At 42.5% G+C, this 144179-nt stretch overlaps 1 protein-coding gene across 3 annotated transcripts; it reads right to left on the reverse strand.

The window, feature by feature from the left end:
* Nucleotides 1–12485: 12485 nt before the first annotated feature.
* On the reverse strand, nucleotides 12486–84385 carry muc15 (mucin 15, cell surface associated). 3 transcript variants are annotated; one of them, XM_034184858.1, is made up of 5 exons: nucleotides 84227–84381; nucleotides 61520–62015; nucleotides 61055–61474; nucleotides 17811–17976; nucleotides 12486–12860 (listed from the first exon to the last, which is right to left on the reverse strand). In XM_034184858.1, exons 2-5 carry the CDS (start codon nucleotides 61992–61994, stop codon nucleotides 12734–12736), a joined length of 1188 nt encoding a protein of 395 aa, XP_034040749.1. In that variant the 5' UTR covers nucleotides 61995–62015; nucleotides 84227–84381; the 3' UTR covers nucleotides 12486–12733. The 3 variants fall into 3 exon arrangements, with proteins under 3 accessions (XP_034040749.1, XP_034040741.1, XP_034040732.1); XM_034184850.1 differs by having other exon boundaries at nucleotides 12486–12855; nucleotides 17806–17976; nucleotides 61055–62015; nucleotides 84227–84385; XM_034184841.1 differs by having other exon boundaries at nucleotides 61055–62015.
* Between the last annotated feature and the right edge of the window lie 59794 nt (nucleotides 84386–144179).

Here is a 144179-nt window from a genome sequence, read left to right on the forward strand (position 1 = left end):
GTTGTGTCTATTTGTGCATCCAAATGCACAACCTGGCATTTTCAGTGAATAAATAAATAAAATAGCTGGATTCACATGCAGATAGATTAACAGCGAATACTATTTTCGAACCAAGATCGCACCACGAGTCATGTGACTGTTTTTTTTTCTTGACTCATCATGTCATCACTTTCTCAATTATGACACTCCAGACTAATACCCCCCCCCCCCCCCCAAAATATCTATCTATCCGACCGACCGACCAACCGACCGACTGACCAATAGATAGAATTTTTTCCCAGGCCAGCTTTTGTTTTTCCAAAATAGAGTTTATTCATGTTTGAGATGTCACTCTCGCATTTTTGAGGTGCAAAGATGCAGTTATGACTCAAGAAAATATTTTTTTCAAATAGAGTTGTAACTTTGTGGAACAGCCTCCCTCATCATGTGGTAAATGTTCCAAGTGTTATTACGTTAAAGAAATACTATGGTTATTTTTACGGTGTTTGGTTTTTATTGTGATTGACGATTTTATTATGGTGTTTGATGACTTTTACTGTGCTATTTATGAGTTTTATACCGTTATATTTATGAGTTATATGATTATGTTTTTTAAATGACGAATGACGTGTGTGTACGTGTTTTTATACACTTTTTATGAACAATTAATGATTATTGACCATGATTTTCCACCACAGTTGCTGACAGATTGCATGCTCTTATATATAATATCAGCAAGTTTTGTCCTGAATATGACGATAGGAGACGTCTGTCCGAGTCGAACCGGAACCACCCGATCTTCCCCGCCACCGAACCCCGGGAATACTGGAGCCGCCAAGTCCCGAACTCCCAGGTGGCCACTGCCTCCGCTCGTCGGATCCGGTACTGCTGGCGAGGAACAGAAACAGTCAGATGTGGGTGCAGCTGCACCCAGCAACACGTAGGGTGGAAACACCACCTCCACCTCTAATCAACAACAACACTGTAGTGCAGGAATGCGAGTATTTATCCCAAAATACAGTCTCCTGCTGTTCTTCTCTCTTCCTGTGCAAAGGCAAAAGTATTCAATGGTCAGAAAACAATTTGTGGGCTGGATACGTTACCTCCTTGGTAGAGCGATATCTCGGCAATGAGGTGGAGATGCCGTCCAGCTGATATACCCCTCTGCTGATGGATGTCAGCTGTCTCGGTTGATAGGTGACAGCTGTCACCTTGGCTGCTCCTGTGAGGCGGCAGCGCCCTCTGGTGCCTGGAGCCCGCACTCCAGGCAGGGCGCCCTCTGGTGGTGGTGGGCCAGCAGTACCTCCTCTTCAGCGGCCCACACAACAGCGTGGCCTTCTTATCGTCTTTATATTATTATGTTGTTATTATATTATTATTTGTTTGATTTACTGTTTTCTGTTTCTTCAGCTTTGAAAAACTTTGTACAACCTTGTAATTATTAGCATGGCCTGAGCAGAGGGTCACCCCTTTGAGTCTGATCTGCCTGAGGTTTCTTCCTCAAATCATCAGAGCGAGTTTTTCCTTAGGTTAGACCTTACTTGTGTGAAGTGCCTTGAGGCAGCTTGACTTTTGATTTGGTACCTTATAAATGAAATAAATTGAATTGAACTGAAATGTATAAACCCCTTTGTTCACTTTCTTTTGACACGGGTGAGAGGTAATAACATTTAATTCGTTGTTTTTAAACAGGGGATCATAACAATACAAACCCAGTAAAGCTGTCTTACTTTCTTATTGGCTGATAAAATTGAATCACTGTTAATTGCAATGGCAGACAGTAAAATATATAATATATTATTATAATATAATAATTGGAGAAACTGTAAGTTAGCAGTCTTAATTGGACAATATATAATTTTATTAATTGAAGAAGTGTCATAATTCTGTCACCCACACTACATTAAAGAAAGACAGCATGTACATGTAATTAAAGTGTCTCAATTTAGTGCATTCATATGAGTTATGGCAGCTTCAAGGTTCTGACTATGATCTATTTTTAACTAGATCACAAGGGCCACAAAGATCTCAAAGGTCATATAGCACTCACATGCAAACACTTCTAAGATTTTGGTCCAGAGAGCATGTGGATGTAATATGAAAGTCATACCACAGAGCACTGAAGCGTTATCGCAGTGACAAAGATTCTGACTTGCTTAGGTTACAAGGGTCACAGAGTGCCCACCTGCAAACCCTTTCAACATTTTGGTCCACAGAGCATGTGTGTCTGATACGAAAGCAGTAATTAGAAGTGTTGAGGAGTTATCCCAGCAACACTCGCACAAATGCTGTTTTTATGTGTATCTCAACAACCGAAATGCCAAGATGGATCAAACTTGTTGGGAATATTACTTGGATAGATATCTAGAGGTGATTGACCTCTAACTAAACTACACAAAAATCTAAAGGTCAAAGAAACAAATTGTTGTGGTGAAACGCCATAACGGATTACCTAAGATGTCCCTGTTGCAATGTTCACAGTGAGTGAATGCTAATGGTGTTAACGCTTTTAGCAAAATTAATAGTCATCGATTAATAGTCTCTGGTCCCCTCTCCTCCCGGGGTAATGATGAGGCGTTTAGCAGCCTGATATCGTTAAACAGGTGGCTGGCGCAATTTTGTAGACCGCAAGGCTTTAGTTTTATTGATAACTGGCCACGTTCTGAGGCCGCCAATTTCTGTCCACTGTGCACACTGTACACAGTTTCTCCAATCACAGTCACATAAGCCCATAACTTCTTCTGGGTTGTCTTGGTGGCTTTCCTCACTCTTCTACTTCTTGCACAGTCACTCAGTTTTTGAGAGCTGTCTACCCCATGCACATTTACCATAGAGTTCCATATTGTTTGTATTTCTTTGTAATTAATGTAAATAAAGTCCAAGACATATTCAGTGGCAGCTTTACCACCAGAGAGCCTCGTCCACAACTACCACAAAAGACGCCAAGCTGTCAGTGATGTTAAAGGGTACAATACATGTTATTAAGAACAGGGGTATGTAAACTTTTGATCAGGGTCATTTTGGTCATTTGTGTTGTCATTATGATTTAAAAAGAGTAAACCTGGTTGTTTGACAATAAATGGCTTCACCCAACCACTAACCGTGAGTGAAAAAAAGTTTTTGTGTTATCATTCATATTCTCTGAAAAATGGCCAAAAAAACAAAAATTCCACCAGGGTATATAAACTTTTGAGCATAACTGTACATCTGTCCTCCCCTTACATGAGGCTTGCCCACCAGCATACACATTTAGTCACATCCCTTGTGATGTGAAGCAAGGCGGGGGTGTTGCTCTTATTTATAAATCTAGGTTTAGTTTATTAGCTGTTGGGGTCACAAATATATTCGTTTGAGCATCTGATTCTCCGCTCTGCTCAGGATATCACGCATTCCAAGGTCAGAGGAATCAAAATCAGCCATATTACTTTGTCACTGTATATAGACGTCCTGGCCCATATTCTGAATTCTTAGATGAATTTGGTGCGTTCATCTCTAACTTGTCAACTTGTGCAGATAACATTATGATCATTGGTGACTTTAACATTCATATAAATAAGCCTTTTGATCCCCTCTGCAAATGGAAATGGAAATTGCGGATGCATTAGGATTTTGGCAATGCATTCAGGACTCGACGCACATTAGTGGAAATACCCTAGATTTAGTTCTCGCATGTGGTATTGCTGTCACAAATATTGACATCATGCCTCTTACATCAGTGGTCTCTGATCACTCACTTATTAAGTTTACAGTTTTGCTGCTGTGTTTAGTGGAACAACAACCTTATATATCATGACGGCAATGCATCTACTCCTCAACTAAGACTGAACTCGAAGTGAGACTATCTGATGTCTTAGCTTCACATTTGGCAAATGCATAATCAGTCAACAGTCTTGTGGATAGTTTAAACTCAGTGCTCAAAACTACACTTGACATGATTCTGCCACCTTTGTTAAAACCGCGCCCCACCCAAAATACAGTCACCTTGGTTCAATGATTACCTGCATGACCTCAAGCATAAGGCTAGAGGTCTAGAACAGAAATGGCGTAGTTCAAAATTAGAAGTATTCCATCTTGCGTGGCATGATGCTATAAGCATGCACTACTGGCTACAAAACGGACCTATTACTCTGATTTGATCAACAAAAACAAGCATAACTCAAAGTTCTTGTTCAACACGGTGGCAACACTTATTCATGGACATCCACCTGTAAGTCACTCTCCTTTTACAACACAAGTTTTCCTGGATTACTTTGAGAAGAAAATAGAAGACATTAGGTTAAACATATCCCAGCATGCCTTAACCCAGCCACTACACTCTACTATTGAGGTGGGTGCCATTACTAAGGCATTACCTAGATTTACAGAATTTGATAGTATCTCACTAGGCATGCTGACGAAACTCGTAATGTCAACAAAAAGCACAACCTGTTTAACTGATCCTATACCAACAAAACTGTTTAAGGACCTGTGGCCCACTCTTGGGCTGACTGTGCTGGAAATTATTAATCTTTCTTTAACTTCTGGATCTGTTCCTAAATGTTTCAAATTTGCAGTGATTAAACCATTACTTAAGAAACCTAATCTTGACCCTAGTGTATTGAAAAACTATCGGCCGATTTCAAATCTATCATTTTGCTCTAAAATTCTGGAAAAAGTGGTTTTATGGCAGCTCGTGGACTATCTTATTGAGAATAATCTCTTTGAGCCACTGCAGTCTTCTTTTACAAAATATCATTCCACAGAGACGGCTCTCACTAAAGTAATGAATGATCTGCTTGTAATGGATTCGGAAACCACTATGGTTCTTGTGCTGTTAGATCTCAGTGCTGCATTTGATACCATGGATCATCATATTCTACTTGATAGGTTGGAAAATCTTTTTGGGATTACTGGGAGTGCCCTTGCATGGTTGACATTATACTTGACCAGTCGTTCTCACTGTGTTTTGTACAGTAACACTACCTCTAACCTAAGTGACATGAAACCTGGGGTTCCACAGGGGTCCATCTTAGGCCCCCTGCTTTTCTCCCTTTATATAGCACCCCTTGGGCACATATTGTGGCGCTTTGGGATTACCTTTCATTGCTACGCTGATGATACTCAGTTATACATGCCGATAACTGCTGGTAATCTCATCCACATAAAATCCTTAGAAGATTGCCTTGCATCAGTGAGAAGCTGGATGTCTAGAAACCTCCTACTTTTAAACTCGGATAAGACTGAAATGATGGTTCTTGGTCCAGTGAGACATTGGCATCAATTTCAGCACTTAACGCTTAGCCAAGGCTCGTGTGTTATACATCACACTGACAAAGTGAGGAACCTTGGGATAATTTTTGGTCCTACATTATCCATTACCTTCCACATTAGAAATATTACGAGGACTGCTTTCTTCCACATGCAAAATATAGCGACAATTCACCCCATCCTGTTTGTGGCTGATGTTGATACCCTGATCCATGGGTTTATCTCTTCTAGATTGGACCTTTGCAATGTTTTATTTTGTGGTTTAATGCAGTCCAGCATTAGGGCTCTCCAATTGGTTCAAAATGCTGCAGCCAGACGTTTGACACAAAGCAGAAAGTTTGATCACATTACAGCCATTTTAGCATCCCTTCACTGGCTTCCTGTCCAAGTGAGATCAGATTTTAAGGTTCTGCTACTAGTCTATAAAATTGTTCATGGACTGGCACCTCCTTACCTAGCTGACCTAATTAAACCTTACATACTGGCATGGGCTTTGCGTTCTCAGGGTGCAGGACTACTTTGTGTCCCTAAGGTGAATAAGAAGTCTGCGGGTCATAGAGCTTTCTCTTCTCGTGCCCCTGTTCTGTGGAATGATCTCCGTGTGTCAATAAAACAGTCAGATTGTGTGGAGACTTTCAAGTCCAGAGTTAAGACACACTTATTGTAGGTGATCACCTTCGTGTTTCCTGTTTTTCTTGTTGTTTAATGCTGACAATTTATACTGTATTTCTTGTCTTTCTGATGTCTGACTCTGTTTTTTCTCTCTGTTTAAGGTGCAGCTCCATTCAGAGATGGGTGTGGCATTTGTGCTGGAAACCTTCCTGTCCTGTGCACCAACAGCATTTCCTTTATATTCGTTTTGTGAATTGTTTTGTATTTTGTGTCTGTAGCACGCCCCAAGCAGAGGGTCACCCCTTTGAGTCTGGTCTGCTTGAGATTTCTTCCTTAGAGGGAGTTTTTCCTTACCACTGCTGCTCTGGGGTTTAGTAAGGCTAGACCTTACTTGTGTGAAGCACCTTGAGGCAACTCTGTTGTGATTTGGCGCTATATAAATGAAAATAAATTGGAATTGAATTGAAATAGCAGCTGTTGGTATGTCCACTTAATGGTTACTGAGGAAATACGTGGGTGAATAACATTTTCTGTCCACACCAAAGTAAACCATTAAAGTAGACCTGCATTGAAATAAATGTGGTCAGATCTCAGAAAGAAATAGCTGATATGTATTTATAAGACCCTTATGAATGCAGTAAAGTGAATCTGCAAGCCCAAATTTGTAATTCAGCGGAGAAATCTTCGTTTAAAAATGACAAATTTGCAGCTAAAATTTGTCCCTCCACGAAAACTGTTTGTACATCCGGGACATTGCCATGACATGAGGGAGAAAACAGAGCGCTAGCGCCTTCGGTCCAATCCCGCGCGTTGAGTGAATGCAATACTAGCTATTTCTCAATTTAAATTGATTTTATCTGTTAGTAATGTTACTGTTATACACATTCTGGTTTCAACATCCAAAAGTAAGCTGAAATGAATGCGAGATACAGCTCTGCATGCTCAAATCAGCGGCGACATCGACAGTGGGGGTTGTTCTTCCCCGACCCTTACACCTTGCTCTCACTGCCTCTGATGCACTTACCGAGTCTGTGGGCTCAGTAAACGCCGCAGCGGGCCACTCACACTGCCCCCGTGTCTGGTGTGCAGAGCTACAGCCAAATCTGGCACCACCTCACTGTCTACTGAATGGAGGTGAGGCCAACTTGGCAACAAGTCCAGAGACTACGCTCGCTGTTTTGATGCGGAGCGCTCCGGCAGCCCGCAAGGATAAACTTCTTGCGCAAGGATAAACTTCTCGCGCAAGGATAAACTTCTCGGTAACCACAGCTGCAGAGATCCGTGGCCACTGAGAGAGGTTTGTATCTTTTTAATGACTTGGTTTCTTTGCGGGTCCCGTATTCGTACCCCGCAACGGTAACAACAGAGGCTAAAGACAGTAGATTTTCAATGCGACACCACTCAATCAAATGGGCATATGAAAAGTCCCCAGAAATAATTTTCAAGCAAAAATAAAAGAAATGTATACTCACCAAACGTACCACAAGACAATATGAACTTTTAAAAAAAGTCGATCCTTCCGTATAAGACAATAAAAAGGTGCTTTTGTAAGAGATGCAAACTGATGAAAATCCACAAATTACAGTTGGCGCGCTCAATGCATGTTGGGATAGGGTCTTCTCTCTTGCGTCTCGGCAACGTCCCAGATGTGCTGACAGTTTTGCGGAGGGCCAAATTTTAGTTGTAAATTTGTCATTTTTAAACGAAGATTTCTCCACTGAATGACAGATCGGGGCTTGCAGATTTACTTTACTACATTCAGAAGGATCTTATGTGTAAATATAAGTCATTTTTTGGTCCAAAGATCTGACTGCATTTATTTCAGTGCAGGTCTACTTTAAGAGAACCACTGTGCAATCCCCGAAATATGATTTGGGTAACACTTGAACCGAGGTTAGCCTGTTGGTTGGTGGCTTGGACTCAGAGAAGGGGGCATGTTCAGGCATTTTCCATCACACTCAACCTCCACCCCTTTTTGAATTAATGAGTTCATTGTGAATCAGTGTGGATGGGTCTCTTGCCCAGAAAAGGGTGTCATTTCAGCTGTTCCGGGTCTTTGTAGAAAACCAGTGAGTGACATCTCGCAGGCTGTGTGTTATGTGTCGGACGCAGCTCGGAGAACCGACCAGCGTTTGAAGGACCCAGTATGAAATAAGCAGAGCACGGTACAAAGGCTAACTGAATTTAATACATAACAGTGATAATATAATAACAAAAGGTGCGGCCTGGCGTGGTGCGCTCCCAGCAGCGCTAACGGTCCGGAGCCAGAAGCTGTTTCGGACCCAAGGACCCCGCCGACACCCCCCAGGTGGCCGCAACAACCGAGTCTGTGAAAGAAGGAACCATTATGTGAGTCCACACTCTACACACAGAACACTTAAAGGTGTACAAACAGCAAACACTTCCTGGCTTGATTACTGATCAGCTTCCCAACCTGCAGGCATGGAACAATCAGTTCACAAAACTCCACTGCAGTGGAAGCTGATACATGACTAACAAACAGCTCAATACAATAAGGTGTGAGGGACACCACATTTACTGACTGTATAACTGTTAGTCACAAAATCTAACGTACCTCAGGAAGTGTGCTGACGAGCGTGAAACCTCACCCCCTCCTCTTTCACAGACTGTGCATCAAACCTGGACGTTCTCAGCATCCGCTGCTGATGAGATGGCTCCCAAGACGACGATCTCACCCGTCTGGTCACAAGGTCGAGTCTCTGGCAAATACACACTGTGCACTCCAGTCTTAAATGCCAACATGTTCCAACCCATCCAGATGCACCACAGCTGTGAGTCCTGACGAGTCGCAGGTGATCAGGGTGAGGTCCTGACAGCCTCAGCAACACAGCCACTCAGTCCCAAACGCACGCCACCTGGGAGGAAAACCAAAAGACAGAAACAAACCGGCAGCCAGGCCCCCCCAGCCATATAACAGTACCCCACCCTCACGGGAAGCCTCCCGGCGACCACACACACCTGGCCCAGGAGAAACACCCCCCTCCAGGGACCATGGCTGGAAACCGCGTCTGCGTTCATCCTCCAACAGACTGGTTGAACTGGCTGCATCTTTGCCCTTGTTTCTGACAGTCTCTTAGCACAGGTGTGGCCAGGAGTTCTTACACCTGTGCGGTCAGCCTTTATCCAAACATGTGTAATTAGTCATAAAACAAAACACAAACAACCAAAACACCCCCCCCCCCTCCCCAGGGGACCGTCCCATCAAACCCCAGGGAAGGGGAGAAAGGAAAAACAACCCAAACCCAAGCCTACAAACAAAAATACTAAACACCCCCCCCCAGAGGACCGTTCCATCAAACCCCAGGGAAGGGGAGAAAAGAAAAACCCAAACTTGAGCTCACAAACAAAAATGCTACAACACCCCCCTCCTCCCCCCCAAACGACATGTAGGGACCAACACCCCCCAGAGGGCCTCCCGCCAGCTCCAGGAGTAATAACCACGACCGAGGTCCCTCTGGGATCCAACGTCACCCACGGGGACTACCAGCGCCTCCCAGAGGACCACTCGTCAACCCCAGGAGACGCCTCCCCTCATGACCAATGGACCCAGCCCCGGCCGTCCATGGCTAGATGGGCCTACAGCCCTTTCCCCCCCAGAGGACACCACAGTCAAACCCTGAGGGCGGAAACTGGGGGGGGGGAAACAAAAAGATACCCCAAACCCCCCCCTCCCCTCCCGGGTGCAGAGGCTACCTGGGAAACGCCCAGCACAACCCAACTGCACCCCTCCAGCAATGCCGACACCACTGCACACCCGGCTGGAGTCAGAGGAGAAGAGAGGGCATAACAAAAAACAAAAAGAGAAAAAACAACCCAAGTACCACCCCATCACCCCCCAGGGGACCGTTCCATCTAACCCTGGGGAAGTGAAACAAAAAAAAAATAAAAGGAAAAACAAACAGACCAACACACAGTTGTTTGGGTCCCCTTTTTTTTCTTCTTTTTTTTTGTGTCTTTTTTTGTTCGTTTTCAGACAGGCTGCAGGGTCACAACCCCAGACAAATAGTGGAAAACAAAAAATAAAAATCCCACACAAAAACCAACTCAAACAACACCCACACAAAATGAACTAACACAAAACAAATCAGTGAGTTATACCGTCAAGCTCAACCAAATGGAACACACCTGTTCCTACTCAAGAGCTTGACGGTAACGTGATTCAGTCACCACAAGGGGGAGCCAGAGTGCTAAAAACAAAAAAACCCCTTTGGCGACAGAAAAAACAAACGAGCTGCTTTTATGTGCGCAGCTGAGTGCAACACACAACCAAAATGTGCTCAACTAAATAACGCCGGAGCTGATACAACAGACGCAGTAGTTACCTTTATCCGGGGAAACGGGGCTACGACTGTAACACAGGAAACCCAGCGACCCGTGCTAACAGAGCTCCGCCGTGCGCGTGAACCCATTACAAACGCACTCTTGCAGCTCCCGTTTACACCTCTTATCCGGTCGGAGCGTGACGCGAAGCCGTCGCCAGTCACACTCCACCACGACCCACGGATAAGGCACAACACAGGAACACGGCTGCAAGAGAGCACAAATCAGTAGCCAGTAATGGGTTCTCAAACACGCACCTTCCGGGCGGAGAGCCCCGCAACTGATCCGGATAACTACTGAACGTCTGCTGCCGCCTTCCCGGCGCGTTACCGTCTCTGCTACCGCTGGGTCCGTGATGTTTGGCCAGAGACTACTGTTATGTGTCGGACGCAGCTCGGAGAACCGACCAGCGTTTGAAGGACCCAGTATGAAATAAGCAGAGCACGTACAAAGGCTAACTGAATTTAATACATAACAGTGATAATATAATAACAAAGGTGCGGCCTGGCGTGGTGCGCTCCAGCAGCGCTAACGGTCCGGAGCCAGAAGCTGTTTCGGACCCAAGGACCCCGCCGACACCCCCCAGGTGGCCGCAACAACCGAGTCTGTGAAAGAAGGAACCATTATGTGAGTCCACACTCTACACACAGAACACTTAAAGGTGTACAAACAGCAAACACTTCCTGGCTTGATTACTGATCAGCTTCCCAACCTGCAGGCATGGAACAATCAGTTCACAAAACTCCACTGCAGTGGAAGCTGATACATGACTAACAAACAGCTCAATACAATAAGGTGTGAGGGACACCACATTTACTGACTGTATAACTGTTAGTCACAAAATCTAACGTACCTCAGGAAGTGTGCTGACGAGCGTGAAACCTCACCCCCTCCTCTTTCACAGACTGTGCATCAAACCTGGACGTTCTCAGCATCCGCTGCTGATGAGATGGCTCCCAAGACGACGATCTCACCCGTCTGGTCACAAGGTCGAGTCTCTGGCAAATACACACTGTGCACTCCAGTCTTAAAAGCCAACATGTTCCAATCCATCCAGATGCACCACAGCTGTGAGTCCTGACGAGTCGCAGGTGATCAGGGTGAGGTCCTGACAGCCTCAGCAACACAGCCACTCAGTCCCAAACGCACGCCACCTGGGAGGAAAACCAAAAGACAGAAACAAACCGGCAGCCAGGCCCCCCCAGCCATATAACACTGTGTCCAGTACATATACAGTCTATGATATCTATCTATTGCATATACTGATCAGCAAAATACGTCTGATTGATTTGTATGAAAGACTTCATAATAAAGTGATGCAGAAGTCATACTTAGTCAAAACACCATTCCAGATGCAGGTATATTTACTTGTACACTAATTTTGTGGTATGGAGAGTGTGCAAGTTATGCATCAGCTCTCTGCTGTGTTTCATTTTCTTTGCTTTCTTTTCACATGGAACATTTTGAGATTTTTTTTTCCTTAAAAACTAAGAATAAGCTTAATGAATCCTGTTTGTCATTTATATCTCATGGCAGTTGTTCAGTAGACAGGGATGATGCGCTGTTGTTGGGGCATGAAGGTGATGTGAGCTCTCTGAGTGCTCCTCTAATTCACCACGAGGTAATGTTAACTTTACCATATAAATGCATGCATAGAACAGGGGCTAGAGTTAATCTCCTCCATCCCCTCTGTGTCTCCACCATCATATTAGATCAGGTAAACAGGAAAGATTTTTTTTTTCTGCTGAAGGTTGTCTCTCAAAGTCAAAGTAAACTTGGGAAGAGAATAATAATAGAAGGGCAAAGCTGCTGTAATGTAGCAGGCGGTATGCAGCAGGTAAACTCTATGAACAGCTCTGTCGGGTTCTGCAGCTACAAAAACTTCCAAGTGTCTGTTTGGATTGCTGGAGGTCAGAGGATTTAAACAGCTCATCATGACAATGCAGCAGTCCAAAGACAAATACAGGAGTCCCTTCACAAATCGAAAAACATCATTAGTTTATTATTATTCAATAATAAACCAGCATCAAACTCTCTTCCACCACCTGCAGAAAAACTAATTCAAGTCTTTGATGCCTTTGCTGAATCCTTCAGTCGCATTACCAATGGGACATGTTAAATACCTGGAACCAAAACCAGCACACTGTTGTTTTCGGTATAATATATGGATGGAATATCTCATGCTATTGTTATTGACTACTTCTAAATTTTATTGAACAGGCCTCAACATATACAAAATTATCAAGTCAGAATGAATTTTTTTAATCTGAAATTGTATAACTCTTTCTACTTAACAACATATTTTGTAAGTTATAAGCAACATTTTAATGGTTGATTCCTTTTGGCAATATACATAAAAAGGTATTAACTTTGGCTGTCGCTGTATATATCAGAAATCTTGACCTTCTCTTATCACTCTGTTCATTTCTGGTTGCTGACAAAAGATCTATACAAAAAAACATAACTGTCAGTTTTGTCTGAGTTATTTACACATTGACTGCACATTGCCAGTTTTTGATCAAATGTCAGTAAGGTGACGGATGTGTTTGTTCATTCAGTTTCTGTGGTCTTCGGGGAAGTCAGTCATCTGGATGTTGTCTCCTTGGAGTCCGGGGTTGTAATAGGCAGAACCAGCATAATTCAAGTTCAAAGGCTCGCTGTTGTCCAATCTGAGAACTGGAAATTAGACACATTGACAAAAATTTCGCAATGAAACTGTAAAACACATTTCTTAACAACACAACGCAGGTGTTCCCAAAATGTCAGTGGTGACAAACACTGAATAAGGCTGATGTACTGTATTCAAAAAGTAGAAACACTGAGGACCTGATTTGCTAAAGCTTTACCTGTTTAAAAACATGCGCAAACAACATAGCCCTCATAAAATCAATGCACCATTTATAAACAATGCACATTTAAGATTGCATCTTTCCATTGTGTGATATAGTGCATGTAGTCCTGACAGTACCTGACTACACAATTGCACAAAATTATGTGGGTTCAATATGCAAATAGGCGAGGGTTGCACATGTAATTATCTTTCAATATCTCAGCCCATTTTGTGGGATCCTGACAGGCTCAAGAAACAAGAAACTGAATGCAGTGTATCATCTGCCAGTCTCTCCACAATAAGTTGGCTGAGCTGTGGTATCTTGCTCATGCTGTTCAAGGAGATTTCACCATCACATTTGATTTGGTAGTACATTACATTTTTCAGAAGAAAACACTACTTAGACTGAAAAAGGGTCCCATCGCTATTGGATGTGAAGACCACACTGCATCCTGAACATTTTGAGAAATGCAGCGAGGACGTGGCCCAGTTCATACGTTCTCCTGATTATGTCTCTGCCACATCCTCAATAGCTTCTAATATTTTCCCACAAATTTCTTACAGCATGCATATCATGTCCAAATTGTTCTTCGAACATTGTTAAGAGTAATACACATGCTACACGTGTGCCACATTCTCACTGCATCTGTCCTGTCCGTATCAATGCTGTGTCCTGCGCTGCACTTTTTCATTCATTCTGCTTTTTCATTCATATGTATATATATGTGTGTGTGTGTGTGTGTGTGTGTGTGTGTGTGTGTGTGTGTGTGTGTGTGTGTGTGTGTGTGTGTGTGTGTGTGTGTGTGTGTGTGTGTGTGTGTGTGTGTGTATTTTTTTCAGGAGTATAAGTTGCACCTGTCAAAAAATCTTGAAGAGGAAACATCATATATAAGCCACACCCTTTTACTCTATATCACTGAATTACACTCCAGAAAATAGTATACTAATTCACTATAATTTACAACCCAAATTCCAATGAAGTTGGGACATTGTGTAAAATGTAAATAAAACAGAATACAATGATTTTTAAATCCTCTTCAACCTATATTCAATTGTATACACCATAAAGACAAGATATTTAATGTTCGAACTGATAAGCTTTGCTTTTGTGCAAATATTTGCTCATTCAAGACTGGGAAAGTTGATGAATGCTCAAAGAACACCTGGAAACACGTGAGTGTGATGATTCGGTATAAAATGAGCATCCCCAAAAGTCTCAGCCATTCACAAGCAAAGATGGGGCAAGGATCACCACTTTGTGAACAACTGCATGTAAAAACAGTTCAACAGTTTAAGAACAATGTTTCTCAACATTTAATTGCATCCCGGTCTCATGGCAAGTCGTGCTCCAGCAGCATGAAATATACATTAATATATTGGTTTGTGATATTGTGATGAAAAGTGCTTCATTTTCATCATGGCAGCACGAATTCATTCTAATTCATTCCGTGATGGCTGCACAAAATTAAAAGTGAAGCAGGGGGGTCAGGGGGTGGTTATGGTTAGGGTGGGGGGAAAGAGTAAGATTAGGTTATGGTTAGGGTCGGGGATAGGAGTAGGGTTAGTAATAGTGAGTTAAAAAAAAAAACCATCACGAAAATTTGACTCATTTCATCAGGGCAGCACGAAAAAAAACATGAAACTGGGCTGTCAATTGCAAGGAATTTAAAGATTCCATCATCTACAGTCCATAATATAATCAGAAGAACTTTCTACTCGTAAGCGGCAAGGCCGAAAACCAACAATGAATGCCCATGACCTTCGATCCCTCAGGTGGCACTGCATTAAAAACCAACATCAGGAACACTTCAGAAAACCATTGTCAGTTAACACAGATTGTCGCTACATCTACAAGTGCAAGTTAAAACTCTACCATGCAAAGCGAAAGCCATACATCAACAACATCCAGAAATGCCGCTGCCTACTCTGAGCCTGAGCTCATTTGAAATGGATCGACGCAAAGTGGAAAAGTGTGCTGTGGTCTGCTGAGTCCACATTTTAATTTGTTTTTGGAAATCATGGACGTCGTGCCCTCCTGACAAAAGAGGAAAAAAAACATCCAGATTGTGACCAGCGCAAAGTTCAAAAGCCAACATCTGTGATGGTATGGGGGAGTATTAGTGCCCATGGCATGGGCAACTTACACATCTGTGATGGCACCATCAGTTCTGAAAGGTACATCCAGGTTTTGGAGCAACACATGCTGCCATCCAAGCAACGTCTTTTCAGGGACGTCCCTGCTTATTTCAGTAAGACAGTGCCAAGCCACATTCTACACATTATGACAGTGTGGCTTCATTGTAAAAGAGTGCGAGTACTAGACTGCAGTCCAGACCTGTCGCCCATTGAAAATGTGTGGTGCATTATGAAGTGCAAAATATGACAACGGAGACCCCGGACTGTTGAACAACTGAAGTCAAGCAAGAATGGGAAAGAATTCCACCTACAAAGCTTCAATAATTAGTGTCCTCAGTTCCCAAACACTTATTGAGTGTTGTTAGAAGGAAAGGTGATGTAACACAGTAGTAAACATACCACTGTCCCAGCTTTTTTGAAACGTGTTGTAGGCATTTCAAAATGAGCAAATATTTGCACAAAAACAATAAAGTTTATCAGTTTGAACATGAAATATCTTGTCTTTGTGATGTATTCAATTGAATATAGGTTGAACAGGATTTGCAAGTCGTATACCGTTTTTATTTACATTCTTCACTACGTCCCAACTTCACTGGAAATGGGGTTGTGCTATAAGTCCATCCCTGCCCCCAGATAAAGCTTTATTGAAGAGAAACAAAAAAAGACAAGCAGTCAGTGTGACTACACATGATGATTTTGACAAGTAAAAAAGCACTTTTACACATGCACAAATGTAAAAAGAACAAAAGAAACCACATTAGCAGTATACATGCACCTGAGAAAATGGGATTTTGGCCAAAAACCAAAGTGTGTTCATCAGATTTGTCATAATGCAGTAATGACCTTAATCTGATAATGTACAGTTGTACACAAAGGTTTGGGCACCGCCAGATAATTTTCATGAAATCATTAGTTGTCTGGATCAGAAATTTCAGTTAAATATATCATATAGCAGATGAACACACTGATATTTGAGAAGTGAAATTAAGTTTCTACTATTTACAGAAAGTGTGCAATAATTATTCAAACAAAACTGGGCAGTTGCATAAATTTGGGCACCCTGGTCATTTTATTGATTTGAATACATGTAGCACTAATTATTGGAACACAAAATTGGTTTGTAAGCTCATTGACCCTTGACCTCCTTACACAGGTGAATCCAGTCAGGAGAAAGGGTATTTAAGGTGGCCATTTGCAAATGTTTCCCCTCTTTGAATCTCTTCTAATGAGTGGCAACAAGGGGAGCCTCTAAACAACTCTCAAATGATGTGAAAACATAGATTGTTCAACATCATGGTTTAGGGGAAGGATACATAAAGCTATCTCAGAGATTTCAGCTGTCAGTTTCCACTGTGAGGAACGTAGTGAGGAAATGGAAGACCGCATGCACAGTACTACTTAAGGGCCAAAGTGACAGGCAAAGAAAGATCTCAGATAAGCTGAAGCAAAGGATGGTGAGAACAGTCATAGTCAACCCACAGACCTGCTCCAAAGACCTACAACATGATCTTGCTGCAGATATTGTCTCTGTGCATCGTTCAACTATGCAGCGCACTTTGCACAAGGAGATGCTCTAATGCAGAGGAAGCCTTTTCTGCATACACGCCACAAACAGAGTCGCTTGGGGTATGCTAAAGCACATTTGGACAAGCCAGCTTCATTTTGGAATAAGGTGCTGTGGACTGATGAAACTATAATTGAGTTATTTGGACAGAACAAGGGGTGGTATGCATGGCTAAAAAAGAACACATCATTCCAAGAAAAACACTTGCTACCTACAGTAAAATTTGGAGGTGGTTCCATCATGCTGTGGGGCTGTGTGGCCAGTGCAGGTACTGGGAATTTTGTTAATGTTGAGGGTCACATGAATTCCAGTCAATATTAGCAGATTCTTGAGAACAATGTTCATGAATCAGTGACAAAGGGGCTGGATCTTTCAACAAGACAATGACCCTAAACACTGCTCAAAATCTACTAAGGCATTCATGCAGAGGAACAAGTACAACGTTCTGGAATTGCCATCTCAGTCCCCAGACCTGAATATCATTGAAAATCTGTGGTGTGATTTTAAGCGGCCTGACCATGCTCGGAAACCAACAAACTTGAGATGTTTTGTAAAGAAGAATGGTCCAAAATACTTTCAACCAGAATCCAGACTCTCATTGGAAGCTATAGGAAGCATTTAGAGGCTGTTATTTCTGCAAAAGGAGGATCTACTAAATTTTTTTATTTTGGGGTGCCCAAATTTATGCACCTGCCTAATTTTGTTTAAATAATTATTGTACACTTTCTGTAAATCCTATAAACTTAATTTCACTTCTCAAATATCACTGTGTTTGTCTGCTACATGATATATTTAACTGAAATTTATGATCTAGACAACCAATGATTTATAAAGGAAAATCATGAAAATTATCAGGGGTGCCCAAACTTTTGCATACAACTGTATGTAGCATAATGCCATTAGCATTTATATGACCACTTTAATAGGCAATAACTCCAAAAATCTGATAACGATAATTTTTTATTGTGCATGTAAATGTGCTCACTGTGTTTTAGAAAGATTACCCATAATTCTCTTCTTGTGCAGCAATGCAGGTGGAAACAATGTCAAGAGTGAGTGAATAGGTGAGGGAGTGAAAGTGTTGCATGTAACATACCCGGGTCTGTAGGGAACTCCTCAATCAGTTTCCTGTGAGAGAAACCTTTGCGGGTTTTCTTTTTCTTGATGAGGTAGACCACCAGACCCACGCAGGTCACAGCTACTGCTGTTCCCAGAACAGCACCCCAGGCTCTGTGCCTTTGATTCATCTGCAAATCTGATGCAAAACCTTTTTGTGGGACAAAAGGGGGAGGTGAGGGAAGAGAGAGAATTCAACAATTTGCCAACCACAAAATTATAGCAACTGCTGCATCGTGGAGGGTTAATTGTCACATAATTATGGGAGAACTTTGTTTTTGAAATCGTGCTACCAGTGGCAGCACTCTGCATAGATACACAACTTAATTAGTCAGCTGTAGAGATTTGACTAATTACACTGATAATTAATGTAATTAACACTGCAAAATCATGATAACTGTTTGAATAAATTGCAATATTTGAAGTCAGGAAACATGACAACATTATTTTACTATGCTGGAACATGACACAATTCATGTTTACTCTCCATAAATGTTTTCGCGTTCTCCATAACTCAGCACTCATAGCACATGCACTGCACCAGGCTGATATGATGATGATTTTTTTTTTTAAATAATCTCACAAGCTTTATGTGCACAAGAGCAGCGGTTCACAAATATTTAACTGTCAGATCAGCTTCCTGTGCAAACACACAGAAAACTAACAGGATCTCATTCATTCATAAATTTGAGGTATCAGAGTTTTCGTGCAATATAATATTTGAAATTATGCCTCTTGTATCTTTTTTTGAAGTTATTTGAAATTTTATGACAAACAAATCGGTGCATGTTTCTAAAAATAAACCTCAGTCATGTCATTTTTAAAATGCAGATTTTGAAATGAATTTAAAATTTTATGACTCTATTATTTTTGAATCCACGGGATAAACTGGTCACAACACTGGCAGACACAGCCACCCCGTGAAACGTTAATATGCAAATATGTGCTTGTATGTTAAACTTTGGATATTCACTGTTGGGCAATCTATGAATAGCTTCGGAATAAATTTTACTTAAAATTCAAAGTGTTTATACAGTACCAAATGAGAACCACATGAGAAAGCACATTAATTATAGGAAGAAACCTCAGGCAGACCAGCCTCTGGGGTGCAAACATTTCATTTAGTTTCATAGTAACACATGAAACAAAAGCACAAAATTGTCCAAACATGCAGTGACACAATGTCACTTCTAATTTAAAGTATGGGTGAAACAATAAACCATGAAATTGAAAATCTACTGTATTTTACATGTATTGAGCCATGGACTGTGTGCTGTTTAAAAACCTATAAGGCACTCAGAGAGGATGTACTTCTGCAAAGGCCACATACAGTGCATCCAGAAAGTATTCACATCACTTCACTTTTCCACATTTTGTTATGCTACAGCCTTACTCCAAAATGGAGTAAATTCATTTTTCCCCTCAAACTTCTATCTACTAACAACGGTCAAGGATGAACTCTGCCAAAACAGAAGGTTGATAGGACTAATATTTTTTGGAGAAACTATGGATATTACCTAAAAGCATTGAAAAATGGATGTTGATATTTACATTCTGGACTCACATGCCATTCCAGCACAGGGCGGTAAATCATCTATGTATTAAAAGTATGCGTGTGTGCATGCATGATTTTATTTTGTACGTTCAATGTATGTACATAATATAATTTTAAATACTTTAAAAATACATGGATGCACAAGAAAGTGAAAACACTTAATTCCATTGTGATCCATTTAAAAATCAAATGACAAAATAGAAGTAAAATAAAATAAAATAATAATACTGGCAATAATAATAATAATAATGATAATGTTAATAATAATAGTGTGTGTATATGATAACAAGAACCTAAACAATTTATAAATACAGTAAGACAGTAAATTTACATTGAAAAAATTATATAATTAACAGGAAAAAAGGGTTCTTCCTTTAAAAAGTGTTGAGGTCTAAGGTTCTAAAAACATTCTGGACTCACGCGCCATTCCAACTCATTACAGAAACTTTGCATCATTTATTACCACCCTGGAAAAATGTCAACTACCTATTTTAGAAACACAACCCAATCTAGAGCCTGTGGATACCCACGGGCAACACATTAGTTATTATTATTACTGGCTTAATATTTCTAAATGTAAGAATAAAGTAATTTTGTTTTAAACCCAGGAGCTTCATACACGAAATACAGTAAGTGTGTAGTGTATTATTTTTAAAATGACTTTAAAAATTAAAGATACATCTAGAGAAGAAATCCTGCTCAAAGAGATTTCATGTGATGTCACTATTCATAGTGGAGCTGTGCAATGCCATGACAGACCCCTGTGCCATTGTTATAAGTTAAATCACAGAAATTACTCCAGTCTCACATGCGAGGGGTTTAATAGAAAGACATTGGGATCGGACAGGACATTTTATCCGACACGAGCAAAAATCCATTATACAAAATCAGTTATATGCTGTGTTTATTACATGGAAAACAATACAAAAACTTTGGGACTTTTTTGTCTGGTGACTGTGAATATCTGGTTTATACAATGACAGTTTAGTTGAGTTTTACTGTATATGGGAATGAACAATAAATTTACCTCTCAAAGCTTTGACAATGAAGTCCCTTCCATCCCACACGGCTGACTTTATTTTCCCAAATTTTTCTTCTGTTCAGATCTGAAGGGAATCTGTGCATCCTGAAGCCCTTGCTGTGTCTATTTGTGCCTCCAAATGCACAACAACCCGGCATTTTCAGTGAATAAATAAATAAAATAGTTGGATTTACATGCAGACAGATTAACAGCAAACGCTATTTTGAACCCAAGATGGCACCATGAGTCACATGACCAATTTTTTTTCGACTCCCGCCACTCTCTCTAATCAAGGCACTCTAGTTGCCAAACCATAGTCTCACCTAGGCCACCAAAATGTACATAAGTATTCACAGCCATTGTTCAATACTTTGGCAGCAGTTATAGCCTCAAGTCTTCTTGAATATGATGGCACCTATCTTCAGTCAGTTTTGCCCATTCCTCTTTGTATCACCTCTCTGGGGAGGGTCGGTGCACAGCCATATTCAGATCTCTCCAGAGATGTTCAATGGGATTCAGGTCTGCGTTCTGGTTGGCTCACTCAAGAACATTCACAGAGTTGTCCTAAAGCCACTCCTTTTAGCCACTCTACTTAGGGTCATTGTCTTGCTGAAAGATGAAGCATCACCCCAGTCTGAGGTCAAGACTGCTCTGGAGTAGGTTTTCATGCAGGATGTCTCTGTTCATTGTTGCATTCATCTTTCCCTCAATCCCGACTAGTCTCTCAGCTCCTGCTGCTGAAAAAGCATGATGCTGCCACCACCATGCTTCACTGTAGGGATGGTGCCTGGTTTCTTTCAAACATGAAAACTGGCATTCAGACCAAAGAGTTCAATTCTTGTCGCATCAGACTAGAGAATTTAGTTTCTTGTGGACTGAGAGTCCTTCAGGTGCCTTTTGGTAAACTCTAGGTGGGCTGCCATGTGCCGTTTACTAAGCAGTGGCTTCTGCCAGGCCACTCTACCATACAGGCCTGATTGGTGGATTGCTGCAGAGATGGTTGTACTTCTGGAAGGACCCACTCTCTCCTGGAGCTCTGACAGAGTGACCATCGGGTTCTTGGTCACCTATCTGACCTCCCCTTATGGCTCAGTTTAGATGGGCGGCCAGCTCTAGGCAGAGTCTTGGTGGGTCTGAACGTCTTCCATAATGGAACCCACATGGCATCCTTGGTTTGTGCTCTGACATGCCCTGTCAACTGTCAACCTTATATGTAGACAGGTGTGTGCCTTTCCAAATAATTTCCAATCAACTGAATTTACCTCAGGTGGACTCCAATTAAGCTGTAGAAACATCTCAAGGATGACCAGGGGGAACAGGATGCACCTGAGCTCAATTTTGAGGTTCATGGCAAATGCTGTGAATACTTATGTACGCATGATTTCTTTCTTTGGTTGTTTTTTTGTTTTGTTTTGTTTTTTTTTTTTAGTTTTTTGTTTTTTAAATAAATGAGTTTTATATATATATATATATATATATATATCGTCTCTGCTGTTTGCGGACGATGTGGTTCTGTTGGCTTTGTCAAATCAGGACCTTCAGCGTGCACTGGGGCGGTTTGCAGCTGAGTGTGAAGTGTCCGGGATGAAAATCAGCACCTCCAAATCCGAGGCCATGGTTCTCGACGGGAAAAAGGTGCTTTGCCCTCTTCAGGTCGGTGGAGTGTCCTTGCCTCAAGTGGAGAAGTTTAAGTATCTCGGGGTCTTGTTCACGAGTGAGGGACGGATGGAGTGTGAGATCGATAGACGGATCGGTGCAGCATCTGCAGTGATGCGGTCGCTGTATCGGACCGTCGTGGTGAAGAGAGAGCTGAGTAGGGGGGCAAAGCTCTCGATTTACCGATCGATCTACGTTCCGATCCTCACCTATGGTCATGAGATTTGGCTCATGACCGAAAGAACGAGATCGCGAGTACAAGCAGCCGAGATGAGTTTCCTCCGCAGGGTGGCTGGGCGCTCCCTTAGAGATAGGGTGAGGAGCTCGGTCACTCGGGAGGAGCTCGGAGTCGAGCCGCTGCTCCTCCACGTCGAAAGGAGTCAGTTGAGGTGGCTCGGGCATCTTTTCCGGATGCCCCCTGGACGCCTCGCTGGAGAGGTGTTCCGGGCACGTCCCATTGTGAGGAGGCCCTGGGGAAGACCCAGGACACGCTGGAGGGACTACATCTCTCGGCTGGCTTGGGAACACCTTGGGATTCCCCCGGAGGAGCTGGGGGAGGCGTGTGTGGATCGGGAGGTCTGGGCAGCTTTGCTTGAGCTGCTGCCCCCGCGACCCGACTCCGGATAAAGTGGAAGAAAATGCATGGATGGATATATATATATATATATATATATATATATATATATATATATATATATATATATATATATATATATATATATATATATAGTGAGGAAAATAAGTATTTGAACACCCTGCGGTTTTGCAAGTTCTCCCACTTAGCAATCGTGGAGGGGTCTGAAATTTTCATCTTAGGTACATGTCCACTGTGAGAGACATAATCTAAAAAAAAAAAAAATCCGGAAATCACAATGTATGATTTTTTAATAATTTATTTGTATGTTACTGCTGCAAATAAGTATTTGAACACCTACCAACCAGCAAGAATTCTGGCTCACACAGTCCTATTAATTTTTCTTTAAGAAGCCCTCTTATTCTGCACTCTTTACCTGTATTAATTGCACCTGTTTGAACTTGTTACCTGTATAAAATACACCTGTTCACACACTCAGTCAATCACACTCCAACCTGTCCACCATAGCCAAGACCAAAGAGCTGTCTAAGGACACCAGGGACAAAACTGTAGACCTGTACAAGGCTGGGATGAACTACAGGACAACAGGCAAGCAGCTTGGTAGAAGACAACAACTGTTATGATTATTTATTAGAAAGTGGAAGAAACACAAGATGACTGTCAATCTCCCTCGGTCTGGGATTCCATGCAAGATCTCACTTTGTGGGGTAAGGATGATTCTGAGAAAGCTCAGAACTACACAGGAGGACCTGACCAATGACCTGAAGAGAGCTGGGACCACAGTCACAAAGATTACATTAGTAACACATGATACTGTCATAGTTTAAAATCCTGCAGGGCAGCAAGGTCCCCCTGCTCAAGCCAGCACATGTCCAGGCCCATTTGAAGTTCACCAATGACCATCTGGATGATCCAGAGGAGACATGGGAGAAGGTCACGTGGTCAGATGAGACCAGAATAGAGCTTTTTGGAATCAGCTCCACTTACCATGTTTAGAGGATGAGAACAACCCCAAGAAAACCATCCCAACCATGAAGCATGGGAGTGGAAACATCATACTCTGGGGGTGCTCTTCTGCAAAAGGGACAGGACGACTGCACCGTATTGAAGGGAGGATGGATGGGGTCATGTATTGCAAGATTTTCGCAAAAAACCTCCATCCCTCAGTAAGAGCATTGAAGATGGGTCATGGCTGGGTCTTCCAACATGACAATGACCCCAAACACACAGCCAGGGCAACTAAGGAGGGGCTCCGTAAGAAGGATTTCAAGGTCCTGGAGTGGCCTGGCTAGTCTCCAGACCTGAACTCAATAGAAAATCTTTGGAGGGAGCTGAAACTCCAAACCTGAAAGATTTGGAGAAGATCTGTATGGAGGAGTGGACCAAAATCCCTGCTGCAGTGTGGGCAAACCTGGTGAAAAACTACAGGAAACGTATGACCTCTGTAATTGCAAACAAAGGTTACTGTACAAAATATTAACATTGATTTTCACAGGTGTTCAAATACTTATTTGCAGCAGTAACATACAAATAAATTATAAAAAAAAAATCATACATTTTGATTTCTGGATTTTTTTTTTTTAGATTATGTCTCACAGTGGACATGCACCTAAGATGAAAATTTCAGACCCCTCCATGATTTCTAAGTGAGAGAACTTGCAAAATCACAGGGTGTTCAAATACTTATTTTCCTCACTGTGTATGTATATATATATATATATATATATATATATATATATATATATATATATATGATTAGTTTTTGTAATGTTATAGTTTAGTTTGACTTTGTTCGACCGGCTGAATGTTTTCACACAGTGCAGAAGCCGGTTTATGAGTGCTGAGGCTGCTGCTGTGTTCATGTACCATCGGAAATTACAGGGCAAACTCAGCCTGTTTGCTTGGATTTTTTATCTGTGTGGGGGGTCAGCTTCAGTGGGCTCCTTATATAGGCCAGAATTAATTTTTTGTGTGGATACAGTTAATTATTTGCCACAATCAACTGCTGAATTTAAAACAACAAAAAAGTTGTGTAATTTCCAATGGTATTTGAACGCAGCATCAGCGACAGCAGCAGCTGCTGCGTGCGCTTATTATTTTTATTAAATATAACAATATGAGTGTAGGAATGACAATCCAGCCATTCTGTTCATGTGGCAACAGGTAGATAATTCAAATGATTATATAAAGAGCTGTTCTGGAAGGCAGAATTCACGTTGTGGATCAGCTGCAGCTGGTTGAAATAACCGCATGTGAGTCAATGCGCGTTCACACGCACTGATTGATTTACAGCTCTGATATATTCAATCATCTTTACACTTATATTTATTCCCGCTTTTGACAGTTTTCTGTTATAAATCAATATATATGCTCAGAACATAATACAGTTATACAGCAGTGACTTCGGCACACCAGAGGCTTTTTTTTTAATTGGAGCAAGACGGAGCGCGCAGCGTGTCTCGTCAGATAGTGAGGATTCTGATGATGAACGAGATGGTCCCTCTTTTGTTCTGGATGAGGAACCAGAGCAGGTGGGTCCACTGACGTGCACACAGATCTCCACAGCTTCTTTTTGCAGTTTCTCCAGGAATCAGGCGTTATGAGCTCCATCCCAGCGCCGAGTGCTGGAACTCAGAGATGAAGACACACACTGCTCCAGCTGTGGCTCCAGGCACATTTCATTTAAAGCATCAAGATCATTAGCTTCAGTTTTATTAAGTTCCTCTTTCATCCCTTTTGCGCTCTTGCTTCGCAGGCTATTCTGTGATAAAGCTCTTTCGTCCACCTTTTCTCAATGGTGACTTTTTTTTACTTTTTTCCCTTTGTTCAGAAATCGTCGTGTGCCGTGTGACTGGGCCATAAGCAATGGCAAAGCAAGGATGTGAATGGCGCCGATTCAGTGAGATCACAAGCGATTATGATGACGACACATTCTTTCAAGTTGAGAGGGTTATCTAGAAGAGGTGTAGCACCTCTGATAAACTTCTGCCGTGGCCCGATGTTGTTTTGTTGTCCACGCTTCACGAGGTGTGCTTACTTTGTGCCCTGAACCGGAACTCTGCTGAAATTGACCTCTTGCATCAGTCATGGGCCGTGAAACGGCACAAGATTCACAACTGCGAAACACTGAATACGAGTACTTTCCAGATGCACTGTACATGTCTTGCTTGTGTACCATTTTTCATGCAGTGAGCACGTCTCCAGTTGTCTCCACTAGTTTCCATCATGTTAACAAAATCACACACTTGTTAGTAATAATAATAATAATAATTACAATTATTATTTGGGAAGACTTTCACAAGAATCAAAGCACTGAACAAACTAAACAAATAATATAAGAGCAACTGTCAATAATAAAAAGTGCACTATAACAAAGCACAAAAGTCCCAAATTAAAGAGCTGATAATGGAGTAAAAAAGTGTGATTTATACTCTGGAAAATACAGTAATTGCAGTTCATGATTAAAAAAAAACATTTTTCTATTGTTCTATGTTCATGAGTCAAACTGTCAAATTAAAGTAACAGAACTGCATTAACTATCATGTTATGTTAACACCTGTCACATTTTTTGTGATGAGACTGATGATTTGCAATTTGTGAGAGCTTTAGAAAAAGGTCAGAGTTCAGTCCATGAGGGACAAATTTTTGGTAATTTAATTTATTTATTGTAGTTATTCTTTTGTGGTTAAGTGTTGGGCTCAGTTTGATCATAAAATCACTAAGGGCCCTTGGGCAACTGGGTCCTTAATCCCTGAGCTGCTCCCAGTGTGTAGTGAGAACCTTGCATGGCAGCACCCTGACGTTGTGTGAGTGTGTCTGTGTGAATGTGAGGCATAATTGTAAAGAGCTTTGAGAGTCTGATGCAGATGGAAAAGTGCTATATAAATGCAGTCCATTTATCATTTTGTGAGCACAAAGCACTTGGGTACATCTCACGTGACTTTTGCTGTTAGCTGGTTGAGCCATTTCAAATGTGCAGTTCAGTATATATGAATTGTTATATGTTATTTTAGCCGTGCGTCACAGCGTAATAGAGCTGAAAACAAACTATAAACATGAGCTGATGCTGCAGACTCTCAGCTTTGATAGATGTTTGAATTACAGCACTTTTCTCTCTGCTTCATCAATCTGCATTCAAGCGTGTTTCTGCTGTCGTATTAGGGCGAACAGTTGAATACTTTCATTTGTAGTTTATTGCCCACTGTGTTTTCCTGCATATCTTCCACACTTGTAGCACATCTCACAGCAACTGACAAGCAACCCCCCCGTGGTTTCACACTTGTTTTTCCACTTTTTATTGCGATCATCCGTAAGAATTATGTCCTGCTGTCACATCTGTCCATGGATTTTAAGTTTTATTTTAATCCTCCCAACCTCACTCCAACTCTCTAGGCCTGTTTTACCTTCTGCCAGGGTAAACCGCTTGCCAAGCTGTTTTACTGCAGGAACAACGGATGCATTTCTGCACTGATGAACTTGATGTTTTTCAGCCTGTTACTTTCAGCTTTATTCTGAAGGTATTTACATCCAAATCAGATGGACGGTGTAAAAGTTAGAGGCTTTGTGATTGAACAACTTGCTGCTCAGCTCTTTTAAACACAGATGTTTGTTATGCATTCATTGTTTTTAACTGACAGCTCATGAGAAGAACTGTTTGGATTTGATTGGAACTGTTTTGTTTACATTTAGGAATTGCTGGAATCTGCTAAGTGCCAATGACATTTACTGTGGCAAAATACGCCAGTCCAACACTGGTCACTTCCCCAGACAAGGCTGGTACCCATTTACAGTTGGGTGGACTAAAACAATGAGGTGTCTTGTGCAAGAACACAGAAAGGTGGTATGATTGGGAATTGACCCTAGACCTACTTATTATAGCCCATCTCTGTATCCACTGAGCTACCCACTCCACACATTCTTACTGATGAGTTCAGGTAGACCAACATTCACTTACGACCAACAACAATAGGAGTTCTGAATGACTGAAGACACAGTACACAATTGTTGGGCAAATCAAGAATGCCTGCCAAGAGCTGGGCATATCTATGACAAAGTCAACAGTTAAGGAAAGGCCTGAAGATTTTGCAACATGATAAGCTACAGAAAGAAGAGCCTAAAGGACCTTTGACACCGCACACTTCATTAGCATCGAATGATACCTCCCCTTGCGTTGGATACGTCAGACATGTTGGAAAAAAAACAGCAGTAGAATGAGTCTCCCATCACCCTGCTGGGAGAAACTTTTTTCAGTGACTTTTCGGGGTGACGTCGAGCTGAAGGAGGACTAATCAGAGGGTGGGATCGATCGAGCTGTGACAGCAGGCAGAGCTACATGGAGCAGGTGGGGTTCAGACCACATTTCTGGGCAGAACGAGACACTGCAGCCAGGGTGATGGAGCAGACCCACTCAATGAGAAATTCCTCACTTTTGGATATATACAAACACCCAGTTTAACCAACGGAGGTTAGTTCTGCAAATTTGTCTGAGGTGAGAATAATTTAAAGTAAAACGTGATGCTACTGCACTGCTAAAGGTTTACTGCTTGGCTAACATTAGCTTAGCCTTTTAGCTGCAGAATCATAGTCAAGCTGGGTGAACGTTTTAATTTGTAAATGGTTCACTCTGTTTTTATTACCAAATAAAGCTACAGTTTTTTTTAATTGTTACTTCTGAGACTACAAAAAAACTCAACTTTAAATCACTTAAGGTTTTTTTTTTTTTTTTACTCTTTTTTGTTACTTTATATTTCAAGAAATGTTTTGTTGTTGTTGTTGTTGTTGTTGTTGTCCCACATCAGGAACATTTTCTGGGCAGACAACCTCAATCCAGGTGCTTCAAAAGTTTCCAGTGATGACCTTAACACCAAAACCTGAAGTCCAGAAGGTAGAAGAAAACATCTCTGCTCTTCAAAATGTGAGAAATGTGTCTTCAAAAACTCCACCAGAGGTTGAAGCTGCAGAGGAGACCATCTGATTAAATGTCCTGAGAGTCCAGCAAACCAACACCTTAGGGGAGGCAATGGTCTAGTGATTAAAGCGTTGGGCTTGAGACCAGAGGATCCTCAGTTCAAATCTCAGCCTGACCGGAAAATCACTTAGAGCACTTGGGCAAGGTCCTTAATTCCCTAGTTGCTCCCGGTGTGTAGTGAGTACCTTGTATGGCAGCATCCTCACATTAGGGTGAATGTGAGGAATTATCTGTAAAGTGCTTTGAGCATCTGATGCAGATGGAAAAGTGCTATATAAATGCAGTCCATTTCCCATCTTTAAACAGCAACTATTTAATTGTTTTAAAAAGCTTAATGTCCATGAATTCAAAGTTCAGTCAGAAAGACATTTGCACAAGTAGAAGCTCTGCCCCTATTGTGCATAATTTTAAAACATTCACAATCACTAGTCAAATTCATATTTTAAAAATTACTCTGTCCTGATCACAACATTAAAAACAATCACATACTCAATGAAGACGTAATTAAAACTTGAAATGACTTAATTAAAAAAATGATTTCATCATGAGGTTTATGTCACATTGAGAAATCCTAATTAACAGACACACTTCAGTTATTGTTAAGGGCCCCTTCAAACAATATGAATGTGGTTGACTTGTGCATGAAGTGCGCATGAAGCAAGAATCGTAAGCAAAATATAAAATCGTACCTGTACCTATAAAATCGTACCTGCCTCTAACGCCTCATACAGCTGTTGCTACAAGTATTTGTGCACACCAGTGGCTGAAAGAAAGCGTGTGCACTGTGAGAGCCCATCGAAACCTCTCACAGCAGATGTCAGCTGGAATTTCCAGCTGACACACACGAACATTGAACACCACTTGTTTGGCACTTAGAAAATGTGTGGTCATTCACGCTGTTAGCATGAAAACAGTCAGCAGACAATCACTGTTGAGCTGGATGTGAAATTTGTCTTAGTGCCCCCACAACTGTGGAGTTGCAAAAAGCCACACACATGTGGTGCATGTGTCTTGCACAAGTGTGCATGTCTCGCCCCCCAACCCCCGTTCTCCCAACACATCTGCCCGGGGGGGCTCACTTGCATAAAATGCTTATATGTATGTATAGATCTGATCACATGGGGGCTGGACAGCCAGGTCTGATCAGACGCAGCACGGGGAGGGGCCTGTCAGCTGATCTCAGAGCACACTGACAGCTGGATGATGGCTCAGTGCACACATTACAAACACAGAAACCACCACCAGGACAGTTATATAAATAATTACGACAATACCTACATACATAATTACATAACAAATAACAAAAATGAATGACCACATAACACAGAGTGACATGTTGGTCTGGGCGCTGAATGGACAAGGGGGGGGGCCTGTCTTCTCACAGCTGTGGCTGTAAAGATCTCTGCTCCTGGACGTTGCAGCTTGAAAACACTTTCTGTGTTTGGAAGGACATGAACTTACAACATTCCTCTGTGAGCCATATCCCTGCCTGCTGTCCTCACGTGGAAATACATAAATTATCTTTCGCCTCCTGCGGTCCAGCGGCCAGACACAGCACACATCCTTCATGTCCTTATTGATTTCAAGCATTTTTCTGCACTGATTACACGTCAGCGATGGTAGTGTAGTGGTAAAGTTTCCATCTGGTAATCAGAGCTTATAGGTTCGAATCCCGTGAGTGACATTTTTTTAACCAGGATTATTTAACCACAGGGTTCTGTATTGCATCCCCTTTTATGTATTATTTATATCAACCCAGTAATATTCACTAATTATACAGCTGTTTTTTACTTTATTGTTCTCCACATCAGCAGTGCAATGTGGTGCAGCTGGTCACACTGTGTTCCCATGTGCATGAACCGTCGCAGCGGCATCGTGCATGCCTGCCCGTTGGCGCAGTGTTTTTTCGTGGTTCACTCATATGAGCTGTTCCGCCGTGAGTTTCCCTGAGTTGTACTTATTTGTGCTATGTGTGAAGGGGCCCTAAATCATCTCCTGTTGCATTTAAATAAATATTTATATTTATTTACGGTGTCTTTTTGTCCTGGTTGAAATGCAAATATGACTGAACCTACAAGATTTAAAAATGTACACATTAGTTTTTATGCTATTTTATTTGTCTAAAAATAAATGTCCAAGGTTTCTTATAATGTTAATCAAGAAATCATCTCATCTGAAACAACAGGTAAGTTATGCTTTTAATTTACAGATTAACAAAGATTTCAAAATAATTTATTTTTTTTTACTTAAAACGATTTAGTTACAATTGTTGTAATGTGAGAAACGTTTTTTACATGACATTATAAGTGCTTCATGTCAGAATCTGAGCTTCTCCAGGCCAGGAGAACCCAAATTTTATGACTTCAAGCCCTGGACAGAACCTCTCCTCACTGCTAGAGGACCCTTCCCCCATGATAACACATGGTCATAAACTTTATCTTGACAAGCAGTTATATTTAGGTTTAAGTGAAGAACAAGACATTCTTTTAAAATAAAGAATTGCATCAGTATTTCTTTTTATTCATATCTAAAAAACTTCCAATGTTTGTATTGATTAATCAAACAAAATGCTTTGCATGTAGTCATTCCATTTATTGATATGTGTTCTTGCCACTGGTGTTGTTTAAGTGTGATTCTTCCTCCATCATCAATATGTTGATGAAGTATTCTGCCTTAACCAAATGAAGTGTTTATGTGACGATTAATAATGTGTATCCATTTGAGTGTCTTAGAACAAATAGTATTTCAAAATAGTTAATGTGTTTAAATAGTTGCATCATTTCTATCTGCCCCGTGAACATGTGAAGTGGTCTGTGAAACTACACACCCTAAATGGGCGGAGTTTGGTGACGTCAGTCCCCTGTAAAAATTTAGAACCGAGTCTCTCTCGCTCGCTCTCTTGGAGCGCTCTGCAACTCTCCTTTCTTCTCTCTCTTTCTTTAATGCTTAATTTTTATTTTTGGACCAAGGCTCCATTGCTACGCTAAGCTAAGTTACCACGTGGCATTCATTCATTCATCCTTTATTTTTGACAAACCTAAAGTTTAACCTGACGCTTTAAGGTGCATCAAGTCTTTTGGATTTTTAAGAGGACTTCCAAGCTGAGCTTTTCAAATTAATAATGAATTTACAGAAAAGCAACCCTCCTTTTCTATCGGCTATATTGTTTTTTTCAACACTATTAAAGTTTTAACCTTTTTCTAAATTCACAAAGATTTTTAATCTGGATCCAACAAGCTTTTGAAAAGCTACCAGAAACCATTTTCAACAAACACCTTCCACCTCTAAGGTCCAGCCAGCTGACGACAAACTGCAAGCAGCCACCCGGTCGCTATAACCAGCCCGTGGTCGCCGGGAGACCGCTGAGTTAACCCCTTGATCCAAGTGAGCTCACGCTGCCCAGAGCATGAACATCAATGACGGATGGACGGATCATCTGAACCATCTCTTCAAACGGACCAGCTAAGTGACCCAGTTAAAGGTTCCAGAAAAAGGGTTTGTTGTCTATGGATAAAAAGTGGATATTTTTACTTCTGCTTCTTTTTAAACATATTCATATGTTTGTTTAATAATTTCTTAAAATTAACTGGCTTCAAAGTTCATCACTAAATTCCAATCAGATTTATCTACTTAAAGTCTTTAAGCTTTATCTCTCTTTCTTCCAACATCTCATGAGTAAGAAAATTGTTTCCATGAATGAACTTATTTAATTACTGTCCACAAAAATGCCAGTAAACTGTTTAGTTCTTGTATACTTGTAAATAAATTGTAAATATTTCTGCTGTGGTTCATTTTGTGTTCAGAAGGAAACCCTTGGTCAATCATATTGTGAATTCAGAGACTTTCAGATCAGAGACTGATTTAATTAAATTGAGACTGATTAATTAATGAATGTTTAAATGAAAGTACCTATGCTATAAATAGGTGATGCCCTGAGTAATAATTATATAATAAGTATTTAAACTTAAATTATATAATAAGTAGTTAAACCAGTTCGGAAGCAGGTCAGAGTGTGGCCAGAGGGAGCTGTAGAGGCACTCCAGGATTGCTTCAACACCACAGACTGGGCGGTGTTCAAGCAAGCTGCCTTACACAACTCCACCACCATCGACCTCCAGGAGTACACCGACTCGGTTACAGCGTACATCTCCAAATGTGTGGACGATGTAACAGTCTTAAAGACCATCACCATCCGACCCAACCAGAAGCCGTGGCTGACAGGTGAAGTCTACAGGCTTTTGAAGGCCCGGAATGCGGCCTTCAAAGCGAGAGATCAAGTTGGCCTGAGGACAGCTAGAGCCAGCCTGTCACGCGGCATCAGGATGGCGAAGAAGGAGTACTTCAGGAGAATAGCCCACCGCTTCAGCGACAGCAGGGACGCACTTAGCATGTGGCAAGGACTGCAGTCTTTGACCGACTACAAGCCACCGCCACAGACCTGCGGCAACTCCACCTCCCTGCTGAATGACCTTAATAACTTCTTCGCCCGCTTTGAGGCCCTTAACACCACACTGGCGCACAAGTCCCCCCCCCCATCTGGGTGACCAGGTGATCACACTGACTGCAGACAGTGTGAGGAGAACATTCAGCAGGATCAATGCCCGGAAAGCATCTGGTTCTGACAACATTGCTGGCCGCGTACTGAGGGATTGCGCGGGGGAACTCGCAGATGTCTTTTCGGACATCTTTAACACCTCGTTGCGCCAGTCGGTCGTTCCCACGTGCCTCAAAGCCACCACCATCATCCCGGTGCCGAAGAAGTCCACACCATCCAGCTTCAATGACTACCGTCCTGTCGCACTCACCCCCATCATCATGAAGTGCTTCGAACGGTTAGTCATGAAACACATCAAGTCTGCACTCCCCCCCTCCCTAGACCCCTTCCAGTTTGCATACCGGTCCAACCGCTCAACAGAGGATGCCATCAGTGCTGTCCTCCATCCAGTCCTCACACACTTGGACAATAAAGACTCATATGTTAGGATGCTGTTCATTGATTTCAGTTCAGCATTCAACACCATCATCCCTCAGCAGCTGGTCATCAAACTCGACCAACTGGGTCTGAACACCTCACTGTGCAACTGGCTGCTGGACTTCCTGACCGGGAGACCTCAGGCAGTGCGGGTCGGCAGCAACACATCCCACACCATCACTCTGAACACGGGGGCCCCCCAGGGATGTGTGCTGAGCCCCCTCCTCTTCACACTGCTGACCCATGACTGCACACCACTTCACAGCTCAAACCTCATCGTCAAGTTTGCGGATGACACAACCGTGGTGGGTCTCATCAGGAACAACGACGAGACCCATTACAGGAGCGAGATCAGCTGGCTGACCATGTGGTGCGAGAACAACAATCTCCTTTTGAATGTGGAGAAGACGAAGGAGATTGTTGTGGACTTCAGGAGAGTGCACACCCAACACTCCCCTCTGACCATCGATGGTGCTGCTGTGGAGAGGGTGAGCAGCACCAAGTTCCTGGGTGTGCATGTGTCGGAGGATCTCTTCTGGACCACTAACACCGCATCACTGGCCAAGAGGGCTCATCAACACCTCTACTTTCTCCGCAAACATTGAAGAGTCGGAGCAACACCACACATCATGTGCATGTTCTACAGGGGTACGATCGAGAGTGTCCTGTCATGCTGCATCACGGTGTGGTACGGCGCCTACACAGCGACTTGCCGTAGGTCCCTTCAACGCATCGTGAGAGCAGCGGAGAAGATCACGGGCACCTCTCTCCCACCCCTCCAAGAACTGTACAACACCCGCCTCACCCGGAAAGCCTCTAGGATCGTAAGTGACCCCACTCATCCATTACGTAGTCTCTTCAGCCTGCTGCCGTCGGGGAGGAGACTGCGCAGTCTCCAGGCCAAGACCAGCCGGCTGAGAGACAGCTTTTTCCACCAGGCTGTCAGGACACTCAACTCCCTCCCTGCTTTGCCCCCTTTCCCCCTTGCTGCCCTCCACTCACACATAAACACAAACTGGACTGTTTCACTTTCCACTCCCGCCAATTCCCTAACCTCCCTAATCTAAGCTGCTCTGAAGATATTGTACTTTATACATACGATACTCTCTGCACAATGATCAACAACTGTATATATTCTTGCTCTGGTCATGGAATTTGCACATATCCATTACTGCTGAATGTTGTCCTGCCACTTTGCACTATGTTGTCCTGCCACTTTGCACTACAAGTATTTGTTTGTTTACAATTTACCTTTTGTATAATTTTGTTACAATTATACTATTACAACTTTTTTTTTTTTTTTTTTACAGCTGTTAGATCTCTACACTTGATATTTATACTTTGTTATTATATTTCTTAAATACCTTCTTTTGTGAGGTCAGGGAGTCCAGAGATCAGGTATTTCAGTTCTCAATATGTCTGTGATGTATTGTAGAAATGACAATGAAGCTGACTTGACTTGACTTGACTTAAACCCTAAATTGTTAATTATTTTGGTGACTCATCAGATGGGGACTAATCCAATCTAATTCAATTTGGGAGTTTAACTGCTTATTCACTACCCTCTTTTGGTGCTCTGGTGTGAGCTGATCTAGATTTAACTAAATGGTTACATTGTTTTGGTTCCCTGTGTGGAGGCTTTATTAAATATCCGGTACATATATTTATTGGTTCGCTGTGTGAGGCCTGAATATTTGTAATTATGCTACATTTATTTTAGTGCCCGCGTGTGACGTTTTATTCAATAATTTGCGACATTTATTGCTCTAATAAATGAATACACTACATTTGTAAGGATTTTCTTCAGAAAACTGCTGTGTATAAATTTGCAGTTCTGTGACACATTTCTGCACTGTAGTCTTCCATGTTTTGGCCTGATGCCTCGTTTCTATTAGACAGCGCAAAGCTATCTCACAGTGCGAAGCAGTGAAAGTTGGATTGGACTGAACTTTGACCACAGCGGCTTGACGACAAGGAGCAATGCACGCTCCCAGCAGAGCGTCGTGTCAACTCGGCTTTTGACACAACATGATGCATCAAAAATGCGAAGCATCTCATTGAAAATAAAGGTTCTTAGACCAATCTGTGACACATTTAATGCCCTGAAGTGGTGGTGGAGATGGTGGAGAGTGTGCCCAAGCATGAAAGAGTGGTCATAGGAGCCGACTTCAATGGGCATGTTGGTGAAGGGAACAGAGGTGATGAGGAAGTAATGGGTAGTTATGGTATCAAGGACAGGAATGGGGAAGGACAGATAGTAGTTGATTTTGCTAAAAGAATGGAAATGGCTGTGGTGAATACCTACTTTAAGAAAAGGGAGGAGCACAGGGTAACATGTAAGAGTGGAGGAAGGTGCACACAGGTGGACTACATTCTTTATAGGAGATGCAAGCTAAAAGAAATCAGAGACTGCAAGGTGGTGGTAGGAGAGAGTGTCGTTAGACAGCATAGGATGGTTGTTTGTAGGATGACTTTAGAGGTAAAGAAGAAGAAGAGAGTGAGAGCTCAACAAAGGATCAGATGGTGGAAGCTGAAGGAGGAAGACTGTTGTGTGAAATTTAGTGAGCAGGTGAGAGAAGCACTGGTTGGAGGGGAACCAATTTTGGATAACTGGAAAAGTGGAAGGAAGACAAGGAGACTTGGTGGTGGAGTGAAGAGGTCCAGGAAAGCATAAGGAGAAAGAGGTTGGCGGAAAAGTTTTGGGATAGTCGGAGAGATGAAGAAAGTAGACAAGAGTACAAAGAGATGCAGCATAAGGCTAAAAGAGAAGTGGCAAAAGCGAAGGAAAAGGCATAACGCGAGCTGTACAAGAAGTTGAATAGTAAGGAAGGAGAAAAGGACTTGTACCGATTGGCCAGACAAAGGGACAGAGCTGGAAAGGATGTGCAACTCGTTACGGTGGTAAAAGATGCACATGGTAATGTGCTGACAAGTGAGGAGTGTGTGCTGAGAAGGTGAAGGGAATATTTTGAAGAGTTGATGAATGAAGAAAATGAGCAAGAGAAAAGGCTGGATGATGTGGTGAGAGTAAATCAGGAAGTACAAGAGATTAGTAAGGAAGAAGTGAGGGCTGCTATGAAGAGGATGAAGAGTGGCAAAGCAGTTGGTCCAGATGACATTCCAGTGGAGGCATGGAAATGTCTAGGAGAGATGGCAGTAGAGTTTCTAATCAGATTGTTTAATAAAATCTTGGAAAGTGAGAGGATGCCTGAGGAGTGGATATGAAGTGCGCTGGTTCCTATTTCCAAGAACGAGGGTGATGTGCAGAGCTGCAGTAACTACAGAGGCATAAAGTTGATCAGCCACAGCATGAAGTTATGGGAAAGAGTAGTAGAAGCTAGGCTTAGAAAACAGGTGAAGATCTGTGAGCAGCAATATGGTTTCATGCCAAGAAAGAGCACTACAGATGCAATGTTTGCTCTGAGAATACTGTTGGAGAAGTACAGAGAAGGCCAGAAAGAGTTACATTGTGTGTTTGTGGACTTAAAAAAAGCTTATGATAGGATGCCAAGAGAAGAGCTGTGGTATTGTATGAGGAAGTCTGGAGTGGCAGAGAAGTATGTTAGGGTAGTGCAGGACATGTACAAGAATAGTGTGACAGCGGTGAGATGCGCAGTCTGAATGACAGACTCATTCAAGGTGGAGGTGGGGTTACACCAAGGATCAGCTCTGAGTTCTTTCTTGTTTGCAGTGGTGATGGACAGGTTAACGGATAATATATTGTTATATATTTATATATATCTCAATATATAAATATAAACATATTTCTCAATATATATATAACAAAAATTGTCCAATTATACAGTATAACAAAAATAATAACTATAAAGCTAACCCATGGATAACAAAAGGTCTTCAAAAGGCGTGTAAAAAAAAAAGGCTATACAGAGAATTCAATAAAAGTAAATCAAGACAGGCAGAGGTTAAATATAAGGACTGTAAAAATAAACTAACAACTATTATGAGGAACTGTAAAAAATCATACTTTGGAAAAATACTAAACGATAATAAAAACAATATAAAGGAAACATGGAAAATATTGAATAGTATTATAGCAAATAAACTCAAATCAAATAACTATCCAACATACTTTACTTATGACAACAAAGATAAATATAACATGAGCCAAGTAGTGAATAGTTTCAATAAATTTTTTTGCTAATGTTGGGCCAGATCTGGCAGCTGAAATCCCACTCAGTACATGAGAAAATCAGCAATTAATCGCCAGAAATTCGCACACAATGTTTCTCAGCCCAGTAGATGAAAGGGAAATTATTAACATAGTTAGTACACAGTAAACGTAAAAAGTCAACGGATCATAATGAGGTACATATGTCCTTAGTAAAGCGAATAATCACTGAAATCGCAAAACCATTATCATATATTTTTAACTAATCATTTCAAACTGGGATTGTTCCTAACATTATGAAAGTGGCAAAAGTGATACCTTTATTCAAATCTGGCAGCAAGCATCTTTTTACTAACTACAGGCCTGTGTCTCTACTGTCACAATTTTCAAAGATACTGGAAAAACTTTACAACAGCAGACTGGATAAATTTATAGATCGACACAACTTGCTTGATGAAAGTCAATATGGTTTTAGAGCAAAAAGGTCCACGACATGGGCATTGCTCGATTCCATTGAAGAGATCAATAAACATGTGGACCAAAGGGTAATAATTGCAGGTTTATTTATTGACTTAAGAGAGGCTTTTGACACAACTGATCACAATATATTATTTCAAAAGTTGGAACTGTATGGGATCAGAGGAGTTGCTCTGAGTTGGATTAAAAGCTACTTACAAAATCGAAAGCACTTTGTTAAACTTGGGGAATACTGTTCTTCATATCTGAACATTGTTTGTGGGCTACCACAGGGTTCTGGGTTGGGCCCAAAATTAATTATTTTATACATTAATGATTTATGTAAAGTCTCAGATATGGTTAAAACTGTGCTCTTTGCAGATGACGCAAACCTGTTTTGCTCAGGGAAAAATCTGGAACAATTATTATGTGATTTAGGAACAGAAATGATAAAGTTAAAGAGATGGTTTGATATTAACAAATTATCATTAAATTTGTCTAAAACTAAATTGATGTTATTTGGAAATGATAAAAAAAAGACATACAAATTCAGTTAAATATACATGGGGTAAACAGAATGTGTCAAAGAGAATAAGTTTTTAGGTGTCATTATTGATGAAAATAATTAATTGGAAAGCTCATATTCAGCATATTCAAATGAAGATATCAAAAAGTATTGCAGTATTAAATAAAGTAAAGCATGTTCTTGATTGCCAAGCACTGCATACTCTATTGTTCTTTGGTTGCACCCTACTTGACTTATTGCGCTGAAGTTTGGGGCAACAATTACAAAACTACATTGCAACCATTCATTCTTCAAAAAAGAGCATTAAGGACAATTCATAATGCAGGTTATCGAGACCACACCGACCCACTGTTAATTAAATCTCAAATATTAAAACTTAATGATATGATTTCATTCAAGACTGTTCAATTAATGCACAAAGTGAAAAATAAAGAAGTGCCATTCAGAATTCAAGAATATTTTACTGAGAGAGAGGGAAAATATAATTGATGGGGTTTGTATCATTTTAAAATTGCTGGCACTCGGACGACCAGGAAAGGTTTCTGTGTCTCCATGTGTGGCCCTAGATTATGGAATAACCTGACGGATGAACTCAAACTCAACTCAACTCAAATGATGTCCAAATATCAATCAGTTTAAAAATCAATATAAAAAAAAATGATGTTTTCAAGATATGTATCTAATGAAGTATGATGAGTTTTGTGTTGTCAGTTGTAATTGTGAACTTGTACAGTAACATTCATTTGTATATGTGCATGTATGTATATGTGTATGTGTATCTATGTATATGTATATATATTATACATGTATATGTGTATATGTGTGTGTGTGTGTGTGTGTGTGTGTGTGTAATTATGTATGTATGTTAGGGGATTCAAAGGATTCAAAAGACGTTTATTGTCATATGCACATAGGAACATGTTCCCTGCACAATTAAATGTGTTTACTGCATTTTACCCATCCTAATTGCCAGTTAGGAGCAGAGGTCGCCTTTTTGGCGCCCGGGGACCAGCTTCAGATGTATATCCCTGCCCTAGGTCATGAGCAGGGCTGAGCAAACCTTGACCGGCCTCATGACACACTTAACAAACAACAACACACATAAGCCGGTCCGGTACATGAACACATATAAAATCACACACAAGAAAAGACTTGGGAAAAGAAAAACCTCCATTGCTGCTGCGTTGAACTCCCGCAGCACCACTGGAGAGAAAAAAAACCCATAGCACAGAAAACAGTCATAACAAAAACAAAAAAAACACAACGGACGACAGACAACAGCCGAGACTTGGATGTGTCCAGTGTCCAGACAGACAGCCCGGAAAGGCCGCCCTTGAGGCACCATCAGGCCTTATCTGTCCATCCTGGGTGGGGGGATCCCAGTCCTGAATCAGTCCACCAGAGTCTCAAGGTCCCACAGTCAACATCTCAGAACTGGGAAGGGAGGGGCAGGGGAAGACAAGGAGGTGGGGGAGACGAGGAGCGAGGCTATCAGGAGTGTTCTTCGGGGGGAGGATTTTATCCCAGCGACCTTGAAGGACAGCTGGTGTTTGGAAACCAAATAGATATCCAGATTAACAGACGCCTGGCAGATTCCACTGTCTGAAACTTCAGAGTGGCTCCTAAATACATCTGAATACAGGAGAGATGTGGTCTTACAGACGATCAAAGTGGTTTTCCAGTGCAGCTATTCTCCCCGAGATGGATTCCAACGTGCGGTTGACCGCCGCCGACTGAGCTGACACTGCCTTTCCAATCGAATCAATCATGTGGGGCAGCCTGGACGAGCCAATTAATGCCGCCTCCACTGTCTTAATTTTCCAGTAAACCAGTGCTGTGGCCACTCCACACAGCAAAAACCCGGTCACCACAGCTCCAAATAAGTAAACATCTTCAACGTCCTCCACAGACAACGTGTACAGGCACATGACTTGCCACCTCCGCCAGCTGTCCATCATGTAACCCGGCACATGTGTCCCGGCAGGACAGGTTGGGTCCTCTGCTCCCAAGTGCCTTGTGGAAAAAATAGTATCAATTGCGTTCAGAGACCACTTGATCAGATCCATTTTGCCGTTTTCCAGAGTTGCAGGGCTGGCAGCCTCACAGACAAAACACGCTACAGTAGCAGGAAAGTTGGGGAGGGAGGAGGAGAGAAAATTGCAACCGCCCCGACCGAGAGAAAGAAGGCTAGGTGTATGTTGGTGTGTGTATACATGTATACTGTATATGTATGTAAATATGTATGTAGACGAAGACACGGTGTTCACTTGATATGTTTATGATAATGGGATTTGAGTTTGTGTTGTTAAATGTGTTTGTTACATGGCCCAAGCAGAGGGTCACCCCTTAGAGTCTGGTCTGCTTGAGGTTTCTTCCTCAATACATCAGAGGGAGTTTTTCCTTGCCACTGTCGCCTGTGTGCTTGCTCTGGGGGTAGGTAATGTGTATATATGTATGTATGTATATATGGGGTGGGTGTTTACAAGCTTTGCTTCTGCTCACCCCCTTTTTGGTCACACATGTCACTGTGGAATTGTCTTGTATATCAGTTTTTGTAATTGACGAGTTGTGTGCCAAATAAATAAGTTCAAAGTTCATATAGGGAAAAGGATGCTGAGGATGGAGCCACAAGGCAGGAGGAGAAGAGGGAGGACAAAGAGGAGGTTAATGGATGTGCTGAGGGAGGACATGCAGGTTGTTGGTGTGACAGAGGAAGATACAGAAGACAGGGTGAGATGGAAACGATTGATCTGCTGTGGCGACCCCTAACAAGAACAGCCGCAAGACAAAGAAGAAGAAGAAGAGCTTATCCAGTGACAACAATAACATGTCCAACGTATGATGGGAAGATAAAATTATGTAGAAGAGAAGAAAACAATCTGAAGGTCACAGCTACATCTGTTAAGGCACTGTGCTGTGAAAGCCTGCACATGGCATCCGCAAGCAGTTCAGCGCGAGATTCACTGCTGTTCACTGTCCCTTTTCCTCAGTCGCATGGGGGGAGAGGGGGGGAAGCGCCCCAGTGTCACTTGATTTTTGAGCAGACAAAAAAATTTCCACGCTAAACTCCCTCGTCAAATCCTCAGGCGGGCACCTCCTACCCTTCACCACGTAGTCTCTGTGACTCAATGTGCGCACTGAATATATGACTCTTGACAAAGTTAGCTTATTTTGACGGGCAAATAAATGTATAAATTGTTCATCGGAAGGTAGTAATGTGTAAAATGTACTCACTATAAAAAGATAAGTATTCTTAACTTGGAGGCTATTTTTTTAATATCACAGTACTTGTTCATCACAAAAATCCTAATTTATTTGCACTTCAATGCACTTTGGACTTTACTGGACATAAAATTAATTACTAGCGTGTTGCCCGTGGTGATCCATGGGCTCTAGATTAGATAGTGTTTATGTAAAAGTTAGCTGACTTTTTTCAAGGGTTGTAATAAATTAAACAATGAGCTGGAATTAGTCTACAATGTGTTTAAAACCTTAGACTTCAATAATTTTTAGAAGAGGAGCTCATCCCTTTTATTTCCTGTTTATTATGTCATTTTGAATGTTAATTTACTGTCTAGTGTATTTATAAATTGTTTAGGTTGTTGATGTTATCGTATACGCACTATTATTATTATCATTATTACATCCTCCAAGGATGTAATAACATCATCGGTGTTTACTTATTTATTTACATATTTGTCTGTCTGTGTGTCTGTTAGCAGGATTATGTCAAAACTACTGCACGGACTTTGAAGAGATTTTCAACACAGATACATATTAGGTCATGGAAGACTCTTTGTACCACACATAGATATTAGGGCATGGAAGACTCCACTGAATTTGGGAGGTGATCTGGATCTGGATTCTGGATCAATATTTTCCTTGAAATACTCTTTGAAGCATTACTTTAAACTCACAGATTCTCACCAAATTTGCACCACACATAGATATTAGGGCATGGAAAACTCCACTGAATATTGGAGGTGATCCAGATCCAGATTCTGGATCAAGATTTCCCTTTATATAGTCATTGAAGGATTACTTCAAAACTACTTTTCTCATGGAACCTGCATGCACAAGAGTCACCCCGGACCCGGCAGCATTAGACTTATTACGTCCGAAAAGGACATAACAAAATCATTGGCATTTATTTATTTATTTGTCTGTCTGTTTACATCAAAACTACTGCATAGATTTAGACAAGATTTTCACCATAGATAGATATTAGACGATGGAAGACTCCCCTAAATTTTGGAGGTGATCCGGATTTTGGTTCAAGTTTCACTTTATATAGGCTTTGAAGGATTACTATTAGCAGGATTACGTCAAAACTACTGCACGGATTTTGACAAAATTTTCAACACAGATACATATTAGACCATGGATGAAGGATTTTTGAAGGTGATCTGGATCCAGATCCAGATTTTGCTTTATATAGGCTTTGAAGTCAAAAGTACTTCACAAATTCTCACCAAATTTTCACCACTGAGAGACATTAGGGCATGGAAGACTTCTGTTTTGGTGGTGTTTATCCTTGACTCAAAATACATAAGCACACCAAATCAACTGTGCTGTCTTTGTCCGTGATCAAAGTTGTTTGCACGCACGCACAAACACCTGTTTGTTTTTACACATGCAGGTGCTTCTAGTTTTCAACACAAACAGGGTGGAGATCAAACACAATACACATTTCACTAATAGTAACGGCAACATAACTAAAGTGACTAAACCAGTTGACTTACAAAATCACAATAAATCAGTAACACTAATAACACTGTTAAAGTAACATGAACTACAATATTAACATTTTTAACACCCAAACACCCATGGTGCATTGCAGCACAACATCCATTGTTTACGGATTAGCTAAAACTGCTAATTTCTCCAAAAATATTAGTCCTATCAACTTTCCGTTTTCACAGCGTTCAACCTTGACCCAAATCACATAAGCATACTAAATTGCAAAAGTCAGCTCTCCTCGGTTTCTGCGTGATCAAAGCCATACACGTACACACACAGAGGTACTTGGCTATTATAATATAGATATTTTCTATAAGTTCAGTTGATATTGGTCCACAGGAAAAACTATACAGTAAAAAATATATGTTTTAGCCTACAAGAAAATGTACTGTGCTGATTTCAGCATTTTAAGGCCTTTCTGAACTTGTACACAATGTTTATTAATTATTGTGATATTAATGTTAATTTCAATTATTATGGCCAAAGTAATCATGACAGACTGGTAAATTACAGTGTGCCCTTTTCAAAACTGTATTTTGTTAAAACAATTTATACATGTTGTAGCTTAACTCGACCGGTGAGGTGTGAAGGCACATGCCATGCAGTTGTATATAAGACTAGAGAACGCAGTAGCGCTGAGCCGTGTGCAGACAAAGAGGCATGATCGCCATTTTAATTCCGGGCAAGTTAGTGATTTGCGTGCATAGAAGTTCAAGAAACAGGTGGAATATGCCGGAAAGCTGCGCATGTTGGCAAAGCCACAAATGGAGGAACAAGGGAAACAATATTTCCTTCCATAAGTAAGTGGTTTTGGTTATTTTTGTCACTTTGTCCATGATATTTGGATGATAAACAGATGTATGTCTCCTGCTGCCGTACCTGCGTCGCCCAATGACACGGACCATTAACTCTTATGTCTAGTTGATATTTTCCACTGCTAGACCAATGTCTAGTTAAGGGGCTGACACCGTTGTATACGACGGCTAAGACCAAGCTTTACTAAATTATAAATAACTTTTTAATGATATGAGATAGAAACTTACTTTTTTTTTTTTTTGCTGAAAAGTTAACTCCACGGACTTTCGAGCCAGCCATCGGCCATCTTTGTACTCCTCATAGAAGCTGTGTGATGATGTGTGCAATGTGAGTGTCCAATCGGAATTGGTTCGCCGTCACATGGTTTTACAAAATCCAATCATAGGGCAAATTTACCTCACGTGAAAAGCCAAAGATTTTTTTCAGGAGTGATTTGTTACTAGTTGGCCCATTTGAATAGCCCCTGGGTGCTCCAATGAGTACATACTATTAGTACATACTCAGTGCGCCCTGCGCCACAGCAATCAGTGAAAGCAGACGGAGAGCCTCTAATGACAATCTCACGTGAAAGCTGCTTTAGGAGCAGCACAGAACAGTCCAAAACAGAGTAGAAGTAGAATTTTGTGTTGTAACCTTTGTGTAATAGCAGACAGAAATTGCGTTGAGATGAAGACAAAAAAACGCATAGACCATTTTGTATATATTGTTCAAAATGTGCATTTGTATTTATTGTTTGAACCTTTTTGTTGTACAGTCACACAAGACCTCAAATTACCTTGATAAAGTGTCAAAACAGTTGTTTATTATAGTTTGCTGTTTGTTTTGAATAAATGTGTGTGGAAAATTATTTTCCGCTTCTCTATTTTCTTTATTTTTGTTTGTAAACCTTTATTACACTTAGAAAACACAACAAAAGCATATATATTCTGAAAGCACAGGTTGTCCTGGAAAAAAAAAGAGACATAAAAGAGTTGCTCACAGCAATAATAAAACATTTATGCCAGGCAAGTGAACTGTCCAAAAAATGCCCTTGGACACCAGAGGGTTAAAATACTTGTCGTTAGTGATTAAAATTGTTCGACAAGACTGGGGATTTTTTTTTTTAAATTTCCACCTTAAAATAATGAAATTATAATGACCTGCGCTGTGCCACTCACAGTCACACCCACACATAGAGATGTGTACCCACACCACTGACGTCATGAATGAAACTCGGTCAATAAAGGATCATTGTGTAAAATATATATATATATGTGTGTGTGTGTGTGTGTGTGTGTGTGTGTGTGTGTGTGTGTGTGTGTGTGTGTGTGTGTGTGTGTGTGTGTGTGTGTGTGTGTGTGTGTGTGTGTGTGTGTGTGTGTGTATTGTAATGGTTTTAGGAGCTGCGCTGCGTTGAACACAGCAGCTGCTGCAGCAGGACGCCTCAGCTCAGCAGCTTGAACAGTAACTTTCAACACTAATATTTGGGAGTGTGTGTGTGTGTGTGTGTGTGTGTGTGTGTGTGTGTGTGTGTGTGTGTGTGTGTGTGTGTGTGTGTGTGTGTGTGTGTGTGTGTGTGTGTGTGTGTGTGTGTGTGTGTGTCAGAGTAAGTTTAATACTTTCCTGACATAATTTAGTGTAATTTAATTTTACTGGCTCGATATCCAGGTCAAAATGACATTTTAACACGTATTTTGCGAGCATTTTTCTCTGAATCTCCATTGAAAATGCATTAACATCCGGGTGTTTCATCAATATTTTGCCCAGTTAGGAGACGTCATGTCGCTGTCCATGAAGGGACGTTTTCATTTAGTGTGCAGCACTGGAAGTGCGCTCTCTAGTTCTTATATACAGCTCCATGGCACATGCGCAGTTGCATGGTAGAGTTCATCTTGACTTCATCTCGACGGGACACCTCCACCTACCCCTACCCCATCAATGGACCTTGAGAGATGCACATCAGTGAACATCATTCTGTAAGTCCATGAGCAGTTCACACTTTTCTTCTTGTTTTTTTTTTATATTTATTTATTTATTATTTACAGTGCTTTTCTGCCTAAAGTCAAAGGAGTTTTCACAGCCTCTTTCACATAATGACAGTGTTATAATCCACATCTATCCTGAGCACTGTGTGCGCAAACGTGTGGTCATTTCAGCCACGTTAGTGGCGCTCAACATCCGTGAGAGTGCCACATCGTGTTCACACAGAAATCCTTGCGCCTGCAAACACTGCGCAAGTGCTGTTCGACATTCGCATGTGCGCTGTGCGCCATGTCAGTGGCTCTCGCGCAATACGTGTGTGGACTGCTCGAGATTTGTGGCCATATTATTACCACCAATCCGGGCAGCATTCAGCAGACAGTCAGCCGCAATGTGTGCATGTGTCGGGAGAACCAATTAGATGAGCTTCCACTCTCCACCAATCGTGTGTCAGTGGGATTCCAACTTAAGCAGGTTGGGGGGAGTGTTGGGACATGTGTGGCTGCCAGTGGCAGTGGTTCCCCAAAATTACCTTCAAGACCTTACAAGGAGGAGGGCAGAGGTTCTGTTTCACACTAATTGCTTATGTTTGCACATGATGCCTATAAATGCAATGGACATATTTCAGTGAAAGTTTGCCAGAAGTTCTGCCATTTAAAAAATTATGACATTTATTTAATTATTTATTTAATTACTTATTTATTTATCTATGTATTTTTGTGATCCATATCTGCCTTAATTAGAACCCTTCAAAAGAGGTAAAAATCAGTTGCTTTTTGTTTGCTTCTGTTATTTTGTTTTGGGGTTTGTTTGTTTGTTTGTTTTTGCAAGTGTATCATTTTTTTTTTTACCTTCATCCAACAGCACATCTACTTCAGCTAGAGACGTCCCAGCAAATACTGCAAATGCCTCCAGATGGCTTACAGCGTACTGGATTAGTTTTGTGTGTGTGTGTGTGTTAGAAGACTGAGCACCGTCAATAAGCTCGTTCAAATTGTCTGTCACCAAAACAAACTCTGTCATATTTGTTTTTAAACTAAGCACCGTTGCCATGTCAAAGGCTGCGAGAGTGCTAGTGTAAGCGTGCGGTCCGTCAATGCTTGATTGCTACATGCACACAAATGCAATACGTCATGTGTTTATGTTAAGGTCATTGCGTCATGCAGTGTTGCAAAAACGTATGGAACCACAATTGCATGGTAAACGGAACAAAATTGCAACTGGGACAAATGATCAATATGTGACATACAAACCACCAATCAAATGACAAGGATCTATTTAGGTGTGATATAACATCAGACAGCTAAAATTCCAAATACAAGCTAACTGAGAAAGGGTTGTTTTAAAAAACATCTTTCTGTGTGACCGTGTGGTAGTTTAGCCTTTTGCCTTTATTCTAATTATTATTTAAAAAGCTAATATCAAAATGTAGGGTTGATTCAGAAGTTTTGAGCCTGACCCACACAAAGTAGGATGAGGATATTCATCTTTTGAATTCTGAGAAGTCAACATTTATCTTGAGAATGTGTGAAATTTTGACTCACTGGGTGCAATGTTTCAGACACAATATTTCAGTGAAGTGAGTAGGGGTCTGTCCGATTGGAAAAAAAACATGCAAAGCTGGGGGGTGTCCTGTGATTCAGTATCTCATGAAAAAATTAAACTCTGTGAAGGACATCCATGAGGACATGGTAATGACTAGGGATGAGAGTACATCACTATCTGCATCTGTATCTGTTCAGCCATCAAACAAACGGAGATACTTTGTGGACTGTTGCCTCTACTGGTGGTTGGCTCTCACTGTGGTATTGTATCACTTCCTGTTCCGGAGCACAGCGGTGTTTTGCTGTATGTGTTAGCTGTTTAATCTGCGCAGTTAGATTGATCTAGATAACGATTTGTTTCACAGTGTAATCTTCACGTGCCTTAACTAAAGCACTCCCTCTGCTGAATCACCTCTAAATTATTTACACATTATTCACTTTGTGTGTTTTTAGGAATCCGCTAGCTTAGCGCAGCTACTAGCTCTTAGCCGGTTTACCATGGCGGCTTCTCCTGTCTCTCCCACACTTTTCTGCTCTGGGTGTGAAATGTTTAGTTATTCCTCAGCCTCCTTTAGCATTAATGGTACTTGTAATAAGTGTAGCTTATTCGTAGCTTTGGAGGCCAGGTTGGGCGAATTGGAGACTCGGCTCCGCACCATGGAAAATTCTACAGCTAGCCAGGCCCCTGTAGTCGGTGCGGACCAAGGTAGCTTAGCTGCCGTTAGTTCCCTTCCAGCAGATCCCGAGCAGCCGGGAAAGCAGGCCGACTGGGTGACTGTGAGGAGGAAGCGTAGCCCTAAACAGAAGCCCCGTGTACACCGCCAACCCGTTCACATTTCTAACCGTTTTTCCCCACTCGGCGACACACCCACCGAGTATCAAACTCTGGTTATAGGCGACTCTGTTTTGAGAAATGTGAAGTTAGCGACACCAGCAACCATAGTCAATTGTCTTCCGGGGGCCAGAGCAGGCGACATCGAAGGAAATTTGAAACTGCTGGCTAAGGCTAAACGTAAATTTGGTAAGATTGTAATTCACGTCGGCAGTAATGACACCTGGTTACGCCAATCGGAGGTCACTAAAATTAACATTGAATCGGTGTGTAACTTTGCAAAAACAATGTCGGACTCTGTAGTTTTCTCTGGGCCCCTCCCCAATCGGACTGGGAGTGACATGTTTAGCCGCATGTTCTCCCTGAATTGCTGGCTGTCTGAGTGGTGTCCAAAAAATGAGGTGGGCTTCATAGATAATTGGCAAAGCTTCTGGGGAAAACCTTGTCTTGTTAGGAGAGACGGCATCCATCCCACTTTGGATGGAGTGGCTCTCATTTCTAGAAATCTGGCCAATTTTCTTAAATCCTCCAAACCGTGACTATCCAGGGTTGGGACCAGGAAGCAGAGTTGTAGTCTTACACACCTCTCTGCAGCTTCTCTCCCCCTGCCATCCCCTCATTACCCCATCCCCGTAGAGGCGGTGCCTGCTCCCAGACCACCAATAACCAGTAAAAATCTACTTAAGCATAAAAATTCAAAAAGAAAAAATAATATAGCACCTTCAACTGCACCACAGACTAAAACAGTTAAATGTGGTCTATTAAACATTAGGTCTCTCTCTTCTAAGTCCCTGTTAGTAAATGATATAATAATTGATCAACATATTGATTTATTCTGCCTTACAGAAACCTGGTTACAGCAGGATGAATATGTTAGTTTAAATGAGTCAACACCCCCGAGTCACACTAACTGCCAGAACGCTCGTAGCACGGGCCGAGGCGGAGGATTAGCAGCAATCTTCCATTCCAGCTTATTAATTAATCCAAAACTCAGACAGAGCTTTAATTCATTTGAAAGCTTGACTCTTAGTCTTGTCCATCCAAATTGGAAGTCCCAAAAAACAGTTTTATTTGTTGTTATCTATCGTCCACCTGGTCGTTACTGTGAGTTTCTCTGTGAATTTTCAGACCTTTTGTCTGACTTAGTGCTTAGCTCAGATAAGATAATTATAGTGGGCGATTTTAACATCCACACAGATGCTGAGAATGACAGCCTCAACACTGCATTTAATCTATTATTAGACTCAACTGGCTTTGCTCAAAATGTAAATGAGTCCACCCACCACTTTAATCATATCTTAGATCTTGTTCTGACTTATGGTATGGAAATTGAAGACTTAACAGTATTCCCTGAAAACCCCCTTCTGTCTGATCATTTCTTAATAACATTTACATTTACTCTGATGGACTACCCAGCAGTGGGGAATAAGTTTCATTACACTAGACGTCTTTCAGAAAGCGCTGTAACTGGGTTTAAGGATATGATTCCTTCTTTATGTTCTCTAATGCCATATACCAACACAGTGCAGAGTAGCTACCTAAACTCTGTGAGTGAGATAGAGTATCTCGTCAATAGTTTTACATCCTCATTGAAGACAACTTTGGATGCTGTAGCTCCTCTGAAAAAGAGAGCCTTAAATCAGAAGTGCCTGACTCCGACTCACAAACTCGCAGCTTAAAGCAGATAACCCGTAAGTTGGAGAGGAAATGGCGTCTCACTAATTTAGAAGATCTTCACTTAGCCTGGAAAAAGAGTCTGTTGCTCTATAAAAAAAAAAAAAGCCCTCCGTAAAGCTAGAACATCTTACTACTCATCACTAATTGAAGAAAATAAGAACAACCCCAGGTTTCTTTTCAGCACTGTAGCCAGGCTGACAAAGAGTCAGAGCTCTATTGAGCCGAGTATTCCTTTAACTTTAACTAGTAATGACTTCATGACTTTCTTTGCTAATAAAATTCTAACTATTAGAGAAAAAATTACTCATAACCATCCCAAAGACATATCGTTATCTTTGGCTGCTTTCAGTGATGTCGGTATTTGGTTAGACTTTTTCTCTCCGATTGTTCTGTCTGAGTTATTTTCATTAGTTACTTCCTCCAAACTATCAACATGTCTATTAGACCCCATTCCTACCAGGCTACTCAAGGAAGCCCTACCAATAATTAATGCTTCGATCTTAAATATGATCAATCTATCTTTATTAGTTGGCTATGTACCACAGGCTTTTAAGGTGGCAGTAATTAAACCATTACTTAAAAAGCCATCACTTGACGCAGCTATCTTAGCTAATTATAGGCCAATCTCCAACCTTCCTTTTCTCTCAAAAATTCTTGAAAGGGTAGTTGTAAAACAGCTAACTGATCATCTGCAGAGGAATGGTCTATTTGAAGAGTTTCAGTCAGGTTTTAGAATTCATCATAGTACAGAAACAGCATTAGTGAAGGTTACAAATGATCTTCTTATGGCCTCAGACAGTGGACTCATCTCTGTGCTTGTTCTGTTAGACCTCAGTGCTGCTTTTGATACTGTTGACCATAAAATTTTATTACAGAGATTAGAGCATGCCATAGGTATTAAAGGCACTGCGCTGCAGTGGTTTGAATCATATTTATCTAATAGATTACAATTTGTTCATGTAAATGGGGAATCTTCTTCACAGACTAAGGTTAATTATGGAGTTCCACAAGGTTCTGTGCTAGGACCAATTTTATTCACTTTATACATGTTTCCCTTAGGCAGTATTATTAGACAGCATTGCTTAAATTTTCATTGTTACGCAGATGATACCCAGCTTTATCTATCCATGAAGCCAGAGGACACACACCGATTAGCAAGACTGCAGGATTGTCTTACAGACATAAAGACATGGATGACCTCTAATTTCCTGCTTTTAAACTCAGATAAAACTGAAGTTATTGTACTTGGCCCCACAAATCTTAGAAACCTGGTGTCTAACCAGATCCTTACTCTGGATGGCATTATCCTGACCTCTAGTAATACTGTGAAAAATCTTGGAGTCTTTTTTGATCAGGATATGTCATTCAATGCGCATATTAAACAAATATGTAGGACTGCTTTTTTGCATTTGCGCAATATCTCTAAAATTAGAAAGGTCTTGTCTCAGAGTGATGCTGAAAAACTAATTCATGCATTTATTTCCTCTAGGCTGGACTATTGTAATTCATTATTATCAGGTTGTCCTAAAAGTTCCCTGAAAAGCCTTCAGTTAATTCAAAATGCTGCAGCTAGAGTACTGACAGGGACTAGAAGGAGAGAGCATATCTCATCCATATTGGCCTCTCTTCATTGGCTTCCTGTTAATTCTAGAATAGAATTTAAAATTCTTCTTCTTACTTATAAGGTTTTGAATAATCAGGTCCCATCTTATCTTAGGGACCTCATAGTACCATATCACCCCAATAGAGCGCTTCGCTCTCAGACTGCAGGCTTACTTGTAGTTCCTAGGGTTTGTAAGAGTAGAATGGGAGGCAGAGCCTTCAGCTTTCAGGCTCCTCTCCTCTGGAACCAGCTCCCAATTCAGATCAGGGAGACAGACACCCTCTCTACTGTTAAGATTAGGCTTAAAACTTTCCTTTTTGCTAAAGCTTATAGTTAGGGCTGGATCAGGTGACCCTGAACCATCCCTTAGTTATGCTGCTATAGACTTAGACTGCTGGGGGGTTCCCATGATGCACTGAGTGTTTCTTTCTCTTTTTGCTCTGTATGCACCACTCTGCATTTAATCATTAGTGATTGATCTCTGCTCTCTTCCACAGCATGTCTTTTTCCTGGTTCTCTCCCTCAGCCCCAACCAGTCCCAGCAGAAGACTGCCCCTCCCTGAGCCTGGTTCTGCTGGAGGTTTCTTCCTGTTAAAAGGGAGTTTTTCCTTCCCACTGTCGCCAAGTGCTTGCTCACAGGGGGTCGTTTTGACATTGGGGTTTTTCTGTAATTACTGTATGGCCTTGCCTTACATTATAAAGCGCCTTGGGGCAGCTGTTTGTTGTGATTTGGCGCTATATAAATAAAATTGATTTGATTTGATTTGATCTAAACTATCTGTATCCGTATCTGTACTTGTAGTGGGTGGGGCCTAAACTGCAAGTGGGTGTGGTTTAAATCAAAATGGGTGGGGCTTAAATCAGTACATTATTTTAAGTCTGAAATTGATATGGATTGATCAGAAGTTGCTATATTTATTGTTTATTTGAAAACTATTTACACAACAACCTCAAAATTGAGATTCAAATCAATGTTTTTATCACAAAAGTAAGAGAACTATTTACAGAACAAGTTTTTATGAACTCAGAACATGAATATTCTTAAGTGTATGAATGAATATTTACAGAACAGCCTCAGAATTGAGATTCAATGTTTTTGATCACAATAGTAAAGGAACTATTTTACAGAACATTTTTTTTTTTTATAAACTCAGAACATGAATATTCTTAAGTGTAAGAATGATTAACAGAACAGCCTCAGAATTGAGATTCAATGTCAAAGGAAATTATGAACTACTAAGTATGCATGAACAAGAGTTGTCATACTCAACATAACTTTCTTTTTAATTTTATGATCAAACTGTGATTTTGTTTTTTCAATTTCTTTATTTTTACTAATGTTCTTGGCATTTTTCCCACACAAAGTTAAACAATATTGATTAAGGTGTGTGTGTGTGTGTGTGTGTGTGTGTGTGTGTGTGTGTGTGTGTGTGTGTGTGTGTGTGTGTGTGTGTGTGTGTGTGTGTGTGTGTGTGTGTGTGTGTGTGTGTGTGAGACTGAGTGACTGTGTGAGAGGGAGAGAGAGAGGTTGTTCAACTGACCAGTTTACTTTTATGAACTGCAGTGAGAAAGTGTTAGATACTGCATGCAGTCATATTCAATAAAAATATTAATACACGCTACTTTGTGCATTCAACTATATGTGTGTATGTGTGTGCATGACTGTCTGTGTGTGACTGTGTGAGAGGGAGAGAGAGATTGTTCTACTGACCAATTTATTTTTATGAACTGCAGTGAGTGTCAGATATGTCAGATACTGCATGCAGCCATGTTCAATAAAAATATTAATATAGGCTACTTTGTGTGTTCAGCTATATATGTATATGTGTGTAAGTGGTCTGTAAGACTGTTTATTTTTTTAATGATCTGTGTGAACTATGTGAAACCTGGCTTAAACCTACAGCTGTCCTCCCCTTAAATGAGGCCTGCCCACCAGCATATACATTTAGTGACATCCCTCGTGATGCAAAGCAAGGCGGGGGTGTTGCTCTTATTTATAAATCTAGGTTTAGCTTATTAGCTGTTGGGGGTTACAAATATAACTCGTTTGAGCATCTGATTCTGGGCTCTGCTCAGGATATTATGCATTGCCAAGGTCAGAAGAATAAAAATCAGTCGTATTACTTTGTCACTGTATATAGGCCTCCTGGCCCATATTCTGAAATCTTAGATGAATTTGGTGCGTTCATCTCTAACTTGTCAACTAGTGCAGATAACATTCTGATCATTGGTGACTTTAACATTCATATAAATAAGCCTTCTGATCCCTTCTGCAAATCATTTCTGAAAATTGTGGATGCATTAGGATTTTGGTAATGCATTCGGGATTCATCGCACATTAGTGGAAATACCCTGGATCTGGTTCTCGCACGTGGTATTGTTGTCACGAATATTGACATCATGCCTCTTACATCAGTGGTGTCTGATCACTCACTTATTAAGTTTACAGTTTCACTGCCGTGTTTAGTGTAACAACAACCTTATATATCATTACGGTGATACATCAACTCCTCAACTAAGACTGAACTCAAAACTAGACTGCTTGATGTCTTAGCTTCACATTTGACAAATACCCAGTCAGTAGACAGTTTTGTGGATAGTTTAAACTCAGTGCTCAAAACTACATTCAACATGATTGCACCACCTGTGTTAAACCCGCGCTCCCCCAAATCACAGTCACCTTGGTTCAATGATTATCTGCGTAACCTCAAGCATAAAGCAAGAGGTCTAGAACGGAAATGGCATCGTTCAGAATTAGAAGTATTACACCTTGCATGGCATGATGCTATCTTAGACTATAAGCATGTTTTATTGGCTACAAAGTGGACCTACTACTCTGATTTGATCAACAAAAACAAGCATAACTCAAAGTTCTTGTTTGACCCGGTGGCAACACTTATGCATGGACAAACACCTGTAGTTCGCTCTCCTTTTACAGCACAAGATTTCCTGGATTACTTTGAGAAGAAAATAGAAGACATTAGGTTAAACATATCCCGGCATGCCTTAACCCAACCAATACACCCTGGTATTGAGGTGGGCGCCATTACTGAGATATTACCTAGATTTACAGAATTTGATAGTATCTCACTAGGCATGCTAACAAAACTCGTAACGTCAAAAAAAGCACAACCTGTTTATTTGATCCTATACCAACAAAATTGTTTAAGGACCTGTGGCCCACTCTTGGGCCGACTGTGCTGGAAATTATTCATCTTTCTTTAACTTCTGGATCTGTTCCTAAATGTTTCAAATCTGCAGTGATTAAACCATTACTTAAGAAACCTAATCTTGACCCTACTGTATTGAAAAACTATTGGCCGATATTAAATCTATCATTTTTCTCTAAAATTCTGGAAAAAGTGGTCTCACGGCAGCTCGTAGACTATCTTACTGAGAATAATCTCTTTGAGCCACTGCAGTCTGCTTTTAGAAAATATCATTCCACAGAGACGGCTCTCACTAAAGTGGTGAATGATCTTCTGCTTACAATGGATTCGGACACCACTACGGTTCTGTTGCTGTTAGATCTCAGTGCTGCATTTGATACAGTGGATCATCATATTCTACTTGATAGGCTGGAAAATCATTTTGGGATTACTGGGAGTGCCCTTGCATGGCTGACGTCATAAATGACCAGTCGTTCTCACTGTGTTTTGTACAGTAACACTACCTCTAACCTTAGTGACATGAAATTTGGGGTTCCACAGGGGTCTGTCTTAGGCCCCTTGCTTTACTCCCTTTATATAGCACCCCTTGGGCACATATTGCGCAGTTTTGGGATTACCTTTCACTGCTATGCAGATGATACTCAGTTATACGAGGTCTGTTAGAAAAGTATCCAACCTTTTTATTTTTTTCGAAAACCATATGGATTTGAATCACGTGTTATTGCATCAGCCAAGCTTGAACCTTCGTGCGCATGCGTGAGTTTTTTCACGCCTGTCGGTTGCGTCATTCGCCTGTGAGCAGGCTTTGTGTGAGCAGTGGTCGACCCCTCTCATCGGATTTTTATTGCGAATAAATGTCTGAATGATTTGGAGCTTTGCTGCATCAATTTTTTCCAGAAACTGTGAGAGACCTCCAGGTGGACACCATTCGGAAAATTCAGATGGCTTTCAGGGACGATTTTATGGGGATTACACAGATTAAGGAGTGCTCCAGCTGGTTTAAAGTCCGCCCACAGCTTCTGAGAGCGTGCCGCACTCCGAGCGCTGATCGACAGGCTGAATCAACCAGATCATTTCCAACATGAAGGCTTTGTTGATCCAGGACGTCGTCTGACTTACACAAAAATGGCAGGAGAAGTGGACATCAGTACTTTTTCGGCACATTGAGACAGACGTGCGGAGGAATTCCGTGCGTCGCGGCGGTGCCACATGGCACAAAACAACGCCGTGATGAAGCCTCACAGGACATGTTCTGGCATGTCCAGGCTCATCCACAATTTCTCAGATAGTCATACGACTGAAAAACCACCGAAAGCAGTCTGAAAGCCATCTCAAAGCCGTCCTGTGAGACCAACACGGAGGTGGTTTTGTGCCGCACCATGAACGGCTCTGTGGCGTATCCCTCCGCTTCTCTTTCCATGAAAAAAACTCCCGTAACAGTGGAATGTGCCGAAAAAGTACTGATGTCCACGTCTCCTGCCATTTTTGTGTAAGTCAGACGACGTCCCGGATCAACAAAGCCTTCACGTTGGAAATGATCTGGTTGATTCAGCCTGTCGATCAGCGCTCAGAGCGCGGCGCGCTCTCAGCAACTGTGGGTGGTCTTTAAACCGGCTGGAACACTCCTTAATCTGTGTAATCCCTATAAAATCATCCCTGAAAGCCATCTGAATTTTCCGAATTGTGTCCACCTGGAGGTCTCTCACAGTTTTCTGGAAAGAAATTGATGCAGCAAAGCTCCAAATCATTCAGACATTTATTCGCAATAAAAATCCGACAAGAGGGGTGGACCATTGCTCACACAAAGCCTGCTCACAGGCGAATGACGCAACTGACAGGCGTGAAAAAACTCACGCATGCGCACAAAGGTTCAAGCTTGGCTGATGCAATCACACGTGATTCAAATCCATATGGTTTTTGAAAAAGATAAAAAGGTCGGATACTTTTCTAACAGACCTCGTACATGCCGATAACTGCTGGTAATCTTGTTCACATAAAATCCTTAGAAGATTGCCTTGCAGCAGTGAGAAGCTAGATGTCTAGAAACTTCCTACTTTTAAACTCTGATAAGACTGAAATGATGGTTCTTGGTCCATTGAGACATCGGCATCAATTTGACCAGTTAATGCTGAGCCTAGGCTGAGTGAGTGAGGAACCTTGGGGTCATTTTTGATCCTTCATTGTCCTTTGGCCTCCACATTAGAAATATTACTAGGACTGCTTTCTTCCACCTGCGAAATATAGCGAAGATTCGTCCCATCCTGTCTATGGCTGATGTTGAGACCCTGATCCATGCATTTATCTCTTCTGGATTGGACTACTGCAATGTTCTATTTTCTGGTTTGCCGCAGTCTAGCATTAGGGGTCTCCAATTGGTTCAAAATCCTGCAGCCAGACTTTTGACACAAACCAGAAAGTACAACCACATTACACCCATTTTGGCATCCCTTCACTGGCTTCCCGTCCCAGTGAGATCAGATTTTAAGGTTCTGCTACTAACCTATAAAATTATTCATGGCCTGGCACCTCCCTACCTAGCTGACCTAATTAAACCTTACGTACCGGCTCGGGCTTTACGTTCTCAGGGTGCAGGACTACTTTGTGTCCCTAAGGTGAATAAGAAGTCTGCGGGTCACAGAGCTTTCTCTTAGCGTGCCCCTGTTCTGTGGAATGATCTCCCTGTGTCAATAAAACAGTCAGATTCTGTGGAGACTTTCAAGTCCAGACTTAAGAAGCACTTATTTTCCCTTTCATATGGCTAGTATACTGGTACAGTTTTGTTTTACGCTTTTTGCTCTTTTAATTCATTTTATTAGTAATTGGAGCAGGCTGCAGCCTCAACTTTACCTAAATTCTGGGTCTTTTAGTGAAGTTTAGGGCTAGTGGCCGGCAGTCACCTTAGTATTTCTTCTGTTTTTCTTGTTGTTTAATGCTGGCAAATTATACAGTATTTTTTGTCTTTCTGATGCGCCAACAGCATTTCTTGTATATTCATCCGTGAATTGTTCTGTGAATTGTTCTGTAATTTATGTTTGTAGCATGGCCCAAGCAGAGGGTCACCCCTTTGAGTCTGGTCTGCTTGAGATTTCTTCCTCAGAGGGAGTTTTTCCTTACCACTGTTGCTCTGGAGGTTGGTAAGTTTAGACCTTACCTGTGTGAAGCACTTTGAGGCAGCTATGTTGTGATTTGGCGCTATGTAAATGAAAATAAATTGAAATTGAAATTGAACTTGATGATTCATGCAAATATCCAGTGATGGCAAACAGGGAAATAATGTCAGCCGTGTTCACTGTATTCTTCTCAAAAGCACCGCGTTCAGTAAGAGCCAAGTTTTCCAACTGACTTTATATCACCAACAAAACAAAGAGCAAGTAAACAGTTAAAAAAAAAAAAGCATAAATAAAGGGACTCTGAAATGAGTATCCGGCTCAACCCTAGAATGACATTGCTGGAGGATGCCCCGTCTAATGCTAGAGTTAAATACAGGCCAGCCAAATTCAAGAGGGGCAAAACAGGCACTGAAGATGGAGCAAGATCAGGACAATTCAGAACTGCCACCTTCATCAATCTGATCCAGAAGATCCATGAAATGGTCCTCGGTGATGTAGCAGTTTACTCTGTGTTGTGTGTTTGACTCCCCCCAGTTGCTCCCCTTGGTACACAAACTCACGATCTCTGGCATGAGAGGCAGGTGCAAACCAGTGAACTAAAACCCAAGCTCTGGCCTGTGTAGCTAGAGAATCCTTTAGCTGTCGGGGAGTGAGGCCTATTGGCAACCGCATGCACAGTGACTCCTGCTGGCCTCCTGCTGATGAAAGACCTGTGAATGATTATATTTCAGTATGATGGGTCTCAAGGCTTCTCATGGATGATCAGAAATGCATGAGGTTCCAGATGTTTAGGGAGAATCTTTGGCTTTTTGAGACAGATCTGTATAATTTTATGTGATGATTTATGACCATGAACAAAACCTGGGTCCGTCACTTTGACACCATTCCAAATAACAATTGAAGCAATGGAAACATGGGTTCTCCCCCACCGAAGAAAGCCAAAGCTGTCTCATCTGTTGGAAAGGTCTTGACTTCTATTTTCTATGATGCTGAGGGCATCATAATGGTGGATTATCTCCAGAAGGGACAGACCATCAATGGGGCCTATTATTCTTTCTTTTTGTGACAGCTGTGGGGGAAAATAAAGCAGAAGCACAGTGGAATACTGACAAGGTGTTCTGTTTGACCATGACAATGATCTGGTTCGCACATTAATCATCAAACTGGCTGCCATTCATGGATGTGGCGTCAAACATGTTCAGCATGCATGTTCGGCACTTATTCCCCTGATTGGGCTCCTTCGCACTTCCGTCATTCCAAACATGAAAAGGCACCCTACTGGATTTCATTCTAATATAGATAATGATGTCATGTCTACAGCGGTAGACTTCCTTGAGCTTCAGGATAAGGCCTTCTGTGAGAACGACATTAAGTCACTGCAGCATCACTGGAAAAAGTGTGTGGGCTTAATAGAGATTATGTGGAAAAATAAAGCATTACATTTGTTCAGCTGTGATTTCTTCTTGGTCAAGCTCAAAACTGTTCAATCATCCCTCATAAAATAATAAGACTCACTCAGAAATTCAGGAATTTTAGTTTCTGGTTCACTGAAAAATATAAAGAAAAGCACATAAGCCCAATATCTACAGTGTAGATTGTTGAATGAGATGTAGAATGCTGACTTTTTTTTTCGACTAGCCTATTTTCAAAGTGACAACTACTTTGTGTCATGTGTTTGGTAATTTATTGTAAGGATTTGTTCTGTTGTAGCAGAGATTGTTTTTGAATAAGTTTGTCTTGATGTGGCTGATGTTGTTGGTAAGAAAAAATTTGTCTGGCATTTCCAGTGACTGACTGTATTATGTTTGACAAGCACTGTAAAGGTGATTTGTCACTTTATTATTTTGTTTAGTTCACTAATAAGCCATAGTTTGTATACATTGCAATGTTTAAAATAATTCCAGTGGAGTTTGGAAGCAAAAGACATGTCCATGGGCATTGGTGGGGTGGTTTAAAAATATTCTTATCTGCAAAAGGGACCCTGCAGAAAAGATTGGGAACCACTGGTGTTGTGAGTCACTGAATTAAAGGTCAAATGTGGCAACTTTTGAAGCACACAGGTCTATCATTTGTCCGAAGTCCATGTCAGATTGCCGAAGACCTTTACTGTCTTCGTGCCCATGAGTACTTCATACTATATTACCTAGTTGAAGTGAATTTTGATATAATTTATCACGTTTAAGTTAGTGTTACCTAATTTAGGACAGTGGGTAAATGTGCTGCCATCTCACCAAACCTAAAAAAGAAAACCTCCACTACGTTCCAAACGGTTGTTTGCAGAAAACTGATGTGGAAGTCCCTGTCTAATTGCAGACAGACCAGATGGTAGAAAGGCTCAGGTAAGAACCTTTTCCAGGTCTATCTTTTTAATCTTGTGGCCGACACCAAAGACTCATCTCACGCCCCTGTGCTGAAGTATCAGAAGTGTCTTTGACCTCCATCCCTGACCACCTCTTTCAAGGCTTTTTTGCCTCTCTCGAACTGAAATAAGGGTTTCATTGTCCTGTTGAGAAGGTGGTAGTAATAGACCCCTTTCACTCATAGCGGCCACATCGATAGCACCTGAAATCTAATCCAACCCTGTCTGTTGAAAGAAGGTGCATTTGTGCTCTGCCAGAGGAATTGTGCAAATGCGGGTTGAGTAAAGTGTGGAAAAAGCAACGTATGAAATGCACAGCCATGAGAAACAAGTGCAGTGTCACTGAAAAATTAAGTTTGTTAGGAGATCTAACAATATGGACTTGTGTTACAGCAGTTATCATCTACAGAAGAATGTGGGGAACTTAGTATTTATTCCACACTATAACTGTCAGTAAGAAAAGCAGTTTCACACTGCCAGCTGTAAGACACAAAGCAGTTCTCTGGACACAAAAATGACACCTGAAACTGCAGCACTGTACCTCTTTCAGCGTTTCCCCCCGAGGCTCCATTTTTGTCTGTCAAGTTAGCTTCTTTTGCTGTGGTAGGAGCAGCGGTAGTTGTCTTCACAGGCATCTTTTCTGTTGTCTCACTGGAGAACATTGTTGGAGATGAAGATCCCTCTTTTCCATTTGCATCTTCTGTCGTTGCAGCAGTTTTAGATTGTGTTCTGTTGATTAAAACTGTTACGGTATTTGGTTCTGTTATGGATTCATGCACACTGTTGCGCTCTGTAGTGATGTTCGGAATCACAAACTCTGTGTGGTTGGAAAGCTCTGGAAAGCTGGTGGAGATTTGTGTGATCATTTCATTAGTGGTTGGGTTAGCCAGAGTCACTGTTGAATTTGCTGAAGTTGCTGTCGAGTTAGCTGAAGTTGTTGTCAGGTTAGCTGAAGGTGCTGTTGAGTTAGCTGAAGGTGCTGTCGAGTTATCTGAAGATGTTGTCAGATTAGCAGAAGTTGCTGAGTTTGCCAAAGTTGTTGATTTATAAAAGTGATCCCCTTCCACTGACGTATTTGTTTTACTCTCATTTGCAGGAGATACACTTGAATAAACGGCAGTGTTTGTCAGTTCAGCTTTTCCACCTGTGTTGGTTGTTGGAAGTGCTGTGAAACTGGCAGCCACGGTTTCATCAGATGTTTGTTGTGTCTCTTCCTCTTGATTTGACACATAGTCATCTTCCTCTAATTGTATTCCGGAGCCCAGTGGCCTCCCACTGCTCTCATCAATGCCTGACCCAATACCAGGCCCATTATCTTCTACACTGGTTTGATTTTGGCTTTTGTTTGGTCTATCAACTAGATCACGGAGCCATATTTTATCAATTGTACGTCCCGGGGAGTCAGTCGAATCTTCGGGCAATGCCAAGTGAGCGGTTTGGACAAGCAGGAGAAAACATGTGATTTTTAAATATATTCCCATTTCAGCCCTTTGGATTGTGATCTGAAACAGAAGAAAGAACACAAAGCAATATTTTATACTCTGAGATAATTATAGTATGTTTTACTACTAATAATATTATTATTAATAATAACAGCAATCAAAAGCAATATAAATGAAAATTTTATATTTGTAAGAAGTACAAAAATGCCACACAGACACACAGACATATATATATTACATATATATATACTAGCGTGTTGCCAGTAGGGATTCATGGACCACAATGGAAATAAGTGTTTTCATTTTCTTGTGTCATCCATCAGTTTTTAACATATTTACAATTATGTACTTATATTGAACTTAAAATCACTCACCACACTCACACTTTTAATATAAAGATGTCGTACTGCCCCCTGGTGAAATGGCGCGGGTCCAGAAAGTAGTTAGCATGCATGCTTAACTGTCATAAGCAGGTGGTTTTAATTTGACATAGACAGTGGCTGAAGACATTAAAACTACTAAACATTTCATTCGTGGTACCAACATGAAACTTAAGCCACTCATGGTTAAGAGCAGCATCATCGAAACTAATAAAACAAATTGAGCTACAAAACACAATAAATCAGTAACACTAACAACACTGTTAAACTAACACAAACCATATTAACAACATTTAAAACCTTAAAACCATGACCTCCCATGGTACATTACAGCACAGCATCCATTGTTTATTGGTTAGATAAAATTGCTAATTTCTCCAAAAAAATATGTGTCCTATCAACTTTCAGTTTTCACAGCATTCATCCTTTACCCTAAATACATAAGCATACCAAACAGCAAATGTCAGGTCTCCTCGGTTTCTGCGTGATTGAAGCCATAGTCACGTGTGCGCGCACACACACACACACACACATCTATATTATAATAGCTATATATCTATATTATAAACGGTACCCATTTACAGCTGAGTGACCTAAGACAGTACAGATCAAGTGTCTTGTCCAACAACAGATATGGGAACCATAACCGGAAATCAAACCCAAGTCTACATATACATTGGTAACCTGACTGCTCCCTCTGTTGTACCTGTTCTACCCAACTGGTCTCAGAGCCGATATAGGAGGACACTTCCAACCTGCATCATATTAAGCTTAACTTAAAGGCAATTAAAATGTGAAAGTGATTTTATTTAAATTATAAACAAAACCAAATTCTTTTTTTGAAACTTGTTTGCAGCCTCTGCCAGGTAAACCTTCTCCCTAATAATTTACTTGCAGCATGGTTTAAGAACATCTTGCTATGTGACACAAATCAATGTGGCACATCTTGTGCTGACACAAACCAAAATGAAAATCCTTATGGACAGAGCACTGATCCACCTCTTGTCTTCCAGATACTCTGGGAACTGCTCAGCTGATGGTGTGAACCACGAAACCAGCAAGATGACATCTCTGACTAATACATTCTGCATCTTTTGTTGGATTTCACTAAAACATTCAATGCAGCCATCGCTGCTTTGTTGCATGACACAGTACCACAGCCCAACACAGTCCCTACACAGTATCCAGCAGGATCAGTGTCTTTTTGACAGCATGAATGTACACAGGTGCCCTGTGAGTCGTGTTGTGCCAACGTCTCCGCTCCAGCACGCCGCTCCAGTTGTTCCCTACAGGCCTCGCTTCTGATAAGCGACTTTGTTGACTTGTTGTTTTGTTCACAGCTTTCTTGTAACGAAGAGTGTGGAACTCTGCATCTACATGTAAAGTACATTAGCCTGTAGCAACAAAGATTTAAATGTAAAAATCTGGAAACTTTCCATCTCTGTGATATATAGATTTATTGATAGAAATATCAGTGATTGAGTTGGAGTGTTGAGCCTGACAGCTGATAATTATCCAGTTAATGTTATTTGTAATCTTCCAAATTAAATAGTGATTTTCTAAAAGTGTACATTCAAATTTTCATCCTGTTTATTCTGAAAAATGTGTCTAACAAAAATTAAGGGAAAAAAAAGAAAGAGTCCTATATAGGCCCTGTGGTCCACCAATCCAACACAGGTTATGTCACCATCCAAAACCGGTACCCATTTAAAGCTGGGTAGATGAAGGAATATGTCCAAGGACACAAAGTGGTAGCTTGAAGGGAATCACCCAAGGTCTACATATTGGGAGCCCAGTTCCTTAACCCACTGGACCACCTGCTCTACAACCAAAGAAGCATTGATGCAAGATTGTGCCCACAGCCTGGTAATTCAGTAAGTGTGTTGATTAGCCACACCTGCCAGGCTTGCAGTCTCTGTGGTATCACAAATAAATCCTACACATGCAGGTCTTGTTTGAACAGACATCGATTCCTTTTATGTTAGTGTTTTGGTTTTGCTTTGTATGTTGAGCTATGCCAAAGATGATTTCCTGTTATGACAGACAGTAAAGTTCTCTGATTCTAATTAAATCTTGGCTCGAGTCTCCACTGTGCCTCCTGGCAAACTGCATCTCAAATTTCACATCTTTTTAAGAAGGCCCCCTGTCCACATTAGCTTTTTTTGTGTGCCAGAAGAGCACTGAGAGGATGCAAAGGAACTCTTCATCCTGGCCCCTCTCAGGGCTCTCAGCAATAAAAAGTGCTCCTCGTGGGATTTGATTGTACAGCAGTAACTACACCCATTTTATAACCATAATGCAATTAAATGCAATAAAATCACACGTGTCTGTCCAATTTTCTGTCACAGATGAGCCTTTCTGGCTCAATTATGATAGATTTTTCCGGGTTAAAAATAAAAGCCAGGTCATATGCCCATGCAGTAACGGCAAACAGGGATGAAGATTTTGCTGAGACTGAGAGGGGCTCCACTGAACACCAGGTGGTGGCTTTCCTCGCATCCAGGGACATCTACCTGGATGTGGACTCAATTGAGGCTTGCCATCCCCTTCCAACAAAAGACAAGAATACGCCAGCGGTGATAATGAGGTTTGTCAATAGGAAAAATAAGGTAGCATTGATGAAACAAGGAAAAAAGTTAAAAGGTACAAATGTCTATTTGAATGATCACTTGACAAAAAGAAATGCAGATTTGCGACGAAAGCTAGCTACTTACGGAGACAAAATAAAATTCAGAGTACATGGGTCAACAATTGTAAAGTGTTTATCAAATTGAAAGGTACATCGGAGGAAGCTAAGGTGTTGGTTATCAAAGATATTGATGAACTGAAAAAATATGAATAAGGACAAAAATGGTGAAATGTATTGGTCTTGAGGTTGATTATGATGACAGATGAAAGTCTATATATTACATAATGACTATGGAGAATAACCAGTTTATTTCTGCCCAGGAGCGCTGTCTAGAAACATTTGATTATAATAAAAGCGCATCCCGCCCCTTTGGACCTGAGTCCGCTCCGGATCTCTTTTTTATGGATAACACTGAGCGTCAATGCAAATACTTTACAGAAGAACAATTCAAAGGTTACCATATCAATGATGAAGCTTGTTCAATGATACATTTTAACAGCAGAAGTCTTCCTCAGAACATGTCTAGAATTAAGGATTGTCTGACAAGAGCCAAAAATAGTTTTTCAGTTATTGCTATTTCGGAAACATGGCTAAATGATGTTAATGGTGATCTTGTACACTTGGATGTTTATGATCTGTTCTCGGTAAACAGGCAGACGAGAAGGGGCGGAGGTGCTGCGTTGTATGTAAGGTCAAATTACAATTGCAAACTTGTTAAGAATATGTCATTTGCAGTTGACAACATTATGGAGTGTGTTACCATTGAAATTACATCTACAAATTCCAACAATATGGTTGTTAGCTGCATTTACAGAGCTACTGGAGCAAATATTGACACTTTTGAGGATATAGTGATGGGAACATATAATAAAATTAATAGCAACAAGCATTTATTTATCTGTGGAGACTTTAATATAGATTTTATAAATCCTCATAATCATCCACAAACCACGTCATTTATAAACTCTTTATATTGTTAGGGGTGTATGGGGTGTATGGTAGAGGCAGTACCTCTGTTGGGGGGACATGTCGTGCTCTTCGGAGTAGTTCGTCCATCTTGGTCCTCACCATGCACTCTGCTCTCCCCTGTGGCTCCTAGCAGCTGTTAGCATGCAACAGCGACCACACCCCGGGCAACGGCTTCGACTGGCCAGCTGAACCAGGCGGAGGGTAGCTGACGGGTCTAAAACCCTCAGTGAATTCGGGCTTGTCTACCCTTGCATGCGAAGACTGGATCCGGCGGACTGCGCGGAGGAAACCAACAGATTGGTTCAACGGGCAGAAAGGCGGACCCAGCAAAGCGCTGTGGAGCGCGAACAGGGCACAGTGAGACACTAAGGACACTGTTGGCCATCCACTGCATCCCGAGCCATCTCCAGCCGTCCTGACTATGTCTTGCCACTGGACACAGATGGGCCGGGATAAGAGAGTGAGGCTGACGACTGTGCGCAACTCTCCCTCACTTAAATCCAAGTCACGCGCAAGTCCACCCTCCACCCACCACCACACACCCACCACCCTGAAGACATCAAGGACAAGTTCTACGAAGAACTCGACACCCTTATTGCAGCAGTCCCACATTCTGAGAAACTTTTTGTCCTCGGGGTCTTCAATGCTAGAGTAGGGGTCGACCACCAGACCTGGGATGGAGCCACTGGAAGACATGGCATTGGCAAGTGCAACAGCAACGGACTGCTGCTTCTCAAAACCTGTGCTGCACATGACCTCATCATTACCAATACCCTGTTCCGCCTCCCCATCCGTAACAAGACATCTTGGATGCACCCGCGTTCCAGGCACTGGCATCTGATCAATTATGTCATCACCAGGAAGAGGGATAGGCAGGACGTGTGGGTGACCAAGTCGATGTGCGGCGCCAAGTGCTGGACTGACCACCGGCTCATCGTCTCTAAGTGCAAACTTCACATCCAACCAGCAAGAAGACTCCAGGGTCAGAAGGCTGTAAAGAGGCTCAATGTCTCAAAGCTGAAGAAGGTCGCTGACCAACTCTCCAGTGACTTGGATAACAGGCTGCCCGACACGCTGAACGACCAGGACAGCATTGAGGAACAGTGGGCTGCGTTCAGAGACACTGTCTACTCCACGGCTTTCGAACACCTCGGACCAACCATACGTAAAAACCAGGACTGGTTCGAAGAGAACGAGGAAGAGATTCAGTCCCTGCTGACAGAGAAACACCAGCTGTTCCGAGTCCACCAGAATGACCCCTCCTCACAAGCGAAGAAAGATGCTTTCACCAACGCCAGGCAGAGGGTCCAGAAGAAGATACGCGAGATGCAAGATGCCTGGTTCAGCAAGAAGGCCGATGAAATCCAGGGCTATGCGGACAGTCACAACACCAAGCGCTTCTACGACTCGCTGAAGGCTGTCTACGGACCTCGGTCCTCAGGCTCCTCCCCCCTCCTCAGTGCAGATGGGACCCAACTGCTGACAGAGAAGAAGCAGATACTGGAGAGATGGGCTGAACATTTCAACCAGGTCCTCAACCGCCCTGCTGTAATCAACGAAGAGGCCATTGCGCGCCTACCTCAAGTGGAGGTCAACGAAGACCTCGACACTCCGCCCACAGAAGATGAAGTCAGACAGGCCATCAAACAGCTCTCCTGCGGCAAAGATCCAGGATCAGATGCTATCTCTGCTGAAGTGTACAAGGCAGGCGGCCCAGCATTGCTGCAAAGACTGACCAAACTCTTCCAGTCATTGTGGAGCGCAGGCGAGATCCCCCAACAGTTGAAGGATGCCAGTATCGTCCACATCTACAAGAGGAAAGGCAACCGCCAGCAATGCAACAACCACAGAGGCATCTCCCTTCTGTCCATCGTAGGGAAAATCCTGGCTCGAGTCCTGCTCAACCACCTACTACAACACCTTGAGCAGGGCCTCCTCCCAAAAAGTCAATGCGGATTCCGGGCCGGACGTGGAACTGTGGACATGATATTTGCTGCACGCCAACTTCAGGAAAAGTGCCAGGAGCAACACAGTGACCTCTTCGTGACCTTTGTCGATCTGATGAAGGCTTTCGATACGGTCAGCAGAGAAGGCCTGTGGAAAATCATGGAGAAGTTTGGCTGCCCCAGCAGGTTCATCACAATGGTGCGACAGTTCCATGACGGCATGATGGTGAAAGTTCTGGATGATGGTGACGAGTCAGAGGCCTTCCCAATCACCAACGGCGTAAAGCAGGGCTGCGTTCTTGCCCCGACACTGTTCAGCATGGTCTTTTCCGCCATGCTGACCGATGCTTTCCAGGACGGCCAGGACGGCATTCGCCTCAGATACAGGACTGACAGCGGGCTGTTCAACCTCAGGCGCCTCCAGGCTGTCACCAAGGTGACAGAGACCGTCATCAGAGATCTATTGTTTGCTGATGATTGCGCGCTCAATGCAGCTACAGAACAGAAGATGCAGCATGAAATGGACTGCTTCTCGAGAGCATGCGACAACTTCGGTCTCACCATCAGCACCAAAAAGACCAAAGTTATGTACCAACCAGCACCTGGAAAACTATACCAAGAACTCCACACCACAGTGACAGGACAGAATCTGCAGGCGGTCGACAACTTTACATACCTGGGTAGCACCCTTTCTCACGCAGTCAACATCGATGCAGAAATCAACAACAGGGTTGCAAAAGCCAGCACCTCATTTGGAAGGATCCATGAGAATATCTGGGAACGGAGAGGACTTAGCATTACCAACAAGCTGAAGGTCTACCGTGCAGTGGTTCTAACCACCCTGCTCTATGCCAGTGAGACCTGGACTGTCTACAGCAGACATGCCAAGCAGCTCAACCACTTCCATATGAGCTGCCTCTATTGTCTCCTCCACATCAGGTGGCAGGACAAAGTCCTGGACACGGAGGTCCTTGAGCGAGCCGGCCTCCCCAGCATCTACACCCTCCTGCAGAAGACACAAGTCAGATGGACTGGCCACATAATCAGAATGCCAGACACTCGACTGCCAAAGCAGCTCCTGTATGGAGAATTGTGCCAGGGCAAGTGCTCTGTCGGAGGGCAGAAGAAACGCTACAAAGACTGTCTCAAAGCGTCCCTGAAAAACCTGGGCTTTGAGCTCAGCTCCTGGGAAACGCTTGCCCACAACCGCCCTCAGTGGCACAGCAAGACCACCAGTGGCACCCGCGCAGCAGAGGCCAGACGGATCGCGGATGCCCAAACAAAACGAGCCGCACGCAAGGCCCAAGCTACCTCTACCTCCACCGCAGTACCTAACCATGTGTGTCCCGCATGTGGGCGCACCTTTCAAGCCCGGATTGGCCTCATCAGCCACCTCCGGACGCACCGTCACTGATTACCCACCTATGGGAGCCATGGTCATCTTTGACCCCGAAGGACGAACAACATATTGTTTGGGGCTGTATCCATCTATTATTCATCCAAGTAGAATAACTGTAAATTCAACAACTCTCATTGATAACATTTTAACTAACATTACATTAGGTAATCTCAGTGGTGGATTACTGTTAAGTGATATTTTGCCGGTTTTCGCTGTTTTTGGATCGCTGCGTATGGCTAACACCCGAAGTGATACAGTACTAGAACCTTGACTAGAAAATTAACACCTGTAGCTATTGATAATTTAAGAGTGGAACTAACATTTCAGAACTGGAATGAAGTCTATATTGACGATATTGACAAATCATATGATACTTTTGTCTCCATTGTTTCAAGGTTATATGATAACATTGTCCTCTTGTTGAAAAAATTCATAGAAATCGGTACAGTAAGAAACCATGGATAACTAAGGGTCTTCAGAATGCATGTAAAATGAAAAATTTATTGTATAAACAATTTATAAAATTAAGAACTAAGGAAGCTGAAAGCAAATATAAAACATATAAGAATAAATTAATAAACATTATGAGACTTAGTAAGAATAGGTATTACAGTGAGTTACTTGAAAAAAATAGAACCAATATTAAAAATACTTGGAATATCATAAATGAGATAATAAAAAAGAATAAAATTGCGAGGGATTATCCTCCATTTTTTTTTATTCAGATAATAACACTGTGGTTGATGCAAATAAATCTATTGATGATAATTTTAATGAATACTTTGTTAATGTGGGGAAGAATCTTGCAAGTAGTATTGATTCTATGAGTAATAATTCTTGGATTAACAATAATACATTCAATAAACCAGTGTCAATGTTTATTGGTGGAACCGGCGAAAAAGAAATAATTGATTTGGTTCATAATTCTAAAAGTAAGAAATCGACTGACTATAATAAACTGGATATGGCTTTATTGAAAATAATTATTGATTGTATAGTAAAATCTTTCAACCACATTTGCAATATGTCAATCAAGTACTGGTAAATTTCCCTCTCAAATGAAAATAGCTAAAGTAATACCCTCATTTAAAACCGGTGACAAACATGTTTTTTCTAATTATAGACCTATTTCACTCCTATCACAATTTTCCAAAATTCTAGAAAAAATATTTGCTAAGACATTGCATGACTATTTATTAAACCATGAGATACGTTGTGATGAGCAATATGGATTCAGAAAATCTCGGACTACATCACTGGCATTGATGGATTTTGTTGAAAGTATATACTGACGGCAACTGATAGAAAACAATATACAGTTGGCATTTTCTTTGATCTACAGAAAGCGTTTGACACGGTGAATCATGCAATATTACAAACTAAATTACAAAAATATGGGATCAGAGGTCTTACATATGACTGGATAACAAGTTATTTACAGGGAAGATTTTGATATGTTAAGTTCAATAACACTGACTCTGTACTTCGGGAAATTACTTGTCGAGTGCGGCAGGGCTCTGTGCTTGGTCCCTTGTTGTTTATTTTATATATTAATGATATAGGTTGGGTGTCGCAATCGCTAAAGTGTATTTTATTTGCAGATGATACAACTGTCTTCAGTAGTGGTGATAATCTAGAACAGCTTCTGGACATGGTGGAGAATGAGTTGAAAAAGTTTAAGGCTTGGTTTGATGCCAATAAATTGTCACTCCACCTTGGGAAAGCTAAATGTCTTATATTTGGAAATAAGTACCTAAATATAAAAACCTTACTATAAACAATATGGAAATAGAAGTAGTAATGGAGAACAAATTCCTAGGTGTTATAATTGATAACAAACTCAGCTGGAAACCACATATAAATTATATCAAATTGAAAATGTCAAAATCCATCGCCATTTTGTATAAAACACATACTTTCACAAAAAGGGTTACTTACTTTATGTCACTCCTTGATAACTCCATACATGACATATTGTGTAAGATGTGGGGAAACACTTACAAATCAAATACTAATCAAATATTTCTTTACAAAAATGAGCTATAAGAATCATCTGCAATAAACATTACTGTGAACCTATGCATTCTCTATTTGTGTCTTTAAATGTATTAAAATTCTGAGATTTGGTGGATTACATCACAGGTCAAACTTTGTTTAAAGCAAAAAGCCAAGCCTTACCGAAACATTTCCAGAATCTGTTCAGATTGAGGGAATCCGGTTACAGTTTATGAGGTTGTGCAATTTTTAAGAAACCACCAGTAAGAACAAATGCAAAGGGTTTTTGTGTGTCTGTGATTGGGGTGAAGAAATGGAATCAATGTCCGACAGAGATTAGAATGTGTGGTACTTTAGTATTTTTCAAGAGATTATTTAAAAAGAATATTATAACAAAGTATTACAGCGAAGAAAATATGATTTGAACTATAGGTATTATAGGTGGACAAATATATGCATATATGTGTGTGTGTGGACATGTATGTATCATGCGTTTGTGTGAGTGTATGAATATGTGAGTCTGTGTCTGCATAGTAATATGTGTTTCAGAGTCTGTGAGTATGAGTGAATATAACTGTTAGATTTGTGGTATAAGGGGTGGGCGTGATAAGCTCTGCTTCAACCCACTCCCTTTCGGACACATGGGGTTTGTTCTTGCTTAATATTATTGTTATTTTGTTATAATATTATATTGATCTGTTTATTGTTTTTGTTAAATTGTTATATTATTAACACGTGCCAAATAAATGAACTCATTCATTCATTCATTCATTCATTTTGTGTGACAAATCAGGCGAATGTGGGCACGAGACTGCAAAAGTTTTGCTGCATGTGATTGGTTACCTGAAAAGGTGCTGTACTGACATCACAGCACTTCTCTGGGAAGGTGAAGGATTTTCGACTTTAAATGCTCTGAACAGCTGCACAAAAAGCAGCGCACTCTGAAAAGAGAGTCTGATGCTTTTTCTTAAGGTAGCTGGACTTGGCCGTATAGGCGCTCATTTAGAACAAATGAAACAAGACGCTGGCACTGAGAAAAATGAGCTGTTTATATATGGACATGTGCCTAAGTTCTTCTTTGAAGAAACTGGACAGCTTTTATTTCTTGTTTCACCAATAACAAATATGCCAGCAGCAACTTGGAACTCCTTCAGTGCTGTCATTGGGCTCTTTGAAGCTTCCCTCAGTAGTATCAGGTTTGGTGGACAGAGATGTCTGGACCTAAATGCTGGATTCGACAACAGAGCTCTGGTTTTTAAAATCATTTACTGAAATATTCAGTGGGGACAGCAAGGCAGTTTGGCAGCAAGGCAGAAATATTGCTGTTTTTGGACAGCAAGGCAGTCCAAAAAGCAAAAAAGCAAAAAGATAAACAGAAGAAATAGTAAGGTGATCACCGGCCACGAGCCCTAAGCTTCACTAAAAGACCCAGAATTTAGATAAAGTTGAGGCCGGGTTGAGCTTGTTCATAAGATGAAACAGTGTCCTTGTCAACTGAGACATAATGCAGTTACTGAGGACAGGTCAGGTCAGTGAGCACTGACACATCAAACACAGCACAGAACCACACAGTGCCCCGGAGGGCAACCACCCATCCAGCCCACCTCTCCAGAGTAACCATCTATCGTGCTGTTGCTAGGTAACATGTGGTAGTGTCCTGGGGCCTCTGGGGTCATGTTGATGTGCTGGATCATGCACAGAAAAACAAGCCACATGTCACAGCTGACGCTATCTCATAGTGAATGTGATACTCCTCATCTGAGTCTCAATAAGGAATCAATCATTTGATACAAACTCATTCCAGTGATACCCATGGAATGGCCAGAGTCCTGATCCCAAACACATCCAGTCATTACCTTAGGTCACTGGTTAGCCTCCAAGTCTCACAAGCATACAGTAAGACAGGAAGCACCAGGACCCTCAAGACATGGACCTTCAATATCCTGCAAACATATCAGCATTGCCAAAGCCTCTATCCAGCAACCTCATGACTCTGTAAGACAGGGGTGCCCAAGTTCAGTCCTCGAGATCTACCTTCCTGACACTCTTAGTTGTCTCCCTGCTCCAACACACCTGAATCCAATGAAAGACTCGTAAGCAGGCTCGAGGACCGAACTTGGGCACCCCTGCTGTAAGATCTTCCCAGGCCACAGTAGAATTCCCAAAGACATGAATGTCACTGCTGAAATAAGTAAACATCTGTACAAGTTCAAAATGTTCACCACATACAGATAGAGTACTATGCAAAATGTTTTTGGCATCCCAGAGTTATAATAAAAGTACTGCTTGATGCCTTGATGTATTGGCATATCAACACAAAATCATTTCCAACCTCTCTCTCTCTCTCTCTATATATATATATATATATATATGTGTGTGTGTGTGTGTAGAGTGGTGGGCACAGCTAACCAAAGTTAGCTTCGATAACCGCTAATCCGCTACTGAAAAGTTAACTTTTATAACACTAAACCGATAAACAGTAAATAAATTTAGCAGAAGTTACAGTTAACCACTAACTTTTAGTACTGACTGTACACTGTTGGCTACTGATAAGCTATGTTCGTGTTTAAGCACCGCCAAGGCTTATGAGTAAAATCAAAGGCAATTACAAACCCCAAACAAACAAAGAACCAGAGCTTTTGTCCTTATGCATGCTGCTGCCAAAAAAAAAAAAAAAAAAAGTTGTACAACACAGACAGTGGGCAAGAGACAAGAAATGCAAAGTACTTTTCAATCATGGTTTCAATTATAAACAACTAATTCCGGACAGTTTATTAACATTAACGCTAACTCTCATTTTTACAAAGTGAAAATATTGCACATATCTCTTAAAGTAATGTGCTAATTCTGAAGGATTGAGCTTTAACTGACACACACACCAAAAGGCATTATGGGAAAAATCAGTCTCCTTCACTGCTTGGTTGGTTTATTTATTTGTAAAAAACCAACACACAAGTTACTGTAACATGCAACAGACAGAGACTAGCATGGGACGCTGAATATTTTCAAAATTAACTGAAATACTAATCTGTTAACAAAAAAGTTAGCTTTGCTAATTAGTGGTTAGCAGATTAGCCGAACTGTGTGTGTGTGTGTGTATATATATATATATATATATATATATATATATATATATATATATATATATATATATATATATATATATATATATATATATACACCCAATATTTATATTGACCAATATTGAACCCAATATTTATATTGATTATCATTAAAGTTGAAATTCATTTCATATATTTATCAGGTTCCCATATTTTTAATGCTTTTATGAATGTTTTTATGATGCATTAATGTGCCTAAAACATTTGCACAGTACTCTACTTCCAGAAAGTTATTGAAAAGCTGGATCTTAGTCTTGACAGCAAATACTTTGTTTTCTCACTCAACTTCTCAAGCGCTGCAATCTTGGAATCCTTTGATACCACAAAGATCATACCATCATCTGTAAAGTCAAGGTCAGTAAAACCTTTCCTCATCAGAGCTGACGCAACTTTACATCATTTGATATTTACGTGATATAGTACACACGAAACGTTAATACTCTGCTGTGCAACAACATTCTCGGTATTTGTGCACATAGCTTTTATCAATGTGTACTGTGTGTAAGATTTATTTTGCTGTGATTATGATGGATTCACCAGATTTGATAAAGCAGCATAAATATTTACTCAAGTCATCCATGTGGATAATTTGCATTGAGTTCAGTATGGATGATCTTGAAAAGTTCTGGATCTGCAATGAGGTCATTCTGCAAATTTAAAAGATTTGCTTGTACCATTCAATATTTCACAAATTTTTATTATTTGTTCCTCTATGCAGGAGTGAATCTAGCTTCAGGTGGGGGGTACTAACCCCAGAAAATTATGAACATTTTCCTGCGTGCTAAAGCAGTCTAGAAAGGCAAATCATGATTCTCTAGTCATCATTTTAAATTCACCATTTTAATTTTAAACAGTGAAAGTCTTCTAATGACTGTGACCTGGTCTCAGTTGCTGTCATGTGGGTGGTCATTTCATGTTTGGGTTTTTCTTTATGTTCAAATTTTGTCTGCTTTGTGTTTTTCTGACTGAACACTCTTGTTTTGTGTTTGGGGTTGGGTCTGGGTATGTCTTGTCCGTTGTCCCACGTCCTCTTCCTTGTTGTTCTCCCACACCTGTGCCTCATTTTCCCCAATCACAGCTGTTATTTAAACCCTCTGTTTCCCCCCTGTCATTGCCAGTTTGTTGTTCCTTGTATCTTTGTTCCAGCCTTTTTTTTTTTTCCACAGTTCTTGATCTTGTTTTTGACTTGCCGTGTTGTTGATCCTTTTGCCTGTTTTGACCTTGCTTTAGTCTCATAATTTGGATACCTTTGCTGATTATGGCTTGCCTACCTGTGTACCGACCTTTGCCTGGTTTAATCAATAAATCTATTTTTTCAGTCTACGCTTCTGTGTGTGTTCTGTGTGTCAATGCAGCAGCATTAATCACTCTTAGCCTTTGTTTAGATGAAACCTTTTCCTTATTTTAATGAACAGCTTTGGTCAGTCCATTGAACAGGGTTAAAAATAATATAAACATTCAAACTAAATTACAAAGTCATAAATGTAAGATTTTCTTTACCCGTCATAATGTATCAGTTCTATTTATGGGGATGAAATTATGTGTCACTCATACAACAGGATTAACCTTTTGTCAAAAACAAGTATAAATTCCTTCAGAGCAGACGTTAGAGAGCTGAAGAGTGAATCCAAAGATAGAATGAAGGCGTAATTACATAGCAGGCAGATGGCAATGGAGGAGAAGCTGACATGGATGAGATGAGTTAACGTGGAACCAGAATAACCAGCAGAGAGTCACAGCCATGCTTTAGTTTTGATGTGCATGCTTGAACGTGTATGGCATTTAGCAGAGACCAAATTTAATCCAAAGAGCATGAAAGCATGACAGAACAAAATCTAATGCTGTCATTGCTGAAGGCAAATAATGTCATATTATATCACAGTAAGTAATTTCAAACCTGCATTTCCTGTAAATTCATTGTGTATTTTCCCAGTCTGGAAAAAAATACTCTGAAACCACTTCATGTCCTCACATTGTCATTATTATTATGTAGCACAACTGAGTCACAACCTCTTCCAAGAAATTACAGCAGTGAACTCTCAAATTGTCTTTCAGTGTGTCCTGCCGGGAGACTATTTTACAGTAAGTGTCCTGTCAACAAAGATCTGAGCAGCGCCGGGTTGAAGGACCAGGCTGAAATCTTCACCTGTGACCCTTCACGCTCCAAGAGCCACTTAGAGAAAAGAGTTCCCGCTTTGCTGGCCTGTCAGCGGCTGTACTCGGTCTAACCTCGACAGTGTTGTCAGACACTGCTCTCCTGAGGCCTCGCCCACATGCCAACACAAAACAGAAAAAACAATTCTCAGCCCATAAACAGCAGGAACTGCTTCCAACCACGCACTCATGCTGATGAACTGACAGGTTACTCTCTATTCATTTATAGACCAACCTGACTAAAAATGTACTATATGTTTACTGCACTCTACAACATCCCTGTGTATGTCAGAGTATCACCAATAGTGCCACGCTACTCTTATTACTCATTAAAATTAATAGTTGCTGCAATGTTGCAAAGAGCCTAAAAGCTGTCGGTCACATTTTTTTCTCAGTTTCGTGACAGTTATTTCACATATCCTTGTTTCAATAAAAATATCTTGACACTCTAAGTTATTTTAGTGACGAGTCATTTTCTGTTATTTAGGACATTTAATTTGAAGCTACAAGCACAGCCTGCTAGTGTTAGCCACACTGGTAGCTTGCAGTGTTTTTTGGTATCTGCTAAATATTTCTATGCTAGTTATGTGATGTTTTCAGAGCAGTTGGAGTTAAGTTAGAGTTCCTTGATACTGCAGTCTTAGGCCCCTTGTCCATATAGCATTTTTTGTTTTATTTTTTCTGGGTGCCAGGGTCTTTTTCAACTGCTCTAAAAGAGAATGAAGCATATACAGCCACATATAGCCACCTCAAGGAAAACAACACCTATCTTTTTTAAAGAATGGATTTTTTTTTTTTTTTACAGCCACTCTAAGGGCTTTTAATTTGAAAATCCTTGAATTTTCAGAATGATGCTGTGACATCACTGGAGCACCTTTTCAGGCCACCAGGACATGAGGTTTTTTGTTATAAGACAAAAACTCAACTGTGATACCAGATTGTACAGACTCTTGGTTGTTGTTGTTCTTTCATAAGTTATTTGCTATTATTAGCTATTTGTTAGATGTTTATTGTTGCCATAGAAACAAGTCTTATGTACAGGCTGTTTTTTTCCACTGAAGTTGCTGAAACATCTGGGGAAACCCACTGAGAGAGCGGCCACAATGATGTATGGACATGCGGCCTTAAACATACAGACACCCCAGAATGCATTAGCGCACCATTGGTGCACCATTAGCATAGCTTAGGCTTATTGGTTGTTACAGACTTTGTTTGGGTATAACACATACAAATCCAGCCAAAAACCTAGTTGTGTTAAGGCCGAATTTGCAGTCCCCGTCCCTGATTTTGGCTCCTGCTAACCCTGCTGGTAGTCCAATTGGTTTACAGGCTTCCTTCACCCCTGGTGACAGGGCGATAAACTTAACACTAGTCATAGACAGACAGTTGATTAGAGGAACCAGTCAACGTTAAATGTTGATCAGCCAATATAACGTCTCATCTTAGTGTGCTGGCATTGCACACAGACACACAGTGGACAAAAGAACATGACACTCGTGGCAACATGGTCATCCATGTTGGGGCCAATGATGTACAACCCCAATTCCAGTGAAGTTGGGACGTTGTGTGAAATGTAAATAATAACAGAATACAATGATTTGCACATCCCCTTCAACCTGTATTCAATTGAATACACCACAAAGACAAGATATTTAATGTTCAAACTGATAGACTTTATTGTTTTTGTGCAAATATTTGCTCATTTTGAAATGGATGCCTACAACACATTTCAAAAAAGCTGGGACAGTGGTATGTTTACCACTGTGTTACATCATCTTTCCTTGTAACAACACTCAATAAACATTTGGGAACTGAGGACACTAATTGTGAGTGTCATGATTGGGTATAAAAGCATCCCCAAAAGGCTCAGCCGTTCACAAGTTAAGATGGGGCAAGGATCACCACTTTGTGAACAACTGTGTGAAAAAATAGCCCAACACTTTAAGAACAATGTTTCTCAATGTCATCTACAGTCCATAATATAATCAGAAGATTCAGAGAATCTGGAAACATTCTACACATAAGTGGCAAGGCCGAAAACCAACACTGAATGCCTGTGACCTCAGGCGGCACTGCATTAAAAACCGACATCATTGTGTAAAGGATCTTACCGCGTGGGCTCAGGAACACTTCAGAAAACCATAGTCAGTTAACATAGTTCGTCACTACATCTACAAGTGCAAGTTAAAACTCTACGATGCAAAGCGGAAGCCATACATCAACAATATCCAGAAACACTGCCGCCTTCTCTGGGCCTGAGCTCATTTGAAATGGACAGACGCAAAGTGGAAAAGTGCTGTGGTCTGATGAGTCCACACTTCAAATTGTTTCTGGAAATCATGGACGTCGTGTCCTCCGGACAAAAGAGGAAGAAGACCAACCAGATTGTTACCAGCACAAAGTTCAAAAGCCAGCATCTGTGATGGTACGTGTGTTAGTGTGTTAGTGCCCATGGTATGGGCAACTTACACATCTGTGATGGCACCATCAATTCTGAAAGGTACATCCAGGTTTTGGAGCAAGACATGCTGCCACCCAAGCAATGTCTTTTTCAGGGACATCACTGCTTATTTCAGCAAGACAATTCCAAGCCACATTCTGCACATATTACAACATCGTGGCTTCGTAGCTTGACTCTTAGTCTTGTCCATCCAAATTGGAAGTCTCAAAAACCAGTTTTATTTGTTATTATCTATCGTCTACCTGGTCGTTACTGTGAGTTTCTTTGTGATTTTTCAGACCTTTTGTCTGTCTTAGTGCTTAGCTCAGATAATTATAGTGGGTGATTTTAACATCCACATAGATGCTGAGAGTGACAGCCTCAACACTGCATTTAATCTATTATTAGACTCAGCTGGTTTCGCTCAAAATGTAAATGAGCCCACCCACAACCTTAGCCACACTTTAGATCTTGTTCTGACATATGGCATAGAAATTGAAGACTTAACAGTATTCCCTGAAAACCCCTTTTTGTCTGATCATTTCTTAATAACATTTAAATTTACTTTAATGGACTACCCAGCAGTGGGGAATAAGTTTCATTACAGTAGAAGTCTTTCTGAAAGTGCTGTAACTAGGTTTAAGGACATGGTTCCTTCTTTGTTATGTTCTTCAATGCCATATACCAACACAGTGCAGAGTAGCTACCTAAACTCTGTGAATGAGAAAGATTATCTCGTCATTAGCTTTACATCCTCATTGAGCACAACTTTGGATGCTGTAGCTCCTCTGAAAAAGAGAGTCTTAAATCAGAAGTGCCTGACTCCGTGGTATAACCCACAAACTCGCAGCTTAAAGCAGATAACCCGTAAGCTGGAGAGGAAATGGCATCTCACTAATTTAGAAGATCTTCATTTAGCCTGGAAAAAGAGCCTGTTGCTCAATAAAAAAAGCCCTCCGTAAAGCTAGGACATCTTACTATTCATCACTAATTGAAAAAAAAAATAAGAACAACCCCAGGTTTCTTTTCAGCACTGTAGCCAGGCTGACAAAGAGTCAGAGCTCTATTGAGCCGAGTATTCCTTTAACTAGTAATGACTTCATGACTTTCTTTGCAAATAAAATTTTAACTATTAGAGAAAAAATTATTCATAACCATCCCAAAGACATATCTTTATGTTCGACTGCTTTCAGTAATGCTGGTATTTGGTTAGACTCTTTCTCTCTGATTGTTCTGTCTGAGTTATTTTCATTAGTCACTTCCTCCAAACCATCAACATGTCTATTAGACCCCATTCCTACCAGGCTGCTCAAGGAAGCACTACCGATAATTAATGCTTCGATCTTAAATATGATCAGTCTATCTTTATTAGTTGGCTATGTACCACAGGCTTTTAAGGTGGCAGTAATTAAACCATTACTTTAAAAGCCATCACTTGACCCAGCTATCTTAGCTAATTATAGGCCAATCTCCAACCTTCCTTTTCTCTCAAAAATTCTTGAAAGGGTAGTTGTAAAACAGCTAACTGATCATCTGCAGAGGAATGGTCTATTTGAAGAGTTTCAGTCAGGTTTCAGAATTCATCATAGTACAGAAACAGCATTAGTGAAGGTTACAAATGATCTTCTTATGGCCTCAGACAGTGGACTCATCTCTGTGCTCGTCCTGTTAGACCTCAGTGCAGCTTTTGATACTGTTGACCATAAAATTTTATTACAGAGATTAGAGCATGCCATAGGTATTAAAGGCACTGCGTTGCAGTGGTTTGAATCATATTTATCTAATAGATTACAATTTGTTCATGTAAATGGGGAGTCTTCTTCACGGACTAAGGTTAATTATGGAGTTCCACAAGGTTCTGTGCTAGGACCGATTTTGTTCACTTTATACATGCTTCCCTTAGGCAGTATTATTAGAAAGCATTGCTTAAATTTTCATTGTTATGCAGATGATACCCAGCTTTATCTATCCATGAAGCCAGAGGACACACACCAATTAGTTAAACTGCAGGAATGTCTTTTAGACATAAAGATATGGATGACCTCTAATTTCCTGCTTTTAAATTCAGATAAAACTGAAGTTATAGTACTTGGCCCCACAAATCTTAGAAACATGGTGTCTAACCAGATCCTTACTCTGGATGGCATTACCCTGACCTCCAGTGATACTGTGAGAAATCTTGGAGTCATTTTTGATCAGGATATGTCCTTCAATGCGCATATTAAGCAAATATGTAGGACTGCTTTTTTGCATTTGCGCAATATCTCTAAAATTAGAAAGGTCTTGTCTCAGAGTGATGCTGAAAAGCTAATTCATGCATTTATTTCTTCTAGGCTGGACTATTGTAATTCATTATTATCAGGTTGTCCTAAAAGTTCCCTGAAAAGCCTTCAGTTAATTCAAAATGCTGCAGCTAGAGTACTGACAGGGACTAGAAGGAGAGAGCATATTTCACCCATATTGGCTTCTCTTCATTGGCTCCCTGTTAATTCCAGAATAGAATTTAAAATTCTTCTTCTTACTTATAAGGTTTTGAATAATCAGGTCCCATCTTATCTTAGGGACCTCATAGTACCATATCACGCCAATAGAGCGCTTCGCTCTCAGACTGCAGGCTTACTTGTAGTTCCTAGGGTTTGTAAGAGTAGAATGGGAGGCAGAGCCTTCAGCTTTCAGGCTCCTCTCCTGTGGAACCAGCTCCCAATTCAGATTAGGAAGACAGACACCCTCTCTACTTTTAAGATTAAACTTAAAACTTTCCTTTTTGAAAAAGCTTATAGTTAGGGCAGGATCAGGTGACCCTGAACCATCCCTTAGTTATGCTGCTATAGACTTAGACTGCTCGGGGGGTTCCCATGATGCACCCAGTGTTTCTTTTTATTCACCTCATTTTGCTCTGTATGCACCACTCTGCTTTTAATCATTGGTGATTGATCTCTGCTCTCTTCCACAGCATGTCTTTTTCCTGATTCTCTCCCCTCAGCCCCAACCAGTACCAGCAGAAGACTGCCCCTCCCTGAGCCTGGTTCTGCTGGAGGTTTCTTCCTGTTAAAAGGGAGTTTTCCTTCCCACTGTCACCAAGTGCTTGCTCATAGGGGGTCGTTTTGACCGTTGGGGTTTTTCTGTAATTATTGTATGGCTTTTGTCTTACAATATAAAGCGCCTTGGGGCAACTGTTTGTTGTGATTTGACGCTATATAAATAAAATTGATTTGATTCATAGTAAAAGAGTGCAGGTCTGGTCTGCCTGCAGTCCAGACCTGTCACCCATTGAAAACGTGTGGCGCATTATGAAGTGCAAAATACAACAACGGAGACCCTAGACTGTTGAACAGCTGAAGTTGTACATCAAGCAAGAATGGGAAAGAATTCCACCTGCAAAGCTTCAACAATTAGTGTCCTCAGTTCCCAAACACTTATTGAGTGTTGTTAGAAGGAAAGGTGTAACAGGTGTAAGGTGTAACACAGTGTAACAAAGGTGTAACACAGTGGTAAGCATACCACTGTCCCAGCTTTTTTGAAATGTGTTGCAGACATCCATTTCAAAATGAGCAAATATTTACACAAAAACAATAAAGTTTATGAGTTTGAACATTAAATATCTTGTCTTTGTGGTGTATTCAATTGAATATAGGTTGAAGAGGATTTGCAAATCATTGTATTGTTTTTATTTACATTTTACACAACGTCCCAACTTCATTGGAATTGGGGTTGTAAGGTTGTCAAAGTCTGAAGTCACAAAATTGGGCATCAGCAGAACTTGTGAACTTGCCGGAAGATGTGTTAGCATTAATTATCTGGGGCCCCCTTCCAGCAGCAGCAGCCATGTTTCAAAATCCATCAGGTGATTAGACAGACTGATAACTTTTGTCTTGCTGAATCACCAGCCTGATTTTCTTACAAACAAGATGTGATAATTCAGCTCCAGTTTTCCCACCTAGATTTCATGTGACTTCATAGAACTAAATCCGTCTGTGTTCCAGTGTAACTGGTGATACAATAGACAAAGACTGCCTTCAGAGCTGCCTAGGGTGTCTTGGAGGCCTCCCTCACTACACTCCTTTTTGCAGGGATCACTCAGTTTTTGAGAATTAGCAGTGACAGTGCTGGTTTACTGTAAATTCATCAAAGTTAGCCAACAAGAATGTCGAACATACATTTTATGTGTATTTTTTAAATTCCACAATATGAGAGCATTTTTAATGTTTGTTGTTTTTGTTGTTGATGTTTTTGTTCAGTAACTTTGTACATTTTATTAAATATGCTCATTATACTAAACTCCTTTGTTTGCATTTATTTCTGAATATATTTTACATTCTGTTATTAAAAGGAGAGATGCCAGTAAATGTCTGTAGCAAAATTGTCAGTCTTAAATTAATGATCAGAAGTGTCTACATTAGCCCACTCTTTTCAGTGTTAAACTCACACTTTTATAGGGTCAACCTCAGCACTGATAATGTTAATTAACCACTTTCAAAAGTGTTAATTTCACAATGAAAAGAGTGGACATATGTAGACGCTTTTGAGTGTTAATTTAACACTGCCAATGTTGCTGTGTGTATGTATGGCTATCTGACCACAATCAGGACTAAACTTTTTGTCTTGATAAGGCATAACTGTTCCACCATTTTTCATGGCAGCTGATTTCATCATACTAAATGAAGTGGACACAATATTCTGATATCAAACAAACTTGACAAAGTTGATCATTCCACCCAATTCTATTGCGATCAGATGAAAATTATTTGATAAATTGATCAAAAATCCAATTTTCTTTGAAAATTTTGACCTGAAGAACATGAATGTTGAAATAAATGTTTTCAAAAAAGCTCCATAACACTGGAGAATTTTTTTTTCATCCAAATCTTGATCAATACATCCAAACCTATTGATCTTTACACAAAATCAGGCGATCAATTGTTGTGATGTATCCCGGCAGCAGTCAAATAAACCAAGATTAGTGATGTCATAAGGTCGTTATCAGATGGAATCAAAACATTTAGAATTATTACTGTCTGAAATTTGTGATAATTTTTTCTATGTCAACACCAAATAGAGATCTTTTATTCAGAAATGGGTTTTTACAAAAAAGTTGCTGTTGCTATTGTTTTAAAGGTGCGTCACCAAAAATATCAGGATCCAGTCAAATCTTATTAAGTTTAAAAAAAAATCACAGAGTTTTCTGAGGACTGACAGGCAGCAGCAATAAATGGAATCGTTCCTGTGTGGATACTCACCTTTTCTTGGTGTCTAACAGATCAGAACAGGTGCGCGGGCAACAAAAATCTCTTCACTGAGCTGCCAAAGTGTGAGTGAATCAGCAGTCAGAATGCACAGAGTGGGCGGGCACGCAGTCGTGTATTCAAGAAACAACCTGCTCAACCTGCTGCTACACCTGCCAGCGACACCAACACGCCCTGCCACACATCCCTCTTTCATGCCATCAGAGGCCACGCCACGCACCAATGGAAATGACTCAGCGGTCAAGCTTAGAGGTTGATAAATTGTCAGTTTGTTTATCCATCATCCAACTGACATGACCTATTTAGTTGTCAGGTTGCCAGGTTGGAGCTGTAAATTCCCCCAGTGGGTGGAGCGTTTCTTGCCAAAGCTTAGACACTGCTGCTGTAGCCATGACAACAGAAATGAGGCTGGCAAGCTCGTGTTTCATCCCCTCTGTTGTCTCCAGTCTATATCAGGCTACCGGTGACATGTGACTTGGTGAACTCACAGGTGATGTGCGTCACAGGCTGGGATTGCTGTGCGAAGAGGTCCGGATGAACTAAAATCTCAAAATTTGACATCAACTGTCAAAAAAAAAAAAAAAAAAGATATATACATACACACACATGTATATATATATACATACATATATATATAGAGAGAGAGAGAGAGAGAGATGTATGAACAAAAATATAAACACACTTGTTTTAACTCCTATTTTTCATGCGCTGAACTCAAAGATCTGAAACATTTTCTATATACACAAAAGACCTATTTCTCTCAAATATTATTCACAAATCTGTCTAAATCTGAGTCAGTGAGCACTTCTCCTTTGCTAAGATAATCCATCCCACCTAACAGATGTGCCTTAGGCTGGCCGCAGGAAAAGGCCACTCTCAAATGCGCAGTGAACTGGGGGGGGGTGGGGGGGGGGTCAGAAAACCGGTCAGTATCTGGTGTGACCAACATTTACCTCATGCAGTGCAACACATCTCCTTGCACAGAGTTGATCAGGTTGTTGATTGTGGCCTGTGGAATGTTGGTCCACTCCTTTACAAACTGGGGTGGTGCATTATCATGCGGCAACATGAGGTTATGGTCAAGGATGAATGGAACAACAATGGGCCTCAGGATCTGTCACATATCTCTGTGCATTCAAAATGCCATTAATAAAATGCGCCTGTGTTTGTTGTCCATAACCCCACCATGGGTTCTGTAAAACGATTGTTGCAGCATCTGTCCGGGTGACTGGTCTCAGAGGTGAACATGCTGGATGTCAAGGTCTTGGGTTGGTGTGGTTACACGTGGTCTCCAGTTGTGAGGCCGGTTGAATGTACTGCAAAATTTTCTGAAATACCATTGGAGATGGATTATGGTAGAGAAATTAACATTCATGGACCTTTTCTGAGACATGTCAACCCCTCCAGAAGTTCAGGCTCCAGCTGATTCTAATTATATTCTCTTGCTGGATTTGTCCACTGAAGTTGACAGCAATCAGAATTTCATAAAGGGAAACTACTTTGTAACTTCCTTGGTGCCCCCCCAGGCAGGGGCACCAAGGGGTGAGGTGAAGCAATCATTTAAGGTGTCATATCCAAACTGTTTAAATCTATTGACTATAGATTTTTAAAAGTTTTATCAAATGTTTTCTTTCTTAAAGCGCTTTACACACTAATGCCTCACATTCACCCTGATGTGAGGGTGCTGCAATATAAGGTACTCACTACACACTAGGAGCAACTATGATATTAAGGACCTTGCCCAAGGGCCCTTAGTGATTTTCCGGTCAGGCTGGGATTTGAACCAAGGACCCTCTGGTCTCAAACCCAACGCTTAACCACCAGACCATCACCTCCCCTAAGAAAGTGCATTTACTTACTTCCAATGGTAATCTTTTTCCTCAATTTATTGGTGAAGTTAAACCCTGGGTTCTTTGGGTCTGTCCTGGATGAATGAGATTCTGTTACAAAAAGGACAATTTATTTCTTTTCATATGAAGTTAAGCATACCAGATCTGGGGTTCTCACTGTCCCGAGGTCACGCAGGAGCTCGTTCAGGAAAGAGACCCCGAACAGTTTACAGTCAGGTTTTAATAGACATCCACTGACATCATTAATAAAGAAATGCGTGTGCTTACGTGATCAAAAAATGCCATGTCATGTTTAGGCCATGTGGCTAAATTGGTCAATCTTTAAAGATGTGAAAGCAGGGCCTTGTGTTAGTGAAACCACTGGCGACTGTTACATCTTTTCACATGATAACAAGACAATGAAAGGCTGTAGCTTTTACAAGATATACAATTGGTGCAGACAAACGTCTTAACAAGAGTACAGTAACTTACTGTGCAGATATCAGGAACATATTGACCCAGTGCAAATTTGCTGACCGTCATCACACTTAACCTCACATAACACCCAGCAGAAATGCAACAATGGATTAACATTGGTTTAGAGAGTTTGAAAATCGCTAATATTATATGACATATGTATTTCTAACACACACACACACACACGATTTAATCATCTCAACAATTAAGGTCGATTAGCCATGATAATTCAGTTACTGACAATGATCCAATACTCCCATCAAACCAACATACTGCCAAACATTCAAGATTCAAGATTCAAAGCTTTTATTGTCATATGCACAGTAAAGAAACATGTTTTCCTCTGCGATGAAATTCTTACTTTGCTGCCCACACTGGATGCCCAAATATATATAAATAACTAAGTATAAAATATCTAAATATAAGTGGGGGAAAAATGAAATAACATAAAATAAGCATGCTGGTAAGAACAATAGAATATAACAAGCAATGTAATAAAATGTAATAATGTAATAAAAAGAAATATACGCTGTAAGAAAGGAAATATAAAATATGCTTGTGTAATGGCCTACATGATATGTACATGATAGTGCATCAGTGTGCAACATTCACTGTATTGTGCAACATTCAGCAGTAAATGGTTTCGTGCAATTGAGGCAATTGATTCAAGTTAAGAGGTATTGTAGTGTAGTACGTAATATAGTAAAGTGTCCAATAGAAGATAAAGTGACCACTGATGGGGGGGCTCTGTCCTTGGGGGGGGGGGGGGGGGTGTTTCTGTGGGAAAGAAGGAGTTCTTGAACCTGGTGGTTCTGCATCTCGCAGTCAATCTCCAGAAAGAGAAAGAGAAGAGCACACACTCCCTCTTTTATACAAACACTCCTCTTTCACAATGAGCTGCACTCAATCCACCAGATGAACATCATTAAGGTCATCCATCCTGCTACAATCCACCCCCAGAAATTGAATCGTCACCCAGACGATGGAATAGACCCCATTCCTTAACCTTAGTCATACCACCTATATTACATAGGGCCAGAAGGACCCACTTGCACTGCAGACCGTGGAAGATGATGAATATTAGAATGATGAGCCACAGTAACCCTAGTCGTCCACTGAAGTACAACTTCTTCACTAGGGGGGAGGGAAGACGTACTAGACTCCACTGGCAGAGACGGCACAACAACCACTGGATCTACTGGTGGACTTAACTGCGGGGAAGCAGGTAAACTCACAACCTCCGCCCCCTCCACCTGAGGGGCAACCTGGGTCACCTATCCCACCCCCTCCACCTGAGGAGCAGGCGGAGTCACCACTTCCCGCACAACTGAAGTAGACGCAGTGTCCTCAGATCCTGACACCAACCACCCGCCATTACGCCACCACCTGTCCTCTAATGGGTGGAGAAAACTCCACAGGGGGCAGAGAATGGGCCACAACCTCATCAGGGGACCCAACCCCTACCACTGCCTTCAACAACGAGTGATGAACCTGCTTGGCTCTGGTTAAATCATCCTTACGGGTAATTGTCTAAACAGTCCCTTCTTCCTGTGGTGCCCTCAGGACACAATACATCACAGAGGACCACTGGTCCTGGATCTTATGGCGGCCCTGTACCCCAAAATCTTGCAACCAGACCAACTGGCCCTCCTTCAGGGGAACATCACAGACATGCTGATCATAATCCTTCTTACGCCGCTCTGCAGCGGACTTCAGCCGATCCCCGGCTCCATCAAAAGCCATCTGCAAGCGCGTCTGGTGCTCCCGGACCCACTCATGAACAAAACCACCCACAGGCTCCTGGAAGTCTTGGCTCCTGACCAAACGTCAACAAAAAAAGGAGACTCACCAGTTGCCTGATGCGGCGTTGTGTTATAAGCATACAGAACCTGGGGCAAACAGGAACCCTAATGATGCTTTCGAGACACGGGCAGCGAGCGCAACAGATCATGAAGCGTTCTATTAAAACGCTCACACTACCCATTCCCAGATGGATGGTATGGTGTAGTATGAGACTTCTCTATGCCATAAAAGCCACACAACTGCTGGATCAATACACTCTCAAAACTCCGTCCCTGATCAGAATGCATCTGAGGTGGAACCCCAAGCCTCAAAAACCACTCCGTAACCAGAATTTGAGCTACCGTAGGAACTCGCTGGTCACGGGTAGGGACTGCCCACGTGTACTTACTAAAGATGTCAGTCATTACCAAAACGTCTTCCACTCCACCATGACTAGGCTCTAGAACAGTAAAATCACTGGCAAGAATCTCATTAGGCCGGGATGCCAACAGGTGTCCCATGGGGCCACGAGCTACGGGTTGGTTCACCTTTGCTACCTGACACCTCTCACATGCCTGGCACCAATCTGCCACTTCCGCAGACATCCCCAGCCAATAACACCACTGACGTAAAAGCTCTAGGGTCCTCTCGACCCCTTGATGAACCTCAGTCAACACATCAGCTTTTAAAGCTGCAGGCAACACCAACTGCAACACAGCCCCAGCTCCATTGGACTTAAACACCTGACGGTACAAGACACCATCCCTCTCCACCAACCGGTCCCACTGCCAAAGCACCCGGGCTGACTGCGACACCTGATTGTGCTCTTCCTTATCAGGACCCCTTTTACGGTCCCAAAACACCCCAAACCTCCCGAATCACTGGATCAGCCCGCTGCAGTGCAGCCAGGTCAAATGGAAGATGGTGGGGCAAGACTGCAACCACAGCCTGCCTTACATCTACCTTATTCCCTGGCAAACCTGTTGCAGCAGCTCCGGAAGCTTGGCACCACTAACCATTACCTGGAAGTCCTGCATCCCAGGAGAATGCAACCGAGAATGGACATCCGCTTTCTTATTACTACAACCCGAACGATACTTAATCTCAAAATCAAACAAGGCCAACTGCACTGCCCAACGTTGCTCAGTAGCACCAAGTTTTGCAGATGACAAATGACTCAGAGGATTGTTGTCAGTGTACACAATACACTTATGGCCCAGCAAGTACTCCCCGAACTTCTCGGTCATTGCCCACTTGAGTGCCAAAAATTCCAACTTCATAGAGCTGTAGTTCACCATGTTACACTCAGTCAGGCATAACCCACAGCTCGCGTAACCAATCGGCCTACCTTTACCATCCTGTTCCTGAGACAACACTGCTCCCAGCCCCCCATAGCTAGCATCCACCTCAAAAATAAATGGAAGACTAAAATCAGCATATGCCAGCACAGGTGCAGAGGTAAGCTTAGCTTTTAAAGTCTCAAAGCTATGGCCACATTCCTCTGTCCAGTAACCCGAAACTGGCCAATCTACCCGACTGGTCTTCACCCCAGCCAACTCTGCTACGAACTTATGTAGGGGTGCTGCCAACCTTGCAAAACCACCTACAAACTGGCAGTAGTAGCTGGCAAAGCCCAGAAAAGAGCACAGTTCCGAGAGTGTGACCGGAGGTGGCCAATGAGCAACCACCTCCACCTTGCTAGGGTCAGTAGCAACACCCTTATCAGAAATGACATGCCCCAGGTAACGCACTTCCTGCTGAAAAAATGCACACTTTGAGTTTCACCTTTAACCCCTCATGCTGCAAATGCTCCAGCACCACCCTCAACCTATCCAGATGTTGCTCAATAGTAGAGGAAAAAAAAACACGTCATCCAAATACAACAATAAGGACAGACACTGCTAATCACCAAAAATCCTCTGCATCAATCTCTGAAAAGTACCAGGAGCGTTGCAAAGCCCAAAGGGCATCCGGTTCCACTCAAACAAACCAAAAGGCGTGCAAAAGGCTGCCTTATGACGATCAGCCTCCACCACAGGAACCTGATTATACCCACTCGCCAGATTCATGGTAGAAAATCAATGAGTCCCAGTGAGGGCATCCAAGGACTCATCAATCCGAGGCAAAGGGAAGGCATCCTTCCTAGTTTTTCCATTCAAGAGCCTGTAATCAACACACATACGCAAACTTCCATCTTTTTTCTTAACCAGCACAATAGGAAAGGTATAAGGACTGCTACTTTCCCTGATAACTTGTGTTCCAAGCAGCTGATTGATGTGATCTTTGACAACCTCATACTCAGATGGCAGAATTCTGTGATATCGCTGTCGCACTGGAATATCATCCAGGAGCGGAATCTCATGCGATATTAGGTGAGTACAACCCAGATCCCCATCTTGGGCAGAAAAGACAGAACTAAACTGACCCAACAATGCTCTCACCTTACCTTGTACTTACAAAGGTAAGTGACCCAATTCCAGGGCTGCAATCTGATCCTGCACTGATGGATAAATGGACTGCAAGGCCACTACCGCCTCCACCGGGGGCACCTCAGCAACCCCCGCAGGCAGACTCACAACCCGAACTTCCTCTAAAGTGCCAATCATAGCCTGGGGCCAACAGTCCAGCAAGCAAGCCAGACTCCACAGGCTCAAACAGGGTCGCCCCACCAGGATACCTCTCCGAGCATGTAGCCCTAACAAACTTCATTACACCACCCGGGATCTGACAAGCCTCTCCCCCATGAACCTTAACCTTCCCTACTCCTTGATCCACAATACCACTAGCCTTGTGGCACTTCTGAAACGCCTGCATGACATACTCAGGAGCCTCCGCCACCGCTGGCAAATCAAACAGGGAAACCCCGTGCTGCCCAAAAAGTTCCCCATAACACCTGCGGATGACATTTATCCCCAGGACCCCAGAAGCCTGTGGAGACACACCAGACACATCTTTAACCACCAGAATGCCACATGCTGGCAACAGCTTACCACAAAGCTCCACATCTAACTCCAAACAGCCAAGATAAGGAATGGCTAACCCATTGGCCGCTTTAAGCTGTAGCCAATGACACGATTTCAGCCACCCCAAACCCCCTGGCTCAAACTGCTGATGAAAAAAGACCCTGGAATAGTTGACAACATAGATCCTGTATCTATCAGACAAGGATTCCCGACTCCACCCATGCTCACCATTAAATGAGGACAAGGTGACACAAGCTTGGACACTACCTTGTCACAAGTCCTACCCAAACCTGAGCCAGAAACTTGCTCCCCCCCCTCCCCCGAGCTGTGGCTCTGCAGCTCGGCAGGCACTAGTTTCCCCCCGAGCGGCAGAAGATGGTTTGTTTAATGAAGAGGCCGACAAAAATGATAGACTGCGAGCCACCACCCAAACTCCATCACACTCCCTGGCAAAGTGACCTGGTTTCTGGCGGCGCCTACAAATTATAGACCCCCGGGGAACTGATTGACAAAACCACCCAGAATCCTGCAAATGGGAAATACTCTGAGTCAGCCGATTCAACTGCTCCTGTTGCTGCTGGAGCATCTCTCTTACTTTCTGTAGTTCTGAGACCTGAAAAGAACCAGCCTCCACCTGGCCACTGCCCTGAACCCCGCACTCAGTACCCACAACAGACTGAATGGAAAAATCACTACCCTTCGTACCTCCAGGTAAACCCTCTTGTTCCCACCTAATTGCCTCACCCCTAACCTCCAACAAGGTAGCGGTATGCTGTCGGCGCACATACTGCTTCAACTCGAGCCGAAGTGACCCATCGAACACACACTCAACAAACTGATCACGTAACAAAACCTCTGCATTTGGGGCACCATTAGGCGCGTGCTGCTTAACAGATGTCATCAGACTCATTAATGCCAATAAAAACCCTAACAGAGTCTCTCTCTCACGCTGTCTGCGGGAGAAAAAGGCCTCTTGAAGTGTTACATAAGATTCTGTATCCCCATACAGCTCCTGCAACACCCCAATGATCTTTAATGGGTCTGAACGCTCTTCACTGGAACAATGCTTTATTTCCTCACGTGCTTCCCCCTCCAGATGACCAAAATAAAAAAATGCCTGGTCAGCTTCAGAGACATGACAGGCTCTCACACAAGCTTGCATCTCCTCCAACCATTCAGCCAGCCCCATCCCTGTCTTGCCATTAAACATGGGACATTTTCTATCTTGGGGTAAAAAATGTAACTTCTCCATTACTGGAGCATTACCACTAGGTTCATTGCAATTGAGACAGAGAAGTGGTTCCCAAATACAAAAAAAAAAAAAAAAGAATTTATTAACAGTAAGATTTCTAGTTAAAAGACAATTTTATAAAAACGAATTTAAAACACTACTGATCATGACCACATCACGCAGCCCGGCAGCACACACAGCAAGCAGAGTTTTCCAAATGTCCACACCAAGTGTAAAGCCACTGTGGCAAACAGGGCACATCCAGCGGTCTCACAGGATGAAATCTTTCAGCAGAGCACCAGAGCAAAGCAGCAGGGCCTCGTTCCAAAGTTTGGTCCAAAATCCTACATTTTAAACAGATAAATATAAACAACAAATATCTGAAAGAGGAGCTTACTTCGCACTGTACATACCGAATCGTCCGTCACAGCAATCAGCTGTAACTCGACACCACCCCAGAGCGTCAACAGCACCACAAACTCAGCAGCGCACCACCAACGACAGCCCACACAGAGGTCTCTGTACAACAAAACCATTTTCTTAAACACTCAACAATACACCTCAATGAGCCTGCAGCTCTGGCCGGGGACTACCTGTCTTCATGGGAACGTGGAAGTGAACACGTCCAAACACCTGCAGTCAATCTCCAGAAAGAGAAAGAGAAGAGCACACACTCCTTCTTTTATACAAACACTCTTCACAACCAGCTGCACTCAATCCACCAGCTGAACATCATTAAGGTCATCCATCCTGCTACAATCGCTTCAATCAACAAATGACAGTAGTATTATATTCTCATAAAAAATAAAATTATATATATATATATATATATATATATATATATATATATATATATATATATATATACACGAGGACAGGATCAGATACATATAATTACAATTATTTTGAAAGGATCTAAGGCCCCCATTCAGTTTAGCCCCAGCCCCAGCCCTGATGGTGTGTAAGAAGTTACTGGATTGCAGCACCTATATCTGTAGCAAAAACAGTGTAAGCAGTTTTTTGCCAGATTAAGAGCAGTAAGCATTCTTCATTGCACAGTGCATCATGGAAAACATCTACAGTGCGTATCAGTGAATTACTAAAATGTTAATAAAATAATATAATAAAAATTGATAAAGGAGAAGGTGTTGGGAAAGTGAAGTACACGGACCCACACCAGGGGGCGTGAATGAACGGCCAATAGGAAGTCCGAATAAATTTATTCTGCAAATGTGCACAAACAACCAAATATGCTTTTAGTCTATCAATCACAAAACTCAGTGACGCGTGGGCAGGCCCGAGGGTAGGAGACGCCTAACCAGAGAAGAGCCGGGACCCACGATGTTCCACCACCAACAGAGACCTGAAATACGCCGGAGCCGCCAAGTCCTGAGTCCCCAGGTGGCCACCACTTCCAGCTGTCAGATCCGGTACTGCTGGCAGGAACAGACACAGGAAGGTGGGTGTGTGTACACCCAGCAAGCAGTCAGCAATAATCACAGAAATCCTCTTGTGGGAATAAATCCAGATACTCCCAGAGTGCAGAGGAAAACTGGAGGACATGCAGTGTCAATTGTTATACTTAGTAAATCAGAAGTTAGGAGTGGAGACGCCAACTCCTCCAACTTCCACAAACTCGGCTACAAGCTGCAAGTATAAATCACAACTGCAAAGACTTCAGAAAACAATGAATGTGCGTACAGCACAAAGCGGCTGAGCAAGTTTACCTTTAGGGTAAGCAGATAACTCGGCAGAGTTCTGATGTCTCTCCCAGGCTTTTATGGATGGTTGTGATGATGGAAGATGTGTGACAGCTGTCAGCTCCGAGCACCTGGTGAACTCCTCCAGCAACTGCGCCCTCTGGTGCCTGAAACCCAACAACAGGCAGGGCACCCTCTGGTGGTGAGCCAGCAGTACCTCCTCTTCGGGCAGCCCACACAACAGGACCCCCCCCCTCAACGGGCGAATCCTGGTGCCCGACCCGGCTTGTCGGGGTGTCGCTGGTAGAAGTCCGCCAGGAGGGCAGTATCCAAGATGAAGCTCCTCTTCACCCATGAGCGCTCTTCTGGTCCGTAACCCTCCCAGTCCACCACATACTGGAAGCCCCGACCCTTCCGACGAATGTCCAGCAGCTTTCGTACTGTCCAGGCCGGCTCGCCGTGAATGATGCGGGCAGGAGGCGGTGCTGGTCCGAGGGGGCAGAGGTCCGAGGTGTGGTGTGGTTTGATTTTTGAAACATGGAAGACCGGATGTATCCGCAGTGAAGCTGGGAGTTGGAGCTTCACTGCGGCGGGACTGATGATCTTGGTGATGGGAAAGGGTCCAATGTACCGGTCTGTAAGCTTTGGTGAGTCTGTTTGCAGAGGGATGTTCTTGGTTGAGAGCCACACCTCCTGCTCAAGCTGGTAAGCTGGGGCCGGGGCTCGTCGACGATCTGCATGGCTCTTCGCCCGCGTCCGGGCCTTCAGGAGAGCAGAGTGGGCTGTCTTCCACACCTGACGGCATCTCCTGAGGTGGGCCTGGACCGAGGGAACCTCGACCTCTCCCTCTACAGCTGGGAACAATGGGGGCTGGTACCCCAAGCAGACTTTGAAGGGGGAGAGGCTGGTCGTTGACGAGATCTGGCTGTTGTGGGCATACTCGATCCAGGCCAGATGTTGACTCTAGGCCATCGGGTGCACGTAGGTAACACACCTCAGGGCCTGTTCAAGATCTTGGTTTGCCCGCTCTGCTTGACCGTTGGTCTGGGGGTGGTACCCGGACGACAGGCTCACGGTGGCCCCCGGTCCCCCACAGAAACTCCTCCAGACTTGCGAGGAGAACTGGGGACCACGATCTGAGATGATGTTCGCTGGGATACCATGCAGACACACGACGTGGTGGACCAGGAGGTCTGCGGTCTCCTGGGCCATCGGGAGCTTCGGGAGGGCCACGAAGTGGGCCACCTTGGAAAACCGGTCCACTATTGTCAGGATGGTGGTCATTCCCTGGGACGCAGGGAGACCCATGACGAAGTCCAGGCCGATGTGGGACCAGGGGCGATGAGGCACGGGAAGCGGCTGGAGGAGTCCTCTTTAGGGTTTATGTTCTGCCTTGCCCCTGGCACAGGTCATGCAGGCCCAGATGTAATCCAGCGGTGTCGGCTTCGACTGACGCCCACCAGAACCGCTGCCAGACCACTGCCACGGTTCTGAGAGCTTGGAACCGTGACAGAAGTCCAAAACTGCAGTTCGAGCGTCTGGTGGGACGTACAGCCAGTTTGGTGGTCCACCGCTGGGATCAGGATGTCGGGTCAGGGCCTCCCTGACCACTTCCTCGACATCCCACGTGAGGGTGGCGATGATAGTGGACTCCGGCAGGATGGTATCAGGTGGATCCGACAGCTTTGGTCCAACTTCATCTTCGCGCACCCGGGACAGTGCGTCAGACCTCTGGTTCTTCGTCCCGGGATGGTAGGTGATCTTGAAGTTGAACCGACCGAAAAACAGTGACCAACGGGCTTGCCTGGGGTTCAGACGCTTGGCAGTCTGGATGTATTCCAGGTTCCAATGGTCAGTGAGAACAATAAATGGGACCACAGTTCCCTCCAGCAAGTGTCTCCACTCCTCCAGGGCCTCTTTCACCACCAGGAGTTCCTGATTGCCAACATCATAGTTCCGTTCAGCGGGGGTTAACCTGCGGGAGAAATAGGCACATGGGTGGGGAACCTTGTCGGACTCCCTGCTCTGGGACAGCATGGCTCCTATCCCTGAGTCAGAGGCATCCACTTCAACTATAAACTGGTGGTTGGGATTGGGCTGCACCAGAAGTGGTGCAGTCGAAAACCGACGTTTCAACTCCCTAAACGCGGCTTTGCACCGATCCGACCAGGAGAAGGGGACTTTTGTGGAGGTCAGGGCAGTAAGGGGACCAACAACCTGGCTATAGCCCTTAATGAACCTCCTGTAGAAATTTGCGAAGCCGAGGAACTGTTGCAGCTTCCTACGGCTTGCCGGTTGGGGCCAATCTCTCACCGCTGCTACCTTAGCCGGATCAGGTGCGACGGAGTTGGAGGAGATGATGAACCCCAGGAAGGACAAAGAAGTACGGTGGAACTCGCACTTCTTGCCCTTCACAAACAGCCGGTTCTCCAATAACCGCTGCAGGACCTGACGTACATGCTTAACATGGGTCTCAGGGTCTGGGGAGAAGATGAGGATATCATCTAGATATACGAAGACGAATCAATGCAGGAAGTCCCGCAAGACGTCATTAACAAATGCTTGAAACATCGCGGGGGCGTTAGTGAGGCCGAATGGCATGACCAGGTACTCAAAGTGACCTAAGGGGGTGTTGAATGCCGTCTTCCATTCGTCTCCCTTCCGGATCCGAGCCAGGTGATAAGCATTACGCAGATCTAGTTTGGTGAAGATTTTGGCTCCATGCAGGGGCGTGAACACTGAATAAAATAAGGGCAACGGGTATTGGTTGCGAACCGTGATTTCGTTCAGCCATCTAAAGTCAATGCATGGACGGAGTCCGCCATCCTTCTTGCCCACAAAAAAGAAACTCGCACCCAACGGGGAGGAAGAGTTTCAGATTAACCTGGCAGCTAAAGAGTCCCGGATGTAGGTTTCCATTGATTCGCGCTCAGGACGTGAGAGGTTGTACAGCCTGCTGGACGGATACTCAGCGCCCGGAACCAAATCGATGGCACAATCATACGGTCAGTGCGGGGGAAGCGTGAGTGCCAGATCTTTGCTGAAAACGTCAGCAAGATCATGGTACTCAGCCGGCACCGTTGTAAGATTGGGGGGGACTTTTACCTTCTCTTTAGCAGTCTCACCGGGTGGCACCGAGGATCGTAGACACTCCCGGTGGCAGGTTTCGCTCCATTGAGCCACTACCCCGGACGGCCAATCAATCCGGGGATTGTGCTTCACCATCCAGGGAAAACCCAAAATAATCCTGGAGGTAGAAGGTGTTACAAAGAACACAATCTCCTCCCTGTGATTACCAGAGACAACCAGGGTTAAGGGCTGTGTCTGGTGTATGATAACTGGGAGGAGGGTGCCATCTAGTGCCTGTACCTTCAATGGTGAAGGAACGGCCAACAGAGGGAGCCCTACCTCCTTAGCCCATCTACTGTCTAGTAGATTTCCCTCTGACCCCGTGTCGATCAGTGCTGGGGCATTAAGGGTTAAATCCTCACAGAGGATCGTGACTGGGAGTCGTGCGCATTTGCGTGGGACACCCGTGTGGTTTGTATGACTCACTCTTAACCCAGTCTCTAAGGTTGAGTCTTGTTGTTTGACCACCTGGGGCCCCTGATTCTGCACATGCTCATTCGAGCTGCAGTAAACACACTCTCCATGTGCCAGTCTCCTTTGTTTCCTCCTTCTCAATTTGGCCCTGCTCGTTTCCATAGCAACGTCAGCAGGGGGAGCTGGTGTCACATGGAGAGCCTTGGCCTTTGAGCGGGGAGAGGGTGGGGCTGCTTTGGACCCGGAAGGGGGAGGGACAGCGCGCACCCAGCCACGTCCTTCGTCTCGCTCCCGTTGATGTTCGGCTAATCGATTGTCTAATCGTATAACCAGATATATCAGCCCATCTAAATCCCGTGGTTGATCTTTCGCCACCAGGTGCTCCTTTAGGGCCGGAGACAGCCCCTTTACAAAGGTGGCGCGGAGCACCACCGAATTCCAGCCGGTCCTCACTGCCGCAACGCAGAAGGCGACTGCCTATTCGGCTGCGCTACGGCGCCCCTGTCGGATTGACAGTAGCACATTTGAAGCGGATTCGCCTCTGTAAGGATGATCAAACACTTGTCAAAACTCCCTGATAAACCCAGTGTACGTCGACAGGAGCCGTGAGTTCTGCTCCCAGAGCACCGTAGCCCAGGTGCGTGCCTTGCCCCGAAGCAAATTAATCACATAAGCCACCCGGCTGTGGTCTGACGCGTACATCACGGGGCACTGTGAAAAAACGAGCGCGCACTGCATCAAGAAGTCCGCGCACATTTCGACACAACCCCCGTACGGTTCCGGGGGGGCTAATGTAAGCTTCGGGCGATGGGGAAAGAGACCTTTGAACTACCACTGGATCTTCATTATCTAGCGACAGGCCCGCAGGAGGAGTGGCTGCAGCCGCGTGTTGGGTATTTTCTCCTCCAAACATTTTTAAAACCTTTAACAAGACAAACAGAGTCAAGAAACACCAGTGAGACAGAAAGTCAAATTTTACGCGCGGAGTGCGGCCAGGCTGTACACCAAGGCTACACTCAAGTCTGGCCTGCTTTTCCGCTCTTTTTATTAAGAGACGCCCTCATCACATAAACAAAAAACTTGTCCTAAGGGTGGGGGTGATGACGCAAGACAAGTTTCTTCCCGTAACATAAACGCATACGTCAATAAGTGCAGCTGTAAGGAAGGACACTTTCTTTTACACAGGTCAGCACATCTCGTTCGTCTGTTGCAGTTATCAGCTGTTCTGCATCTGCCTGAAGTGTCCTGTCCTTCACACTCCTTCACACTAAGCACCACATCACAACAGTCAAAACGTTCTCTTACTCCCAGTCGTTAGAGGCTGCGAAAACAAAGTTATATTATAATAATAAGTACATCCAGCCCTTCATTCCCAGCTCAGATTGACCCCAGAGTGCTAAAACAAAATTGAATTCTCAGGCTTGGTTAAGACAGGTGCAAAACAGCACAACACCGTTCTCATGAGAAAGAAGACAAAGCTAAAACAAGGTTGAATAACACATACATTCTCAGGGTGAAGTGCAAACAGCACAACACCGTTTTCATAAGAAAGAAGACGAAGGTACAAATGTTTAACAGTGATAACATATATATATATATATATAAAATCCTTAACATTTCCCACCTGTTTATCACCTGTTAAACATACAGTAGGCATCACCCAGCTTAGTTAGTTAGTTTATTAACTTAATCTATTCTGTCCATGTTTTTATTAATTGAACACCACCAACAGATGGAAGATTCGAATCCAGCTGCTATTTGATCAACCAGTTTATACTCGTCAGGCACTCCTCTGGGGACTCCTATTGCGTCAATATATGTTGGATTTCCTACTCCTTTCCAATCTCTTTTTACTCTATGTCTGGCTATGCCTTTCTGCCAATCCTCAGGAATAAGAGAGGCTGCATATGTCGTAACGTCTTCAGGGGTCATGGGTAACAATAATGATATTAATGCACAATAACCTGACACATTTCGTGGCAGTCTGTCAAAGATTCTGTTATCACCACACCACCACCATACATCACTCCTACCGACTGGTATAAATGAACTGTTTTTTCTGTATTATTCGACTACACCACTTGTCTTATTACTTTTTCAGCTAAAGCTTCATAGGCTAAGAGTGTGTTAACTCATCACGTCAACAGTTCAAGCTTGAACTGGAGTTGTGAGCTTTTCAATATCATCATAATTCTCAGTACAGTCATTACAGTTTTCTCCACTAAGGTCTGACTGTTTCAATGCTTGATATTTTGGCATAGTTTGTTGGAAGGCCAGATTACACTGTACAAATGTATTTGACACCATTTTGCCAACCATTGTTTTGATATAAGGGATCACACAACACATGCAAAGTCCAATCAGAATTAGGACTATAATAACTGGTGTCACCATTTTCAATAGTAACTGCCAACATGGTCCTGAAGTCAACCAGGACCAGGGATTCCACCGGTTCACGGCTAGGGTGTCTTTATGCATTGCATCACGAAGTTTATTCAGCTCTTCCAATGCGTCCTGCATATCCACTGAATGAATGGAGTCTGGGATGAAAGTACAGCATGTTGTGTTCAGCAGAACACAAACTCCTCCCTGTGAACCAGTAAGCAAGTCTAAAACCATGCGATTTTGCATCACCATGGTACGTAAAGCATCTATTTCAGTGTTTTGAGCTGCTACTATTTTTTTAGTTACATTCATGAACAGACCCAATCGATAATTCAGAGTTTCAATCATTAATGAATTTTTTCCCACTCCTATCCAGGGGAACAATGAATGTGCTATTTTATCTCCTACAGACCACAATTTTTTGGTCCTTTAGTACATCCGAGCCCCACATGTGATCATGTGGTAACACATCTGGGTATATCAATCTCCTCCGTCTGGTGCTGCCATTCTTCTCTGTGGAGGTCCTACCACATATGTATGGTCAGTCACCTGGGTAGGTGCACACACACCACCCCAATTTGGTGGGAGACTCATGTACAGTCTGGAACCACAAAGCCAATAGATGTCATCATACACCGGAGTACCATTTATAGGTGGTAGCAAAAACTTACTAACATAAGCACATGATTCATCCGTTCCCCATGGACAGGAGCCTGTATAATTACATCCCCGTCCAATGTGATGAAGATAAGTACCATCCACATATTATGTTTTGGTTAGGCTTAAATTATTTGATAAAACATACGTTTGGGTACACAGACGTTTCTTAATTTTACCTACATTTTTATTCCCTGTCCCGTAAAAGCAAATTGGGAATGGCCGTTGTGATGACAATTTAACGTGATGATATTTTTGCATTTCCCTTCAGTCTAGTCAATGGAGCAGCACTTGGGCACGCTTGTACGTCCTCTGTTGAAATCCCTATCATATAAGTGGTTGCACTGAGGCAAGTGGTGTTACATCTTATCAGATTTGCTGAGAACTGCTGCCCCCGAAATACAGTTTGATTATGCATCCGTATGATAAGACATTCTGTCACCCTAGCAGGGTACGGTTTAGCCGTCAGAGCTGGGTGTGTTGAGGATATAGGTATCTGTGAACAAACATAACAATTAGTAACGTAATTCCATTCCACCAGGCCAGGAATCCGAGGAGCACGAAACACACTAAGATCACAACGCAACCGGCTGCCCTACCAACAGTCCGGCAGCGGCGGCGCTGAGCACGCCGCTCCGGGGTCTGCTGTAGTTCAGTCATGATTGCTAGGATACAGTGTTGTTAACCACCTCACCTAATAGTGCAAGGATCTCCCTGCTTCACTGGCATTGAGACAATCTATTGCTAATTAAATAGACTCCCTTTGTAGCCAGACTTCCCCTTCCACTGTGGAGGCCGCCAACACACGCTGTATCTTACAGTGATGTATCCACGTTGATCTCTCCGCTATCTTTACTGCAGTTGGTGTTGTTAACAGCACTTGGTATAGACCTTCCCAACGAGGACTGGACTCTGATGAACACCCAGTCTCCTGGCTAGACTACTGGAAGGCCGTCCTGTGGAAGATCAAAATTATTCGGCAGTAAATGTGTTTAAGTTATCTCTTTCTGTGTTAATGTCTTTTTCATAAAATTTGCTAATGTTTGTTCCTCATCTGCTGTTTTAGTATCCATGTCAAAATTGGTAGACGATATGGTCGTCCATAAAGTATCTCAAATGGTGTTAACCCTGATGGTGTTGGTGTTATTCTCATATACAATTTTACTAGGTCCAACATTCAATCCAGGTTTGTTTGTCTCTTCTATACATTTCCTTAATCTTATTTTTATTGCGCCCTTTTATGTGCCCTTTGTCCTTTCCACTAATCCGGCACTGTGTGGTTGATAAGCACAATGATTTTTGAGATTGACCTGTAGCGCTTCTCCTACGTATTGCACTATTGTATTAACAAAATGCGCTCCATTATCTGAATAGACTGTTTCTGGTATTCCAAATCATGGAATGATGTCTTTGCACAATGCCTTAGCCACTGTAAGTGCACCTGCATGTTTTGTAGGGAACAATTCTACCCATTTTGAGAAGGCATCAATTATGACTAAACAAAATTCCTTCCCTTCATGTTTACTCAGCTGTATATAATCCATATGAATCACTTGAAAGGGATATTGTGGTGTTGGAAATTTGCCTCTTTGGGGTCTCAAATTGCCTTGTGAGTTGTGTTTTGCACATGTCATGCATGCTCTACAATGCTGTTTTGCATATGCATCGAACCCATAAAGACAAAAAATAGATTGCAATTGCGATATCACACCCCCTGATGAGACATGCGTCACGCCATGGCTCATAATAGCTGCCCATTTAAACATATTTTTTTGGCAATATGGGTTTCTTTTGTGGTCATATCCGGAGGGGTGTCATATAGGAGAAAAATAGAAAGAGCTGTTGCCGCCTTTGCGGTTTTGTCAGCAACGTCATTTCCTTTTGAAACACTGTCAGAGCCTTTGGTGTGAGCCGCACATTTGCATATAGCAATTTGTTGAGGCAACTTCACAGCTTGCAGTAGGGCAGTTAGGAGAGTGGCATGAGTCACTGGCTTTCCAGATGATGTCACCATTCCACGCTCCTCCCACAGTTTTGCAAACACATGCACTGTGCTGAAAGCGTACTGGCTGTCTGTATAAATTGATACAGCCGTACCTTTAAACAGATAGCAAGCTGCAGTTAAAGCAACTAATTCAGCTGCTTGTGCTGAAAATGACGATGGCAATGAAGCAGAATCCAATACTTCTGAATTAGCATATCCAGATTGTGTTTGTCCATAAGCTTTGTCAGTGGAAGAACCATCCACATACACAATTGTACTGTTTGGGATGGGTGTGTCCTGGAGGTCTGGGCGTGCTTTCGTACAGACCGTAGCTACATCAAGACAATTGTGCGGCTCACCATCCTCAGGTAAGGGTATCAATGTGGATGGATTCAATGTCGTACAGCGCTCTACCGTAAGGTGTGGTTGTGATAATAGCAAGGACATGCACGAAAGATGTCTTGCTGGGGACAAAAGGCTCATTTTTGTCTGCAACAGAAGTGCAGAAACTGCATGTGGAACTTCCAGTGTCAACTGATGGAATAGAACAACATTACTGCTACTTTGAACAGCCATAAAGGCTGCAACAACAGCCTGTACACATGGTGGTAGAGCACTTGCCACTGCATCCAATTTAGATGAGTAGTAGGCAACTGGCCTTAATTTTGAGCCATACACTTGAACCAAAACACTAGTCATGGACTCATTCTTACAATCAGCTGTTTGAATGAATGGTTTACTATAATCTGGTAGTGCCAAAACTGTGGATGACACTAATGTTTGTTTTACTTTTACAAAAGCTTCCTCAGCTTCTTTGTTCCATTCCAACACGGTTGACATTGAAATATCATCCTTGTACATCAAATCAGAAAGTGGACTAGTCAATTCTGCATAGCAGGGAATCCATGCCCTGCAGTAATTAGTCAGTCCAAGAAATGACATCATCTGCTTTTTGGTTTGTGGTTTTGGAGCGTGCAAAATTGCTTCCTTCCTGTCAGACAGGATAGTACGCCCTGTGGCTGATAATTCATGTCCTAAATATTTTACTTTATCCCTACACAACTGAACTTTGTTTTTACTCACTTTGTGGCCATTATCAAATAAGAAACATAATAATGCTACTGTGTCAGTTATGCAGTTTTCTCGTGTGTCAGAGGCAATCAGAATGTCATCAACATACACTAATAGTTGGCTATCTGCCGGTGGAACGAAATTGGCTAAACATGCTGACATGACTTGAGAATAAATAGTTGGACTGTCTGCGTAACCCTGCGGTAATCTGGTAAATGTATATCGTTGTCCTTTAAAGGTAAAAGCAAACCAGAATTGACTATCTGGGTGTACTGGTACAGAAAAAAAAAAAAATGCATTACTGATATCTATTACAGAAAAACAACTAGAATTTAATCTCAATGAGCTTAACAGTGTGTGCGGATCTGGTACACATGGTGCTCTTTTAATCACAGCAGCATTTACTGCCTGCAGATCTTGAATCTATCTCCATCCCACTGAGGGCGGAGCCTTTTTTTACAGGAAATATGGGTGTGTTACATGGTGAATCTGGACATGGCACTATTACTCCTGCTGTTAATAAATTCTCTATTACCGGCCTGATTCCTTCAATTGCATCAGGTTTCAATGGATACTGTCTTACACATGGTCTGTATTCTGTTTTTGGTCTTATAACTACAGGTTGTGCATTTTTTAAATCAGTCCTACGTCTGAAGGACCTGTTGTCCACAATCCTGATGGTACAGAAGAGAGAAGATCATCCTCTTCAGGACTCAACTGAAACACTCAGGATTGTGAAGTGGACACATTAATGTGTGTTCCAGCTGTCAGCACCAATTCTTGCCATTCTGTCAAATATGGTTTACAAAGTGACACATGTAATGGCATACCTGTGAATCTCAATTTTAAAACATCTTCAGTGGCACCTGTTACTGTTATGACAGCTGTTGAGTTGCCATCATGAATCAAATCGGTCATTGTCAGCTTCACAGGTGAAACATTTTTCAATTTGTTTTCATACACTGGTGTTCCTGGCAATATGCCACTATGGACTCTAAATACACTCTCAAATCTGCACCTAAACTCTGTCCATGGCTCTCCTTCTTTCTGAGTTGTCCTGGTAATTTCAGTATAATTTATCTTTGGTCCTAACACACCTTTTGCACGTGTAATCATAGCTTCCACTCTTGTTTTCAAGACTGGATCATCATGTGGCAATGGTACGCCATCCTGGTCTGCAGGATTCCAGTCTCCGCGTATCTGACTCCATTTTAGGGCCACATGCTTTCATCCACACCTGTTGGACTTCAGGTCCACTAAGGTGGTAAGAACTTCTAATGTTTCCTATATCCTGCATAAATCCCTCGATATCGACATGTGGCGATGGTATCATGTCGACTGCTGCTTTGATATTATCAGCATTCCATGTTCGATATACGAGCATGGTTGATCGCTGTCCTGCTGTTCCTGCACGAGGATTTGGTACTTCTATCATAGGATAGGCACCTCCCTGATCACTGTGTTCCACCATGGGAGGGGCCGTGGGCACTTTCGCTTGACTGCGTGTTTGTGGTTTTTCTGGTTTTTCACTTTTTACCTTAGGTTTTACTGCTAAATCATACTGTGGTGGCGGTACATCGTCATCCTCTGGTAGAGGAGATAAAGGTGTTGTTGTCACCGATGATCCAGCCAGCGGTGATTGTTGAGGCTGTTCTGGTTCTCTGTGCTGAATTATCACATCTTCTTCTGCCTTACCTACAGCTTTCTTTTTCCTTGCTTTCTCTAATCGTCGCTTCTCTGCTCCCTTCTGTCTGTTCTCTGCTTCCTCCTCCCAAAATGCCACTAAATCTGCCCCTACTTTCTGCATCTTTTTCTCATCACCTTTATGTTGCTGTTCTAACTCCTTCTTTAGCTTCTGTATGCTGATCAGGTTCAGTCGTCCGTCAAAGTCATGTTTATTAATCCAGGTCTCCAATTTTTTGTTGGTCTTGGATTTTTTTTTGCTTCCATAAATTTCCAGTCGTCAGTTGATAAATTTTCCTTATTTATAGACGTCTTACCCCCCATTTTTATTATCCCTTGTTATAATTTGGACTTCAGACGGGGGCACACCTAGGGTGTTCTAAATCTGAAGTTTTCACACTTTCTTTGGACGTGACAATTAATTTGCCGTCGTGTGGTTGATTCCTTTCACCTCCCCGTAGGAAGCGGAATCACTTGCCTGCTGCTTCCACACACACGGTTGTCACTAACGTTGTCCAAAGTATTACACTTTCACACAGTTATTTACACTTACACAAAACACTATTTACACATAGAAACACTTTTAATAATCGTACGCGTATTCTTATGCCAGGGGAGCTCGCCCTCCCGTGAAATTTAACTAATGTCCTGCATTAGGGGACTCCGCCGTCCCTGCCAAATTTAACTGCCTTTTTACAGTGCACGTATTTCTACCCGGGATTTCCTTTACGTATTAAAACAGAGGAGTCCGTATCCTCCTTCCGGAATTTAACTACTTGCGTCCCTCGCAACCGTAGAGGAGTCCGCCCTCCTTACAGAGTTTAACTGTGTTTCATTAACAGACGATTCTGTATCATCGCTTACGGAGTTTAACTGTTTTATGTGATCACTTTTATCCCCTACCGGTACGCGTATATAAACAGAGGAGTCCGCACCCTCCTTACAGAGTTTAACTGCTTTGCATTAACAGACGATTCTGTATCATCGCTTGCGGAATTTAACTGTTTATGTGATCTGATCACCACTCACTCAGTACTGTTTACAAAGAAATTCTACTCACTGACTCGACTTCCTGTCTGTCTTCTTCGGGAAAATCTCGTCAACCAGACGATGCCAACGGTGGCCGACAATGGCAGACACGATCAATCGATCGGACCTTGGCCAAGGATTTACGTCTGGACTTGACGACCTCCGCTGGACACCTCCGGTATTGTTGAGATCCCGGACGAGCCCCCAGTCAATGTTGGGTATTTTCTCCTCCAAACATTTTTAAAACCTTTAACAAGACAAACAGAGTCAAGAAACACCAGTGAGACAGAAAGTCAAATTTTACGCGCGGAGTGCGGCCAGGCTGTACACCAAGGCTACACTCAAGTCTGGCCTGCTTTTCCGCTCTTTTTATTAAGAGACGCCCTCATCACATAAACAAAAAACTTGTCCTAAGGGTGGGGGTGATGACGCAAGACAAGTTTCTTCCCGTAACATAAACGCATACGTCAATAAGTGCAGCTGTAAGGAAGGACACTTTCTTTTACACAGGTCAGCACATCTCGTTCGTCTGTTGCAGTTATCAGCTGTTCTGCATCTGCCTGAAGTGTCCTGTCCTTCACACTCCTTCACACTAAGCACCACATCACAACAGTCAAAACGTTCTCTTACTCCCAGTCGTTAGAGGCTGCGAAAACAAAGTTATATTATAATAATAAGTACATCCAGCCCTTCATTCCCAGCTCAGATTGACCCCAGAGTGCTAAAACAAAATTGAATTCTCAGGCTTGGTTAAGACAGGTGCAAAACAGCACAACACCGTTCTCATGAGAAAGAAGACAAAGCTAAAACAAGGTTGAATAACACATACATTCTCAGGGTGAAGTGCAAACAGCACAACACCGTTTTCATAAGAAAGAAGACGAAGGTACAAATGTTTAACAGTGATAACATATATATATATATATATATATATATGTATATATATAACACCGCGCCTGACGTGCGTGCCTCCACCTGAGCGGTGAGAGCCTCCATCCTACGGGTGAGGTGAATATCCTGCTCGGTTAACAGATCCAACCGAGCAATAAAGTTGGTGAGAATGTGCTGCAGCTTACCCAACTCACCTCCTGGTGGAGCCTGCGCACCTTGCATTTCCATTGGTGGTTCAAATGGTGGAAAACGCCCCTCGGAGTCCATGACGTGGCCGAGTTATCCTGTTGGGAAAGTGAAGTACACGGAACGGCCAATAGGAAGTCTGAATAAATATCTTATTCTGCAAATGTGCACAAACAGCCAAATATGCTTTTAGTCTGTCAATCACAAAACTCAGTGACGTGTGGGCAGGCCCGAGGGTAGGAGACGCCTAACCAGAGAAGAGCTGGGACCCACGATATTCCACCGCCAACGGAGACCTGAAATACGCCGGAGCCACCAAGTCCTGAGTCCCCAGGTGGCCACCACTTCCAGCTGTCAGATCCGGTACTGCTGGCAGGAACAGACACAGGTTAAGGTGGGTGTGTGTACACCCAGCAAACAGTCAGCAATAATCACAGAAATCTTCTTGTGGGAATAAATCCAGATACTCCCAGAGTGCAGAGGAAAACTGGAGGACATGCAGTGTCAATTGTTATACTTAGTAAATCAGAAGTTAGGAGTGGAGACGTCAACTCCTCCAACTTCCACAAACTCGGCTACAAGCTGCAAGTATAAATCACAACTGCAAAGACTTCAGAAAACAATGAATGTGCGTACGGCACAAAGAGGCTGAGCAAGTTTACCTTTAGGGTAAGCAGATAACTCGGCAGAGTTCTGATGTCTCTCCCAGGCTTTTATGGATGGTTGTGATGATGGAAGATGTGTGACAGCTGTCAGCTCCGAGCATCTGGTGGACTCCTCCGGCAACTGCGTCCTCTGGTGCCGGAATCCCGACAACAGGCAGGGCGCCCTCTGGTGGTGAGCCAGCAGTACCTCCTCTTCGGGCGGCCCACACAACAGAAGGAACATATAAAAACAGAATACATCCTCAACCTATAAGTTCATGGCCTCTAAAAAACTCCTTTTTTTAAAAAACTCCTGCCCTATATGTGTTAACACAGCACAACATTTTATTTATGCAATAAAAATATATCGGTCTTCATCCTCCTCTTCTTCCAGGTCTTCTTCTTCTACTTCTGCTGTCTCAGGAAGGGAGATTAAAGGTATGGTTTTGTTAGGAGAGTGCTGTGACATTTAATGGTGGGGGGGAGGTGCCCCAATTTGTTATCTAAGGCAGTAGTGGCCCATTGTATATTTGTCTCCCAAATGCACAATGGGCCAGTACAGTAACTGCTACAGTCAGAGAAATTAGAATCAAAGTTACCAGTCCTTTCCACTTGCTGAAATGTTTGTAAAACCAGTCAACTATTGGGTTATTGATTTCAGAATTTTCAGCCAGTTCCTCAGAGTGTCTTTAGTCCAGTCAGGCCTCTTGTTATAGAGCCATCAGGGATAAATATATTGTTTTGCGATAAATGCACAGGACTCGTTTGACTAAGACAAAGTCCAAGGCCAATCTGTTTTGGTAAGCCATCAGTGTGACTTCTTGTTGTTCATATAGTCCAGTCATAGCATCTCTGGTCAGATTATTCAATCTTTGCACATTGAAATGGATATCATTAAATATAATAATAATATAATAATTAAATATGATCCACCAATGTATGTCCAAGGTTGGGTAGGATTACTTTGGAATGTAATCCAAAAGTAATCAGATTACAAGTAATCCAAATGTATGTACATACATACATGTAATCCACATGTATTCTTTCAAAGTTATCCTACCCAACCTTGTTTATATCCATCAGCCATTCCCCCCTTTCACCTTAAGAAATTATACTCATCACAAGGAATATAACAAGAGCAAAGCACAGACATTAGAAGGTAATTAATGAACCTAAATTTCTTCAGCACAAACAAATGAGTAATTGACACAATCCAAAAATAATAATACAAGTTAAGTAAACTTCATTGCCCATACTGTAAAGAGATACTATTTTGTTTTAATAAAGTCTTTCAAAGTCAGGCTAGAGTACAGCATAATTCAGTATTTTCTGATCAGTTGTTCCAAATGTTTACTCCTTTTACAGAGACAGTGATTTTTTTTTATTTTTTTTTTATAGTAGTTCAGTCTTCAGTTTACCAAATAATAATGTTCCTCTCAAGTTGTAACTGGAGTCCTTCATTTTAAACAGATGCTGAATATGTTGGAATAAGAGTTTGTTTTTTCCTTTGCATGGTAATGTAATCAAACACGTCCATGAATTTCAGAATGTTTCAGCAGATAAATAGTGGGTTGGTTGGCTCATGGTAAGATTTCTTACTGATAATTCCTATGGCTTTCTTTTGCAATAACAATACTGAATTAGTGTTTGTTTTATTTACATGTGTTTCCCCAAACCTCAATGTAGTATGTCATAGATGGAGCTGTTAATGTAAAGTGATTTGTGAATATTCAGAGAGGAATCCATGGGCTTTAAATAGAATTGCAATGGATTTTGACATTTTGGAGTTGGCATAATTTATGTGTCTCCATCTTAATTGATGGTCAATAGTAACTCCAAGAAATTTGGTTTCAGTTACAATTTGAATTTCAGCATCATGTATTGGTATGGTTCTGCTTGAAGCATTTCCAAATATCCCAAATTCCCATTTCCAAATATAATGCACTTTATTTTATGGATATGAATGTTCACAGCTGCACCACAGACTGCCCTGCAAACCCATCACCAACACCTGACTGCAAACCAATATGAACCCTATAGTGTGCTATTTAAAACTGAAGAATATATTGTGTTATTTGAATGTGTTTCAAAAATATGCATTAACCATTAGTGCTTCTTTCTCTATTTAGAATCAGTTTACTGTTTTATTGGTTTATTTTAATGTGTTTCAAAATATGCATTAACCATTTGTGCTTCTTTCTCTATTTAGAATCAGTTTACTGTTTTATTCTATTGAGCTAAGAATATATTGTGTTATTTGAGTGTGTTCAAATGTTTCGAAGTTATCATTTACATTTTAATACAGTTTCTTGCTGTAGAGCGATACATTATTCATATGCGCATGATGATTAACAAATATTAGTTCTCATTAAACATGTAATCAATAGGTAAGGTTAATCACACGATATCCAAATATTTAAATGCCTTTTGAGTTATATGTTTGAATCCTGTAGAATTGTATATTGTGTCAAACAAAATAAAGGTATGTTGTGTTTATGATTACACTTGCTCTTGTTCTAAGATTTGCGTTTGCTCAGATATTAGTTTAGTTTCTCAGCAAAAGATGGGGCCCAATCTTCTCGCCCCGCCCGCACACGCGAAAGTGACACAAATGACGCAAACGGGGGGAGTTCTGGCAGATTAGTGAATGGAGGATTCTGAGGAAACATTTTAGCACGTCTCTTAATACGTTGAAAACTTTGTTTTTTGGAGAGGCTGTCCCAGCGAGTCTCGAACTCACAACCCTTGTTTTAATGAGCCGTGTGTGTCATTCCTCCACCACAGGTATCCGTTATATAGTCCCTCTGTGGAGCTGATTCTTTCATTATATAACATTAAAATACTGTCACATTCTGCAGTTTGAACTACAAAGACATTTTCTGGCAAAATCTTTATTATTTTTCCATTTTGACTCACAATTATAATGTGTTATAGTTTATATGTGTAGTTTATTAAAGTTATACATGTATTATGTCTAATATAAGATACTGCACAAAATGCTGACTTTAATCAGAGGGGGAATAAGTACTATATTTATTACTTCAGTTCCGTAAAAGTGCAGATACAGGAGCAACAAATTCACTAAAGTAAAAGTATGGGACAAAATCTCTACAAAATTATCCATTTTCAAATATAGTGTGTAAGTAAAAAGTATACATATTTCACAGATTTTTTTTAAACTACTGAAAACTTGGCTAAACCAGGTCTAAAACCGGCACCAAACTAGGATTAAACTAGGTCTAAATCAAGCTTAAATAAGAGCAACACTGGGAATAAAAAAGTCTAAATTAGGTGTAAAATTGGTGTCAATCAGGACTTAACTGGGACAGTTTTAAATTTTTAACTATTACTAATACTAGTTGTTATTACTGTATCAAAAGTGTCATTAATTGTATAAGCCTTTGAGGTTGAACTTGGTGACTGAGCTTGATTTAAAGTCATAAAAACACGGGGATCACAAAAGTTCAAATGATGAGCAGCACCTGTTCCACCTCCTCTGACACCTGCAGGAACCTTTTGTTTCGAGTGTGACCCTGCTGTGGTTTACGACCCCCTGGTGTGGTTTACGACCCCCTGGTGTGGTTTATGACCACCCCGACCTCAGTTAAGTAAACAAAGCACAGATATTATGATATATGATATCTGTTATACAAATGGAGGACCTGAGATTTTCCAGAACGGATTCTTCCACGTTTGCTGCCATCTGGGATCCTTTCCTCTCCCACCTGGGTTCGATATGACTATTTAATGATTTTTATGTGGGATACCGTACTAATAGCACCGTATGTCATATGCAGCGACCTTGATGATGCATCTTGTTCTTTTTGTTTTTGTTTTATTCAGGACATTGACGTATCTATTTCCTTTTTTTTCTTTTTTTTTAACTATTATTTTTGTTTTTTTTCCCTGGGCCAGGGGTTTTATGACTTTTTTTTTTTTGCTGTTTAATTTAATTTAATAACTGAATAAAAACAATTTAACAAGTAAACGAAGCACCCTCTGACCCCAGGACAATAAAACCAGTGGAAAAATTTAAAGTCAATGAACATTTACTGACAAAGAGCAAAGCGTTTCACACAACACACTTCCATAGCAAACACAAACATGATAATAATAATATTAAATACACAAAGGCTCAAATTTAATGCAAATCTATACACAGGCGTTTAAAGCGTAACAATATTTACATTCACTGTTATGGATTTGTTATTGTAGCTTCTGAGGTGAGTTTAAAGTTATATTTACATGAATTTATTGACAGCAAAGGCCCAGGTAGAGGAGAAGGTGACAGTATTTACAATGATTATACATTTATTTACACAGACATATTTAAAATACATTTTCTTCAAATCTAATGTATCACATTAACATCTACATTATTTACAAGTGTGTGTGTGTGTGTGTGTGTGTGTGTGTGTGTGTGTGTGTGTGTGTGTGTGTGTGTCCAGATTATGGCGGTGGGTTTTGTTGTTTTTTCTGCCTCTGTTCAGTGAGCCACTGCTCCAATGATTTACCACTACAAAAACTGGGGCAAAAAGTAGCACTGCCAAAGCGGCTGTGTCCAAAGTCTTTCGATTTTGGCTGCCCACACGTGGAGCACTTGTTAAAGGCCACTTCACGGACATATTTTCTTTTGTGCATCGCACTGGCATCCTCCTCGGCCCTGTGCCTCCTGTTCCTTTGAGTGAAGCAGGACCAGCAACAGGATCAGGAGCTTGGACAGGAGCAGGAGCTTGGACTAGAGCACAAGTTGGGAGAGGAGCAGCAGCCAGGAGAGGAGCAGGAGCCGGGACAGAAGTAAGAGCCGGGACCAGAGCAGGAGCAGGGACAGAAGCAGGAGCCGGGACCGGAGCAGGAGCTAGGACCCGAGCACGAGCTGGGAGAGGAGCATGAGTTGGGACCGGAGCAGGAGCCGGGCCAGGAGCAGGAGCTTGGACCAGAGCACAAGTTGGGAAAGGAGCATGAGCCGGGAGAGGAGCACGAGCCGGTACCGGAGCAGGAGCTAGGACCCGAGCACGAGCTGAGAGAGGAGCATGAGCTGGGAGAGGAGCACGAGCCGGGACCGGAGCAGGAGCTAAGACCCGAGCATGAGCTGGGAGAGGAGCATGAGCCGGGAGAGAAGCACGAGCCGGGACCGGAGCAGGAGCTAGGACCCAAGCACGAGCTGGGAGAGAAGCATGAGCCGGGAGAGGAGCACGAGCCGGGACAGGAGCAGGAGCTAGGACCCGAGCACGAGCTGGGAGAGGAGCACGAGCCGGGACCGGAGCAGGAGCTAGGACCCGAGCTGGGAGAGGAGCACAAGTTGGGACTGAAGCAGGAGCCGGGCCAGTAGCAGGGCCCAGTACCAGAGCTGCTGACAGCCCACTTGCACCTGGGGCCAACACCATTGTCCCGGGGTTGAGCAGGATGAGTGGGTGCAGTGGTGCTGGCGCTGGGAGAGCTGCTGGAGCGATGGGCCGCACAGCTGAGGCACTTGCAGGTTGTCGGCCTGGTCTCAGTTTAGGAGCTTATCCTGCGCTATTTTGAGGGAGGACAAACTTGTGTAGAGGCCCTGATGTGGAGGGAGCCTCCTCCAGCTTTTCCCTTGGAGCAGGCAGCTGAGACCTGACCACAGCGATGCGGTCCTCACGAGCAAGGCCTTGGGTAAGGACATCTAACTCCAGAGTGTTCTCCCTCTGATTAAACCTGCAATGGTAAAATTGTCAACATTATAAATAACTGCATTTCATATCCATGTGAAATACATAAATTAATAACTTTTGTGCTCACCACTGAGTTAGCGTCCTCTGGTTGAGGGTGAAGAGCTGCAGAGATGTGGCCTCCATCAGGGGGTGGCAGTTCAGCACCAGGTCTCGGATGTGGTGGTAGTCATTCAGGACTTTCATCCACCGAGGAAGGCGGACTCCGCCCTTCTTAGTTGGAGACTTGTGCAGTGCACACAGCTTAATGCACATGGCCTCAACTAAGCGGCTGGTACTGGGCCACTGAGCCGGCCCCCCTGGGTGACCAATCAGGCACCTCTTCACACTCTCCACCCCCGGAGTCACTCCTGTGTTCTTTGGAGCCTTGAAGTGTCCGTGGACCAGATTGGGCTGATGTCTGGGCTGATAGACGATTCTTCGCTTGTCCCCGTCAGGAAGAGCAGTCCACAGGCGGACGACCTCTGTGACCTGCTGCTCGCCCAGGTAGAGCACCTCACGGAGGGACACGAGGTAATCAGCCAATTCCTGGATCTTATCCCAGCCCAGGACGCCATCAGGCCCAACAACAGGAGCCTGCAGGGAAGTATTCAAACACAATACACATATCGTATATATCGTATACATAGCGTATCAAATCTCAGGGTGGAAGCAAACACACACTAATGATGAGTTGGCCGATGCGCGGCCGATGCGCCGCTCCTGGTGCAGACGACTCCTGATAGTGTTTCCTCACTACTTGCATCTGTGCACAGCCTTGGCCTTAGCCTTAATTTTTACTCTTTTATGTGTGTGTGTGTGTGTGTGTGTGTGTGTGTGTGTGTGTGTGTGTGTGTGTCTGTAAATCGATTTGGTGACATTTGTAAATATGTATTTTATCACGGGTGAGGAGGGCTGGTCGGGTGGAGTTGTTTTAAATCTGTAAAGCACTTTGTGTTGCACTTGTGCATGAAAAGCACTATATAACTAAATAAAGTTGAAGTTGAAGTTGAAGTTGAGTTGTCTACTCACAGCAGGCTGGTCTGCAGCCCGAGGAGGAGAAGGAGGTTGTTCTGCAGCCCGAGGAGGAGGCTGTTCTGCAGCCCAGGGAGGAGGCTGGTCTGCAGCCCGGGGAGGAGTCTGGTCTGCAGCCCAAGGAGGAGGAGGAGGAGGAGGAAGAGGAGGCTGGTCTGCAGCCCGAGGAGGAGGAGGAGGTTGTTCTGCAGCCCGAGGAGGAGGAGGGAGCAGAGGAGCTTGGGCAGGAGCCTGAGGAGATGTGTGTGGGGTAAGGGGTGGGGGCAGGTCTTGGCCGGATGTGGACGGCAGCGGTGAGGGTTGTGCGGAGGCGGTGAAGGCCTGGGGGACATTGCTCCTCACCGCCTCCAAGGGGTCGTAGAGGATGGGCATCATCAGGTCCTCGGTTTCCTCCTCTACAAACCATTCGTCCAGCACCGCCTCATCGTCCATCTGCTCCACCAGCCGGTCTTCTTCCTCAGGGTTGTTTATTACAGTCAGGGATTTCCCCGACTGACTGTAGATGTACTCCATACCCAGCAGCTCTCCTGCAAACACAAAAAGCAGAAGGTGTAATAAATATTAAAATCCAACACTCCACATGAACAGGGGAAAATGATGAAGTAAAAGTAAGAAGTACAGTTTCAGGTAATTTTACACATAATAAAGAGATCAGAAAATATCTGTTTTCTTCATTGATGTAATGTTTTTGCGTCTGTGTCTGTATTTTAACAAAGTACTGATTCCACCACTGCATATACAAGTGCTGAAGTCTTGTTAGCAGAAGAATACCATTTTCAGATACACCTTTATATATGTATATTTATCTTTTCTTAGAGTTTGTCTTAACATGTCGAGTTAACTGTGTTTTTTCTTGCCTGTGCAGGCCCCAGGAGGCTGAAAGCGCTCGTCCAAGGGCATCTTCAGGACCTTGCGGCTGAGTCGCTCCATGGCCTCTCTCTGAGCGCTGCTGTAGAGCCTGAGCTCAGAACTGCCCCTCACCGCCTCCCCCATCCGGTCCTGGTTCCAGCACATGAGACCTTCCAGCAGATACGCCTGGAAGTGCGCGTCACTGGCACTGGTCCCTGCAGGTTCAAAACAATAAGAATACTATGTGAACTCAGGGTTCAGAACACAGTCCTGTGAAACAGCAGTTTGTCCTAAAAGTCAGAGCTCACCTGGGATGAACGGGTTAAGATGGAGGTGGAAGGACTCCAAGGAGGTGGATCCACGAGCGCAGCGGTAACAGCAGAGCTCCACACCGCCTTTCTTCAGAGTCCCAGTTTTCATGTACAGGGGGAAGCCTGCTGGGTCCTGAATTCAATCAATTCAATTCAATCAATTTTTTTATATAGCGCCAAATCACAACAAACAGTTGCCCCAAGGCGTTTTATATTGTAAGGCAAGGCCATACAATAATTATGTAAAACCCCAACGGTCAAAACGACCCCCTGTGAGCAAGCACTTGGCTACAGTGGGAAGGAAAAACTCCCTTTTAACAGGAAGAAACCTCCAGCAGAACCAGGCTCAGGGAGGGGCAGTCTTCTGCTGGGACTGGTTGGGGCTGAGGGAGAGAACCAGGAAAAAGACATGCTGTGGAGGGGAGCAGAGATCGATCACTAATGATTAAATGCAGAGTGGTGCATACAGAGCAAAAAGAGAAAGAAACAGTGCATCATGGGAACCCCCCAGCAGTCTACGTCTATAGCAGCATAACTAAGGGATGGTTCAGGGTCACCTGATCCAGCCCTAACTATAAGCTTTAGCAAAAAGGAAAGTTTTAAGCCTAATCTTAAAAGTAGAGAGGGTGTCTGTCTCCCTGATCTGAATTGGGAGCTGGTTCCACAGGAGAGGAGCCTGAAAGCTGAAGGCTCTGCCTCCCATTCTACTCTTACAAACCCTAGGAACTACAAGTAAGCCTGCAGTCTGAGAGCGAAGCGCTCTATTGGGGTGATATGGTACTACGAGGTCCCTAAGATAAGATGGGACCTGATTATTCAAAACCTTATAAGTAAGAAGAAGAATTTTAAATTCTATTCTAGAATTAACAGGAAGCCAATGAAGAGAGGCCAATATGGGTGAGATATGCTCTCTCCTTCTAGTCCCCGTCAGTACTCTAGCTGCAGCATTTTGAATTAACTGAAGGCTTTTCAGGGAACTTTTAGGACAACCTGATAATAATGAATTACAATAGTCCAGCCTAGAGGAAATAAATGCATGAATTAGTTTTTCAGCATCACTCTGAGACAAGACCTTTCTGATTTTAGAGATATTGCGTAAATGCAAAAAAGCAGTCCTACATATTTGTTTAATATGCGCTTTGAATGACATATCCTGATCAAAAATGACTCCAAGATTTCTCACAGTATTACTAGAGGTCAGGGTAATGCCATCCAGAGTAAGGATCTGGTTAGACACCATGTTTCTAAGATTTGTGGGGCCAAGTACAATAACTTCAGTTTTATCTGAGTTTAAAAGCAGGAAATTAGAGGTCATCCATGTCTTTATGTCTGTAAGACAATCCTGCAGTTTAGCTAATTGGTGTGTGTCCTCTGGCTTCATGGATAGATAAAGCTGGGTATCATCTGCGTAACAATGAAAATTTAAGCAATACCGTCTAATAATACTGCCTAAGGGAAGCATGTATAAAGTGAATAAAATTGGTCCTAGCACAGAACCTTGTGGAACTCCATAATTAACTTTAGTCTGTGAAGAAGATTCCCCATTTACATGAACAAATTGTAATCTATTAGACAAATATGATTCAAACCACCGCAGCGCAGTGCCTTTAATACCTATGGCATGCTCTAATCTCTGTAATAAAATTTTATGGTCAACAGTATCAAAAGCAGCACTGAGGTCTAACAGAACAAGCACAGAGATGAGTCCACTGTCCGAGGCCATAAGAAGATCATTTGTAACCTTCACTAAGGCTGTTTCTGTACTATGATGAATTCTAAAACCTGACTGAAACTCTTCAAATAGACCATTCCTCTGCAGATGATCAGTTAGCTGTTTTACAACTACCCTTTCAAGAATTTTTGAGAGAAAAGGAAGGTTGGAGATTGGCCTATAATTAGCTAAGATAGCTGGGTCAAGTGATGGCTTTTTAAGTAATGGTTTAATTACTGCCACCTTAAAAGCCTGTGGTACATAGCCAACTAACAAAGATAGATTGATCATATTTAAGATCGAAGCATTAAATAATGGTAGGGCTTCCTTGAGCAGCCTGGTAGGAATGGGGTCTAATAAACATGTTGATGGTTTGGATGAAGTAACTAATGAAAATAACTCAGACAGAACAATCGGAGAGAAAGAGTCTAACCAAATACCGGCATCACTGAAAGCAGCCAAAGATAACGATATGTCTTTGGGATGGTTATGAGTAATTTTTTCTCTAATAGTTAAAATTTTGTTAGCAAAGAAAGTCATGAAGTCATTACTAGTCAATGGAACACTCAGCTCAATAGAGCTCTGACTCTTTGTCAGCCTGGCTACAGTGCTGAAAAGAAACCTGGGGTTGTTCTTATTTTCTTCAATTAGTGATGAGTAGAAAGATGTCCTAGCTTTACGGAGGGCTTTTTTATAGAGCAACAGACTCTTTTTCCAGGCTAAGTGAAGATCTTCTAAATTAGTGAGACGCCATTTCCTCTCCAACTTACGGGTTATCTGCTTTAAGCTACGAGTTTGTGAGTTATACCACGGAGTCAGGCACTTCTGATTTAAAGCTCTCTTTTTTAGAGGAGCTACAGCATCCAAAGTTGTCTTCAATGAGGATGTAAAACTATTGACGAGATACTCTATCTCACTTACAGAGTTTAGGTAGCTACTCTGCACTGTGTTGGTATATGGCATTAGAGAACATAAAGAAGGAATCATATCCTTAAACCTAGTTACAGCACTTTCTGAAAGACTTCTAGTGTAATGAAACTTATTCCCCACTGCTGGGTAGTCCATCAGAGTAAATGTAAATGTTATTAAGAAATGATCAGACAGAAGGGAGTTTTCAGGGAATACTGTTAAGTCTTCTATTTCCATACCATAAGTCAGAACAAGATCTAAGATATGATTAAAGTGGTGGGTGGACTCGTTTACTTTTTGAGCAAAGCCAATAGAGTCTAATAATAGATTAAATGCAGTGTTGAGGCTGTCATTCTCACCATCTGTGTGGATGTTAAAATCGCCCACTATAATTATCTTATCTGAGCTAAGCACTAAGTCAGACAAAAGGTCTGAAAATTCACAGAGAAACTCACAGTAACGACCAGGTGGACGATAGATAATAACAAATAAAACTGGTTTTTGGGACTTCCAATTTGGATGGACAAGACTAAGAGTCAAGCTTTCAAATGAATTAAAGCTCTGTCTGGGTTTTTGATTAATTAATAAGCTGGAATGGAAGATTGCTGCTAATCCTCTGCCCCGGCCCGTGCTACGAGCATTCTGACAGTTAGTGTGACTCGGGGGTGTTGACTCATTTAAACTAACATATTCATCCTGCTGTAACCAGGTTTCTGTAAGGCAGAATAATAATATGTTGATCAATTATTATATCATTTACCAACAGGGACTTAGAAGAGAGAGACCTAATGTTTAATAGACCACATTTAACTGTTTTAGTCTGTGGTGCAGTTGAAGGTGCTATATTATTTTTTCTTTTTGAATTTTTATGCTTAAATAGATTTTTGCTGGTTATTGGTAGTCTGGGAGCAGGCACCGTCTCTACGGGGATGGGGTAATGAGGGGATGGCAGGGGGAGAGAAGCTGCAGAGAGGTGTGTAAGACTACAACTCTGCTTCCTGGTCCCAACCCTGGATAGTCACGGTTTGGAGGATTTAAGAAAATTGGCCAGATTTCTAGAAATGAGAGCTGCTCCATCCAAAGTGGGATGGATGCCGTCTCTCCTAACAAGACCAGGTTTTCCCCAGAAGCTTTGCCAATTATCTATGAAGCCCACCTCATTTTTTGGACACCACTCAGACAGCCAGCAATTCAAGGAGAACATGCGGCTAAACATGTCACTCCCGGTCTGATTGGGGAGGGGCCCAGAGAAAACTACAGAGTCCAACATTGTTTTTGCAAAGTTACACACCGATTTAATGTTAATTTTAGTGACCTCCGATTGGCGTAACCGGGTGTCATTACTGCCGACGTGAATTACAATCTTACCAAATTTACGCTTAGCCTTAGCCAGCAGTTTCAAATTTCCTTCAATGTCGCCTGCTCTGGCCCCCGGAAGACAATTGACTATGGTTGCTGGTGTCGCTAACTTCACATTTCGCAAAACAGAGTCGCCAATAACCAGAGTTTGATCCTCGGCGGGTGTGTCGTTGAGTGGGGAAAAACGGTTAGAGATGTGAACGGGTTGGCGGTGTACACGGGGCTTCTGTTTAGGGCTACGCTTCCTCCTCACAGTCACCCAGTCAGCCTGCTTTCCCGGCTGCTCGGGATCTGCCAGGGGGTAACTAACGGCGGCTAAGCTACCTTGGTCCACACCGACTACAGGGGCCTGGCTAGCTGTAGAATTTTCCACGGTGCGGAGCCGAGTCTCCAATTCGCCCAGCCTGGCCTCCAAAGCTACGAATAAGCTACACTTATTACAAGTACCGTTACTGCTAAAGGAGGCCGAGGAATAACTAAACATTTCACACCCAGAGCAGAAAAGTGCGGGAGAGACAGGAGAAGCCGCCATGCTAAATCGGCTAAGAGCTAGTAGCTACGCTAAGCTAGCGGATTCCTAAAAACACGCAAAGTGAATAATGTGTAAATAATTTAGAGGTGATTCAGCAGAAGGAGTGCTTTAGTTAAGGCACGTAAAGATTACACTGGGAAACAAATCGTAATCTAGATAACTAGATCAATCTAACTGCGCAGATTAAACAGCTAACAGATACAGAAAAACACAGCTGTGCTCCGGAACAGGAAGTGATACAATACCGCAGTGAGAGCCAACCACCAGTAGAGGCAAGCAAGAGTCAAGTCAGGCGATAGCGATGAATACAGGCGATGTGCCTCTGCTGATCTATCCAGACCTGCTGAATGCGCTCGTGGACCAGCAGTGGGACGCCCAGAGTGTCCCTCCCCTTCTCACTGTCTAGCTCATCGATGAGCGCCTTCATCCTCCTGGCGGTCTCCTCCAGCCCTCTGGTCATCTTGCGGCAGTGCAGCACCAACTCCTTCCTGGTGATGAGCTTATCCAGTGCCTTCTCGCAGCCACATCTGCAGGGTCCAGCTTAAAGATGCACCTGGACAGTGTTCATACATTTTATATATATATATATATATACATATATATATATATATATATATATAATATAATATAATATATCAATCAATCAATCAATCAATTTTTTTATATAGCGCCAAATCACAACAAACAGTTGCCCCAAGGCGCTTTATATTGTAAGGCAAGGCCATACAATAATTATGTAAAACCCCAACGGTCAAAACGACCCCCTGTGAGCAAGCACTTGGCTACAGTGGGAAGGAAAAACTCCCTTTTAACAGGAAGAAACCTCCAGCTGAACCAGGCTCAGGGAGGGGCAGTCTTCTGCTGGGACTGGTTGGGGCTGAGGGAGAGAACCAGGAAAAAGACATGCTGTGGAGGGGAGCAGAGATCGATCACTAATGATTAAATGCAGAGTGGTGCATACAGAGCAAAAAGAGAAAGAAACAGTGCATCATGGGAACCCCCCAGCAGTCTACGTCTATAGCAGCATAACTAAGGGATGGTTCAGGGTCACCTGATCCAGCCCTAACTATAAGCTTTAGCAAAAAGGAAAGTTTTAAGCCTAATCTTAAAAGTAGAGAGGGTGTCTGTCTCCCTGATCTGAATTGGGAGCTGGTTCCACAGGAGAGGAGCCTGAAAGCTGAAGGCTCTGCCTCCCATTCTACTCTTACAAACCCTAGGAACTACAAGTAAGCCTGCAGTCTGAGAGCGAAGCGCTCTATTGGGGTGATATGGTACTACGAGGTCCCTAAGATAAGATGGGACCTGATTATTCAAAACCTTATAAGTAAGAAGAAGAATTTTAAATTCTATTCTAGAATTAACAGGAAGCCAATGAAGAGAGGCCAATATGGGTGAGATATGCTCTCTCCTTCTAGTCCCCGTCAGTACTCTAGCTGCAGCATTTTGAATTAACTGAAGGCTTTTCAGGGAACTTTTAGGACAACCTGATAATAATGAATTACAATAGTCCAGCCTAGAGGAAATAAATGCATGAATTAGTTTTTCAGCATCACTCTGAGACAAGACCTTTCTGATTTTAGAGATATTGCGTAAATGCAAAAAAGCAGTCCTACATATTTGTTTAATATGCGCTTTGAATGACATATCCTGATCAAAAATGACTCCAAGATTTCTCACAGTATTACTAGAGGTCAGGGTAATGCCATCCAGAGTAAGGATCTGGTTAGACACCATGTTTCTAAGATTTGTGGGGCCAAGTACTATAACTTCAGTTTTATCTGAGTTTAAAAGCAGGAAATTAGAGGTCATCCATGTCTTTATGTCTGTAAGACAATCCTGCAGTTTAGCTAATTGGTGTGTGTCCTCTGGCTTCATGGATAGATAAAGCTGGGTATCATCTGCGTAACAATGAAAATTTAAGCAATACCGTCTAATAATACTGCCTAAGGGAAGCATGTATAAAGTGAATAAAATTGGTCCTAGCACAGAACCTTGTGGAACTCCATAATTAACTTTAGTCTGTGAAGAAGATTCCCCATTTACATGAACAAATTGTAATCTATTAGACAAATATGATTCAAACCACCGCAGCGCAGTGCCTTTAATACCTATGGCATATAAGTCACAAAAATATAACTTTGGCCCAAAATAGTCTATGTGACTACATAATTTAGCTGACAGCATGAACCTGGAAAGTCGAGCCATGAAGACACCGTAGAGCTGATGAGACTCCGTGATTACTCTGGCTGCAAAACGCCGCATAAAATGCCAGATGTCCAAGCGCACACAGAGCTCGCCCCACTCTGCAAACATGGCCCTGACCTGCGACTGTCCATGTGGACTGCAGCAGTCTCGGTCCACGTACACAATGGAGGGCGGCGCCACTCCTGCCTCCCTGTAGCGCCTCACGAGCCCCGCTGCCATAGGCCACAGTCCATGTCCCTCTGCAGCCGTGAGCACGGACACCAACACCTGGCCGTGTTCGTTGCCCACGTTAGTGCACCAGCCCGCAGTGTGGGCAGCTGCACCGGCCAGTTTTTTGGTTACCTATATGTGTGTTGTAAAAGAAAACAAAAATAAGAAAATAAAAACTGTCACATTATTGTTTGTGTGTTGGTTTTTTACCCTTTTGGTCGAGTCCATCTTTAGAACAGAGCCAAAGACAGATATGATTCTGGCCTTGACCTCAGGTAATCTTGATAGGACATCCCTGGCGTACACAGACAGCAGCCACTTCCACTTTGGTTTGGGGAGAGGCAGGAGGGGCGGAGGGGCCGAAAACACCGGAGGATGGATCATGGGGCAGTCGGTGAAGGGCTCACAGGCCGTCAGGTACTCCAGTGTGCGCTGTGTCCATGCTGCACTGTGCTCCTCCTGCAGCTTTTTGTAGAGCTGCGTCACACTGTTGCCCTGGGTCATCTCCCGCATCATAATGACCACACGGTAGTCACAGGAGTACCTTCAGACAGTATTATTTCACAGATCATGTCAGTAAAGCACTGTATAGTTATATTTTACAGTTCTCTGTTCTTGTTATTAATGCGTTATACCTGTAGGTCAGAATGGCAGGGAATTTCCTGCGGTGCCCCAGGTCGAGCTGTCCCAGGATGTCTTAAGATCAGGCTGAATACTTCTTCTTGCAGCCCTTACACTCCAGATACTCTGTGGCCATGCCAGCTGTCTATATCCAGGACTTTGCGTACGGTCCGGTAGATGCCAGCAGCTGTCAGCCTGTGGTTACCGCAGGCTGGCTGGACACAGACAAAGGGAATGGACCACATCTTCAGTGGCATCCAGAGGAACAAAGGACGGCAGAAGAAGAGGTCAGGAGAGGCAGGGGGCTGGCTGAAGACAGTGGGTGGCTGAGGAGGATACCACCAAAAGTTTGGTTGCGGCATCAGCTCTGGCTTCCCTGTTTTAGTGTTGGCCCTGAACACAGCCTTCCTGATCCAGTCTTGTTGGAACGAGGGCAGCTGCTCCTTCCAGTGTGCAGGAAGCTCTGCAGGTGACTGAGAGACTGGGCCCAGGGTCCTCAAGGCTGGAGGAGCAGGGGCAGGAACAGACGCAGCAGTGGCTGAAGTGTAAAAACATACAATTAGATTGTAATGTGAAACCAGTCACTGCACGTCTTTTCCAGCTTCTATATCTACAACATTAATTGCAAAGCATATTTGATTACTAGAAAAGCAACAAGATGATGAGACAATGAAGTTATGGAAGAAAGCAATGAAAATCATTGTGTTTTTCATCCAAGCACCAAAGGGTCAGAACAAGAAGGAAAGGAGGGGGGAAACAAAGCAGCTCAAACTCTGTGAGCGCCTCTAATGATAACGTTCAGCAGCCACATGTTCCAGGGGAGGGGGAGCGGTGTGAGGTGACAAGGATGGGCCTCATTCTGCGATTGGGGTATAAAAATGAAATAAAAACAGTTCACATACACCTTTTAAACCCCATTTCTCTTTGAAGAAGTGCACTCAAAGAGTAACCGTAGACAGACACTTGATGAGTGCCACATATCTGCATTATAAAGAAAAGGAATATTGTGTGTCATTAAAAATACTTTCATCACTGAATTGTTTTTATAAAAAGAATTGTTTGTGATATACATACCTTGAGGAAGTTGTTCCTCAACTTGTGAGGCCACAAGCACCAACTCCTGGTCATCCTTCTCCTCAAAAAAATCTCCAGCCGCAGTGTCTGTAAAATAAAGTCGAACAGTCAGCACGTTACAACACACATGCACACGAGAGCTGCACCTGGAACCGATTCTCACCACAGGTAAAGAGTCGTCTCCGCGCTGTGGACTCCAATGGAGGGGGACAACGTGGCACTGCAGCTGTTTCAAAATCACTTCTGTCATTTACAGAACTGTAACAGTTTTAAACCTGGTAAAGAACCAAAGTACTTACACGGTTTGGCAGGTGATAGTATTTTGTGGGCCAGCTGTGAAGCAGATAAATGCTTCCCACGTGCTAACAGGGCCTTCACACTGGCAGCCAGCTGTGGCCGTGGAGCAGACACCGTGGCTGCAGAGGTGGAGGCAGCTGCAGAGGTGGAGGCAGCTGCAGAGGTGGAGGCAGCTGCGCAGGTGGGCACTGGAGGAGCAGGTGGTGGAGCAGACACAGTGGCGGTGGGCACTGAAGCAGCAGCAGTGGGTGAAGTGGTGGTGTGCACGTGGGCTGCAGCTGAAGCCATCCTCTTCAGTACATAGGCCTTGAAGACGGCCATGTTGGTGTTAGGCCGGGCCTTTGCCTTCCTCAGGTAGGTGATGAGGGCCTGGGCCTCCTTGCTCGGGTCCTCAAACACCTCCTTCATAGACTTGCCCTTGAACTCACCAAACTCCACCATGAGACATCCGCTGTCGCCGGTCCTCTGCGCCTCCTGCAGCATGGCCTGTTTTCTGATGTACACGTCCAGAGCTTCCCCTATCTCCCTGATCTGGGACGTGTACTGGAGGAACAGGTGCTTATTGGCCGACAGTGGATTGTCCCTCTCCTCCTCTCCCTTTATGCTGCTGACCAGGAACACTGCATACCCCAGTGGGTTCTCCAGCAGCCACCAGAACCTCAGACCCTGGTATTTCCCGAACTGGATCTTGCAGTGAGCCAGAAGGAGGAAGTGGTCCCCAGGGTCTCCTCCACTCTGCCTCACAAAGGCCAGAACCTCCCCCTTAGGCCTGGCCCTGCCCACCACCACGATCTCACTCCGGTTGGCCTCCTCGGTTGGCCCCATGAGGAGTTGACCCTGCGGAGTTGTTCGTAACACCGGGTACTCATACATGTTCTGAAAGGAAACATAAACAGAACTTTACATGGACTGAGAATCTTGACAGGAACAAAATGATTAAACACAGGATTCATACATCACTTCTTTGACTTTTCATAAAGTCAACAATATCTGTGCTCTGTTCATTAATAACTGTAATATTAAACACTCATATTTATAATAACTGTAATATTAGACACTCATATATATTTATAATAACTGTAATATTAGGAGCTCATATATTAAGTAAAATCTGTAATATCAGATACTCAGATGTTAAGTAATAACTTTAATATTAGATACTCATATTTTAGAAAACTTGACAACTGAACAATCTTATTTTATTCTGTGTTTTACTCCCTCACTTTCTAAACAACAGAAAAAATAAACAAATAAATAAAACACACTTTGTTTCAACCTCCCGAGACTCAAAGTTAATCATTTTGGATCCTTCTGGTCTGTGTTCTGGTCCCACTTTAAACCAGGTCTAGACCGGGACCAAAACAGGGCAAAACCAGGATTAAGTCAGAAGTAACCCAGGTCTAAGCCAGGACTACACAAGGTCTGAACCTGGACTAAACCAGGTCTAACTCAGGTCTAACCCAGAACTAAACAAAGTCTGAACCTGGACTAAACAAGATCTAACCCAGGACTAAACATGGACTAAACCACGTCTAACCCAGGACTACACAAGGTCTAAACCTGGACTAAACCAGGTCTAAGTCAGGACTACACAAGGTCTGAACCCGTACTAAACAAGGTCTAACGCAGAACCAAACATGGACTAAAGCAGGTATAAACCAGGTCTAACCCAGGACTATACCAGGTCTAACCCAGGACTAAACCAGATCTAATCCAGGGCTAAACATGGACTAAAGCAGGTCCAACCCAGGTCTAACCCAGATCTAACCCAGGACTAGTTGGTATTATACCCTGTATATATTGTTGTTTGATTATTTTGGGGTAAACGCTAATTTAAAATTAGGTGCGCTGTTTCTCTATGGATATTACTAAAGTTCTGATGATACATGTGATCTAAACGGCTCTTAAACCTCGCTTTCACACAGCACAGGGTTAGCAGAAACAATACACGTGACTATAAAGGTAATATCTGACAGATGCTGTACGATATAAAGCTCATTAGTACAGAATACGCTCTGTAAACCGGGATTTACGTCAGGAATAAAGCAGGATTTAGCGCTGTCTTTGTTGTGGATAAAATAGACCAGGGGACATTAATGCGGGTAAAACACCCGCGTTAATGTGCCCTGCTCGTTGTCTAACACACATCTATCTGTTAAAATATCAAGAGTTGGACACTCACCACTCTCTAAAATCCTCCAGACTGATGTCAATGAGAGGATGACAGCTCCGCACTTTCCTCCCGGACTTTTACAACCTGGAGACGCAGAGTGATTGGTCAAAAGTTAACCCACCAGCTCTGGGCTCTGGTTGGTCGGCTGGGCTTACTTCGGGCTTACTTTCGAGAGGTGGCTGCCGACTGGCTGGTTGGGCTTACTTTGGGCTTACTTTGTCAGGAGACGCGCTGATTGGCCGACTGGGCTGACTTTGGCTCTACCATCAGGATGCATGAGGCGCAAGCTGTTATGAAGATATGTTACTTATATAATCATTTTCAAAAAGTGTTGTAAATGTAATGTGTCCCTGTTTCAGAGAGGCCCTGAAGGTATATTAAGAAATATCCATGTGTTGCAAAAAGCATATGGAACAGAATGCCAGTGCTGACCACAAACCGTCAGAGAAGGAAATTAAACTTGATACACAGGTATGATTAGACCTGTTTGTCAGAAGGTTCTGCAATTTTGAAATGTGCAAACATTCTTGTGGTATAACCACGTGATGTGACTTGCTGATAGTTCTACAGTTAGCTGTTTTTGCCCAAAAACAATTTCTTATCGGCTCAAGAACAGGTCTCACCTTAGGAGACAAGAGGAAGAAAGAAGACTTCACGGTGCGTGTGGGCAGGACCATGCCATGAAGTAGAGGGATCAAGACCACTCAGATGAAGGACAATGCCCAAGATTAGCATAAAAACATTGTATTAGCTCAGCATACAAAGCCAACAAAACAAGACTATGATCACTCAAGTGGACATCATTTATAGACATGTTTAAAATGTCTAGGCCAAGCGTAAAAACTAAATCTAAAATATGACCCTTTTGGTGAGTGGGCTCAGAAACATGTTGCACAAAATTAAAAGCTTCAGTCAATGATAAAAGCTCTATCGCAGGGCAAGATAACTTGTCATCAACATGAAGGTTAAAATCTCCAAGTATTAAAACAGATTCCAACGTTATAATAGTGGATAAAAAGTCACTGAAATCCTTAAGAAAGGCAGTAGCAGGGCCTGGAGGGCGATAGACCAACACACAGAAAAATGGATTTGAGGAACCCACCTTGACCAACTGTGATTCAAAAGAGGGAAAATCCTGTGACTGTACCCCTTTACAAACATAATCCTCTTTATAAACGATGGCAAGGCCCCCACCACGGCGACAGGGGCGGGGCTTCCCAAGGACACAGAACCCAGCAGGGCAGAGCTCATTTAAATGAAGAAATTCCTCTTCTCTCTGCCAAGTCTCCGAAAAGCACATTAAGTCCAACATTTCCGTTGATATAAGATCATTCAGGGAGAATGATTTATTGGCGATTGAACGCGTGTTCAATAAACCAAGGCGCAAGGTAGAAGACGTCACGTAGGTGCTGTCTGAGGCTCGCAGTGGGATTGGACGAAGGCAGCGGTCACATGGAGTCCAGCTGGTCCATGCAGGCAGAGACGTAAACACAGAAGTGCACAGTGGTGATGGAACTCCAGGATACCAGCGCTGAGAAAACTCTAAAACACCCGTGTCCATCCGAAGAGGTGTCAATGCAGATGTGCCATCGCCCACATCAAAGAGAGGGATGTGGTAGAGGGAACGAGCTCATCCTCGGCCACCGGCGCTGATGCCCGTGCCCAAGTGCGCTGCTGCACGCCTTCTCTGCACCTGGACACCGGCCTGCGAGCCTCTTCTCCTCTTGTCCAAAAAGCCTCTTTTCCTCAGTCTCCTGCGGATCTTACACAGCGCCCGCAACAGCAGCGGATATTCAGGTGAGTCGGAGTCGATAGTTAGGGGTGGAGAAAATGCCTGGTTGTACCTGTCTCGTGTAAGAAACAGGCTCTCCATCATCTCTTTGATATGAAACAAAGAGTCCCGATCGTAAGCCCATAAAGCCAAGACACCTCCATCTGTAAATCGGGCTGCTAAAATAACATATGTTGAAAAAGTGACCATTAGTAGCCTACACAACAGGAGCCGAGCGATGGCCATGCCAGTCACAGGCACCATCTTTGAGTCATCAATGAAGGGGCCCTTAAGGATGCCCCTGGGCACCTCCCTAGGGAAGTGTTCCAGGCACATCCAGCTGGGAGGAGTAACCAGCTGGACATGATTACATTGGGAGGAGGCCCCGGTGAGGACCCGGGACATGCTGGAGGGACTGCGTCTCTCAGCTGGCTTGGAAGCACCTTGGGGTTCCCCCGGAGGAGCTGGGGGAGGTGTGTGTGTGGATCGTGAGGTCTGGGCGGCTTTGCTTGAGCTGCTGCCCCCGCGACCTGACTCCGGATAAAGCGTAAGAAAATGGATGGATGGATGGATGGATGGATGGATGGATGGACGGACGGACGGACGGATGGATGGATGGATGGATGGTTGGATATCTCCACACTGGCCTGGGAATGCCTCAGTATCCTCCAGTCAAAGGTGGTTAATGTGGCCTGGGATGCTTGGGGTCCCCTGCTGGGGCTGTTGCCCCCCCCCCCCGACCCAGTTTTGCATAAGTGGTTGAAGATGAGTGAGTGCGTATTGACAACCATTCAGCATGAGTGAAGAAAAAGTTTTTGTGTTATCATTCATATTCTGTGAAAAATGGCCCAAAAAATTTCAACAATGTGCCGGTGTATGTAAACCTTTGAACACAACTGTATTAAAACTATAAACCCTGGCTCTGCTCTGATGGCAACTTAAAAAGTTAACTTTTTGTGAGGTTATAAATTAATTCCTTTCTTAAATAATTCAGGTTTATCTGTTTAAAACCATGCGACTCTCTGCACTTAAATAATCCGTCTCTCACTGTCTGTTTTTCCTCCTCTTTATAGATAAAACGACATCCAATTTGTCCTTGACACTGCAGTAAGCGGCCAAGTTGAAAATTTTTAATTTTTAATGGCAAGTGCCATTGTAATACATGGCTTTCGTGGTCAACCGCTCATTAAAAATAATGGAACATCTGATTTTCTGTCTGCTACTTACTGCCTACATGTGAGCGCAGCAATAAGTTGTAGGATACTCCATGCTGTTATGACGTTCAGTTGGGTAAATCATGACAGTGATTTTGAGTCCAAATTTGTAAACAAAACAGCTAACCCAATCTTGCATTCAGTTCATTTTGTTCAAGTTGGAGGTTGTAATTATTAGATTTCCAGTGTGTCATAAACGCAGCATAATGCTGGGCTCATTTATGTTGTCCCACGGACTTTTTTTTTTTAATCAAATTTAAAACAAAGTTTTACTTGTTAGCATGAATAGTGAGCTCAAAACCAAAATAATGAGTACATTTTTTTAAATGTAATTTGAACTTAGATAATAAATTTTGCATTCAAAAAGCTGGTGTGACTGGCCCTTTAATGTGTGCTATGATTTGTTTGCACAGCCACTTGGCATTTCTTTAACCTTAGAAGAGCGTGTCACTGCTGGGAGGTCCGGTGTGGATGGATCCTGATTCGTGATGTGTTGGAACAAGGTCTTACCATCCCAAGCAAGCACACAGAGTCCTTTCCAGTGCCTCATGCTTTTTTACCTAATGGGATCAAGAAGCCTCAGTGGGGACATGAATAATAGAAACGTGTGAGTCATGAACAGACAAACAGAGGAGCCAAAGTCAACTAAAAGCACATAAAAGTAAAAGGAAGGGATATGAGCTTGATTCTGAACAGCTGCAGAAGAACAACATGTCACAATTTTATGCCCCACACAGCGCTTGCGCCGTGAGGCGGGGCATAAAAAGGCGGGGTTGTCCTTCCATTGTCACCAATGGTCACAACTTCATATCCTTTGCTGCAACGTAGCTCGGCACCTATTGCGCACAGAAACTTCATATTTGGTGGGTATTTGCCTTGGAGGAGTACTTCGCATGGGTTCAAAGGCCGGAGAACTTGACCTTCTTTTCAAAGTCCACCAATGGTCACAACTGTCAAATCATTTGCCACAACATTGCTCGGCACCCATTGCTCGCAGAAACTTCATATTTGGTGGGTACATGCTTTGGAGGAGTACTTCGCTTGGGTTTGAAGGCCGGTGACCTTGACCTACTTTTCAAGGTCACCAATGGTCACAACTGCCAAATCCTTTGCTGCAACATAGCTCAGCAGCTATTGCTCCCAGAAACTTCATATTTGATGGGTACATGACTTGGAGGAGTACTTCGCATGGGTTCGAAGGTTGGTGGCCTTGAGCTACTTTTCAAGGTCGCCAGTGGTCACAACTGTCAAATCCTTCGCCTGAAATTTGTTCGCCGCAATGTACCTCGGCTCCTGTTGCTTGCAAAAACTTCATTTTTGGTGGGTACATGCCTTGGAGGAGTACTTTGCATGGGTTCTAAGGCCAGTGACCTTGACCTACTTTTAAAAAATTACCAATAGTTGCATTTGTTCGTTTGCTACTGACTTTTTATGGTCACTGTTGGCCACATCCTCTAAATAAATATGCCAATCTCCAATTTTTCCACTGTGTATCCCAGTTTACATCAAACACATGAGGGTTCAACCAAATACCTACCCCACACATGTACATATTACTGCACTTTACATGGAAAATAGTACTGCGCACGGGGCATTTTGTGACGAATGTCTCCAGTTGAATATAGATTTTAACTTTTACATGAGACATACAGAGCGTCTGGGAAGTATTGACAGCACTTCACTTTTTCCATATTTTGTTATGTTATAGCCTTATTTGAAAATGGATTAAATAATTTTTTCCCCTTAAATTTACAACACTCCATAATGACAACATAAAAAAAAGTTTGTTCAAACGTATTAAAAATAGAAAAAAAAAACTAAGAAATTACATGTACATAAGTATTTACATCCTTTGCTTAATACTTTGTTGTACTTTTGGCAGCAATTACAGCCTCAATTCTTCTTGAATATTATACCACAACCTTGGTGCACCTATCTTTGGGCAGTTTTGCTCATTTCTCTTTGCAGCACCTCTCAAGCTCCATCAGGTTGGATGGGGAGCATCAGTGTGCAGCCATTTTCAGATCTCTCCAGAGATGTTCAATTGGATTCAGGTCTGTGCTCTGGCTGGGCCACTCAAGGACATTCACAGAGTTGTTCTGAAGCCACTCCTTTGATATCTTTGCTGTGTGCTTAGGGTCATTGTCCTGCTAAAAGATGAACCGTCGCCCCAGTCTGACTGCTTTGGAGCAGATTTTCATCCATGATGTCTCTGTATATTGCTGCATTCATCTTTCCCTCAATCCTGCTGCTGAAAAACATCCTTACAGCATGATGCTGCCACCACTATGCTTCACTGCAGGGATGGTGCCTGGTTTCCTCCAAACATCTGGCATTCACACCAAAGAGTTCAATCATTGTCTAATCTGTAGCAGAAACAGGAAGAATATAATATGCGTTTTAGGATATTTTAAATTATCACTTGAAGAAATTTTTACCTCGGAAAAGGGCACCACCTATCACTGACTTGTTATAACATGGTTATAATATCGCTGATTTTAGGGTCAGTCAATAGGAAATATTAAAATCAGTCTCAAACTTCAGGAGTAAGCTCCGCAGGTCAGATCCGACAACCTCTGTAAAACCATACAAAAATCAGAGACAACTTCACACATTTAAGATATTTATTTAACTCTGGCAGGAGTTAAACAACAGGACATATTACAGGAAGCAATTTAATGACGACGAAATTCAATGAGCAATGATTATATGATGTTCAGAGAATTTGGTTTCGTAGCGGGGGTTTTAGGAGTTAAATTCGTCCTAATTAGTAGGGAATTTACTTTGGTATTTATTAACTTGAGAGAAGATTAATGATGTTGGATAGAGTTAAATAAAGCCACTCTGTTTATCTGACATCATAGCCTGGTCTTACTTTGGAGGCGCTGTGCAGACCAGTCTCCGTTGGTCAGGTGCTGGAATCGTCTCCTTCTCAGTCAGTGCTCCGTCCGTCACACAGCTGCTTCAGGGACCTTGACACAGAGACTCTGCCAGTCAAACCGCCCAGTGTCATTGGTTATCGGGGACGCTTTCAGTTGTTATGCTGTGATTTTGCGGCGACAGTTCAAGTCACTGTTGACGTCTCAGCTAACCCGGGTGTTTTTATCTCTGCAGCGCGTGTGGCCTGGGCTCGTCAGAATAAAGGTTTGAGCGTCTTTATTCTCTTTCCAAAAATCAAAAATTCGTTTTTCGTTGTCGTAATTTTGGAAGCCAGGTCAAATCAAAACTCAATACAAAAATAGCTGACTTTATGAGAAAAATGTTCATGAGAGGAATTTGGAGTTGAAGAAGAAAAAGATTCTAATTTGAAAAAATCAAAAAAGGAAATTAAATGCGCCTGCACATTTAACTTTACAAAGTTGAGCAAAAGTTATCTGTCGAAAAAAAAAAGAAAAGTAATGTCTTGTTGGTGCGCCCAAAACAAGAAATAAGTTCTAAGCAGCAAGAAGTCGCGCTTACCAAGCCCGCAGACTTGGTAAGCACATCGGAGGCAGTGAGAGCAGTCGCGTTGATGCCAACCGGTGCCACGACCGGCCCGCCTGATAAGGACGCAGAACACAATGCACTGTTAAAAAGAAAGAAGAAGAAGCATGCAAAATTGCACTAAAAAATCCACGAAACTGCGAGGCCGTGAAAGGTGAACCGCGATATAGCGAGGGACCACTGTATATGTAAATCAGCGTTTGCTCCTAAATTTCCACTTTGAAACCAAATAAGTCCTGCAGGATAACTCTTGTAGATGGTTTTCTGTGGAAATGCACAAAACACAATTATATATTAAAAAGCACACTAGATAAGCTTTCCACAATGAGCAGAGCATAAAATACCAGATATCACTTTCATGCGTGAGATTAAGTGGTCACATGTTGTTTTCTTTTCTTTTTGTTACAACAATACAATGCAATTTTTCTTTTAAAACATGGTTACAATTTAAATCTGCATGAGTTGGTCACATGTCCTTAACCAATTTGTCCAACAGGGGTCACTCTTGTTCCATGGACAGGATTTTGGATTTCATTCCCAAAATGTGAATGAGGTCAATACTAGATCGATTTTAATCAGAGAAACTGGACTGTGATCAACAAGTTGATAGCAATTCTTCAGTGAGCTGTTTTTTTCTTGAGTCTAGTTGGAAAGACATATTTTTAGGATTTTTGGGGCAGATATGTCTTCCTGTGGTCTGTTTTTTATATGAAAGGGAGCTAGCACATCTGTTCTTGGATCTTGATAAGAGGTTCGCAGCTCCGTGAGGAATGCACTTTGGGGAGTCTTAAATTCTGGAAAGGGTGGGGGTTTATGACACCATCCTGTGTCAGCTCGGAGGGTCTCCATTTGACACCTGGAGATATACCAAGCCTTGCTGTGTTAAATTGGTCCTTTTGGAGAAATTTCATGACTTTGCTTAATGCAAACTTAGGATGTTGAAGGTTGCTGCAGCTTTCTGTTACACATCAGACCAGAGAATTTTGTTTCTCGTGGTCTGAGAGTCGTTCAGGTGCCTTTTGGCAAACTCCAGGCAGGCTGCCATGTGCCTTTTACTAATGACTGGCTTCCATCTGGCCAAGCTACCATATAGGCCTGATTGGTGGATTGCTGCAGAGATGGTTGTCCTTCTGGAAGGTTCTCTGTCCATAGAGGAATGCTGGTTCTTGGTCACCTCCCTGACTGAGGTTCTTCTCCCTCTTTCACTCAGTTTAGACAGGCAACCAACTCAAGGAACAGTCTGAATGGATCTGAACATCTACAGATGATGGAGGCCACTGTGCTCATTGGGACCTTCAAAGCAACAGAAATGGTTTTGTAACCTTCCCAAGATTTGAGGTCTACAGACAATTCCTTTGACTTCATGCTCGGTTTATGCTCTGACATGCAACTGTGGGACCTTATATGTAGACAGGTGTGTGCCTTTCCAAATTACATCCAATCAACTGAATTTATCTAAGGTGGACTCCAATTAAGCGGTAGAAACATCTCAGGGATGATCAGTGGAAACAGGATCCACCTGAGCTTAATTTTGGGCTTTGTGGCAAAGGCTGTGAATACTTACATACATGTGATTCTTTAGTTATTTGTATTTTTAATAAATTAGCAATGTAAAAAATGTAAAAAAAAAAAAAAAAACCTTTTTCAAGTTGTCATTATGGGGTATTGTGTGTAGAGTTTTGAAGGGAAACAAAATGAATTTTCATCCATTTTGGAATAAGGCTGCAACATACATAACAAAATGTGGAAAAAGTAACGTGCTGTGAATACTTTCCAGGCGCCCTGTACATAGATATACATACAGTAGTGTTCAGAATAATAGTAGTGCTATGTGACTAAAAAGATTAATCCAGGTTTTGAGTATATTTCTTATTGTTACATGGGAAACAAGGTACCAGTAGATTCAGTAGATTCTCACAAATCCAACAAGACCAAGCATTCATGATATGCACACTCTTAAGGCTATGAAATTGGGCGATTAGTAAAAAAAAAAGTAGATAAAGAGGTGTTCACAATAATAGTAGTGCGGCATTCAAAATGGATAGAAGAATAACCAGAATGGCAAAGGCTCACCCATTGATCAGCTTCAGGATGATCAAAGACAGTCTGGAGTTACCTGTAAGTGCTGTAACAGTTAGAAGATGCCTGTGTGAAGCTAATTTATTTGCAAGAATCCCCAGCAGAGTCCCTCTGTTAAATAAAATACATGTGCAGAAGAGGTTACAATTTGCCAAAGAACACATCAACTGGCCTAAAGAGAAATGGAGGAATATTTTGTGGACTGATGAGAGTAAAACTGAAATGTCAAATTCTGTACACATTTCATTTTTGTTGGGGTGTGTGTGTGTGTGTTTTGGGAGGGTTTATTTATTATTATTTTTTTAAATTTGTTTAATTTTTTTTATTTATAATTTCACATACATTTTGTTATTGTAAATTGATGTATTCTATTTTTCTGTGATTTATTTTCCAAGTGTCATTATACATATTACACTGTTTATTATATGTGAAAACCTTATAAAGAAATTGATGGGAAATCATGAAAAACTGTGGTTATACAACTTAATACTAATTTAGTGATTCACAGGATTGCTAAAAAGCAGTTTGAACATAATAGTTTTGAGTTTGTAGCGTCAACAGCGATGCTGCTATTATTGTGAACACCCCCTTTTCTACTTTTTTTTACTAATCGCCCAATTTCATAGCCTTAAGAGTGTGCATATCATGAATGTTTGGTCTTGTTGGATTTGTGAGAATCTACTGAATCTACTGGTACCTTAGTAGAGAAGCTTGAATCTTCGACTGGACTGGGTTGCTTGATGCGAGGACGTTTCGCTTCAAATCGCAGAAGCTTCCTCAGCTAAAATTCTTGCTCTGGTAGTCTGACTTCTGTCTTGACTCTTGTAGAGAAGAAAAAACATCTGTTAGACGTCAGACTACCAGAGCAAGAATTTTAGCTGAGGAAGCTTCTGCGATTTGAAGCGAAACGTCCTCGCATCAAGCAACCCAGTCCAGTCAAAGATTCAAGCTTCTCTACTATGGAAACCACCTGGACAACTGAGAGCCTACACAGAAAGTACTGGTACCTTGTTTCCCATGTAACAATAAGAAATATACTCAAAACCTGGATTAATCTTTTTAGTCACATAGCACTACTATTAGTCTGAACACTACTGTGTAGATCGATCAATTGAACAACTTCCTTATGATCTGTAAAAGTGTTTCCATCACTAAAACAATAATTAAAATTTTCCATGGATTAACTTGTTCAGGGCAGTTGACATGATTCGATTTAGGGTCACAATGATTTATAAAAAAAAGATATGGAGAGATATGCAAATGATGCCAGGACGTCCAGCGTGGTCAGCACCTGTGTGGGCACAGACAACCCCTGGCTCCTCACCGTATTACACTCTGAGCTGGCTGCAGTTCTGTGCACAGCTCCAGTAACAATGGCCTTGGTAATCAGTTTATGAGCCAATTATTGACATTTGCATGTAAATCCTGGCATTCCCTGAATACATACTCACATCGGATTGCACCATTTGCAAGGTGCTTTAACAGCACTAACACAGCCACTGTTAGTGCCATTTTACGCATCACTTTGCGCATGCTTTTATATCCCAAATGTGCATACGCCAGCCAGGATTTCTGCGTGACACACCACACATTTCCATGGTCATTTCACTTTTGATACATCTGAACGTTGGCGTGGAGACGGACAGACGCCAGGTTTTTGTGCATAAGCACGCTTTGTTCATGAGGCCCCTGGACATTGACCAGGTCCTTCTTTCTCAGAATCATTCTTACCCCACCTAGTGAGATTTTGCATGGAGTCCGAGACTGAGGAAGATTGACAGTCATCTTGTGTTTCTGCCATTTACCAAAGATTTTCTATTAAGTTCAGGTCTGGAGAGTGGCCAGGCCACTCCAGGACCTTGAAATGCTTCTTACAGAGTAACTCCTTAGTTGTCCTGGCTGTGTGTTTGGGGTCATTGTCATGCTGGAAGACCCAGCCATGACCCATCTTAATTGCTCTTACTGAGGGAAGGAGGTTGTTTGCCAAAATCTCGCAATACATGACACCATCCATCCTCCCTTCAATACGGTGCAGTCGTCCTGTCCCCTTTGCAGAAGAGCACCCCCAGAGTATAATGTTTCACCCCCATGCTTCACGGTTGGGACAGTTTTTTGGGGGTTCTTCTCATACTCTAAACACAGCAAGTGGAGTTGATTCCCAAAAGCTCTATTTTGGTCTCATCTGACCACATGACCTTCTCCCATGCCTCCTCTGGATCTTCCAGATGGTCACTGGTGAACTTCAAACGGTCCTGGATATGTGATGGCTTGAGCAGGGGGCCTTGTGTGCCCTGCAGGATTTTAAACCATGACGGTGTAGCGTGTTACTAATGTAATCTTTGTGACTGTGATCCCAGCTCTCTTCAGGGGCCTCATGTACAAAGACTTGCATGGATTTCCCACTCAAACATGGTATACACCAAAACCCAGAAACTGGTGTAAGCACAAAAATAAGCAGATGTATCAAAGTGTGCGTACGCATAGATCCACGCACGTTCCATTTGTACATCCCACTGAATGTGGAATTGAATGTACATGCACACGCTCTGCCCTGGCCATGCCCCTGTTCAAATATGCAAATCCATGTAAATAGGCCCTTTGAATAGGGATTCCCCACACCGTCACATCAGACAACATGAACACAGAAAAGAAATAATACAGAGTTTGAGCTACAGATGACTGGGAATGACATGGAGACACACAGCAATAGTTTATTTCCCGTCACATGGAATAAATGGTAAAAGAGTAAGTGGGAGCATCTGTGTGTGTGGTCAGTGCAGCGCACACACAGTGACGTTAAAACAGTGAGGAGCGCGTTTATTGACAAACACAGGGAGACAATCTGTTAAGACGCTCTAGTGTCAAGATCAAGAAACAAAAAGAAGACAAGAATAATAACAAAAACGATATTTGAATGCGCACATGCCTATATGTGCCCACGCTGGTTTCATTCGGGACATTTACACAAACTATTTACTCATCGTGCACATGCCAGACTGGGGCACAAACTGCAGGATGACACATGGGGGTAGTCGTGGTTAGGGTTAGGAGGAGTTAGGGTTAGAATAGCAAAATTAAAAAAAAAAACTGTCACGGAAATGTCACTCAAGTCATGACGGGAGCATGACAGAAAGGCGTGAGACTGAGCTGCTCCAACCACGCTGTTAGTCAGGATGAATGAGTCATGCGCTGAACCCATGACACCCACCCACGATGTTAGCTAGATGACAGTTAGTTGATAATTGCTCATCAGCGTGTATCTGATGTGCACATCACTTTGATGACTTCTTGTTTTCACACTGTTAATGGTTCCCAGCAACACCTCTATGTGTCAGCAGTGGAACAACAGTTGCAGAAACATCCGTACGCCAGCCAGGATTTTTGCGTGACACACCACACATTTCCACAGTCACTTCACTTTTGATACATCTGAAGGTTGGCATTGAAACAGACGTATGCCATGTTTTTGTGCATATGCACACTTTGTACATGAGGCCCCTGGACATTGATCAGGTCCTCCCATGTAGTTCTGAGCTTTCTCAGAATCATTCTTACCCCACGAAGTGAGATCTTGAATGGAGCCCGAGACAGAGGAAGATTGACAGTCATCTTGTGTTTCTTCCATTTTCTAATAATTACAACAACAGTTGTTGCCTTCTCACCAAGCTGCTTGCCTATGTATACCTTATCACATGTCTGTTCATGTATCACACCCTGTATCATGCCCCAAAGTATCCGTATCAGCTCGAGTCCAAAGGACGAGATACGAGGGGCATGATACAGGGCGTGATACATGAACAGACATGTGATAAGATATTTATCACATATTACAAAAAATAAAGAACAAGAACCATTTATCATACACATGAATCATGACTTTGAGTGATAGCTACCCACACACTCAAACTCAATATTTTGTGCAGAAGTGTACAGCTCCGCCTTCAGAGAGTAAAAGCCCTGCCATGTGTTGTTCTACCTGTGCACCTAAAACCAGTGATCTCAATAATTAGCTTGTCCACCTACCTGAAGAGCTGGACTAATTACAGTCAGCTTGTTTATGATTTATCAGCCCTATTTCTTCTTGTATCTCATGATGGCTGGTTTACGAGTATAGGGCAGATTTTTGTTGTAATATCTGATAATGTCCTGTACCTCATCCAAGGCTTGTGCAGGTCTACAATTTTGTCCCTGGTGTCCTTAGACAGCTCTTTGTATCAGTCTGGATGGTCAGGAATTACTGGACACAAATGCACGTGTTGAACAGACAGCTCTGGTTGTAAAAAGGCTTTACTTGAGTGGATAGCAATGGTTGGTACACGAGTAGGCAGTCAAGAAAAAGCAGCAGTACAAAATTCATCAGGCATTCGGTGTGGTCAAAGCAACAGACTGGAGGTCAAGTACACACAATGAGGCAGGCAGGACCTAGGGACACAGGAAGAGAGCTGGAATGCAGGCACAAGGCACAACAAACTGGTGAGGAGCAAATACACCCAGTGACCTTATATAACACCACGTGATCATCAGCAAATCAGGAACAGGTGTGCATGGAAAGCACCAGAACAAGGCCATGGCCAGAGACAGAGAAACACCCATCACCAAGAACCAAGAGACAGACAAGAGAGATAGCGACAGACAAACCCAAGCAGAAAAACCCAGGAAGAGAAAGAACACACAGAAAAACAAAAACACAGCAAAACAGAAAAATAACCAAAACAGACCAAATAATAAAACAGAAAACCAGACTCAAACCCTGACACTATGGCTGAAAAGTTCTGAATTCTGACAGCAATGTATTTGACCCGTTGGTCTGGGATCTGTGAGAAGAAATGTTTTTGAAATATGTACATAAATAAGCAATAAGGGATCCACGGGCTCTACATTGGGTTGTATTTATAAAATAGGTAGCTGACATTTTTCAAGGGTGGTTTCTATAATGAGTTAGAATGGCGTGTGAGTCCAGAATGTTCTTAGATCCTTAGACGGCAACCGTTTTTAGAGGAAGAATGCTACCCTTTAATTTCCTGTTAATTATGTAATTTTTTAATGTTAATTTATTGCCTTAATGTATTTATAAATTGTTTAGGTTCTTGTTATCATGTACACACTATTATTATTATTATTATTATTATTATTATTATTATTTAATTATTACATCTATTTTGTCCTGTGGGTTTTAAATGGACCACAATGGAAATAAGTGATTTCATTTTCTTGTGTCATCCATGTATTTTGTGTGTGTGTGTGTGTGTGTGTGTGTGTGTGTGTGTATTTACAATTATATTATATACTTACATTGAACTTACTAAATAAAATCACGCAGATGTAATTTTGCTTTTAATCCTCTGGAGTTGTTGGACGCGCATACGTGTCAAAAGTCACATGACCAAATTCAGCGGTCCTCCCATGAACGTCCGCACACTTTCAGTTTCAGTTTGAATGTTTGTTGAAAGTGGAGACTTCAACCTACATACCGACTTTAAATTTTGTTGATCGACCCAGGAAAACCTGAATAATGATTAGTAATTTTCCCCAGGTTTTTTCATGAATTATTATGTTAATGTGTGAAGCACCACTCCGTGTGATTGCGTCAGCCAGCATGCACATGTGTGCGAATGAGAGGTTTTCTCACTGTTTTTTTGTCTTTGTTCGTAACAATGACAAACAAAACCATGATTTTCCCTTTGGCTTTGGTGGAAAAGAAAACCCCACCCATTTGATGCAAAACACACAGCCAATGTGCAAAGCTACTAGTGTGGTCGCTGTTTGGGTTGAGCCGGATACTCATCTCAGACGAGTGTCCGGTATGGATAAAGCATTTTTGATGAGTACGAGCACGATACGAGTAAATCCTGTCAATATCTGTGCTTGTGCTGAAGGAAAATCCTCATTGGGTCACTGACTGTCTTCACGCTCTGTGATTGGCCAATCACACACAGCGCCTGCCCCTCCCTACACAGGCACATCTCTGCAGCCTCTCGCACACACAAAGACTCTCTCTATGCTTGGCTTGAATCTTCTTCATGTTGCTGTCTTCAGTTGTTGTTGTTGTTGTTGTCTCTATTTCTTTTTGTATATTTAAAGTTACTTGGTGAGCTTGTTTTGTATCGTATGTGGTGCATTTGACAAGACAGAGCTGAAAACGGCTCATGTCACGTCGGTCACTGCCTCCACTTCGGTCTGTTTGTTTTTTGTTTTTTTATACCGTTTGCTTGCTCTTAGTTTGGCTGGTGATATAAAGTCAGTCGAACAACCTCTCTCCCTCCCTCTCACACAGTCACTCAGTCACACACACATGCACACACACACAAACACACACACACCTTAATCAACATTGTTTAACTTTGTGTGGAAAAAAAATGCCAAGAATGTTAGGTAGTAAAAATAAATAAATAATCAAAAAAATCACAGTTTGATTACAAAATTAAAACAAAAACATTAAAAAAGAAGGTTGTGTTGAGTATGACAACTCTTGTTCATGTATAGTTAGTAGTTCATAATTTCCTAGTACATTGAATGTCAATTCTGTTCTGTTATTCATTCATACAGTTAAGAATATTCATGTTCTGAGTTTGAGGTTGTTCTGTAAATAGTTTTCAAATAAACAATAAATATAGCAACTTCTGGTCAATCCATATCAATTTCAGATTTAAAATAATGTACCAATTTAAGCCCCACCCATTTCCGATTAGCTTACTTCCAGTTTAGGCCCCGCCCACTCAGAGTACAGATACAGATCATTTAGATGGTTGAACAGACACAGATAGTGGTGTACTCGCTCATCTCTCGTCGCTGTGTACAGTGCGCACAAACAAGAGATTTTCTCCCTCTGTCTTCCCTTTGGAATTCTTTTTGGTGGAAAAGAAAACCCCAGCCATCTGGTGCAAAATGCACAGCCAATGTGCGAAGCATCGCTCCGTCGCTGTGTCCAGCTCGTGCGCGTGAACGACAGATTTTCTTAAACTTTCTTCTCTCTGCTCGTAACAATTACAGTCTCAAACAAAACCATGACTTTCCCTTTGGTTCTGCCTTTCACAACAATCTACTTTGCCTTTCCACCAAATGATGACAGTCTTCACAGACCCAGGTATTTGGATGTGCGCTGCCTTCATGCACGCATGAACATCTGTCTGCCTCTTTTAACACCTCTAGCTGGTGCGAAAAAAAGTCTTACCCTTTTTTCATTGGTGGAAACGCCATGACGTCAACAATAAAAACCACTGACCCCACATGGGAACAGATGTCATTCAGAGAAGAAGGGAAAAAAAAGCCTCCAAGGGCCCAGTGTTGCCTCTGGTGGACAACATAGAGAAGTGTCAGGCCTGTTTTGTTCAGTGACACATTCCTGACATTATTAAAGTGACTTAATGCATCTGAATAGGTTTCTTAATAGGGCATGTTGGTGCGTGATATTCTTGATATTTGTGGAGCATGTTTTTGCCTGTCAAAAAATCTTCCACAAATGTCACACACCACCCTCATTTCGTCTCAAGGCATGGAGGTCGCAACTGAGCGTATTGATCCGTCTTGATGAGTAGTGATCCTTAATAGAACATGACAACGTTCGTAGTGGTTCCTGTGATGGTTCTTGGAGTCCAAACTGTAACGCGTTATTACGAAGTGACACGGAAACTGTCACGTTTTGACACGACGACAAACGCGGCGTCACATTTCACCGCACGCCACGACGAATCAGTTTTCTGTCACGTGCGCACAATTAAACTCGGCTCCAAATGTCGTTCCACAGTTCCTGCTGAAGCTCCTCAGGACGCTCCTGCAGGTGTTCCGCCTGCTGTTGTAACCAATGAGCGGGAGAACGAGTCTGAACCAGAGGAGCAAGAGGAGACTCACGTGCAGCCAGACATCTCTGCACCTCCTCCAGTCCGGCGGAAGAAGCGTGCGCACAATTAAACCCTGCTGCACTGCATTTAGTTTGATTGCTGACACCAAGTCAGCTAAAAGTCTAATTTCGGTGCTCTTCAGTGCGCTCCTGCAGGTGTTCCACCTGCTGCATGTGCATGATGTTTGGGAAAATGCACGAGACGAGAGCCACATGAAGCCACACATCTGGCTCTGTCCTCCTCCTCCTCTCTGTGCCACTCCATGGCACAGAGCTCAACTACACGTGCAGTCACAAAGTTCTTCTGAAAAACTGGAGCGATCTGAATTCGGTTGGATGAATACGGGTGTGTGTGTGGAGACAATTCACCTCGTTCACAACGTGACAGAACTTAAAGATGCGCTGTTATGCGCAATAGCGCGCAACAACGTGGAACACTATTCTTGACTGTGCATAATGGTTCCTGATAATTCTCCAACAACACATGCCATTAATTGTAACGTGTGGTAACAGGTTGCAGCAGTTCCTGAGGACACCTGACGCC

The sequence above is a fragment of the Thalassophryne amazonica genome, chromosome 2 (assembly GCF_902500255.1).
Source record: "Thalassophryne amazonica chromosome 2, fThaAma1.1, whole genome shotgun sequence".
In the NCBI taxonomy this organism is placed as follows: Eukaryota; Metazoa; Chordata; class Actinopteri; order Batrachoidiformes; family Batrachoididae; genus Thalassophryne; species Thalassophryne amazonica.

Bases quoted from the DNA above. Each gene is read 5' to 3' on its own strand.
- muc15 (XM_034184850.1), bottom strand. From the start codon at position 61,994: ATGGGAATATATTTAAAAATCACATGTTTTCTCCTGCTTGTCCAAACC. The intron at 17,977-61,054 runs GTACAGTGCTGC...TCCCACAAAAAG, and splicing joins GGGGGGAAACGCTGAAAGAG to GTTTTGCATCAGATTTGCAG. The intron at 12,856-17,805 runs GTATGTTACATG...TCTAATTTCCAG, and splicing joins GGAGTTCCCTACAGACCCGG to TTCTCAGATTGGACAACAGC.